Source organism: Oncorhynchus mykiss, chromosome 21, assembly GCF_013265735.2.
Source record: "Oncorhynchus mykiss isolate Arlee chromosome 21, USDA_OmykA_1.1, whole genome shotgun sequence".
Classification (NCBI taxonomy): domain Eukaryota; kingdom Metazoa; phylum Chordata; class Actinopteri; order Salmoniformes; family Salmonidae; genus Oncorhynchus; species Oncorhynchus mykiss.
The window spans coordinates 45677434-45791757 of record NC_048585.1 but is presented as its reverse complement, the minus strand read 5'-3'; the positions used below and the strand labels follow the sequence as shown (position 1 = coordinate 45791757).

Genomic DNA, 114324 nt, shown 5'->3' with positions numbered 1-114324 from the left:
ACATCATGTTGTGGGGGTGCTTTGCTGCAGGAGGGACTGGTGCACTTCACAAAATAGATGGCATCATGATGATGGAAAATTATGTGGATATATCGAAGCAACATCTCAAGATATCAGTCAGTTAAAGCTTGGTCGCAAATGGGTCTTCCAAATGGACAATGACCCCAAGCAAACTTCCAAAGTTGTGGCAAAATGGCTTGAGGACAACAAAGTCAAGGTATTGGAGTGGCCATCACAAAGTTCTGACCTCAATCCTATAGAAAATGTGTGGGCTGAACTGAAAAGGTGTGTGCAAGCAAGGAGGCCTACAAACCTGACTCAGTTACACCAGCTCTGTCAGGAGGAATGGGCCAAAATTCATCCAACTTATTGTGGGAAGCTTGTGGACGGTTACCCGGAACTTTTGACCCAAGTTAAACAATTTAAAGGCAATGCTACCAAATACTAATTGAGCATATGTTAACTTCTGACCCACTGGGAATGTGATGAAAGAAATAAAAGCTGAAATAAATCATGCTCTCTACTAGTATTCTGACATTTCACATTCTTGCAATAAAGTGGTGATCCTAACTGACCTAAGACAGGAATTTTAACTTGGATTAAATGTCAGGAATTGTGAAAAACTGAGTTCAAATGTATTTGGCTAAGGTGTATGGAAACTTTTGACTTCAACTGTAGACCTACATTGTAAATGTGATGGCAGAGTTCGCTAAAAAAAAGAATGCCCTCCCGATTGATAAAAATCCTAATGATATCATTCTGTCAGGTAGGCCTACTTTGGAGTCATTTAATTGTGAAGGTTCTTTTGGTAAAGCCTTGTTTACTCAAACAGCGCCTGATGACTGAATTGCGCTTTGCAAAGATTCAAACAAGACTTCGGACTAAACGTTTTCAATACCTGGTTTGCATACCCATTGTTCCCTTAGTTAGCATATACTGGTAGATATCATAAGTTGAAACGTCTTTCCTACCTACCCTACAGGCTCCCATTGGCTGATCGCAACCAAGAGGTGCATACGGCACCTACTTACTGTACTGGAGTGTGAGGCCAGTCACAGCCTCCCTATTCATACATTTCTCTTATCTAGACCAGGCTGGCAGCCTGGACCCATCTTCCTCTACTACTCTCTTCACTGCCTGAGCATATTACACCTTCAGTACTACTCTAATCCTGGCAACCTCAACCTGCCTTTCTCTCAAATCAAAAATCAAATAAAATGTATTGGTCACATACACGTGATTAGCAGATGTTACTGCGGGTGTAGCGAGATGCTTGTGCTTCTAGCTCCGACAGTTCGGTAATATCTAACAAGTAATATCTAACTAATTATACAACATATACCCAAATCTAAGTAGGAATGAATTAAGACTTTATACATATGGACGAGCGATGCCAGAGCGGAACGGACTAAGATACAGTAGAAAAGTATAGAACACAGTATATACATATGAGATGAGTAATGCCAGATATGTAAACATTAAATTACTAAGATACCATAGAATAGTATAGAAAACAGTATATACATATGAGATGAGTAATGCAAGATATGTGAATATTATTAAGTGAATGAGATACCATAAAATAGTATAGAAAACAGTATATACACATGAGATGAGTAATGGCAGATATGTAAACATTAAATGACTAAGATACCATAGAATAGTATAGAATACAGTATATACATATTAGATGAGTAATGCAAGATATGTAAATATTATTAAGTGACTAAGATACCATAGAATAGCATAGAATACAGTATTTACATATGAGATGAGTAATGGCAGATATGTAAACATTAAATGACTAAGATACCATAGAATAGTATAGAATACAGTATATACATATTAGATGAGTAATGCAAGATATGTAAATATTATTAAGTGACTAAGATACCATAGAATAGCATAGAATACAGTATTTACATATGAGATGAGTAATGGCAGATATGTAAACATTAAATGACTAAGATACCATAGAATAGTATAGAATACAGTATATACATATTAGATGAGTAATGCAAGATATGTAAATATTATTAAGTGACTAAGATACCATAGAATAGTATAGAATACAGTATTTACATATGAGATGAGTAATGCCGGATATGTAAACATTATTAAAGTGACTAGTGTTCCATTCCTTAAAGTGGCCAGTGATTCCTAGTCTATGCCTATAGGCAGCAGCCTCTAATGTGCTAGTGATGGCTGTTTGACAGTCTGATGGCCTTGACCTTTTTTTAAATGTAACTCTTGCAGGAAGACACATCTGCTGACAATCTCTTTAAGTGTTCAAGAACCATATGCTGTCATGAAGCCCGTGCATATTGTAAGGGCGTTCGTCTGTAGGAGGAAGAGAAGCGGACCAAAGCGCAGCATGGTGGTTATTCATGTTTTAATAAATCACTACACATGAACAAACTAACAAAAACAAGAAATGTGAAAACGCAAAACAGTCCTATCCTGTGACAACAAACACAGTGACAGGAACAATCACCCACAAACACACAGTGAAACCCAGGCTACCTAAGTATGATTCTCAATCAGAGACAACTAATGACACCTGCCTCTGATTGAGAACCATACTAGGCCGAAAACATAGAAATGCCCCAAAACATAGAAAAACAAACAGACTGCCCACCCAACTCACGCCCTGACCATACTAAATAAATACAAAACAACAGAAATAGAGGTCAGAACGTGACAGTACCCCCCCCCAAAGGTGCGGACTCCGGCCGCAAAACCGTGACCTATAGGGGAGGGTCTGGGTGGGCGTCTGTCCACGGTGGCGGCTCTGGCGCGGGACGCGGACCCCACTTCACCATTGTCTTAGTCCGCCTTATTGTCCGCCTCCCTGGCTTACTCACCATGGCCACCCCTCTCAATGACCCCAGTGGACAGAGGGGCTGCTCGGGACAGAGGGGCAGCTCGGGACAGAGGTGAAGCAGCTGCTCGGGACAGAGGGGCGGCAGCTGCTCGGGACAGAGGGGCAGCTGCTCGGGACAGAGGGACAGCTGCTCGGGACAGAGGGACAGCTGCTCGGGACAGAGGGACAGCTGCTCGGGACAGAGGGGCGGCAGCAGCTTGGGACAGAGGGGCGACAGCTGCTCTGGACAGAGGGGCAGCTGCTCGGGCGGCCCCTGGCTGACTGACGGCACTGGCGGCCCCTGGCTTACTGGCGGCCCCTGGCTGACTGGCGGCACTGGCGGCCCCTGGCTTACTGGCGGCCCCTGGCTGACTGGCGGCACTGGCGGCCCCTGGCTTACTGGCGGCCCCTGGCTTACTGGCGGCCCCTGGCGGCCCCTGGCTGACTGGCGGCACTGGCGGCCCCTGGCTGACTGGCGGCACTGGCGGCCCCTGGCTGACTGGCGGCACCTGGCTGACTGGCGGCACTGGCGGCCCCTGGCTGACTGGCGGCACCTGGCTGACTGGCGGCACTGGCGGCCCCTGGCTGACTGGCGGCACTGGCGGCCCCTGGCTGACGGGCGGCACTGGCGGCCCCTGGCTGACGGGCGGCACTGGCGGCGCTGGGCAGACGGGCGGCACTGGCGGCGCTGGGCAGACGGACGGCGCTGGCGCCACTGGGCAGACGGACGGCGCTGGCGCCGCTGGGCAGACGGGCGGCGTTGGCGGCGCTGGGCAGACGGGAGGTTCAGCTGGCGCTGGGCAGACGGGAAGCTCAGCTGGCGCTGGGCAGACGGGAAGCTCAGCTGGCGCTGGGCAGACGGGAAGCTCCGGCAACGCTGGAGAAGAGGAAGGCCCTGGTAGCGCCGGAGAGGCGGGAGGCTCCGGCAGAGGCGCCGGACAGGCGGGAGGCTCCGGCAGAGGCGCCGGACAGGCGGGAGGCTCCGGCAGAGGCGCCGGATAGGCGGGAGGCTCCGGCAGAGGCGCCGGACAAGCGGGAGGCTCCGGCAGAGGCGCCGGACAGGCGAGAGGCTCCGGCAGCGGCGCCGGACAGGCGGGAGGCTCCGGCAGCGGCGCCGGACAGGCGGGAGGCTCCGGACATACGGGAGGCTCCGGCAGCGGCGCCGGACAGGCGGGAGGCTCCGGCAGAGGCGCCGGACAGGCGGGAGGCTCCGGCAGCGGCGCCGGACAGGCGGGAGGCTCCGGCAGAGGCGCCGGACAGGCGGGAGGCTCCGGCAGAGGCGCCGGACAGGCGGGAGGCTCCGGCAGCGGCGCCGGACAGGCGGGAGGCTCCGGCAGCGGCGCCGGACAGGCGGGAGGCTCCGGCAGCGGCGCCGGACAGGCGGGAGGCTCCGGCAGCGGCGCCGGACAGGCGGGAGGCTCCGGCAGCGGCGCCGGACAGGCGAGAGGCTCCGGCAGCGGCGCCGGACAGGCGAGAGGCTCCGGCAGAGGCGCCGGACAGGTGGGAGGCTCCGGCAGCGCTGGAGAGGAGGAAGCCCCTGTAAGGATGGGCCGGAGAGACAGCCTGGTACGGGGGGCTGCCACCGGAGGGCTGGTGCGTGGAGGTGGTGACGGATAGACCGGACCGTGAAGGCGTACTGGAGATCTTGAGAGCAGGGCTGGCACCAACCGCCCTGGCTGGATCTTCACCCTAGCCCGGCAGATGTGGGGAGCTGGAATGTAGCGCACCGGGCTAAGTACGCGTACTGGGGACACCGTGCGCACAACTGCATAACACGGTGCCTGACCAGCACCACGCCCGCCACAGTTAGCACTGCTAGGAGCACCGTAGTGCTGAGATGGCGCAGGACGTGCAAGGCTAGGGAGATGCACAGGAGGCCTGGTGCGTGAGGCTGGCACAGTCTTCACCAGACCCCTCGCACGCACCTCAGGATGAGTATGGAGAGCTGACCCCGGTGCCATTAAATCCCTGACACGCTCCGTCGGGCGAATGTCGTGCCTCATGCACCAAACCAGCAAGTCCCTCATATCACTCTCCTCCAATTTCCCCATTCCCCATTCCCCAATTTCCCCAACTCCTTCACAGTCTCTGCTTCGCTCACCTCCAACACCAGCTCTGGTTCTGAGCTCCTCCTTGGCTCCTCACGATAAACGGGGGGAGTTGGCTCAGGTCTGACTCCTGACTCTGCCACACTCCCCCTGTGCCCCCCCCCCAAGAAATTTTTGGGGGTGACTCTCGGGCTTCCATCCGCTCTGCCGTGCTAGTTCCTCATAATGCCGCCTCTCTGCTTTTGCTGCCTCCAGCTCGGCCTTGGGGCGGCAATATTCTCCTGGCTCTGCCCAGGGTCCTTTCCCGTCTAGAATCTCCTCCCAAGTCCATCTCTCCAAGTAGTGCAGCCTCTCCCACTGCTGATTTTGCTGCTGCTGCTGTTGCTCCTCCTGCTGCTGCTTTTGCTGCTGCTGCTCCTGCTGCACCAGTCGCTTCTCCTGCTGCTGCTGTTGCTGCTGCCTCTGTTTACCACGCCGCTTGGTCCTTGGTAGGTGGGTGATTCTGTAAGGGCGTTCGTCTGTAGGAGGAAGAGAAGCGGACCAAAGCGCAGCATGGTGGTTATTCATGTTTTAATAAATCACTACACATGAACAAACTAACAAAAACAAGAAATGTGAAAACGCAAAACAGTCCTATCCTGTGACAACAAACACAGTGACAGGAACAATCACCCACAAACACACAGTGAAACCCAGGCTACCTAAGTATGATTCTCAATCAGAGACAACTAATGACACCTGCCTCTGATTGAGAACCATACTAGGCCGAAAACATAGAAATGCCCCAAAACATAGAAAAACAAACAGACTGCCCACCCAACTCACGCCCTGACCATACTAAATAAATACAAAACAACAGAAATAGAGGTCAGAACGTGACACATATTCCATGTGATACATTGGATTTTGTTGGTCTACTTTGTACTATGAGGCGCTTGGCCTTTTTAGGGCTTTTAAACTTAAACTTCTCTCCTAATGTACCAATAAAAAAGTTTTGATTATGTCATTGTACATAAAATGGAGAAAGAGTGTTACTTAAGTACTGTGGCCAGGTTGTATTACCTTAAATTAAATTGTACCTACCTTAAATTAAATTAAAGTATAGTGGCTGGTGGGGGTCTACTTGGGGAGAGTGGGTCCACCAAGTGACTGAAATGGGATGAATGGAGGCCCCATGCACACCTCAGAGAAGTGTCTGATGCCCTCCCAGTCACCCCATCAGAGTCCCCTGGATTAAGCTCCTCTCGATTTTCACCAATAACCACCATTGAATCTTCGCTAGAATGACAAACAAGGAATGATAATTATTTGACATCCTTTCCTAGTCTTTCAGGACTCTTATTCATTTTACAGCGGGTTTGCAAGTCACAAAAAAACAATACAATTAATGCAATTCTCCCTCTTTTACCCCACCCAAGCCAAGCGTATCCCAAACTCCCATCTTTTATTCACCCTTGCCCACCCACGCCACGCTTGTCCCCACGCTCCCATTCTTACACACATTCTCGGAGCTCTACGGACAATTCCTTCAACCTCATAGGTTAGTTTTTTCTCTGGCATGCACAGTCAACTATGGAACCTTATATAGACAGGTGTAGACTGCCATCACTGGCTACCACCCGGTTACTCAACCCTGAACCGTAGAGGCTGCTTCCTTTTTGGTCACTTTAATAATGGAACACTATTCACTTCAATAATGTTTATATACTGCTTTACTAATTTCATATGTATATACTATATTATATTCTACTGTATTATAGTCACTCCTCCATTGCTCGTCCTAATATTTATATATTTCTTAATTTCATTATTTTACTATTAGATTTGTGTGTATTGTTGTGAATTGTTAGATATAACTGCACTGTTGGAGCTAGGAACACTAGCATTTTTTCTACACCCGCAATAATATCTACTAAATATGTGTATGTGACCAATAAATGTGATTTGATTTGTGTGCCTTTCCAAATCATGCCCAATCAATTGAATCAACTCAATTTCGAGGCTCATAGCTAAGGGTCTGAATACTTATGTAAATAAGGTATTTCAGTTGTTTATTTTAATACATTTGTAAAAATTCTAAAAATCTGTTTTCACTTTGTTATGGGGTATCGTGTTGATTGATGAGGGAAATAAATAATTTAAGCAATTTTAGATTAAGGCTGTTATGTAACAAAATGTGGAAAAAGCCAAGGGGTCTGAATACTTTCCAAATGCACCGTAAACTGGTCTTGGGCATCACTACAGCCTGCTCAGGGCTTCATCGATGCTTGTGAATTCCATCCTCTGTGATCCCTTCCATACCCAAAGCACTGCCGGGAATCAGAGTTGATACTTGATTCCGTTTTCCTCCAGTGACTACAAATATTAATTGCACAAAGCCTATTATTTGGCAGGGAATACTATTTGTAGATCAGTGATTCTACACCTCACTTTGCTCAAGCTGATCCTCTACAACAGACCTAATCCCTGAACATCAGAGGTTATAAAAATGGGGCAATTAGGACAGTTAAAGGGGAGACTATGAATCCAATCAGAAAATATATAACATTTGCCTTGGCAAATCGCGCTGTTAAGACACTGATGCCCTTTGCAACCACGTACCTATGTGAGATTGGATTCTCGGCCCTCACTAGCATGAAAACTAAATACAGGCACAGACTCTTTGTGGGAAATGATTTAAGACTGGGACTCTCTCCAATACAACCCAACATTGCAGAGTTATGTGCATCCTTTCAATAGACAAATAAGGTTTTAAGGTTTTATATGTAAGATTGCTATATAAAGAGCAAAATAATTGATTATTATTATATTATTATTTGTGCCCTGGTCCTATAAGAGCTCTACGTCACTTCCCACGAGCCGGGTTGTGACAAAAACTCCCACTCATTCTTATGTTTAATAAATGTATCATATAGTGTGTGTCTGGCAGGCTTACAATGATGGCAAAAAAACTACATTTCAGAGTGCTCCGAACCTGGTGCTAGAGGGGGTACGCAGCTGGAGGTTGAATGTCTGAAGGGGTACGGGACTATATAAAGTTTGGAAACCACTGATATAGCCTATACATATTGGATAAAGGCAAAATCATTTGGGCATTTTTGGGGCTTGGGCTCATTGCATTTCTTTATTGTAGGGCTCAAAAAATGTTTTTAATACTTGGCTCACCAGGCTCAGGTAGCATCAGGTTAGAGTTTTCATGCTGATCATCAAAGCTGTCACGATCGTCGTAAGAAGCGGACCAAAACGCAGCGTGGTAAGTGTTCGTCATTTGAATGGAAAAACGTAACACCCCCAAGGTGCGGACTCCGGCCGCAAAACCTGAACCTATAGGGTAGGGTCTGGGTGGGCATCTGTCCGCGGTGGCGGCTCTGGCGCTGGACGTGGACCCCACTCCACCATTGTCTTAGTCCGCTTCTGTGGCCTCCTAGGAACGGAGACCCTCGCCACCGACCTTGGACTGGCAACCCTACTAAAGGGCCCCACTGGACTGAGGGGCAGCTCCGGACTGAGGGGCAGCTCCGGACTGAGGGGCAGCTCCGCACTGAGGGTCAGCTCAGGACTGAAGGGTAGCTCAGGACTGAAGGGTAGCTCAGGACTGGCTGACGGCTCTGGCAGCCCCTGGCTGGCTGGCGACTCTGGCAGCTCCTGGCTGGCGGCTCTGGCAGCTCCTGGCTGGCTGGCGGCTCTGGCAGCTCCTGGCTGGCTGGCAGCTCTGGCAGGTCCTGGCTGGCTGGCGGCCCTGGCAGGTCCTGGCTGACTGACGGCTCTGGCAGCTCCTGGCTGACTGACGGCTCTGGCAGCTCCTGGCTGACTGATGACTCAGGACAGACTGGCGGCTCAGGACAGACTGGGGGCTCTGACGGCTCAGGACAGACTGCCGGCTCTGACGGCTCAGGACAGACTGCCGGCTCTGACGGCTCAGGACAGACTGCCGGCTCTAGCGGCTCAGGACAGACGAGAAACTCTAGCGGCTCAGGAAAGACGGGAGACTCTAGCGGCTCAGGACAGACGGTAGACTCTAGCGGCTCAGGACAGACGGGAGACTCTAGCGGCTCAGGACAGATGGGAGACTCTAGCGGCTCAGGACAGACGGGAGACTCTAGCAGCTCAGGACAGATGGGAGACTCTAGCAGGTCAGGACAGACGGGAGACTCTAGCAGCTCAGGACAGTCGGGAGACTCTAGCAGCTCAGGACAGACGGGAGACTCTAGCAGCTCTGGAGAGGAGGAAGGCTCTGGCAGCGCTGGACAGGCGGGAGACCCTGTAGGCAGAAGACGGAGAGACAGCCTGGTACGGGGGGCTGCCACCGGAGGGCTGGTCCGTGGAGGTGCCACTGGATAAACCGGACTGTGTAGGTGCACTGGCGCTCTTGAGCACCGAGCCTGCCCAACCTTACCTGGTTGAATGCTCCCCGTAGCCCGACCAGTGCGGCGAGGTGGAATAGGCCGCACTGGGCTGTGCTGGAGAACCGGAGACACCATGCGTAAGGCTGGTGCCATGTACGCCGGCCCAAGGAGAAGCACTGGAGACCAGATGCGTAGAGCCGGCTTCATGGAACCTGGCTCGATGCCCACTCTAGCCCGGCCAATACGAGGAGCTGGAATGTACCGCACCGGGCTATGCACCCGCACCGGGGACACCATACGCTCCACAGCATAACACGGTGCCTGCCCGGTCTCTCTCGCTCTCCGGTAAGCACAGGAAGTTGGCGCAGGTCTCCTACCTGGCTTCGCCACACTCCCTGTGCCTCCCCCCCAAGAAAGTTTTGGGGCTGCCTCTCTGGCTTCCTACCGCTCCGCCGTGCTGACTCCATTTGCCGGTATCCCTCCTCACACTGCTCCAGAGAATCCTAGGCGTGCTCCCCCCACCTGTCTATCTCCTCCCAAGTAGTGACATAGTCCAGATCTCGCTCCCATGTCCAGAAATCCTGACATCGCTGCTGCTGCTGCTGCCCATTACCACGCCGCTTGGTCCTTTTTTGGTGGATGATTCTGTCACGGCTGTCTTCGTCCTCCTCATCTGACGAGGAGAAGCGAGAAGTATCGGAGGACCAATACACAGCGTGGTATGTGTTCATGATGATACTTTAATTAAAGAAAGCACTGAATACAAAAACAATAAACGAATAACGACCGTGAAGCTATAATAAGAACTGTTGACACAAACACTACACATAGACAATCAGCCACAACCCACAATGACAAAACAGGCTACCTAAATATGGTTCCCAATCAGAGACAACGACTAACACCTGCCTCTGATTGAGAACCATATCAGGCCAAACACAGAAACAGACAAACTAGACATCCAACATAGAATGCCCACTCAGATCACACCCTGACCAAACAAAACATATAAACATACAAAGCAAACTATGGTCAGGGCGTGACAAAAGCTCTAATCAAATCCAGACATATTCATATGCTTCATATGCTTCAATAATCCTTTTTATTGACACTTCCGGTTTTGACATACCGGGTACCCTCTGGAATGGAACATTTTTAAAATATCAGGAAATATTCAACCCTAATGGGTATGTATGATAGCCATTTTTATGTCAGAAAATGTAGAGAGGAAAGGTTAACTATTCTCAGAACATAAATGGCTAGCCTATTTTCATTCGCTATAGAAATAACTCAACAACTTCCCCAACTCTGTTAAGACCACAGTATTTGGTGAGATATGCTTCTCTGCCTCCACTAAGCACGCGTAAAAGCGCAGGTACTCTGAATGATAGCTATTCTGACACTGTTGAATAGTTCAATGCCTGTAAATAGGGCTACACCTTATCAGCTAGAATAACTTTAACGTCTTCACCAAGCTCTCGTAAAAAAAACATTAAGAACATATTGGTCTTGAGTGTCAGTGGATTCGCACGTTAATATGGATAGCCTTTCAGTTTTTTTTAACAGACTGCGCCTCCGTTCTTTAAATGTGTGTTAAATAATGTGTGCATTTTGGGATTGTCAACTTTTCTGAGAGGGATGTTGGTGCTTGCAGAAGCCATATCCTGAGCATTTACGTTTTTACATGTATTTTTATAGTGAATAAAAATGGCTACTTTTTTCGGAAATAGATTACATTTCCTTAGAAAAAATGCCTATTATTCTCTTATATAATCTTGATAACAGACAATTAAATATGAGTTATGTTGATAGCTAATTTCCTTAAGATATGTGCATTAGGCTAAAGTGTAGGTTGCTGATGAGAATAATTGCAGGCAAACATTTAATTTGAGTCAATCCGCATGGTTGGGAATTTATTTTGGACTAATTTGATCATGTATTAGTGTTCACACGTGACAATTAATTCACACATGGTGTGAGAAGGTGCAATATCGCCCACTTGAGGTCTGGATGATCGAAATGCGGTGTAGAAAAAAAACTCTCCAAACAAAAAAGTGGGTATATGGGCATATACCTATAGCCCCTACACCACTGTATGTGTATGCAAGCCTTTCTGTCACTTTAATTACAAAATAAAGCTAGCAAGAAAACTGGTCACCTTGCAAAATATGTAATTGTATGTATTCTTTGAATGTGTGTTTACTGTAGTCTCAACAGAACAACGAAATGCCTGGTTCCGCTGTGGCTGGTGGCACATTGCAAATCTCCCCAAAATGACGCACACGTTCAACCAACCAATGGTGTAGAGGTCAACATTACATAAGCGTGAGTTAGTCCCTTCTGATGTATGATACATTTGCAAGACAAAACCAACTTGTGCGCTGCTGCCTGGTGCCGTAATTTGAATGAAGTTGTCCTACTCTGATCTCCAATTTCTCAGTTTCAAAAGGATTCAATGTTGCATAGCCTACTTGTGGAAGACCCGTTTCGATTCCAACTGATATGGCAGGCAAGTGCACTAACAATAGAGAGACAGCTATCTTTTATTGCCAACAGTATTTTAAACACAGAGTAGGACAATCCTAAATGTGACAGAGTTAAATGTGCAGAGTTAAAAGCATTACGTTTGTAAGTGTGTGTTGATTGTCTTTCTTCTGTGTCCTACTCATATCCCAGGCACAGACAACGCAAAAGTCAAGGAGCTCGTTTTAAAGTGCATGCATGCACGGGAAATGGCATATTGCCCTTACAGCCGGTTCCCGGTCGGTGCCGCCATATTGACAGCAGATGGCGCTATAATTACGGGTAATAATCTTAGTCAAGGAGCTTAGATATTACTGACTGATGTCACTTTTCCTCTCTCAGCCGCACATTTGACATTTTATGCTTACAGTCAAATCGATTTCGACATATAATATGTTGTCCTTTGTGTGTTTGTTTGTGTAATAGGTTGCAATGTGGAAAATGCCTCTTTTGGGCTCACAGTGTGTGCTGAGCGAACAGCAATACAGAGAGCCGTAGCAGAGGGACACAGGAAATTCAGTGCTATCGCTGTTACATGGTGAGATACTGGCCCAGTAGCCCTTCATATTTATACCTTCTAAATTACTTCTACAACTGGTGAGACTGAACATATTGAATTGTCTATAACCATGATCTCTAATAACCAGGCTAACCATGCCTCTGGCTGGCTGTTTTTTTTCCTTCTCTCTCTCTCTTCAATTTCCATTTAATTACATTTTCAATTTAAGGGGCTTTATTGGAATGTGAAACATATGTTTACATTGCCAAAGCAAGTTCGCTCTCTCTCTGTGTGTGTGTTCTGTAGTGACATCAAAGATAGTTTTGTTGGACCTTGTGGAGCTTGTCGGCAGGTGCTCATTGAGGTAAGGTCACCACTGATATTTCACAGAACTAAATATAATAATATATCCACAGGCAGCAGGCAGGGATTATGTTTGTATGTTTGTACACAATGTGCCTCTAAATCTTTATAAAAATGTTACTACTTATAGTTAGTTACATTTTATATATATATGTGTATGTGTGTGTGTGTGTGTGTGTGTGTAGTTGTCAACTGTGTTATAAGTCACTATCTCTCTCGCTCTTTCTCTCTCTCCCCAGTTTGGAACAGATTGGGTTGTGTACTTGACTAAGCCAGATGGCTCATACAAAGAAACCAGCCTCAAAGAACTGCTCCCTCTAGCTTTCTCCCCAGCCCACCTAGGACATTAACTGACACAGCCAAGGACATAGCCATAGTTAGCCTACACAGTTACAGTAATTCACACTGTATAGATATGATATTACACATTCAAAATACTTCTTCTCGCCACATTCCAATTGGACGTAGTGGTACAGCCAGGCAGAATTTATATTTAGAAATATTATATACCATTTTTTTTCAGAAGAGGAAATACAACTATGTTCAACTACCATTAAAATGACTGTTTGCATTAAATAAAAACATATGATTTTAACGTTTGTGTGTATTCATGTATTATTATTGTATTTGCATATGATTTAGTAAAAACATGGAAATAAAATAATGTTTGCTATAATTATATGGCTAGCTAGGGGCTCCCGAGTGGCGCAGCGGTCTAAGGCACTACATCTCAGTGCTAGAGGTGTCACTACAGACCCTGGTTTGATTCCAGGCTGTATCACAACCGACCATGATTGGGAATCCCATAGGGCGATGCACAGTTGCCTCGGTGTCATCCGGGTTAGGGTTTGGCAGGGGTAGGTCATTATTGTAAATAAGAATTTGTTCTTAACTGACTTGCCTAGTAAAATAAATAAAAAATAGCTAGCCATTTGGTAAAAGTGGGAGTTTCCAGTCACTTCCGGAAACATGAGTCGAAAATAGGTCGAAAATATACAGTAGCTTCAACATAGAAACTGTGAGGCTGTTGTCACATGGTAAAAGTGAGCATTTCCAGTTAGTTACTTCCGGAAACATGGAGGCTGTTGTCAGTGAATTGGTAGCTCCCGAAGACCTTTTGGTAAATTTACGTTTTATAATTCTCTTGATTTATAACAAAGCTGTATCATGTTTAGACAAAACCGTGTCGGAGATACCCAGCTTTCCAGATACACTCGTTAATATGTGATCAAACGTTTACAACAGTTAAGGTGTAGAAGTGAAACATATGCTAACGTTATCTAGCCATATTGCTAGTAGCTAGCTAGCTACAGTAACGTTAGCTGTCATTCCTTACACATAATCACTAACACTAGCTGCGTTCTGTTGAGTCGTTTTGCCTAAATACACAGTATGCAGATATGTATGAAGCCTTTTGATGGATATTTCAATCCAACGAAACGTTTAAAAGCCAAGTGTTTAGCGCATTGTTGTGTTTTTCATATTGCATCTTGAATGTTGTTCGACCAACGTTAGTTAGCTTGCACAACCTTTATTTAACCAGGTAGGCTAGTTGAGAACAAGTTCTCATTTACAACTGCGACTTGGCCAAGATAAAGCAAAGCAGTTCGACACATACAACAACACAGAGTTACACATGGAATAAAAAAACATACAGTCAATAATACAATAGAAAAAGTCTATATATATATATATATATACACTATGTGCAAATGAGGTAGGATAAGGGAGGTAAGGCAATAAATAAACCATGGTACAGAATTAATTCGAATATAGCAATTAAACACTGGAATGGTAGATGTGCAGAAGATGAATGTGCATGTAGATATACTGTGGTGCAAAGGAGCAAGATAAATAAATACAGTATGGGGATGAGGTAGTTGGATGGGATATTTACAGCTGGGCTATGTGCAGTGATCTGTGAGCTGCTCTGACAGCTGGTGCTTAACGCTAGTGAGGCAGATATGAGTCTCCAGCTTCAGTGATTTTTGCAGTTCATTCCAGTCATTGGCAGCAGAGAACTGGAAGGAAAGGCGGCCAAAGTAAGAATTGGTTTTGGGGGTGACCAGTGAGATATACCTGCTGGAGCGCGTGCTACGGGTGGGTGCTGCTATGGTGACCAGTGAGCTGAGATAAGGCGGGGCTTTACCTAGCAGAGACTTGTAGTTGACCTGGAGCCAGTGGGTTTGGCTGGAGTATGAAGCGAGGGCCAGCCAACGAGAGCGTACAGGTCGCAGTGGTATCACGCGTGACCATGATATAGCATTAATGTAGCTACTGTACTGTCAACATCATCAACATCAAACTTCCATTACTAAAGGTCCCAGATGAATCTTTTTATTTTACTATTATGACAGGAATACAGTCTTGAAATATGCTACAACAACTGAGATTGTTTATTCTCACTGCCTTCAGTAAATTCACCAGTGAAGACTATCAACACCCTGAACCCACTAAAGGTACCCATATTTGTTCTGTTTTTTGACCATCAGAAATTTGAGAAGAAGTACAATTCTGAATTGGTAAAGGGGGGCGTATCGAAGGAGACCAAGTTTGAATATGCATGGTGTCTGACCCGGAGCAAATATTCAGGCGACATCAAGAAAGGAATCGTATTGCTGGAAGGTGGGTAGCCTACAGTAGTTCTGTACTCGGAAGACAATAAGATATCCTTACAAATGCCTCTCATAAAATAATGATGTACAGTGCCTTCTGAAAGTATTCAGACCCCTTGACCTTTTCCACATTTTGTTACATTACAGCCTTATTCTAAAATGGATTCAATAAATAAAAATCCACAGCAATCTACACACAATACCCCATAATGATGAAGCAAAAACCATTTTTTAAAACAGAAAAACCTTATTTACATAAGTATTTGGACCCTTTGCTATGAGACCCGAAATTGAGTTGTGGTGCATCCTGTTTCCATTATTCTTGAGATGTTTATATAATTTCCCACAGTTGACAGTGCATGATAGAGCAAAAACAAAGCCATGAGGTCGAAGGAATTGTCCGTAGATGTATGTATTTATTTTATTGAGCCTTTATTTCACTAGGCAACTCAGTTAAGAACAAAGTCTTATTTACAATGATGGCCTACCCAGATCTGTTGAAAGGTACCAAAACATTTCTGTGGCATTGAAGGTCCCTGAGAACACAGTGGCCTCCATCATTCCTAAATGGAAGAAGTTTGTAACCACCAAGACTCTTCCTAGAGCTGGCCAAACTGAGCAATCGGGGGACAAGGGCCTTGGTCATGGAGGTGACCAAGAACCCAATCTCTGCAGCACTCCACCAATCAGGCCTTTATGGTAGAGTGGCCAGATGGAAGCCCTCCTCAGTAAAATGCATATGACAGCCCGCATGGAGTTTGCAAAAAGGCACGTAAAGACTCTCAGACCATGAGAAACAAGATTCCCTGGTCTGATGAAATCTTTGGCCTGAATGCCAAGTGTAAATTCTGGAGGAAACCTGGCACCATCCCTACTGTGAAGCATGGTGGTGGCAGCATCATGCTGTGTGGATGTTTTTCAGTGACAGGGACTGGAAGACTAGTCAGGATTGAGGCAAAGATGAATAGAGCAAAGTACATGATGAAAACCTACTCCAGAGCGCTCAGGACCTCAGACTGGGGCGAAGGTTCAGCTTCCAACAGGACAACAACCCTAAGCACACAGCCAAACAATGCAGGAGTGGCATCGGGACAAGTCTCTGAATGTCCTTGGAGTAGCCCAGCCAGAGCCCGGACTTGAACCCGATTGAACATCTCTGGAGCGACCTGAAATAGCTGTGCATCGACGCTCCCCATCCAAGGCTGTAATCGCTGCCAAAGGTGCTTGAATAAAGTACTGAGTAAAGGGTCTGAATACTTGTGTAAATGTAATATTCGTTTTTTTTTTAAATATATAAATGAGCAAAAAATATCTAAACCTGTTTCTGCTTTGTCATAATGGGTATTGTGTGTAGATTGGGGGGGGGGGGGGGGCAACTTAATCATTTTTTTGCCCTAACGTACCAAAATGTGGAAAAAGTCCAGAGGTCTGAATACTTTCTGAAGGGACTGAATGGATCTTTTTGGAATGAAATGCTGACATAGTGCAACGTAAAGTGCATTGGCCTACTTAACCCGCCTATAATAATGTTACTGGGACTGTTGCTCAATTTGTTTTATAGAGCTGGTTAACAAGGGATCAAAGGACGATGCCAGAGACTTCCTGTTCTACCTAGCTGTGGCCAACTACAAACTTAAGGTGACATTCACTGTACTACTATATTACCCCCCAGGTTTTAAGAGAGAATTTATTGTAATGAAATAAATGACTCTGTCTCCCATCTCTGTTGAGTTGATTGCGGAAGATATCATTGCACCTTTTACTCAATTGTATCTCTCTCTCGCTATCGCTCCATATATCTCTTTATCATCACAGGATTATGAGAAAGCTCTGAAGTACATCCGCACTCTCCTGAAAAATGAACCTGGGAACAAGCAAGCCTTGGAGCTGGAAAAGCTCATAGACAAGGCTCTAAAAAAAGGTGAATGGCGAAGACAGGGAGCATATATGAAGGCTGGAACGCAATAGTTCTAATTTGAATCCTTTCCTTGTCTCCTTCATGATCACTGATGTGGCGGGACATGACGGGTAGAAGATGGATAGGTGTAAGTAATAAGGGCAATGTTTATGTTTTGACATTCACTTTTCTCCACACAGATGGCTTGGTCGGCATGGCGATCGTCGGGGGAATCGGCCTGGGCGTGGCCGGACTAGCAGGCCTCATCGGATTGGCTGTGTCTAAGGGCCATGGTCCGAGGTCTTAATATGAAGTGTGGAGGGCCTTCACTTTACTAACACACGTCAAAGAAAGACTGACGACATGCATTCTCTTAACTTCTCCCCCATAACAAATTCAACTAAGGTTGGAAATGGATGGTGTTTCCAAAGATCAGAAGATCACCCAATGATCTTCCAAAAACATCCTACTCACATTCTCCATGGAATAATGTTTGGGGATTGGTTTCTGAAAATAGCCTTAATTTCACTTAAATTGTCTTTGTATTTTAACAGGTGTTTTGATTCCAGTGAATTTGACATGTGTATGTACAGAAGTATATTGTGCCACATTTTGTCTTCCATATTATGCAGTGTAAATAAGGGTGATGAAATATGTAGCTGAATGGAATGGCATGTCTTGACTTACTGCCCTCAGTATGTTAGTTAGCATGCCTCCTGAGCATATAATTATGGTGGATTTTGTAATCGACTTCTTTATAAGTGCAATGATACTTCAATTATTATTGTTCTCTGTATCATTCATTTAGAAAGAAAGCATTGTAGTTTAGGGAAGTGTCTTAGTTTTAGAGGTAAGTGTACTTGTGTTGTGATGTAGTGTCCACGCCGGTAGCAGTGTCTCTATTGTTGGTCAGAATTAGGCAGCTGTGATGTGGGTCACTCATATAATGCCCACAGGGGGCATCCTGTCTTAGGGATGCAAGTTGATGTTTACTGGGATGAGTCTTGTCCTGGTGGCAGAACTGAGCAATTTCCGCTAGATCGGCCAGCTGCAAAGTCAAAATTGTCTACATTGTGAAAATTAACGATAACAAAGAATAGGTTTTTGGTGTTAAGGTTAGCAGTGTGGTTATATTTAAAATCTGATTTTATTACTTGGCTGTGCCAGCTGGTGGCCACTCTGCAGAGCTGCCTCCAGAATAAGATTAATGACAAAAAAATCACTAACCTGCCTTAGGGATAGGGTCAAGATGAATACCCAACTAGTTTGTCTTTCATTTGCAGTGTACATGTAATAATAACAGTATTTATCCACAATCTAGCACCATTTACTCAAGTGATCGTAATAACAGGATACTAACATGATTATGATTGTTTTGTATCTGGTGTAATATAATACATCAACATTCCAAGACTTATCAACTTTTGATTGTCAAGGAATTAATTTAAAGTTGGTATGGTTTCTTAATGTACACATTTGGAATGCACTGTTGGAGATAGGATACATCATTGTCATCATAATCCTTGCAGATGTTCAGTATTAACCAACCACACGTTTGGGTCACTGCATGCTTTGTTGTGTTTTGAATTGTTATAAATGATCAACAGGTTGGAAGGAAATGAATAAAGGGCAGAGCTAGTATACACGCACAATGTTGGCAGACCCATCTCCCAGTCTGTTCAATCTATCAAAGTCATTCTCTAAAGGGATCGTCTATTGATCGACCAAAGTACAGTTTGCACTCCTCATCCTCCCTGACCTGCTCGCGTTGTTTTCACACGTCTAACTGGCATTCTCTTTACTGTTGACGTGCATGTGCCAGGGTTGTGTTCATTATGGCAAACCGTAGAAAAAGGTTTTGCAACGGAAAACAAAAACAAGCATTTCTTATTAGTTCAGGTAGCCTACTCCAGGTAGCCCTAGTTCATGTAGATCCTCCCTGTTTCAGTCCATTTTCTTCTGTTTGGAGCGGGTTGAGAGTTTCAAATTCCTTGATTGTAAACATCACTAAGGACCTATCATGGTCCAAACACACCAAGACAGTCATGTAGAGCACTCCCCAAAGCCTATTCCCCCACAGGAGGCTGAAAAGAGGCTGAAAAGATTTGGCATGGGATCCTTAAAAAGTTATACAGCTGCACCATCGAGTGCACTGGTTGCAGTACCGCTTGGTATGGCAACTGCTCGGCATCCAATCGTAAGGCGCTACAGAGGGTAGTGTGTACGGCCCAGTACATTACTGGGGCGGAAGGGTAGCCTAGTGGTTAGAGCGTTGGACTAGTAATTGAAAGGTTGCAAGTTAGAATCCCCGAGCTGACAAGGTACAAATCTGTCGTTCTGCCCCTGAACAAGGCAGGGGCAGAACGTTCCTAGGCCGTCATTGAATCAAAGGATTTTACTGACTCTTTTGCACAGGCTCGTTGTATGCTCACTGTACTCTAACCACACACACATACGTACTAAACTAACACTCCCAACACACACACACGGACAAACACACACATGCATATTGACGCCACAAACACACACACATAAACTCAGCTTTTTCAGGACCCTGTCTTTCAAAGATAATTCGTAAAATTCAAATAACTTCACAGATCTTCATTGTAAAGGGTTTAAACACTGTTTCCCATGCTTGTTAAATGAACCATAAACAGTTAATGAACATGCACCTGTGGAACGGACTTTAAGACACTAACAGTTTATAGACGGTAGGCAATTAAGGTCACAGTTATGAAAACTGAAAGAGGCCTTTCTACTGACTCTGAAAAACACCAAAGAAAGAATCCCAGGGTCCCTGCTCATCTGCGTGAACGTGCCTTTGGCATGCTGCAAGGAGGCATGAGGACTGCAGATGTGGCCAGGGCAATAAATTGCAATGACCGTACTGTGAGACGTAGCTGATCATCCTCACAGTGGCAGACCACGTGTAACAACACCTGCACAGGATCGGTACATCTGAAAATCACACCTGCGGGACAGGTACAGGATGGCAACAACAACTGCCCGAGTTACACCAGGAACGCACAATCCCTCCATCAGTGCTCAGACTGACCGCAATAGGCTGAGACAGGCTGGACTGAGGGCTTGTGGGCCCGTTTTAAGGCAGGTCCTCACCAGACATCACCGGCAACAATGTCGCCTATGGGCACAAACCCACCATCCTTGAACCAGACAGAACTGGCAAAAAGTGCTCTTCACTGACGAGTTGCGGTTTTGTCTCACATGGGGTGATGGTCTGATTCACATTTATGGTCGAAGGAATGAGTGTTACACCGAGTCCTGTACTCTGGAGGGGGATCGATTTGGAGGTGGAGGGTCCGTCATGGTGTGGGGCGGTGTGTCACAGCATCATCGGACTGAGCTTGTTGTCATTGCAGGCAATCTCAATGCTGTGCGTTACAGGGAAGACTTCCTTCTCCCTCATGTGGTACCCTTCCTGCAGACTCATCTTGACGTGACCCATACTGCTCGTTCTGTGCGTGATTTCCTGCAAGACAGGAATGTCAGTGCTCTGCCATGGCCAGCAAAGTGCCTGGATCTCAATCCCATTGAGCACGTCTGGGACCTGTTGGAGCGGAGGGTGAGGGCTAGGGCCATTCCCCCCAGAAATGTCCGGGAACTTGCAGGTGCCTAGGTGGAAGAGTGGGGTAACATCTCACAGCAAGAACTGGCAAATCTGGTGCAGTCCATGAGGAGGAGATGCACTGCAGTACTTAATGCAGCTGGTGGCCACACCAGATACTGACTGTTACTTTTGATTTTGACCCCCCCTCCCCCCTTTGTTCAGGGACACATTATTCCATTTCTGTTAGTCACATGTCTGTGGAACTTGTTCAGTTTATGTCCCAGTTGTTGAATCGTGTTATTTTCAATCAAATATGTACACGTTCAATTTGCTGAAAATAAACGCAATTGATAGTGAGGACCTTTCTTTTTTTGTTGAGTTTACATTCACATTCCTTCACACTATTCACTTACGCTGCTGCTACTGTTTATTATCTATGCAAAGACACATGACCCCTTCCTGCATGTACATATTACCTGAATTACCTCAACAAACCTATACACTGCACATTGACTTGGTACCTGTATATAGCCTTGTTATTGTTATTTTATCGTGCACAATTGGCCCTACGTCGTCCGAGTTTGGCAGGTGTATGACGTCATTGTAAATAAGAATTTGTTCTTATCTGACTTGCCTAGTTAAATAAATAAATTATAATTTCATAGTAAGGTCTACACCTGTAGTATTCGACGCATGTGACAAATAACATTTTATTTGGCTGTTCACTAGCCTAGTTCAGTTTGGTGTCACACGCTCCAGAATGGATTCACTCACTGTGGACATCATTTTACAACAGGAAGGTTTAAAGATTATGGATGATAGGTTATTATTTATGTAGGCATTATCAGCCGACAGCGATGTTAGCTAGCTATTCATTAACTCTTCGACACGACCGAAACTCACCATGACATTGCATCGGGCAAAATAATTCTCATTTGGGTTGGTGTGCTGAGGCCAGGGTCACAAGGAAAAGCACATCACATAAAAGGGATAGTTCAGCCAAATTACAAATTAATGTGTATATTTGGCTGTGTTTACACAGGCAGCCCAATTCTGATATTTTGACCAATCATTGGTCTTATCGGTCAAAATACCAATGTGTGGAAAAATACCAGCCTTAGTTTCATTACGTTGAAAGGCAAGGAGAGACTACAATCCACAATTTGGTTTTGTTAAATTAGCCACTGCCATCAATTGCTAATATAAGCATTACAGAGGAGGGCATTTAACTTTCTATATCAGTTTGACGGGAAACCCAACATAGTTTCTGCATTGTCCATTATACCAGAGTAATTTATCCGATTACTGGCTTCCCCACATCCTGTACAAACACACTTTCCTAATCAGTGCTGTTATGGGAATGGTAATATATATTTTTTTGTTTTATCTTAACCTATTACACCAAGGACATCACAAGGATTCATCAAATAGTCCAAATGTTATGAAATATCACAGTCATATAACTAATCATTTAAAACCACTCAGTTAATTGGCAGATACAGTACTTAGTGCCTAATTGATACTTAGCTGGAGTGAAATCAACATAGACATGTGGTTCCCAACACTAAAAAACACTGGTCTACACCAGGGTTTCTCAAACAATGGGTCGGAACCCAAAGTGGTTATGAGAATAGATCTATAATCGCACACTATTTCTTCTTAATTTGAGTCATTGAGGATGATTTGCGTCACGGGAGGACGGCCAATTTCTCAATTGGGTCTCAAGCCGAAATAGTCATAAAAATAACCTTGTCTAGACTAACTTGAAACTTACATCTACGCCCAACCAACCCCTAGCTCACAGCTTTAGCCAGTGCACTTGCAGAGTAATCACATTTTAATGATGACTAATACCTGTAAAGAGTTAGGGAAAGTTACACACCCTTCCATAAAAAAATCACATAAAAAGAACGTTGGCAGTAAAAGTCATAACAACATGAAGAACTAATGGTTTGACCAACAGCTCAGAAGCCATGCTGGAGCAGAGGAAGCCGTACAATTAGGCTTTGGTAAACATCTCTCGTTTTCAGAGCAAGTGAACTCCGGTGTCGGCGGACAACAGAACTAGCAGGCTTTAGGCTAGACTACATTTACTAGGCAGCATCTCAATCGCCTAAAGAGGCTTTCTCTCTCATTTACTGACATGAAATAACTGGACAGGGCAAAAAACTATGTACAACAACAGTATCACTTTCACCTGTCCGTTGTTTTCAGATCAGTTCAGATGAAGAAGAGGAGATGATAAGACGAAGAAAGGAAGCCACAGACTATTGAGATGCAGCCTTAAATAGTGAGACAATGGCCCAGTTCAAATATGTAAAGCATGCACCCTTCATATGATATTCACTGGATTGTGTTGTGTTGTGTTTCACCAATTGGATGAGACAAATGCATTAGTAGTTTCACTGTTCCAACACTAAAACCACATCTATTTGTTAACCAGACTTTTATATTTTCGTAATAACAGTTCCTGACACTTCATGAAAAATTTACCCATATTTCCAGGGAGGGTGCGGCCTTTGGCACCCTTGCCTTCTCTCACTCATATTTATTGGCCAACAGTGTTTTCTTCTGGATTGATTTTAAAGGCCCTCCTATTGTCCTTACATGGAGTTTGCACAAATGTGTTTGCTTGTTTTAAATTCTCCGCACCTAAATACTTCAACCCCCTGTCACTGAATCAGGTTAAGGATTAACATTGTTCTGACTGGGCATATTAGTGGGGGTCTGGGTTCCAGGAAGTGTGTGACTATGTTACACTTACTCTACAACAACCATGCAACAGATGGTAGCCTATGTGATTTGGGTGTGTTACTTGGAACTGGGCAGTTTTAGTGGGATGGTAAATGTGACAGTTGACCTTGTGTCAGTTGGCCTTGAAGCAATGAAATTCACGACCAAAACAAATGTAACTGGAGGAACACATTTTGTCCAGATCTCCTCAGTCATCACTTTAAAACACCAATTTACAACACCTGACTCTCTGCCAGTTAGGAGGTTGTCAGCATCAATATCATGCTGCCTGTATTCTTTAGTGGAACTGGCATAGGTCAACCTGCAATGATGCAGAAACTGAATTTCATATTGAAAAAAATAAACAGGCTATGTATCAAATTAAGAATAAAGATAAAAAATATTTGGGAAGTAATGTTAGACAATGTAACATCTCAATGTTTCAGTTATATTAGTACATCAATTATAATATATTGTATTTTATTTTGTCATTTCACCTTTATTTAACCAGGTAGGCTAGTTGAGAACAAGTTCTCATTTACAACTGCGACCAGGCCAAGATAAAGCAAAGCAGTGCGACACAAACAACAACACAGTTACACATGGAATAAACAAGCGTACAGTCAATATATTTTTTTTAAAAGAAAGTCTATATACAAGGGTGTGCAAATGGCGTGAGGAGGTAAGGCAATAAATAGGCCATAGTAGTGAAGTAATTACAATGTAGCAAATTAACACTGGAGTGATAGTTGTGTAGATGTGCAGATGATGATGTGCAATACTAGAAATACTGGTGTGCAGATGAGCAGAAAGGTAAATAAAAACAATATGGGGATGAGGTAGGTAGATTGGATGGGCTATTTACAGATGGGCTATGTACAGCTGCATCGATCGGTTAGCTGCTCAGATAGGTGATGTTTAAAGTTAGTGAGGGAAATATAAGTCTCCAGCTTCAGAGATTTTTGCAATTAGTTCCAGTCATTGACAGCAGAGAACTGGAAGGAAAGGCGGCCAATTGAGGTGTTGGCTTTGGGGATGACCAGTGAGATATACCTGTTGGAGCGCGTGCTACGGGTGGGTGTTGTTATCGTGACCAGTGAGCTGAGATAAGGCGGAGCTTTACCTAGCAAAGACTTATAGATGACCTGGAGCCAGTGGGTCTGGCGACAAATATGTAGCGAGGGCCAGCCGACTAGAGCATACAGGTCGCAGTGGTGGGTGGTATATGGGGCTTTGGTGACAAAACGGATGGAAATGTGATTGACTGCATCCAATTTGCTGAGTAGAGTGTTGGAGGCTATTTTGTAAATGACATCGCCGAAGTCGAGGATCGGTAGGATAGTCAGTTTTACTAGGGTATGTTTGGCAGCGTGAGTGAAGGAGGCTTTGTTGCGAAATAGAAAGCCTATTCTAGATTTAATTTTGGATTGGAGATGTTTAATATGAGTCTGGAAGGAGAGTTTACAGTCTAGCCAGATACCTAGGTATTTGTAGTTGTCCACATATTCTAAGTCAGAACCGTCCAGAGTAGTGATGCTAGTCGGGCAGGCGGGCGGGTGCGGGCAGCGAACGGTTGAAAAGCATGCATTTAGTTTTACTAGCGTTTAAGAGCAGTTGGAGGCCACGGAAGGAGTGTTGTATGGCATTGAAGCTTGTTTGGAGGTTTGTTAACACAGTGTCCAAAGAAGGGCCATATGTATACAGAATGGTGTCGTCTGCGTAGAGATGGATCAGGGAATCACCCTCAGCAAGAGCAACATCGTTGATATATACAGAGAAAAGAGTCGGCCTGAGAATTGAACCCTGCGGTACACCACAGGTTGTTCAATTATTTATTTCCTAAAAATACATGTAGGCTAAGTCAACTTTCATATATTCCGACATACTGTAAACACAAGGGCATAGAGCAACCATTGGACTTTCGTGAGTCTCCATTGCCTGATAGACACCTGTTCAGTTTCAGGCTGTAAAATGCAAAAGGCAGATAGGCCTAGAGAGAGAGAGAGAGAGAGAGAGAGAGAGAGAAATAGAGAGATAGAGTGAGTGTGTGAGTATGTGTGTGTGTGGGTGTGTGCCTGTGTGTGAACCTGTGTGAGAGGGGGTGGGAGAGAACACAGGTTGACAATGATAAATCATTGAGCATATCTGTTGCTCTCAACAAACTTTCTCATTGGCAACCTAACACAACTGTGTCCCAGAAGGGGAACAGACACTCAAAAGCATTTGCACCGGTGAACTATATGTTCGTTTTTTTTTTAAGCCCGAATATCCTAAACAAAAATAAGTGAATCTAATAAAATCGAAGAGGAGACAATCTAACGAAGGGATATACCCGGTTTCTTTCTCTCTATTTGTCTATCGCCTTCTCTCTTTATTTATCACCAAATACTTGAAAAAAACAGAATGGATCCAATAGTGGAGGTCGTCGCCTTGCTGCTTGGGTTTATAGGATGGGTGATGGTGGGGATAGCTATACCCAACCGTTACTGGAAGGTTTCCACCGTTGATGGGAGCGTCATCACTACCTCCACCATCTATGAGAACCTATGGATGTCCTGTGCCACGGACTCTACAGGTGTCCACAACTGCCACGAGTTCCCCTCTCTGCTCGCCCTGAATGGTACGGACATCCTAGAGAAGGATAATATTTTTGATGTGAAAAAATTGTGTTAAGGAATAAATGGATTTACTGCCTGTGGTGATATTGTTCGGTTGTCAAGGCACATATGTTACACTTTTTCTTAGTAATGTTTTGTTTGTGACTGAGAGGTCAAAAGGTTCAAATATTATCATCCCAGAACGACATCAATAAACAATTCATTTAGGTTGAATCATTGAAATCAGTCAAATCAGACCCTTTTTTTAGAGTTTTTAGAGTTTTTTTCTTCTCGAATAAACACAAAACAGAAGGATAGTTCCATTTCAATAGATCGTATTCTTAAATATCATCATAATTATTGGATATTATTTGGCTATACAATGTGTAGAACTCAATATGTTTCTTTACAAATCACATTTGAAACAAATGTAATAATCCTCATATTTGTTATTACAGTATATATTAAAAAAAACATGTTATAGGCCAATTCATTTTGTTTGTGAAAGTGACAATTTGTGTTTATTCATATGCTCTGTCTCGCAGGATATATCCAAGCGTCTCGAGCACTAATGATTGCTGCGATTATTTTCGGATCTATCGGGCTCCTTGCAACCCTGATCGGGATGCAGTGTTCTAAAGCAGCTGGAGAGAACATGGTTCTAAAGGGTAGAATAGCTGGTGTTGGAGGTGTCCTATTCTTGCTTCAGGGTAAAGGGATATTCTTGTCTTTAACTGTTTATAGTCATAACTGCCACCTCTTAAGGATCTTGAGCACAATTAACTTAAATAATCTCTCTCTGTCTCTCTTTCTCTCTCTCTCTCTCTCACACACACACACACACACACACACAAAAACACAAAAACACAAAAACACATACTATATCTCTCTCTCAGGCCTGTGTACAATGATCTCAGTATCTTGGTATGCTTTCAACATCACCCAGGACTTTTTTAATCCATTATATCCCGGGATAAAGTAAGTGAGAAGGAAATTACCACCCAATCCAATTACTACAATTAGGCTACTGGCACACTGCTGTCCTCTGCTGTCTGTTAGACAGAAGAGCAGTCACCAAACCAACATGTAATGCCTATTGTTTATGAACTTGACAAAATGAAGGACCTACTGTGTTTTGCAGGTATGAGATTGGAGAGGGCCTCTACATTGGCTGGTGCTCTGCTGTTCTTGCTACCGTTGGGGGATCTTGTTTGACATGTGCCTGCAAACTGGGCACGTCTGAGAAACAGTGAGTTCAGTGGATACTGTGTGTGTCTGTGTGTGTCTGTGTCTGTCTGTGTGTGTTACAATCCTTAATGCATGTGGGTTGGTGATTGGTGGTTTTATTTTATCTATGTTTGCCCTCCTCACCCACTCTTCCTCTCATCTTCTTCCTCAGATCTTACCCCTACCAGCCCAGGGGCACAGTGTACTCTGGCAATGCACCATCGCAGAGTCAGGCTGCCACTTCCTATGGCCGGAACGCCTACGTTTGAACAGAGTTAGAGAGCACACCAATGAACCATGGGGATCACCTGTATCCACCATGTCCAATGCCTGCAAACCAGACTCCAGTGCTATACTATGTAGGATTGTGTATTTCATATTTGGATCAATCACCTCATATTGAAGATATTATGGCTGTTAATTTGGTTGTGGTGCACTGTGCAAACATGTCGCCTGTAAAATAACGTGCAATAGCTGAGGTGTCTAATGACTGATGCCTGCATTATATACCATTTTTTATTTTCATAATGATATAGGCTCATGTTTGCATGAAAAGGGATGATTTGATGAAACGTCTAGATCTAGGGGAATGTCCAAACCAGCAGATTAAGACTGTTGATTCTCAAGTACTGATGTTATGGAGATGTTTTGTATTGTTTGTACAGTTTTATAATGTCTGAGATGGGTGTGGCTGTCTTATGCCATTCTGAATGTTTGTTTTAGTTCTTTAGTTTCGTTTACAATTCCACCCAATAAAAATATTCTTTAAATACTCAAATTCCTATTTTGTTTGTATCTAATAACCTAACGTAGCAAGCTTCTAGTGAGGAATGAACATGATCAACCATATGTTTATTATTATTACAGACAATAGACATAGTGTTTGGCCCACAGATAACACTGAGGGATAGGCATATCAATAATATTCCTTTGTGAATATTATGGTATGACCAGTGACGGCGTAATGTGCCATATATGGACATGGGAGTATAGTCTACGAGCTAAAATAGTTCATCCAATGAGACCGCCCCACGTTGGTAGGCAACAACGATGTGTGCCGCTAGAACCGGCCACTCACCGCACAGAAATATAGGGCATTTGAATCCGTGAAGGAGGGGGTAAAAACCAGACCGGGTGAAGTTTCACTTTAGAAAGCACCTAAATTGACAGCTGGCGAAGTTATTCAATGTCATGCCACGTAGAGAAAACTAAAATAATTTATTAGATCCATGCAAAATTGCAATTTGGCTGTCTAAACAACGTTGTCCTACGCGAGTAAATTATAGGAACCTTCCATTAGCTCTCCAAGGTGTCACTCGGAACTATTTCTTAACCGGACCACTAAAACATATAGCCTCAAAACGATGAAGACGTTATGAAGAAAATTACCGTTTAAATGATATCGTACGTAGTTTGCAATTCAATTATATCAGAGACGTGAAATATACAACTCCAGGAGAAGTGTGAAGTATATAAGTATGGAGTCGGGGCGACGGAAAGGTCTCAGCGGGGTCCTGTCCTCCTTGTCACTGCTCTGTGTCATTCTGGACCTCCAGTTGGACGGTAAGACCAGACAGATAGATAGCAATGTGTTTTTGCCCGAATAGTTCAGTCTGCATAGAGCTGTTGATTTAAAAAATAACGGTAACTAAGTATTCGGTTAGTTCCTTAGCTAGGTATGCTACGACCGATTGTACAGGATAATCAGGTAGTTTTCTGTGTGCCCTTACTTGTTAACCACTGTAGACTAGCTAGGCTATCGAAACCCTTTGGCTGTTGGTTTACTTTTTTACATACTCCCTTTACAAACAAGTCCTATGATTTACATCTAGAGGGATGGAATGTATGTCTACTGTTAAAATGACACAACATTCATGAACATAGCTACTCTGTCTCCTTCATTTAGGTCAGTTCCTATGTGGCTATGTGAGCAATTGCCTATGGGGGCTTCCAAGAGGCTCACACTAAGTGTTTTGTTTCAGGTGTCTTGGGGGCAACTCATGTGGAGATTGAGCAGCACTTGGAGATGGGCCGTAAACTGTTGGCTGCCGGTCAACTGGCGGAGGCCCTGTCCCACTACCACTCTGCAGTGGGTAAGGTTACCAACCAGACACACACATCATTATAGCTCCAACGTCACTGCCCATGTAGCCTGTTTGTCTGTCTCCCTCTCTGTCTGTACTCTGTTTGTAATAAGTCGAGCTGCTTCCACATAACAAAGTCCCTTCAAGTGATGGGTTATTTCTTATCTCTCTCTCCCTTATTCTTTCAGGTCAACACATTGAGTGAACTACACATTCTCAGTAAAATGTGGCCATGTACACCTAATAAATAAGTCACATGAAAGTAGAAATCTATTGTGTTCTCCTACTTATCTACTGTATTTGACCCTTTCCCTTCCCTCAGAGGGTGACTCTAAGAACTACCTGACTTACTACAAGCGGGCAGCTGTGTTCCTGGCTATGGGAAAGTCCAAGTCTGCCCTGCCGGATCTGACCAGAGCCATCCAGCTCAAACCTGACTTTCTCGCTGTGAGTGGACACAGACAGTTGTCGACAACATCGCTGTCATCATGATAAATCACGGTTATGAACAACAATTGTGTGAAATTGTTATTAACTCTTAGATTAAAAAAACTATCTGTATCTTTCTCTATCTCCGTCCCTCTCTCCTCCATATCCCCTCTTCCCTCTCTCGGCCTCCATGTTTCCAGGCCAGACTGCAGAGAGGGAATATCTTCTTGAAGCAGGGTAACACCCAGGAGGCCCGGGAGGACTTTGAGGCTGTGGTAAGTCTAGATGCATAAAAATATAGCTATTTTACTACTATCAATTATATTTCTATGTCTAGTTACACCTTATCCATCTGTCAACCAAAATCTCACTGCTCCCCCCCACCCCCCCCCCAATACACTCATCATATACTGTCTCATATTGCAATTATGTGGTGTGGGCGAGGTTAAGGGAATCTGAAGGATTAGATACACTTGATATGTGTTGTGTTCTATTATGTATTTATGGTCCTGATATGAGTCATCTATTATATATTTATAATTACAGTTTCTTCAGAAACCTTACCTTTTTTAATTTCCTCAGCTGCAGCGATCCCCTGACCAGGACGAGGCGCGGAACCAGCTGATGAGGGCCAACGAGCTTGAGGAGCTGCAGGAGGAGGCCCACGCGGCCCACCACAGAGGAGACTACAGCACCACCATCACTGTGCTAGACCGCGTCGTAGAGGTAGGGAGTAGCTCCACCACAGGGCCTAGTCATGGAGGCAGGGGTTACCTCTGCCACAGGGCCTAGACATTGAGAACTCTATTTCACCTAGCCTCTTAAACTTGATCCTCAATACCTTCATCAATCTGTGGTGCACTATACTTCAACAGACTTGGTATCAAATCATAAATTCACACCACTGAACTCCCTACCTACCTACCTCCCACCCTTCTCTCTTTTCAGCTCTCCCCCTGGGACCCTGAGTCTCGGGAGCTCCGGGCTGAATGCTACATTCGTCTGGGAGACCCTCGGAAGGCCATCCAGGACCTGACCCCCACCACCCGGCTGAGGAACGACAACCGAGGTGCCTTCCTCAAGCTCAGCACCCTGCACTATGACCTGGGGGAGCACCAGGAGTCACTAGGGTATGCGCACTAGAATATTGTATTAGTAATAGGGCGGAGTGATTTTAAACAAACAACCACATTTACCAAGCAAATACATGTAAATTAAGAGGTTGTGAGCTTCAGAGCAACATTGGTTTGTGTTTTTGTATCTGTGGTTGATTTAAAGAATGCTCACTCTTTCAAACATACTAACACTTTTTTTTTTTTGACAGGCAAAAATCTCAAACCGCTTTGCAATGTGTAAATCTGTGTCCCTTTCCTCTCCCTCTGCAGTCATGTCAGGGAGTGTCTGAAGCTGGATCAGGATGACAAGGAGTGTTTATCCCGTTACAAACAGGTGAAGAAGCTCAGCAAGCAGCTGGACTCTGCCGAGGAGCACATCCAGGAGGAAAGGTCAGTACCACTGCATCTAGCTAGTTTGGCAGTCTAGTCCCTGTGGTGGTTTCTCTTATGTTTTCCTTGACACTAAAGACAAATGCAGTTGCCCATCAGACAAATCGGAAGTATTTTTTGGGGGGGGGGGGGGTTGCCCAGAAATGATGAACACTGGCCCGAAAATGTAAATGAGCTATTTACACGCAGAAGTGCCATATGTTGCCTGCCTTTCACCAACACAAAGGGGAGTACTCAAAGATCAGTACTGGAATTCTTTGTATTTTTGTTGTTATCAGTAAAAATAAATCATATTGGAGAAGACTCAACTTGCCCGTCTGCCATAAATGCCCTAAATTGTTTATCATTCACTTAAACAATGGGGAGGAACCAGAAAGATACAGTATGTTTTAGGCTACTGGAATTCTATGCAGTTTGGTTGTTTTCGCTTTTTTTATCACCTGCCTAATGAGGCAACCTCAGAGCAGGTTCAACTTGAGCGACGGCTCAATTCATATACCCCAAGCAATAGGGCAACCCTCAAGGTCAATCCCTGCCTACCTACAGTGGGGCAAAAAAGTATGTAGTTAGCCACCAATTGTGCAAGTTCTCCCACTTAAAAAGATGAGAGGCCTGTAATTTATCATAGGTACACTTCAACTATGACAGACAAAATGAGGGAAAAAAATCCAGAAAATCACATTGTAGGATTTTAATGAATTTATTTGCAAATTATGGTGGAAAATAAGTATGTGGTCTTATATGGTAGCACATCTCTATGTGGTAGTCCCTCCCTGTGGGCAATGTTTCAGTCCCTATGGGAGTTTTATATTTCAGTTCCTGTGTTCCCTCAACAGGTTTATATTTGAGGTTTCTTTGACAGTTTTAATCACAACCTATTTGTATCCACTTTGGTTCATATTTAGATATGACTGTTGTATGGTGGTTCTATTTAACTCTTGTCCTAAAAATGAATATTATTAAATGTTTGTCTTCAGGTATCAGGATGCCATAGACAAGTATGAGTCAGTGATGAGGACAGAGCCTAATGTCCTCTACTACACCAATAAGGCCAAGGAGAGAATCTGCTTCTGCCTGGTCAAGGTGGGTCCCATCACATAGATGCGTTTAACCCATGGAGTGGGCCATATCTAGATTAGCATGACCTGTCCCTCTACTGAAGTCAATTGTTAGTGTATCGGAAATTCTCAATTACTTTTACAACTGCGGATTTCCCATAACTTTAAAAATGATATTACTAATTAAGTAATTACAAATAGAATGGGGAAACAATGATGATGCTTAAGTGTTGCTCCATTTCTCTCCACCAGAACAAGATGCCTGCTATGGCAATAGACATTTGCTCAGAGGCCCACCAGAGAGACCCACGCAACATCAACATCCTCCGAGACAGAGCTGAGGCCTTCATCCTCAACCAGGACTATGAGAAAGGTACTTTCACCATCCTATTACTGTAGCAAAGAGAATGATGACACGTGGTGATAAGACTTTGTGCCGCATTTGTGTCCCCTCCGTCAAGTACTCAGAACACCGGCTGTCAAACTTGCCATGTAAACAAACCCAGTGTTTTGTAGCCAGAACCAGTCTAACGCCGCCCTGATTACGGCACATCCAAATCCCAGCGGGATCATTGTACCAGCTTTGTCAAGTATCCATTTTGATCTTTCTCTCTCTGCCTTTTTTCCCCGCTTACCTTGCCCTCCCTTCTCTCTAGCGGTGGAGGACTACCAGGAAGCGAGGGAGTTTGACAAGGAGAACAATGAGATCAGGGAAGGTCTGGAGCGAGCCCAGAAACTGCTCAAGCTCTCCCGGAAGAGGGACTATTACAAGATCCTTGGTGTCAATAGGTATGACTGACATAGAGAAGGGAGCTCTGTTCAAATACTTCTTCGAAGCATAATGCCTTCCTTCCTTGGAATAATCTACAGTGTATTTATGATCTATAAGCAATTGGACAAGTGACAAGTTGATTCTATTTGATGACATTCTATTTTCACCATATGTGATCACCTCATGGTAATGCATTTGGTCCTTGTATTCAAACGATATTCTACATTACCAACATGTTTTTTTTTTTCCAGGAGTGCCAACAAACAGGAAATAATCAAGGCGTACAGAAAACTGGCCCAACAGTGGCATCCTGACAACTTCAGAGAGGAGTCGGAAAAGAAGGAGGCAGAGAAGAGGTTTATCGACATCGCCTCTGCTAAAGAGGTGCTCACCGACCCAGGTAATGAACTGTATATGTACCTGATAATGTTGCTCAAGCTGGTAGATAAGATCACTTCTGACTATTTAGGAAGCTGTAAAATATTTGCAGTATGATAACGTCCTGTCGGACCACTTTACTGTAATCTACATGTGTTGAAAACGTAGCTGGATACTTGTTGTGCATTATTCATGTCTCCCTACCCCGAACCGTTAGAAATGCGCCAGAAGTTTGACTCTGGTGAGGACCCCCTGGACCCAGAGAGTCAACAGGGAGGCGGTCAGGGTGGCCAGGGATGGCCCTTCCACTTCAACCCCTTCGAGTCTGGCGGCAACTACCACTTCAAGTTCCACCACTAGTGAGGATGAGACAAGAAACATGGGGGTGGGGGGGCTGACTGACAGAACCAGGAAGGATTTACAATTGGAGGATTTTAGGGCTTATGACAACCCGTGGAGTAACTGGTGGACGTACCCAGGGGTTGGATTTGGGGGATTCAGGTTGGATGTGGGGTGTTGTGGGTAATGTAGTGAGACAATGGGGATGTGAATGACACTGTCAAAGGCATTGGACTACTACTGTACCGCGAGGGGTTGAGTTGTACAGAGTTAAACTTTCCTACCACAAATTCTACATGGATGAAACTAAGTGACAATGTTGTCGGCTGTTGACTCGAGTGGTCGAAGACGCGCAAATAAAGTCCTGCATTGGTGCGCTGTTCAGTCCTCCCAACTTGGCCCAGGCTGTTGATCCTGTCATTGCATCCCTCCATGTTATTTTTTTGTGATGTCTGCTGCTGCTTTTACTTTTGCTTGGTATTTCTTCCATTTTTCGTCTATTCAACGTAGCTCTTTTGGTTTTTGCTTGACTAGCCTGGATGCTGGACTGTTTCTCCATATATTTAAAGGCCCAGTGCAGTCAAATGTAATTTTCCTCTGCTTTATATATATATATTCTCTCAGGATGGATTAATATTTTGAAAATGGTATAAGAGCTCTGACATTTCAGCCTGTTTTGGTGGGATGGAGTTTTGGCCTGCCTGGTGAATTAGTTTAATTGACCAATAAGAAAGTTACAAACCCCTCTGCCAATAAAAGCTAGACCACTCCCAGACAGTCCTAGCAAAAGTATTGCTTGAGAAAACAATTTGAAATGAAACCAATCTACAGTAAGGTACTTCATTATTACCCAAAAAGGATTTGATATTGAGATAAAAATGCTGTATTGGACCTTTTTAATAATACTTAAATAAGCTCAAGTTGGATAAAAGCAGATTCAGACTGGCACCCAAGCTGATTTATTTTCAGAGCTTTCAGAAGAGTGTCGTTTTCTTCTTCACTAAACAATGTCTGTTTTTGTTATTTTTATCTGCAAAGCTTTGAATGTTCTCCACAGAATATACTCTTGACCTAACTTAATTGACACAAGTGTTATGGAATAGTTGGTGACCTACACCTTCCTGGTTGTGTACCCGGTCAAAAGGGTGAGAGGATGAAGCATGTCTGTCTACTTCCTGAAAGAGCCTGTTCTCGCTGCCCTTTGAAAACATGTTTTATTTGCCGGTCTTTTTAATAACTAATCCTCCTGTGTTCCCCAGTCCAAAGCAACTGAAGGGACTCCCTGCAATGACAAACAAATGACTTGCGTCATTTTAGTGTATCAAACAAATTATGGACTACAACCAAATGATGGATTGTCAATATCATCCTGTCAAGTCCACTGTTAACATAATTTGAGTTCTAAGGATGCAGTATAGCTGTAACTGAAAGCTTTTTATGTCACCGACTGCTCAACTACGTGATCATTTTAATGTTTCTAGGGGGTTTTCTCGTTGCCAACCAGAATTAACTAAAATGCTCAAACTATTAAAATATGGAAACAAACAACCCTGTTCTCTGGTTCTTTCACTGTTATAAATTCATGGTTCAGGTATAATTTCAGTACTATACTGATGGCATACCATCTTTAGCTCATGTTTGAGTTGTCTTTTGTGCAAATCATCTTCCAGTAGCATGCAGGTCTGTCTAGTTCCAAGAAAATGTTCATGTCTGCTTGAACTATTTGACACACTTATACACTGAGTATACCAAACACATTACCAGAAAATAATAGCCAACTTTTGCAATCCTGTAAGCTCGGGGCCCTGAGTCTGAACCCCGCCCTGGTGAAGGTAGGAAACAATGCCACTTTGCTGCTCCTCAACACAGGGGCCCCAAAAGGGTGAGTGCTCAGCCCCCTGTTGTACTCCCTGTTCACTCATGACTGCGTGGCCACACACGCCTCCAATATAATCAAGTCTGCAGACGATACAACAGTAGTAGGCCTGATTACCAATAATGACAAAACAGCCTACAGGGAGGAGGTGAAGCCTTTGGCGGAGTGGTGCCAGGAAAATAACGTCAACAAAACTATGGAGCTGCTCGTGGACTTCAGGAAATAGCAACAGCACCTCTTCAACCTCAGGAAGATGAAGAAATATGGCTTGGCCCCTGACACCCTCAAACTTTTACAGATGCACAATTGAGAGCATCCGGTCAGGCTGTATCACCGCTTGGTACGGCAACTGTGCCACCCGCAACCGCAAGGCTCACCAGAGGGTGGTCAGCCCAAAGCATCACCGGGAGCACACTGCCTGCCCTTCAGGACATCTACAGCACCCGATCTCAAAGAACGTCTATCTCAAGGCCATCAGACGTTTAAATAGCCATCACTAGCTGGCTACCGCCCGGCTACTCAACCCTGCCCTATATACATAGACAAGGAATCTTTTGTCACTTTAATGTTTACATACTGCTTTACTCATTTCATAGGTATATACTGTATTTTAGTCCATACAACTGACATTGCTCATCCTAATATTTATATATTAATTCCATTCTTTTACTTTTAGATGTGAGCATTGTTGTGAATTATTAGATACTGTCGCTACACCCACAATAACATCTGCTAAATATGTATATGTGACCAATCAAATTTGACTTGAACAGCTAACTGATGGCCTCAAATGGTGTGACCTGGAAAGACTTGCCCTGATGAGTGAGATGGAGGACATTTGCCAAGAACTTATGCTCCTAATAGGAGCCAAGGGTTTTAAGTCAAGTAGGTAATTCACTTTAGCTATTCATATGCTCTGAACTACATGTAACTGCTGCACTACCAGTATATAAGGAACGTCTGCATCGTTCCTCATTGACAGATCAGACACAGGTTTAAATACTGAAATCTATTGAAAATCATTTATCACACAGACATATACTGTACCGTCTGGCTCAGTCCCATGCCCCTTATTGCGCAAATAACTTTTATACTCCGTATTAACTTCACAGACACTAATGTCACTGGGGATGCTTGGTTACATTTCGCACCTATCTTGGCTCTGACTGGTAAACCCACGACACTGGCACCAGAGATCAGCCACATCTGGAATTCCTTTGATTGAATTCTCCCATTTCAAGTCTGTACTGTAGCCTTTTCTAGGACCGTGTCCTCCGACTTTGGGTGAGCTCAGCTTGTTCTTCAGTGGCTGCCCCCGAACCCCTGTGTGTCGGCCAGGGTGTCTGACTCCACCTCGATGGAGACCACGTGGTGGCCGGGAATCATGGCTAAACCCAGCACTCTGGGCTCACCCTGGGAGAAGGAGTCTGATGCAAAAACAAGCAAGACAAGCACACAAAATACATTTTAAATATGGATCTGTACACAGTGTAATGATGGTCAAGTTACATAATAGAAACAACATATCATGTGGGGTCCCAGAGAGCTGCAGTTCCTTCAGTATTCATACCTTTTGACTTATCCCACAGTTTGTTGTGTTACCGCCTGAATTCAAAATGGATTCAATGTTTTTTTCTCACCCATCTACACACACACACACACAACACTCCATAATGACAAAGGGAAAACGTGACATTTTAGCAAATTTATTGAAAATTAAATATCTTATTTATATAAGTATTCACACCCCTTAGTCAATACTTTGAATAAGGAAATTGGGCAGCGATTACAGCTGTGAGTCTCTTAAGAACTTTAAACACCTGGATTGTGCAACATTTGCCCACTATTATTTTCAAAGTTCTTCAAGCTCAGTGAAATTGGTTGTTGTTCATTGCTAGACAAATATTTTCAGGTATTGCCATAGATTTTCAAGTAGATTTACGTCAAAACTGTAACTCGGCCACTCAGGAACATTCAGGAACAAGCAAACTGAACCAGGTTTTCCTCTATAATTTTGTCTGTGCTTAGCTCCAATCAGTTTCTTTATCCTGAAAAAATCCCAGTGTTTAACGATAACAAGCATACCCATAACATAACTCAGTAATGGATTTGCCCACAACAGATCACTTTTTATTCATGCTTTGTTGGACTAATGTAATATTGTACAGGCTTCATTTTGTTCACTCTGTCAAATAGGTTAGTATTGTGGAGTAACTACAATGTTGTTGATCCATCCTCAGTTTTCTCCTATCACAGCCATTAAACTCTGTAACTGTTTTAAAGTCACCATTGGCCTCATGGTGAAATCTATGAGAAATTAAATTTCGCTCCTCTCCGGCAACTGAGTTAGGAAGGACGCCTGCATGTTTGTAGTGACTGGGTGTATTGATACAGCATCTAAAGTGTAATAAATAACTTCACCATGCTCAAGGGGATATTCAATGTCTGCTTTTCTTTTTTTGCCATCTACCAATAGGTTCCCTTCTTTGCAAGGCATTGGAAAAATTGGTTGAATATCAGTGTTTGAAATTCACTGCCCAAATGAGGGACCTTACAGATAATTGTATGTGTGGGGTACAGAGATGAGATAGTCATAAAAAATAAAATAAAAGTTCAACACTGTTATTGCACACAGAGTCCATGCAACTGATTATGTGACTTGTTAAACACATTTTTACTCCTGAACTTATTTAAGCTTGTCAAAACAAAAGGGTTGAATACTTATTTACTCAAGACATTTCAGCTTTTCATTTTGAATTGATTTGAAAAAAAATCTAAAAACCTAATTCCATTTTTACATTATGTGGTAGGCTAGTGACAGATACATTTAATTCATTTTTAATTCAGGCCGTAACACAACAAAATGTGGGAATATGGTTAGCATTTCTGATTGCAGGTTTTTACAGCAAATCAACTAATGATTGACTGATCAGCTGAATCAGGTGTGTTCAGTGCTGGGTTGGGACAAAACCCTGCACCGACTGCTCTGCAGGAACAGGTTTGAAAAGCAGTGAACTTGCTAGAGTATGTAGGCCTAATATGTACTTTAGTTACCTGAGGATTTGAGGAACTCCTGAGCGGACCCCAGGATGACGTTGCAGTCTCTATCTGTGCACAAGAACAGTCCCACCAGCGTCCGTCCGTCTGTCATTCTGATTCTCATGTTCTTGTTCAGCAGGCTCTCCAGCTTCTGACGCACTCTGGAAGAAGAGGATGACAGTTCACTCTGCCCCTAGAAATAGGGATTGGGGAGAAATTAGACGATAGGCCTATAATCATTCAAGGGTAAATCCCTTTGAATTCAATCACTTTTTTGACAGCATCCCTTCCGGTCAGAAATTAACCTTTTGAACGGGAATGCCAAAACATTCAGATAAAGGTGCTCAAAGTCGACACATTTCACACACCATACCATGACATCCATGTCTTCAGCACTGAAAAATATAAACACTTGAGTTTGATATCATTTAAAAGCTTACGTTGTCAAACTATTTTATTTGTTGAAAAAAAGAAATGTTTTAAAACACAAATTGTCATTTTTAAACCTTAACGTAAATGATAAAAAAAATACAGATAAACTCCCCCCCCCAAAAAAAAATCATAGTCGCATAGGTTGTAGCTTAAACCTCATTTCACATTAAGTGAGGTTTTTGTGTTGTGACCGCCATCAGTTGAGACAACATGCTCTTGAATACAGGGTTGGTGTCATTTCAATCATAGAAATATATTTAAAAGAATGGACCTATCCAAGTTCAGACCACTGCAATTTAGCTGGTACAGCATAGACATTTAAATTTATATTGTAACTTCTAATTACTATCACAAAGATGACTGCTTGTCCACCCACCGTCGAATGTCAACGTAAAACGTCATGCCTATTCTATTATCTATATTTCAATGATTTCAACAGGTTTCCTATAGAGGAAAGAGTCTAATTTAAAATGACAGATATTCTCATTCAAGTCAACATTCTCTGATGTGTGGAGATCCAACCATCTATGTGGTACCATTTGAAAGTAGAAAAGTCTATTTTTTATTCCCATTTTAGTACATTTTATCACCCAAAACATGAAACTCCCCCTGTATTCAAGAGCATGTTGTATCTAAACCGTTAGTGGACAAAACACAAAAACCTTAGATGATGTAAAATAGGATCTAGGCTACAACATATGCAAATATGAAAAGAATCTGAGTTCATGCATTTTTTGATAATTGACGTTAAAAAAAATGTGTGGGGGGGAAAATTATATAATAGTTTGACAACCCTGTTTGTAAGCTTTTAAATGAGATCAATCTCAACTGTTTATATTTTCCAGTGATGAAGACATGGATGTCTCATGGTATGGTTGGGGTATGCAAAATGGGTCAACTTTGAGCACCTTTATCTCTTGAATGTTTTGGCATTCAGATCCAAAAAGGCACTTTCTACAGTGCCTCTTAGGGGCCATGGTGGTGAGAAAAAAAGTCCAGGCTAATCTGCTCCCTAATTTAAAAAAAAATCCGTGCCCTACAAAAAAAATATCCGTTCCCTACAATGTTTCTTATTCGTTCCCTACGATTTTTTATTTGTTGACCTACAATTTTTTTTATAAAGCTACTCCTGAAGTCCTTGTGGATTTAAGTAGCCTGTCTCAAGGCCTAAAAACGTCATTCTCCTTATGTAGGCTACCATGACTGTCCAGGACTATAAGACAAACTACTTTTGAGCATTTTACCATCAAACAGTTTACCATCAAACTAACTCTGGTCCAGGCACATGCGTACGTATCCGGCGCATGTGAATGGATGAGAGCTAGGTAAATGAAGTGTTCAAAAGTCGTGTCACCTTGTCAACATTGCCAAGGGGAAGTTTGACAAGCAAACAAAGAGAGGAAGCCAGATGGTTGAGCTGCACCCAGTAACACCATTATGCTTCTTTTACTTGTGGGTAAATACATTTGAATTCAATCACTTTTTGACAGCACCCGTTTCGATTTGAATGAAACCTTTCAAACATACTTGCCCATTGTAGAAGTGCTCAGAAAGTTACTGAGCCCCTTAGGGGTCATGGTGTGTTTAAAAAATATATATATTTTTAAAAAACAGGCTAATCCATTCCATCAGTTTTTTTTTCTCCATTCCCTCTGATTATTTATACTTTCCCTCTGTTTTATTTGTTTATTCGTTCCTGCTTCTCCTTATGTAGGCTACCATGACGGTCCCACTTGGCCGATAACATATTGCAGCCTAAATGTACTTAGATTTAGTTATTACATGCTTCAAATGGTGTGTTCATATGCCTGAAAAGCCAGGAGCATCACTCGCAGTCATAAATGAATGATGCATGTTTAGGATGCAAACCAGATAGGCTACACTCAGATTCATGCCACTTGGATCCATTTTGAGCACCTCTCCTCCCCGCAACCCAGTGTTTTACCCCTTGTGCATAAAGTCAGGGACATATGCTCAGTAAAACATGGTCCAGACATACGCAATTGTGCATGTGACTCACCGGTGGCAGAAAGAAACGGCATGCGAATTTACTGTGCATAATTCTGGTGCAATGATGCGCTCTCATCCCTGCACTAGGCAGGTGAACATCTGTCATAGCCAACCAGGCACACAGAAAGATGGTTTAAAGCAGCTCTGGCTCTATGTGGTATGTTTATAACTAAAACTGATAGCTATTTGCTTGGTTGCGATGACAATACGTTCACCTGGAAATCAGCTGATGTAGCTAAAGAAATCCTTCGGAAAGTAGACAGAACAGCTAAGGTCATGAAGCAGAGCCAGATTAATTTATTGCCTAGGGATGAGAGCACCGTATTTGCACCTTGAGTGGTTTTGCACACACGTTACCTATTATTTGCCCTTATGATTCGGAGACATATGAAAACACTGAAACTGGAAAATAGCAAATGAATGGTCAGTGATCATCACCATTTGAAGCATGTAATTAACTAAATAGAATAACAATTAGGCTGCAATATGTTATTGGCCAAGTGGGACCCTCGTGGAGAAGAGGGAACAAATGAAAAAAATCAGAAGGAATGGATAACAAAACAAGGTAACAAATAAAACATCTGTGGAAATTGATTTTAAAAAATGTAGGGAACGAATACAAAATACAAAAAAAAAACAAAAAAACAGAGGGACATAATCTGAGGGAATGGATAATAAAACTGAGGGAATGGATAATAAAACTGAGGGAATGGATAATAAAACTGAGGGAATGGATAATAAAACTGAGGGAATGGATAATAAAACTGAGGGAATGGATTAGCCTGGTGGCCATGACCCCTAAGGGGCTCAGTAACTTTCTGAGCACTTCTACAATGGGCCAATGTGTATGAAAGGTTTCATTCAAATCAAAACGGGTGCTGTCAAAAAGTGATCGAATTCAAATGTACAAGTAAAAGAAGCATAATGGTGTTACTGGGTGCAGCTCAACCATCTGGCTTCCTCTCCTTGTGTGCTTGTCAAACTTCCCCTTTGCAAGGTTGACAAGGAGACACCACGTTTGAATGGCCTAGCCCGGCCAAACCCGGACGACGCTAGGCCAATTGTGTGCCGCCCTATGGGACTCCCAATCACGGCCGGTTGTAATACAGCCTTGATTCGAACCAGGGTGTCTGCAGTGACGCCTTTAGCACTGAGATGCAGTGCCTTAGACCGCTGTGCCACCCGGCAGCCCAATTTACCTAGCCTGGTCCATGCACATGTGTTACATGCACATTGGACCAGAGCTAGTTTGACGGTAAACAAAATGCTCAAAAGTAATTTGTCTTATAGTATCGGATGTTGCGTACTGTGTTCAGCCAATCAGACCATGGGTGAAAAAAAAAAAACATACTGTATGCAATACACAACATCCGGGAATAGCGTTAGCCACTCTAGCATGTTTGTGAAAACTGTGCTTCATAAAGAAAGTATGCATATTTCCCCTGTTTTTTCAGCCTTGTAGCCATTAAATCGATATAAAGGGGAATTTGACGCCTTTGATGCCAGAATGTAGAATGTTTAACGTACGAACTGGTCCACGGGGTAGACGAGTTTATAGACGGCTGCATACGTTCCCTTTGGATAGTAAAGCTAATTTACGGTCATTCTGGCGTCTGCATTGGCTGTACAACAGGGTTCCCAATTGGCGGCCCTCGGGACAAATTTATATTTTGGACATAAAAGACTGTCAAAACACCGGAAATCAGGTGAAAGTGATTTAAATTTTGGAAATTATTCACACGCATAAGAGAGGACACGTGATTGTACACAAACGTAGGCAAGGTTTGAAATTATGTGCTTCTTACGGTTTATTTGCAGTCTAAAAATGATCTGTAATTATGTTCCGGCCCCTGACCTTCCGCTCAAGAAAAAAATCGTCCCGTGTCTAAATCCAGTTGATGATCCCTGCCATACAGCATTTACTGAGATGTGGTCTCTGCAGAAGTCAGGGCATTCATACTTCTTGTGCATCGCAGAGCTGTTGTGAAGGAAGTTGTCAGGGAAGTGAGTGTGTTTATACAGGACATGCCGCCCCCAACTACCGTCAACCAATCATTTCAAAGCGGAGCTATACCGAGCCCTCTGCATTGTTACAAAATTTGGGAGGTGCACGGCGATGCAGTTTGTTTTTTCCATATTTATTGCTTTTTTTCTTCTTTTTTTAATTAATAACAAATCAATACATAAAGCACATGAGGGAACACAAGCATACATAGATTACAAACAATAGACAATCGAGCTAGGGGGTACAATATCACATTACAATTACACAAGGACCTTAAGGGACATGCATATACTTACAATTCAAACAGCCTTTTTGTTAGTAGAGCATTTAACCGTCTTAAAATACAGTTCAATTTATTTTTGTAGGGTACGAAAATGTGGTTTTCTGTTTGTAAATTTACATTTGTGTATATGAAATTTGGCCAAAAGATTAATGAAATTAATTACATAAAAATGATTCCGCTTATTTCTATTGTATGTAAAGAATCCAAACAGTACATCTCTCCACAATAGTGTAAACTCTTCATAAATGTGTTCAATTATAAACCTACTGATGTCTTGCCACAGTTTTCTTACATGCATACAATGCCAAAAAAGATGCACAACTGTTTCTGGGTGGTCATTACAAAAGGAGCAATTTGAGTTGATGTTTTCCTTAAACTTCTTCATATAGTGGTTGGCAGGATAATATTTATGAATAATTTTAAAGGAAACTTCCTTAATTTTGTTAACAAGTAGGTAGGTATGTGTGTGGCAACATCCAAACTTTTTTCCAACAGATATTATCAATAAATCCATTCCAATAAGGCATGACATAAGGTATAGATAGATACAACATCCTGCTGAAACAAGGATCATATCGCTCTGTTGTTGAATGGACCAAAAGAGAAACAAATCTTTCCTACTGATGAGTCAACAGGGTCAACAGAAGGTAGGCTCTGAGAGTCAGGTCTTGACACGTTCCTGAATAACATAGCAACACCTGAGGGAATGGCATCTAAAACAATTGCAAAATCTTTAGGTGTTACAGGGACCTTGTAAAGTGATAAGAATTCTTTATAACTGAGTAAAAGACCCTCTGCATTAACCAGTTGGCTCACCAATAGGATATTATTTCGGAACCAATATTCTAAAAACAGAGAGGTATTTTTATACAATATATCCCGATTATTCCATATATAATATCTGTTCCATATATAATATCTGTGTGGAGAAAAATTGTGTTTATAAATTAAGGACCATGACAAGAAAACCTGCCGATGAAAAGCAGAAAGTTTCACTGGAACTTTGTCAATATTATAATTGCAAAACAACATGAAGTTAAGGCCACCAAAAGTAGAGAAGACATGATGAGGAATAAAATTCCAGATAGAAGTGGGTCTTCTTAGGAATTGTTTTATCCAATTGATCTTAAAAGTATTATTTAAAGTAGTAAAGTCCAGAAAATTCAGTCCACCATTCTCATAAGTGTTCATTACAACAGTTTTCCTAATGTAATGGGTACGGTTTCTCCAAAGAAAGTTGAAAAGCATCTGGTCTATCTCCTTGCTTATTTTACGGTCAAGATATAAAGATAGAGCACCATATGTTAGTCTAGAGATACCTTCAGCCTTGGTTATTAGGACTCTACCTTTTAAAGATAAGTCCCTCTGTAGCCATTGATTTAGTTTCTTCTGGGTTTTTTTAATAAGAGGGTTAAAATTGAGTAAGCCTCTAGACTTCTGATCCTTTGTAATGGTTATGCCTAAATATGTAAGTTCTTCTTTTACTGGAATACCATAATATGAAGGTGTCACACAATCTTTGACAGCTATGAGTTCACATTTATTAATGTTAAGATATAGACCAGACGCTTTGGAAAAGGATTGTATCACATTGATCGATATGGGAATTTGGTTAGCGTCTTTCAGAAAAAGTGTAGTATCGTCAGCCAGCTGGCTTACAATAATTTCTTTACCAGCTATGGAAATACCTTGTACAGGACTATTATTTAAAGAATTTGCAAGAAGTTGGGTGATTAATAAAAACAGGTACGGCGAGATAGGACAACCTTGCCTAATTCCTCTCTTTAACTCAAATCTAGGTGAGGTGCCATATTTCAATTTGATAGAGCTGTTACCATTTGCATAGAGAGTCTTAATAGCCTTACAGAAAAAAATCCCCAAAGCCAAGTCTCTCAAGGGAGTGGTAGAGAAACTGATGCTCTACTGTGTCAAATGCTTTATAAAAATCTAAAAATAATATGAAGCTATCCTCAGTTATTAGGTCTGAGTAGTCAAGTACGTCTAATACTAGTCTGACATTGTTAGAAATACGTCTGTTCCTCATGAAGCCAGACTGTGTTTCATCAATGATTGCATCCAGGACTTCTTTAATTATTTGTGCAAGTAGTAAGGCTAATATCTTATAGTCATTATTAAGAAGACAAATTGGACGCCAGTTATCGATGAGCAGCACTTCTTTTTTAGGTTTAGGTATCAGTGTTATTAACCCCTGACTCATTGTAGGAGGGAGAACATTGTTTTTAATGTTCTCTAAAAAGACTTCAAATAGGAAGGGAGCTACTTGTTCAGAAAATAATTTGTAAAATTCTGATGTAATTCCATCAACACCTGGTGATTTATTGTTCTTTAGATGTTTGATAGACTCTATAATCTCTTCAACTTTGATGGGTTCATCACACTGTTTAGATTCTATATCACTGATAGAGTGAACATTATTCAGTGAGTTAAAAAATATATATCTGTGGATTCCAGACAGTACGTAGAGCTATACAATTTTCTGTAAAAATTGCTACAGTATTTAGCGATTAATTTTTGGTCATCTGTAATAACACCATCAATGTTTAACTTATGGATAGTGTTATTTTTTGAGTGAAATTTCTCAGTACTGCGCTTGATTTGGCTGAAATTGCGTCACACGCTCTGTACGGAGCCTCTGATCCACATTTCCAGATCAAGCTTAAATGAGCTTTAAGACGAAACGACTCAATATTGCCATCTGCCAGCCTTTGGGTTAGATTAGAGCTAAGGAGAAGAAGCTACTTTAGACTATTAAAATGCACCGTTTAAGAAATGCAAAAGCGTGCAACTTTTAACAGATATTTCTGGTCCTACTATTCTTGGTAATGCCAATAGTACCGTAGACAACAGATCCGACCCGCTTGCTTACAGCTACACTAGGGTCGGACAGACTTCCTGTGTAGATTAAGACACTGCACAGCCGGCACAAGATATGGCTCGGAAAACATACCTCAATCCAGGGATGAGAAATGTGTTGTACTTCAAATTGTCCCACTATCCCAACTGTTACACCGAGAAGATCTAACGATTTGCTGATTTTCGTCCACATGCTAGATAGCGGTAGCCACAGCACTGGCAGCCATTATGGAATGGAACGTGGTGTTGAACAAAGGAGCTGATTGGCTGACATTGCCATTCCAAAATTGCGGCTGTGGCTTCTAGCACGAGGGCGAAATTGACAGATTTTCGGCAAAACTAGCAGATCTTGTTCAATCTTCTCTCTGTAATAGTTGGGATAATGGAACAATTCAGAGAACAACACATAAACCCTTTAATCTACACAGGGTGTATGTCCGACCCTAGTGCAGCTGTAAGAAATCAGTTCGGATCTGCTGGCTAATGGTACAGTAGGTTGTGGACAAATAACGTTAGCTAGCTACTACTGTAGCTACGTTAGCATAGCTAGCTAGTGGATCCAACTTGCCCAACAAATGTATGGATCAGTTACGCACGCTCTCCTTTCAGTTTGGCAAAGTGAATATTATGCGTTAAAAGTGTGTAAAGTGCGATAATATTAAACATATATCACCCCTACATGAGTTGATGGACCATTTTCTTCAATCATTGTTGCCATTCCACCCTTTCTTGATTCTATTTTTCTAGCGGAATTATTTCTCTGACGTATAACTGGAAATGCATCAGGGAATACATTGCATTGTGGGTATTGTAGTATGCAAGGTAGGTGTTTGAATGCTAAATGACGAGACAGAGGCATTGATGCGAGTAACCAGTCTTGTTCAGTACATCACGACACATCCGGGTATCTCAAGCACCCCGGTAAAATACAAGAGTTGCAGTAATGAACATTTACCAACAGATGGCATCACTGTGCCATCTTACACCCATAACATCTTCCCTTTAATAAAATAGGACAGGAGGTGTCAATTCACTAACAAAACAAACCTAGTAACAATTTCCAACATGAACAGTTTAGTATTTTTTTTTTTTTTTTTTTTCCAGAACAACAACACATTTTGATATTCTCTTCACTTTTATCTCTGTCAACAATCCCTGATGGGAAACCTACAGATTAAGTCTTTTTGGTGGCTGGGACAGACGCCCGCATCGTGAAAAGACAGGGGGCTTGTCTGCGAGGACTGCGGGTTCCCGCACAGGCGTGTCACCTGAATGTCTAAGGGGAGAATTGATGGGTGAGGGAGCGGCCGACCTGTGATCCCCTGGCTCTTCGCCCAGTGCCTCAGGCCCCATGTGACTTGCTGGGGTTCTGTCTTTTGTCATGCGACCCCTTTGACCATCAGGGTTCTGAGTAGGTGCTGTCTCAGCAATCCGAAGGTCAACCCTGTTACGACGGTACAGTGATCCATTCACTTCGACCAAGTAGGAGCGTGGTGCCACTTTCTGTACACAGGATCCGAGTCTCCAGAGGCCTGTCCGGTCCCCTGGTAGTGGCTTCATTCGCACCGTTTCACCCACCCTGAGCTCAGGTAAGTCTTTTGCTGATTTGTCGTAGATGAACTTGGAGACCTGTCTTCTGTGACGTAGCTTCACCAGCACGTCTGTCACCACACATGGCTCCAGGAGAGTGCTGGCTACTGGCAGAGCTGCTTTTAAGCGCCGTGCCATGAGGCGCTGTGCCGGGCTGCTGTCCATGCCTTCTGTCGGGGTATTGCGCCACTGCAGGATTGCTTTCCAAGCATCTTTGCCCTCTCGCAGAGCCTTTTTGCAGAGGTTCTTTGCGATTTTTACTGCGGACTCTGCCTTCCCATTAGCTTTTGGGTGTCGTGGTGATGAAGTGACGTGCTCGAATTCCCATCCTGCAGCAAATTTTCGGAACTCAACTCCGGAGAATTGGGGTCCATTGTCTGAAATTACCCTATCTGGCTGTCCATAGCGGGCAAACTGAGCCTTGCAGCGTTTGATCGTTGTCTCTGCTGAGAGGTCGGGGAGGAGGTCGATCTCCCAAAAGTCTGAGTAATGATCGACTACCAGCAGAAAGTCTTTGCCACTGTGCTGGAAGAGATCTAGACTTACTATCTGCCAGGGGCGCATCGGTAACTCGTGGGACATCATCGTCTCTCTCTGTTGCTCAATGGCATATTCATTGCAGATTGTGCATTTACTGACATAGTCTTTAATTTCACTCTGCATTCCTGGCCAATACAGTGTGTCACGTGCTTGTCTGTAACAGGCCTCACCTCCTATGTGACTTGAGTGCACGCGTGCCAACATCTCAGGGCGCAGAGACCGGGGAATAACGACTCTCTGACTCTTGAATATCACTCCGTTTTGAACACTGAGCTCCTCTTTGATTGGCCAATATTCTCTGACGGCTAAAGCAGTTTCTTCCCTGCAGTCGGGCCAGCCCATCAGAATCACAGACCTCAATGCCTGGAGTTGCCCGTCCCTGTCTGTGTGCTGTCTGATTTGTATAAAGCGCTGGTCCGTAACATTAAGGTAGTCAGCCTGGTTGATGTGTTCAACATCCACTTGCTCTGTTTGCAAGCTGCACACTGCGTGTTGTTCATGCATGGAGCGTGTGTGAGTGCCTGATGCAGTAGCCCTGCTGAGCGTGTCACTCACATACATCTCTGGCCCTGGCTTATACACCACCTTGAGGTTGTAGTTTTGTAGGGCCAGTAGCATGCTCTGCAGTCGTTTTGGGGCATTCAGGAGAGGCTTGCTGAATATAGCAATAAGGGGCTTGTGATCGGTCTCTGCAGTAATATTGTCGCGCCCGTACAGGTAGTGGTGGAAGCGTTGGCATGCAAACACAATGCTGAGGCACTCCTTCTCTATCTGGGCATAGTTCTGCTCTGTTGGGGTGAGTGCCCTAGAGGCGAATGCCACAGGCTGGCCCTCCTGCATGAGGCAACAGCCAAGTCCATACTGGCTTGAGTCACTCTGAATCGTGACAGGTTTTGACACATTGTAGTATCGCAGTACAGGTGTCTGGGTGACCAGTTGTTTTATTTCCCTCACCGCTGCGTCATGTTTTGGGAGCCAATGCCAGATGGTGTCCTTGTCCATGAGCCTCCTCAGTGGCTCACACACTTCAGAGAGCCGCGGTAGGAATTTGGCCAGGTAGGTGACGAATCCGACGAAGCGCTGCACTCCCTTCACGTCAGATGGGTGGGGCATTTCCAAGACAGCCTTCACTTTTTCAGGATCCGCCTTCAATCCGGTGGAGGACAAGATGTGCCCATGAAAGCGGACCTCTGGCACTTTAAACTGAAGCTTTTTTATGCTTAGCCTTAGCTTGACCTGTCTGCATCTGACCATCAGGGCCAGCAGCTTGGCGTCATGGTCACATTCTGCCTCCTCATCACTGTCCCCACAGCCCACTACGAGAATGTCATCTGCTATGGGTTCCACGCCACTAAGTCCCATCAACAGCTCATGCTGTTTCCGCTGATACACCTCTGGAGCCACGGAGACACCAAACGGAAGCTTCAACCACCTCTTCCTGCCCCAGGGTGTCCAAAAGGTGGTCATGTAGCTGCTGGGCTCGTCGAGCTTGCACTGCAGAAAGGCATCTCTGGCATCCACGAGCGTGAAGACTCTGGCCTTTGGGAGCTTGTAAAGAACATCCTCCAACGTGGGCATAATGTAATGTGAACGTCGCAGAGCCCGGTTGAGGTGTTTCGGATCAATGCATATCCGTAGCTTGTCTGGTTTCTTGACGATAACCATATTACTTATCCAGTCCGTAGGCTCGGTGACGGATATGATGTGGCCATCTGCTTCGTATTTGTCAAGCTGAGCCTTCGTAGCTGCTTTCATGGCCACTGGTACATTGCGGGGTGCACACTGGACAGGCTGGATTTCTGCGTCCAACTCAAAGTGGACTTCCCCAGGAACTGACTCGACCGGTGCGTTGAAGACATCATGGTACTTGCTTAGGAGTGTCTCCTTGCTCAGGGGCCCAGCCTGGACTTTGTCTATAATGTTAAGATCAGCTGGGATGGTGAAGTTAATAAGTCCAAGGCGCTCGCATGTAGAACCTGACAGTAATGGCTGTTGACTAGCCTCAACTATTTCAAACTCAAGGGTGTATTTCTGGCCACGTAAAACACACTCTGTCACAAACAGGCCTAAAGAGGTCATGAACTGGCCTGAATACAGTTTCAGCTTGGTGCTACTCTGTGTGAGTTTGTCTCTGGGCGCAAGCCTCCTTTTGTCTTTAAGGCTCATAACGTTGCATGTGGCCCCTGAATCTAGCTGGCATTGCTGTGGTTTATTATTAAGTAGCAGAGTGACAAACCACTTTTGTCCTTTTGCCCTCACTGCCCCTATGCACTCGCTAGCATATACATCCTCTGTGCTGTCGTTCCCTTCATCTGTGTTTGTTTCCATGGAGTGCACTTTACCCTCCTTTCTCTTGCTTTTCATGCAGACCCTTGCGAAGTGATTAGCTGTACCACAGGATTTGCATATTTTTCCATAGGCTGGGCAGTGTTCTTTTCCTCGTCCATGAGAAATGCCACAATATCGGCATGTATTGGGGTTGTCTACTGCAGAGTTGGCTGTAGTATTAGCATTAGCTGTGGCAAAGGGGAATTTCTTTACTGGCTGCCTGAATGTAGCATTTACATTGTCCGTATGTTGCCTTTCTAGCTCCATGGACCTCATCCGTATATCAGTAAGCTCTGCTGCACGGCATGTCTCCACTGCCAAGGCCAGCGTCAGGTCACGTTCTCTCAGCAAACGTCTGCGGGTGCCCTCATCCGTTATGCCAAGCACAATCGTATCTCTGATCAGTTCATCTCTTAAAGCACCATAGTCACATGTAGCTGCCTTTTCCCTTAACCTAGTGACAAAGCTGTCAATGGACTCCCCATCCTCCTGTTTGCAACGACCGAAAACATAACGCTCGTAGATGACGTTCTTTGCTGGCGTAAAGTAATGTTCAAGAGCATCAAGAATAGCTATAGCGTTACCTTGCTGTGCTGCTGTTAGGTTCAGGTTGTGTTTGTATACGTGTCGGCATTCAGTTCCCATTATAGTCCTCAAAGTGGCAGCCACTACCTCATCTTCCTTTTCCAGAAGTCCCGTTGCTAGCGCGTAGTCCTCCCATTCACCTCTAAACGTATCCCAGTTCGTGCTCCAATCCCCGCTGAGCTTCATAACGGCGGGAGGGGGAATGTTCGCTGCCATGTCTAACCGATGCTAACAACACTGAAGCTAACTAGCAAACTCACTCTAGCTTAAGGCCAATTCCGGGCGAAATTTTACACAAATAAGCATTTGTTTGTAAACCAGAGCAGGTGACTCTAATTTGCGGAAAGCATGGTTAGTTATCCGACTCTGACACCATGTTTGAATGCTAAATGACGAGACAGAGGCATTGATGCGAGTAACCAGTCTTGTTCAGTACATCACGACACATCCGGGTATCTCAAGCACCCCGGTAAAATACAAGAGTTGCAGTAATGAACATTTACCAACAGATGGCATCACTGTGCCATCTTACACCCATAACAGTAGGCATGACGAATTAGAGTTAAAACTTTGCTGACACTTTTCGCCTATTTACTTTTCAAATTGGGCATTACATTTGTCAAATGTCTTACCTTGTGATTTATGGACTGTCCAGCCGCTCACGAGATGCAGCAAAGCTGATTTGAGTCTGGTGCTGTCTCTATACCAGGTGCTTCCGTGGTTACCATAGTAACGGAGCTTGTTTGTTAATGCAATGTAGCGACTGAGCTTGCAAATAAACAAAATTAACAACATTTTATATCTATGACATATTTCACGTGACCATTTATAGGTATCCATACATTCTCCATATATTGGGTAAACTTTCAGAAGTAATATAAATGCCGCGACCAAAGTATTTCACTCTGAACAAGGTGTCCTTTCATAACACCATGCCTTGGCGACCTCACACTATTGGTGAATGACTTTAAAGGTGAGTTGTCAGATGCATGCATTTATAATAGGCTATTATTAGGCTACAAACGTTTATTAAATTACACAATTATTTTTCAGTTGATGTACTTCTGAGACCTATTATTGGCTGTGCAGGAAATGACATCAGTCACTGGTTTGAATTAAAGACAACATTTGTGAGTGAGAAAATAATCTGAAAATAATATTTATCAAGAATTCAGCATGTTTGTCTTCTTAAAGTTTATTTTTCATCATGAGTAATTCCCAATTTGTATTCTTACATTCGGACTCACCTGAACCCACTATCTGACTATGTGATGTACTACACCCCTAGGGGGTGCTCTGTGCACGTGTCGTCTCCCTGCCCTAGTACTAACTGGACCAATGACTTTGGGCAACCCTGGTGGAGGGATACCCAATATGAGGTGGGGCTATTTTGCCAAGACCAGGTGGATCCGCATCATCAACACCCTCACATCCCAGGAGCATAGGCATAGGAAGTAAAATATCATTCTTCAGATTAGGGAGAATGTCATGCATAGATCACAAGAAGCTACATGTGTACATGCCACATGTATAGGCTACATGTGTTATCATACTAATCTCACTTAGCCTGACACCATCCCCTGGCAAGCGAGGCCTAGGGTCTTACATAGATATCATCAGTATTATACATGCATCATATATGTGCAATAGATATGCAGACAACATACAGACATCATTCTGCACACATACATATCACCTACATGCATACGTGCGTCATTTATACATAACCATTCATGCATTCTATTGTAGTTGTTCAAGCTTTATCCTCCTACCCCCTCCTTCACCTCTACCCCTCAGCATATCACAGTAGCAGTATGTTGGGAGTGTGTCCATTCATCTGGCACGGTTTCACCCACACAGCATAATATCACTGAGTGGAGCACAGGTGCTGTTTCTCCCTTCCTCTGTGTGCCACTGGCTGCATAATATATGGGTTACCACACTGCCCTTTAGGTAGCCCTGGCCTGTACATGACTCGCTTCCAAACGGACACGACGAGGTGGAGTTAGTAGTGCACTGTGTCACCGTCAAACCCTGGGGGCATATGAGTGAGTCCTGGCTGGGTTCACTCATTCCCCCTGCAGCACACACACACACACACACACACACACACACACACACACACACACACACACACAGCACACAGAGCACACAGCACACTCACACCCCGAGCACACCTCTCCTCTCCGGCATGGTGGGAGAGCACGGTGGGAGAGCAGGCTTTCCCGCCAACCCGCCCCAGCTGGCACTACTAGTCTTCTACTGAGCCAGAGGCTTAGTGTGGGTGCTCCACTCTCCACTCACACAGTCAGACACATGCTCTCTCTCTCTCTCTCTTTCTTTCTCTCTCTCTCTCTCTCTCTTTCTTTCTCTCTCTCTCTCTCTCTCTCTCTCACACACACACACACAAAACACACAAATTCTCTCTTTCTCTCCCACACTCTGTCCCTGCACACACATACTCACATTCTCTTTCTCTTCCTCAAATAGTCTATCCTCCTTCTTTCTCTCATGCCCTGCCTCCTCCCTCCCCCCTCATTCCTCCCTCACTTTCTCTCTAGTGGTTCTTGGCAAATGTGCCCATTGGACCCTGCATAAACAAATTCCTTTCTTCTTTTTTTTAAATCCTGGAAGCCAAGCTAGAGTGGTTTAACTGCCTGTTGCAAAATTTGCCCATAGTCCACAGAATGATTTTCATAGATAAACCACTGGAAAATACAATTTTTTGAATGAAAAATCCTCTTATCATTAGAGGACAATTGCTGGTAGCCGGGGCGGCAGCTAGCCTAGTGGTTAGAGCGTTGGGCCAGTTGGGGAAAGGTTGCTAGATCAAATCCCCAAACTAACATGGTAAAAATATGTAGTTCTGCCCCTGAACAAGGCAGTTAACCCACTGTTCCTTGGCCGTCATTGTAAATAAGAATTTGTTCTTAACTGACTTGCCTAGTTAAATTAAGGTCAAATAAAAAATTACAATGACTATTTATATACTGTAACATAAATATAAGCTATACACTGAGTATACAAAACATTAAAACAGAACATCTGCTCTTTCCATTAAATAGACTGACCAGGTAAATCCAGCTGAATGCTGGATCCTTTATTGATGTCACTTGTTAAATCCACTTCAATATGTGTAGATGAAGGGGAGGAGATAGGCTAAAGAAGGATTTTTACGCCTTGAGACAATTGAGACATGGATTGTGTATGTCTTCCATTCAGAGGGTGAATGGGCAAGACAAAATATTTAAGTGCCTTTGAACGGGGTATGGTAGTAGGTGCCAGGCGCACCGGTTTGCGTCAAGAACTGCAACGCTGCTGGGTTTTTCATGCTCGACAGTTTGCCGTGTGTATCAAGAAAGTTCCACCGTCCAAAGGACATCCAGCCAACTTGACACAAATGTGGGTAGCATTGGAGTCACCTTGTGGAACTCTTTCAACACCTTGTAGAGTCCATGCCCCGACAAATTTAGTCTGTTCTGAGGGAAAAGGGGGGTGCAACTCAATTTTCAGAAGGGGTTCCTAATGTTTGGTATACTGACTGTAGTTTCTTAATCTAAAACTGCTGCAACTGATTTCAGCTACAGTCAATAACCACTGTACATGGGTTGGAAAAGTAAAATAAGGTCTAAAACAGCAAATCCCTCCTCTCTCTCTCTCTAACTCTCTCTCGCTCTTCTCTTTTCCCAAGTGTGTTCTGAGGAGACCTTGAATGAGATTCCCCTTCGCAACAGCTCCCACACCACCAGCTCCACCTGGAAGCACAACTGCGTCAACCCGGGACATTAGTAGGACACTGGAGGAGAACGGTATCCTCGACAAGGATGAGGACTTCTACAGTGGACGCATGGACCGCGACCTCTTCTCCCAGTCCATCGGTCTCTACTCAACATCAATCCCACTGAACTTTGACCTCATTTGTAAGGATGTCAGAAAATGGTGAGGAGCAATATGAGCAATCTATTAAAAGGTTGACTTACAAAGTACAGGTCCTTTATTTTTTTTATATTGTGATATTGTTATGAACATTTTATTAGAGGGAATTTGAGCCTGTAAAGGACTAGAACTCATAACCTCACAATCAACATCCGTTCCTTGCCATTCTATCCCAGTGTCTTCCTTTTGTCATTCCTTCAAACCTTCTTGCATCTACAATAGGCCAACATACGTTAATAAATTAACAATAGTCTGCCAAAACTGTACATAAAACTGCATGGTAACCATGGTAATCGTTTATGTGATATTTAATAGTAGGCTACTTCCTCTCAACAGCTCCTTTGTGGCTCTGCTGAGTTTTAATTTCCTGTACTACAAAATGTGCAGGAAACCAACTCTACTGTAACAGTAGCAGTTTTAGTCAGTTGTGAAAAGTCATGTTACACATATTTCTTTAAATCAGTGACGTGTCATTGTTATCAATGTTTAGTTTATTCATCACAATTCACAATTATACACACACACACATTTTTTACTGTAAAATGTGCATACAGTGCCTTCAGAAAGTATTCATACTGTAGCCCTTGACTTATTCCACATTTTGTTGTGTTACAGCCTGAATTACATTTTTATTAAATGGATGTGTTTTTCACCAATCTACACACAATAGCCCATAATGACGAAGTAAAAATATATTTTTAGAAATGTGTAAAAATGAATTGAAAATAAAATACAAAAATATCTCATTTACATATGTATTCACACCCCTGAGTCAATACATGTTAGAATCACCTTTTGGCAGCGATGACAGCTGCGAGTCTGTTTGTCTAAGAAGAGCTTTGCACACCTGGATTGTATAATATTTGCACATTATTCTTTAAACCTTTCTTCAAGCTCTGTCAAGTTGTTTGTTGATCATTGCTAGACAGGCATTTTCAAGTCTTGCATTGATTTTCAAGAAGATTTAATTCAAAACTGTAACTAGGCTACTCAGGAACATTCAATTTCGTTTTGCCACATATTTTGCAGTATTACTCTAGTGCCTTGTTGCAAACAGGATGCATGTTAGGTCATATTTTTAATTCTGTACAGGCTTCCTTCTTTTCACTGTGTCAATTGGATTAGTATTGTGGAGTAACTACAATGTTGTTGATCATCCTCAGTTTTCTCCTATCACAGCAATTAAACTCTGTAACTGTTTTAAAGTCACCATTGGCCTCATGGTGAAATGTCTGAGTGGTTTCCTTCCTCTCCGGCAACTGAGTTAGAAAGGACGCCTATATCTCAAAACATTTGACATTATGAGTTATTGTGTAGGCTAGTAAAACTACATCTAAATGTAATCCATTTTAAATTCAGACTGTAACAACAAAGGAAAAGGGGTGTGAATACTTCCTGAAGGGATGTACAGTATGTTTCATCTTAGACCCCTTAATCAAAACTGAACTGCCTAAAGGGGAGACAAGGCAGTCTGACTACTAGAGTTCACATTGCCTTACTGCCACCCAGATCAGAGAGACTGTAGTGAAACAGTACAATATGCGTTAAAAATGTGTCCTCTTTCATTTCTGTGTTCACCATCTTGAAAATCATTTATTCGATTTATATTTTAATCCGAAATCATTTCCAGTTGAAAAAAATGATAGTCTGCATATTGCATTGTTTTTTATCCCCACCATAAGTGGTTAATTTTTAAGCAATCCAATCTGATGTAAAGTCTGGGCATGGCTGCGGCAGATTTTTCCAACCCCCCGCCCCACACACACACTCACACACACACACACACACACGCTTTCAAGCTCCCTCCCCGACTCTCTCTCTCTCGCTCTCTCACACACACGTATAATTTTATACTACGGTGGGGGCCTTTAAGAATATTTCATAGATTTGTGTCGTGTTCTGCAGTTCAGAAAGGGAGCGTTGTTTCGTTGTGATCTTGAGGCACAGTTACCAGGCAAGTCTGCCTTCGTGTCTGATTTGGGGGGGGGGGGGGACAAACAAGTAACAATTTGTACAAGCAGTCATACACCCCCTTTCTTGTAACAATGTGAATGTTTTTTGAGGAGGGAGGGATGCGCGGAGAGAGGGAGAGACAGGCAGAGAGAGAGAGAGAGAGAAAGGAGGAGGGGTGGTGGGGGGGCGTTCTGCAATAATATAGTCAGCCATTTTTTATGTAAGGGGATTTTTCTTATTGGGGGGGTTGTTAAAAAATAAATATAAGGGCGGCCATCTTTGTTTCCTTGCGTTGTAGTGTAAAATATTCCAAAACGCCCCCCACTTTTTTTCTGGAGTCGATTTGAATATTAAATAAATATCATAATTCCGGAGGATTTCTGATTTCGAGTACGGAGCCGATGACAGGAATATAATGTCCTCTCCTCTCCGGTCCTGTGAGGAATACAAGGGCATGTTGGTTAATTCCAAAGGAGGAGATTTTGATGAAGAAGAGGACGACGGAGATCTAGACGAGAACGCAAGCGACATAAACTCGCCGGCGGCGCCTCGAGAAACTGCAACACTAGCCGCGCCAGGTAGGCTATAGTAGGCTACAGGAGACAGACACTGGCGAAAGACTCGGGAGCGCGCACACAAAATAGAAACACATCCAAATTGTGAAAAAAGTAAGACAGGACACATTGTGCCGCTCATCTCAATAGTTATCTTTTGCTACAATATAATTAGTTGCGCCCCATTTGCTCCAGAGGATAGCGCAGCTTTGAAATAGAAAGAGTTGAGGATTCCAACTTCTAAACCAACTTGAGAATGCTCTTTTCGTTTTATCCCATATACATTGACTACAATTAACAAAGTTGATCCTCGACTTTCTTTTCATCCGTAGAATGGTGCCACAATATATATCATATCTCAATATGAATAGGTCGACGTGAAGGGTAAAGCTCACGACATCACTGTTAGAAAACATGGACTCCCCAGCAATACGCTTTCTGATAGTGATCTTTAGAATAGTGATGTGTAAGGCGTAAGCGTTAAAACCGGATGATGGAGTGAGTGCTGGTATGACAGCGTGTAAATAAACTTGACCCTACCCCCTGACTGTCTCCACACTGACAGGGACGGTTCATGATAGGACACTGACACTCTACTCAAGTTATGAATAGAACCGTTATGTGTCGACTACAGGGCCTTTGTTTTCCCTCTCTTTTCGTTGTCATAGCAGACTAACACATATTTAACAAGTAGGCATGTAATAAACATAATAAATATTGCCACATGAAAGAAAGGACTTGCCTACAGGATGTAATGTGCAAAACAGTTTTTTTTTTCTCCAAATAAGTTTATTTTTGAGGGACTATGATCAGGCCTACCTGGTTCCTGAAAACCTAGTAACATGCTTGCATTATTTTACAGTTCATTTGAATTAGCCTAATTAAATAGAATGCATGTGCATGTAGCCTATTCAATAGTAGCATTCGATAGGCTATTGCATATAATGATTTTGGGATATTCAACAAGGGCCCATTTAGAATCACTGAATTGCTCGTCTCGAGAAGGACAAGCGCGCGAATCAATTAGTGCGCTTCCCGCCGTTGCCAACCCCCAGCGACCTCCGCCAGCGGTTGTCGCTCTTGTGGTCAGGACTCAGGTTTTGGAGTTAACAAGAAGTAGCCTAGGGTAGGGAGTTGTTTCAGCCACAGACGCCCCATTATTTTGACTAGATACTCAAGTGGCCGCTCTAACAATAAAAATACATGTAAATAAAATGGAAGGCAGTCGGGAGGAGGCAAGAGCAGGTGGGACCATTTTAGCCAATGAGAGGGCAGATACGCCTGCGAACAACGGGCACAACTCCGATATAAAGTGTTTTTTTTCTCAAAGTTCCCGGTATGTCACATGTGCTACTTATATCAGTACACTAGTAGTAACCTAAGCATTACGAACCTTCTATTCGATCAAATAAGCCACAAGTAACAAATAAGCCTTTGCATATTTGTTTTAACCAAATTCGACACTCTCATTGATCTCCATACAAAACTCCTCGCTTTGGTGAGCGAAAAAACCGCAAAACCGCCACCTGCTGGAGAAGACAGATTTTGGGCCTAGTTATCCCTCTCGCTTCGCCTCTTCCTCTCCGGTTCAGTTCATCAGATATAGACAGACTGGCTTGCGGCCTTAGAATCACCGAGCCCCGCGTGCGTGCTGCTGCCGCCTCTGGCTGCACTCTGCAGCAGACATGCGGAGACTTTGTTTGGGCGCGCGCTGCGGGTTGTAAAACCCTACTGTAGGCGCCCAACAAAGACAAACAATAAAAACGAACTAATTTATAAGATGTACATGGTGGCCGTAAGCGATAGTTCTTGGTGATTTCTTTCCCCTTTTCTCCACCCTCCTGACAATACATAGACTTATCTTTCTCTCACTCTCAAAAAGGCTACCGTCTCTTTGCCCAGTGAAAAACTTGAATAAAGGTTTGAAAGACTCATTTGGAAGTCCCTTGAAAACTCACTAACACATCCTCAAAACGTTCGGTGGTGTTGTCTTCGAAATAAAGCTAAGACATGTTTGCATGGTTTCTATTTCCCCAATTGTTTATTGCAGGACAAATACAGTATAATGCTATGGTTACACATTTCTTATATGACAGCCTCAGTTTTAAAATACTGCCACGGATACTATTATTGTGTGCTATACAACACTCATTGACATATAATGTCAATGTAGCCAGTTATGGCTTTGCTTTTCATTGAACTAATAACAAGCAGCTGTCAAATACACTTATCTGTCAAACACACTGACTGGGACTAATTGAACATTTGTCAGAATTCAGTCAAGGTAGAAAGTCATGTTAAGACACTAGTCCCTCCCATTTGACACATGTGGTGTCAATGCACACATCACAGCGGGATGGTGCGATGCTTCTGTTGTGCTTAATTGTGTTCAGAAGAGATTAGATTGACGATTCAAAGCCTTCAAAGAGGATTATAGTCAATATGATTTAGTCACAACTCGCTCTCTTTCTTTTCATCCACATCTCCTCTCTTCAACCTGCCGTAGAGGAAGAAGGGGGGGCATTGGACAGGGACAGTCTAGGGAGGAAGAAACGAGGGCCCAAGAAGAAGAAGGAGACAAAGAAGAAGGAGAAAGAGAAAGAAGGAAAACTCTCCAAAGCTAAAAAACGGAAAAAGATTGTAAGCTTCTCGGACATGACCATATCACTCCATCTATAGCCATACTTTCTGATCACACCTCATTCTATTTTCATTGCCCCCCCCCCCCCCCCCCCCCCCCTTTTATGTTCTCTCTCTCTTTCTTTCTCTCTTTCCCTGTCTCCCCTCTTCTCCTATCCCCTCTCAGGACAGTGATGTAGAGAGGGACTCGGAGAGAGAGAGAGACTATGGAGAGAACTCTGACAGTGCAGCCAGCATCTTCGCCTGTGAGAAAAAGAAGAAGAAGAAACACAAGGAGAAGAAGGAGAAAAAAAAACAAAAGATGAAAAAAGACAATGGGGACAGCACGCAAGAGGAGACAATAAAGGTAAGGACACAACAAAAAAGTGTTGTCATTGTTTTGCTTCTACTTGGCCTCACTCTGATGGCTCAAGTCTAGCTCTGATTGGTTGTTTCTTTCCACCAGCCAATAGAACAGAAGACATCTGCCCAGCTGGCTAAAGATTGGGGTCTGGAGGATGTGGATCATACCTTCACTGAAGATGACTACCGCACACTCACCAACTACAAAGCCTTTAGCCAGTCTATGAGGTACTGTGGAGATGTCACGCAGCTGACTCTATTTAACTTGAAATCAGACAGGGCCGGTGGCAGAATGTTTAGCCTAGAAACATGTAGCTTATTGCGCCTCGTTCTCAGTCAAAGGGGACAAGTTACTGAGTTATTGATTGAGATTAGATTCCTAACGTACTCATTTAGCTTCCCCTCTCCCCCTACTCCTCTTCTTCCTCATCTTCCTCTTCGCCCCTCGCAGGCCCATGATCGCCAAGAAGAACCCTAAGATCCCCATGTCCAAGATGATGACCATCCTGGGGGTCAAGTGGAGGGAGTTCAGTTCCAACAACCCCTTCAAGGGCTCAGGTGCTGCGGCCGTGGCAGCTGCAGCCGCGGCCGCCGCCATTGCCGTCGCCGAGCAGGTCTCCGCATCAACCGCTTCCCCATCCCCGGAGCCCCCACCGCCCCGGAAGCAGCCCCAAACCCCCCGGCTGGCCCCCCAGCCGCCGCCCCCGCTCCGCAAGGCCAAGACCAAAGAGGGCAAAGGTTAGAAAAAGAGGAGGGTGGAGGAGTCTATTGTCATAGTATGTGTACAGTAGCAGGGTTTGAATTGGAATGGGTTTGGTCCTAACCAATTGCCCCGGTCCTCTCACTGTTTTTCAGGCCCTGGATATAAGAAGAGTCGCAGTAAGAGTCCTCGTGTTCTGGCTGAGAGGAAGAAGGCGGTGGCAGCGGCTGCGGCAGCCGCAGTAGCAGCGGCAGCAGCAGCGAAGGCCAAGAAGATGGCTCCCATACGCATCAAACTAGGGGCTCTAGGCCACAAGAGGAAGAAGAGCAGCTCTGTGAGTTTCACTATGCTATGTAATGTATATGGATGTATAGATGTGCTGTGTGGGCTACTGTCTGTGGGAGCATGCAGGTGTGTGAGAGTCGAGAGATTTGACTGTGCTTCTCTATCTCGCTCTCTCCCTCCCTCCCTTCCTCCCTTACTCTCAGAGTGGGGATGATGTTGAGGAGGAAGATTCGGAGCAGGAGGACTCCAGTGTCCACAGCTCCTCGGTCCGCTCCGACAGCTCGCCCCGCGTCAAGAAGAACAAAAGAGGACGGCCCGCCAAGAAGAAGAAGAAAAGTAAACGAAATGTTCTTTAGAAAAAGTCAACTTTCTATTCTAATCTGGTGTCTCCCAATCTCTCCCTCTTTCTTTTTCTCACTCCCTCTATCTCTTTCCCTCTCTTCTCTATCGCCCTGTCTCTCGTCCTCTCTCTCCCGGGTCTGTCTCTCTCTGCCTCATCTCTAGAACCTAAAAGAGTTCTTTGTCTGTCCCTATAGGAGAACCCTTTGAATAACCCTTTTTGGTTCCAGGTCGAACCCTTTTGAGTTCTACCTGGAACCAAAAAGGGTTCTCCTATGGGGACAGCCGAAGAACACTTTTGGAACCGTTTTTTCTAAGAGTGTACCTTGCGTCTCTCTCCCGCTTATCTTTTTCTCCATCTTTCTCTCTATGGTCTCTCTTTCTCCACAACATCTCTCCCTCTATCTCCCTCACATTGTTATTCTCCCTAATTTTCTCCCCCACCCCTCTCTCTGTCAGTGCTGGGTGAGGGTGATGTGGAGGTGGATGGTTATGAGACAGACCACCAGGACTACTGTGAGGTCTGCCAGCAGGGAGGGGAGATTATTCTGTGTGACACCTGTCCCAGGGCCTACCACCTGGTCTGTCTGGAGCCTGAGCTGGAGAAGGCCCCCGAGGGCAAGTGGAGCTGCCCCCATTGTGTGAGTTACAGTAATGCTCAAAATTGGTTGTAATCATGACATCTGCGGTTGATTTATATTATTGTATGGAATAATATATTACCATTTCGCACCATATACACACTATTGCTTTAAGTGCTCCTCCACCTATTCATTCTCCATGGTCTCATTCTCCTCTCATGTCCTGCTCCTCTCCTCTTCTCCTCTCCTGCAGGAGAAAGAGGGGATCCAGTGGGAAGCGAAGGATGAGGACTTTGAGGAGTTTGAGGAGGAGAGTGAGGACATGGTGGTACCAGAAGTACCTGGGGTTGGACTGCTGGTAGGACTGGAGGAAGAGGAGGATGAGCACATGGAGTTCTGCAGGGTCTGTAAGGATGGGGGGGAACTATTATGCTGCGACACCTGTCCCTCCTCCTACCACATCCACTGTCTCAACCCGCCCCTGCCTGAGATCCCCAACGGAGAGTGGCTGTGTCCGCGCTGCACTGTAAGTCGTGTTTGTTTGTTTCTACTTTGTGTGGAGCGCTTTGATTCTATTCTTCATTTTCGTCTTCTTCCCCCAGTGTCCTGCCATCAAAGGCAGGGTACAGAGGATCCTCCACTGGCGATGGGGCGAGCCCCCCGATCCTGTACCCGTGCCCCCCGCCCCTGATTCCCCCCCTGATGCTCCCCCGCCACCCCCCATGAAGGGCAGGGCCGAGAGAGAGTTCTTTGTCAAGCTGGCCGGACAGTCCTACTGGCACTGTACCTGGATCACTGAACTACAGGTGTGTGTGTGTGTGTGTGTGTGTGTGTGTGTGTGTGTGTGTGTGTGTGTGTGTGTGTGTGTGTGTGTGTGTGTGTGTGTGTGTTTGTGTGAGAGAGAGAGAGGGAGAGAGAGAGAGAGAGAGAGTGAAACAGTTGGAGAAGAGGCTGATGAGATAATATGAACAGCTGAAACGCTTGGCATGCAAGTGTGTCTACCACCTGTATTTCTTGCCTTCCTTGTTTTCATTGAACACATTCTCTCTATTCCTCTCCTCTTTTTCATCCCTCCATCCGTCTAGCTGGAGATCTTCCACTCGGTAATGTTCCGTAACTACCAGAGGAAGACAGATATGGACGAGCCTCCCAGTCTGGACTATGGGTCGGGGGGAGAGGAGGAGAGTGTTAAGAGTGAGAAGAGGAGGCTGAAAGACCCCGACTATGCTGCCCTGGATGACAAATTCTATAAATACGGCATCAAGCCTGAATGGATGATGGTCCACCGCATCATCAACCACAGGTACGTGTGTGTGAGGGGGGGGCGGTGTGTGTGTGTGTGTGCGTGCATGCGTGTGCTAGTTTATTGATTGGTATGTCTGCAGTTGAGGCCGTAATGTGTGTGTTTTTCCCAGTGTGGACAAGAAGGGGATATACCACTACCTGGTCAAGTGGAGAGACCTGACCTACGACCAGTGCACATGGGAGAGAGACAATCTGGAAATGCCAGAGTTTGTCATCCACAAGGCCAACTACTGGGCACACAGGTACTAGACTACTGTACTGGCCAACTGGCATCCATGTTGGCACCAAACACTAAAACATTCAAACTGTCTCAAACCAAGTTTGCCCAACTATGTAGGCTATTGGACACTGGATTTGATAGGTTGATTGATTGATTCAGGGATGAGGTGATGAAGGAGGCCCCAGACATGCCGAGGAGGATGAGGAGCATGAGGATGGAGGAGAGCGAAGACCCACACAGATCACCTGTCAACGACGTGAGTTCTGATTAGCTCACTCACTCTGTAACAGCCACATCTATTGGTCGTCATTCTGGTCGCCAATCAACGAACACTTCCAAGTCAAAACTCTACTATCCTTCTTTACTTGTATGCCAATTATGTTGGTCTCATTTTTTCCCCCTTACATCAATATCCAGCCTACTCATTCCTTGTATTTATCTTCCAGCCTACGATAAAGTACGAGGAGCAGCCAGACTTTGTGACAGCGACGGGGGGCACTCTGCACCTTTACCAGCTGGAGGGGCTCAACTGGCTGCGTTTCAGCTGGGCACAGGGCACTGACACCATCCTGGCAGATGAGATGGGGCTGGGCAAGACTATCCAGACCATCGTCTTCCTCTACTCACTCTTTAAAGAGGTAGGACACCACTGTCAGGTGGCTCTGTGTACTATGTACACCTGTATTTGGTATTGCCAGTGCTTCTAGTCCCTTCTAGTTCTTGCTAGGGATTCTAGTCCTGTGTGGCTCAGTTTGTAGAGCATGGCACTTGCAACGCCAGAGTTGTGGGTTCGATTCCCATGGGGGGACCAGTACAAAGAAGGTATGAAAATATTTGCACTCACTACTGTAAGTCACTCTGGATAAGAATGACTAAAATGTAAATTGCAATGCAAATTCCTTAACATATTCAGCTCTATTCTATGCATTATCAATGGGTCTTTCTGCATCACAGTCACCATTGGAAATATGGTCCATCTCTTCTCTGTCCTTCCCCCCACAAAGGGCCACACCCGTGGCCCGTTCCTGGTGAGTGCCCCCCTCTCCACCATCATTAACTGGGAGAGAGAGTTTGAGATGTGGGCCCCGGACTTCTACGTGGTGACCTACACAGGGGACAAGGACAGCAGAGCAATCATCAGAGAGAACGAGCTGACCTTTGACGACACGGCCATTAGGGGAGGGAAGAAAGCCTTCAAACTGAGGGTGAGGAAGGAGGGGACAGACGGACGGACGGAGGGAGGGAGGAGAGGAACGACAGAAGAGATGAGAGAAAGCTGCAATCTGTCTATCGTTTTATTATGACCTCGACTAATCTCAGCATCTCCTTCCCCCCTCCTCCTTCCACTTCTCTCCCAATACAATCCCCCCCCCCACCACCACATACCCCTCTCGATCTCCCTCCCTCTCTTTCTCTCTTCTCCAGAGAGAAGCCCCAATAAAGTTCCATGTCCTGTTGACCTCCTATGAGCTGGTGACGATAGACCAGACCTCCCTGAAGTCTATAGACTGGGCCTGTCTAGTGGTGGACGAAGCCCATCGCCTCAAGAACAATCAGAGCAAGGTTGGCTCCCTCTGTTTTTGTGTGTATGTGTGTGTGTGTGTATGTGTGTGCACTGTATAGAACCTTACTGAATTTCCTCTTCAAAGGCAATAAAAGTCCAATCAATCAATGAATTATTGCCTGCGATTTCTTTTCTCTCCCTGGTCAGTTCTTCAGACGTCTGAATGACTATAAGATTGACCACAAGCTGCTGCTGACTGGTACTCCTCTCCAGAACAACCTTGAGGAGCTGTTCCACCTGCTCAACTTCCTCACTCCCAACCGCTTCAAGTAGGGCCAGCCTCACGCGCACATATTCACACATAGAACCACGTACACATAACATGTATAGACTGATACACACTTGGATGTGCTGTATGTATAGACGCGCACACTCGAGGAAACAGGCTAACAGACATAACCAGTCACACATCTCTACCTCTACTTACATGTTTTCAACCAAAATGGCCCCTTTCTCTCTCGCTCTCCCTCCCTCCCTCCCCCCTCGCCACCCTCTCTCTGTAGTAACCTGGAGGGGTTCCTGGAGGAGTTTGCCGACATCTCCAAGGAGGACCAGATCCAGAAGCTACATGACCTGCTGGGCCCACACATGTTGAGGAGGCTGAAGGCTGACGTCTTCAAGAACATGCCGGCCAAGACAGAGCTCATCGTACGAGTGGAACTCAGCCCCATGCAGAAGTAAGGGTTGTAGGGAGGGAGGGAGGTCAGGGAGGGAGGGAAGGGAAGGGGTAAGGAAGGATGAGAGGACAGGAAAAGAGAGAGGTAGTGATGCATGGAGGGAGGGCAGGAATAGAGAGAGGTATTGATGAAAGAAAGGTCATGAAAGAGTGAGGGAAGAGCGGAAAGAAGAGGGGAGGGAAGGTGAATAGTGTGGTAGATGGAGAGATGGAAAAAGACAGAGAGAGGGAGTATTTGACTAGTTAATCATAAAAACAATCACACTCTAACTGTGCCCGTCTCAATTGACGTATTTTTAACAGGAAATACTACAAGTTGATTCTGACGAGGAACTTTGAGGCTCTGAACTCGAAAGGAGGAGGTAACCAGGTGTCTCTACTCAACATCATGATGGACCTGAAGAAGTGTGCCAACCACCCCTACCTCTTCCCTGTCGCCTCCATGGTAACTATCGTCATAATTATTTATAGTCATTTATGTTACAGGAATACTGTATCAACATTTTCCACTGTAAGACTGTAATTCACCTCTGAATTGCAGTACAGTGACACCTTCTGGTAGATTTGAGTATTATAGCTACAAATATATCCAGCCTATTACAGTCCAGGGGGGAAATCTAGCAATATGCATGAATGTAAATATGTCCAAACATAGATGTTTATGGAATATAAAAAGTTTATATTCTTTAAGTTATTTATCAGATGACCTTGTCCGGGAATTTAAAATAAGCAAGTTCAGTAAAGAAGCTATATCTGTGTATATGTCATCACATGGACACGGTGTGTTGTCTTTACCGTGATATTAGGAGGCCCGTAAGACTGCAAGTGGAGCGTACGAGGGCACGGACCTCACAAAGGCTTCTGGGAAACTGACTCTTCTGCAAAAGATGATGAGAAAACTGAAGGACCAAGGACACCGCGTGCTCGTCTTCTCACAGGTTGGTACGCACACATGCACACACACACACACACACACACACACACACACACACACACACACACACACACACACACACACACACACACACACACACACACTCACACACACACACACACGGGCACTGTTAGCACTTCCATAACCATTTCGCTGTTCTCTCTCTCTCCTCCCTGTCTCTACTAACCTCTCTGGTAGATGACTAAGATGTTGGACCTGTTGGAGGACTTCCTGGACTTTGAGGGTTATAAGTACGAGAGGATCGACGGAGGAGTCACAGGGGCTCTGAGACAGGAGGCCATAGACCGGTTCAATGGTAAGGGAGACACTCATAGTCTAAGGGCTCTAGAAACAAAAGCCAAGCCTATAGATGAAAGGGGCCTTTTTAGTTTTTTGTGAGATTTGGGTGTGTGTAATACAAGTCCACCCTCTCTCTATCTCTCTCAGCTCCTGGTGCGCCTCAGTTCTGTTTCCTGCTGTCCACCAGGGCAGGGGGTTTGGGTATTAACCTGGCTACAGCTGACACCGTCTTCATCTTCGACTCAGACTGGAACCCCCACAATGACATCCAGGTAGAATGTCTGCCATTCACTGCCATTCTATAGCCCACAATGCACTCAGATCTGTCATTAATCTACATTTCCATCAATGGAAACAAGTCTTGACAGCATTCTTGTATCAAATCAAGCCATGTTTATTTGTCATATGCACAGGATACACATGTACTTGCAGGTTCCCTCTCGACAATGCGACAACAATAAGAAATAATACAAATATTTTTAAAAGCTTGTATGGTTTTTTACGACATATTTTGTTTTTCCGTTTTCTTTTTTCGTCTTATCTCTTCTCTACCCATCTCTGTCTCACCCCCCTCTACTTCTTTCAATCTCCCTTATCCCACCCTGCTGTCTCACTCCTCCCTCCCCCTCTACCCTCCCTCCCCCACAGGCGTTCAGTCGCGCCCACCGCATCGGGCAGGCCAACAAGGTGATGATATACCGCTTCGTGACCCGTGCCAGTGTGGAGGAGCGCATCACCCAGGTGGCCAAGAGGAAGATGATGTTGACCCACCTCGTGGTACGGCCCGGCCTGGGCTCCAAGGCTGGATCCATGTCCAAACAGGAGCTGGACGACATCCTCAAGTTTGGCACCGAGGAGCTGTTCAAGGACGAGATTGAATGTGAGTTATTGTCAAGCATTTTGTGGCACCTGTTGATGTGGGATGGAGGGAGGGAGGATAGGAGAAAGGGGGAAGGATAGCAATAGCAGGAGGAGGATGGAGGGATATCAAATGCGAGGATAGGAGGCCGAGAGCTTAATATGAGGGGTTCTTTAGGTACATAATATGTGGGGTTCTTTAGGTACATAATATGAGGGGTGCTTTAGGGACTTAATATGAGGGGTTCTTTAGGGACTTAATATGAGGGGTGCTTTAGGGACTTAATATGAGGGGTTCTATAGGGACTTAGTATGAGGGCTTCTTTAGGGACTTAATATGAGAGGTTCTTTAGGGACTTAATATGAGGGGTTCTTTAGGGACTTAATATGAGGGGTTCTTTAGGGACTTAATATGAGGGGTGCTTTAGTGACTTTATATGAGGGGTTCTTTAGGGACTTAATATGAGGGGTGCTTTAGGGACTTAATATGAGGGGTTCTTTAGGGACTTAATATGAGGGGTTCTTTAGGGACTTAATATGAGGGGTTCTTTAGGGACTTAATATGAGCGGTTCTTTAGGGACCTAATATGAGGGGTTCTTTAGTGACTTAATATGAGGGGTGCTTTAGGGACTTAATATGAGGGGTGCTTTAGGACCTTAATATGAGGGGTGCTTTAGGGATTTAATATGAGGGGTTCTTTAGTGACTTAATTTGAGGGGTTCTTTAGGGACTTAATATGAGGGGTTCTTTAGGGACTTAATATGAGGGGTTCTTTAGTGACTTAATTTGAGGGGTTCTTTAGGGACTTAATATGAGCGGTTCTTTAGGGATTTAATATGAGGGGTTCTTTAGGGACTTAATACTTTCTTTTTTGGGTTGTTACATACATCTGTATATGGAATGATTTTAGTCACATCTTCATCCTTGTTTCATCACCGTTTCCTATTCCCCCAAAGTCCTCTCACCACCACGTATGTCCACCCTCTCTCCCCTACGGTGTCCAGCGGGAGACAACAGGGACGATGAGGGCAGTGTGATCCACTACGACAGCTCGGCCATCGAGAGGTTGCTGGACCGGAGCCAGGACGCTACGGATGACACGGACATGCAGAACATGAACGAATACCTGAGCTCCTTCAAAGTGGCCCGATACATGGTCCGAGAGGAGGATAAGGTGAGAGAGGGAGGGAGGGAGAGAGAGAGCAGGATAGAGAGAGAGAAGTGATAACATTGCTGTTTCAGATTACAACTTTTTGTAGGCTTGCATCTATACAGAAATATTATATGGCACGTTGGTGTATTTTTGTTCCTCTAATGCTAATCTAAGCCGTTACCACTTTCCATTGAACTATAGGAGAGTTTGTAAGTAGATTATATCACATTGGTTATGTGTAAACTGTTCTTCCATGTTCTTGCATGTGTGTGTCCAGATTGAGGAGGTGGAGCGTGAGATCATTAAGCAGGAGGAGTGTGTGGACCCAGAATACTGGGAGAAGCTGCTGAGACATCACTATGAGCAACAACAGGAGGACCTGGCTAGTAAACTGGGCAAGGGCAAGAGGAACCGCAAGCCTGTCAACTACAACGACGCAGCACAGGAGGACCAAGGTAGGTAGTTGGGAACCGTCAGTCGTGGTTGTCACGGAGATGGGTGTAGGTGCATCACTATGGCAACCTGGGGCATTCTGAATAACTTTTTGTTGTTGATAGACTTTGTGTCAGGTCCGTGTATTGGTTCATTCATGGTTGATAAAAGGATGTTGTGCTCTTTGTTAGATTTAGACATTTTCATACACGATCTTTGTGCAATATGTTAGGTAATGCTAAAGTAATGCTGAAGCTTTGTTGAAGTATTGCTAGTAGTAGCTGCATGGGGATACCAGGCCTAGCCTGTTGACGGTACACCATGTGCTGTTTCAGACTGGCATACTGGTATTTCAGATAACCAGTCCGAGTACTCTGTGGGCTCCGAGGAGGAGGATGAAGACTTCGACGAGAGACCAGAAGGTAGGCCAAAGTACACAAGGCACAACACATTTGGAATGAAGCCCTCTCTGTTGAATGTGTTGTGATAGGTTATTTTATTCTCACATTTAGGGTTTAGATTTTAAAGGAGAGACTAGATTGATATTATGTCTGCTTTACTTGTACCCGTGCTTGACTTGGGCAGCAGCCCAGCGGAGCTGACTACTGGCACCTCAAATTATCTACTGCTTGAGCTCCTGTTCTTCTTATAGAATATTAGCTCCAAAGTATTGTGGAGCTACTGCACCTAAATTCTGTATAAACAGTACCGGCATCCAAACCTATTTCAGTCCAAGTCAACTGGTACCGCAAGTACTACGCTGGTTACCAGCCACTCTCCTGACTTCTCCTCCTCCTCTCTCTATCACTCTCATTCTCTCATTCTCTCTCTCTCTCTCTCTCTCTCTCTCTCTCTCTCTCTCTCTCTCTCTCTCTCTCTCTCTCTCTCTCTCTCGCTCTACCTGAATCCTCTCTCTCTCTCTCTCTCTCTCGCTCTACCTGAATCCTCTCTCTCGCTCCAGGTTCTCGCAGACAGTCCCGCCGCCAGATGAGGAACGAGAGAGACAAGCCGTTGCCCCCCCTGTTGGCCAGAGTGGCTGGCAACCTGGAGGTTAGACAACATAACCTTCTGTTCTGCTGTGTATGGGTTATGAAGTCCTTATGAAGTACCTTTCACCTGGTCACTACTCTCTCGCCGTCCCCCCTCTCATGGCTTATGAACTGCATATGAATGCAACGTGTATGGGTTGTGAATGTGTTATAACGTCCTTATGTCCCCTCTAACCCTCTAGGTGTTGGGCTTCAACACGCGCCAGCGGAAGGCCTTCCTAAACGCGGTGATGCGTTGGGGCATGCCCGCCCAGGACGCCTTCTCCTGCCAGTGGCTGGTCAGAGACCTGAGGGGCAAAAGCGAGAAGGAGTTCAAGTGAGTGGAGAGGAACTGTGATTGTTTGCGTCACCGGCTACAGTATGAGCTTACACTGAGATCTTCACACTACATTGTAGTTGCTGGTCCCTCTTTGTTTGCTGTTTTTCGAAACCTTTTTCTCTCTTCCCCCCCTCCCCCTTTTCTGCTCTCCTACTGCCTCTCTCTGCCTGGTTCCTCTCTCTCCCTCACTTCTCTCTCCTCTTTCTCTTTCAGGGCGTATGTGTCTCTGTTCATGCGTCACCTGTGTGAGCCCGTGGCCGACGGCGCCGAGACGTTCGCCGACGGCGTGCCGAGGGAGGGCCTGTGCCGTCAGCCCGTGCTGACCCGCATCGGGGTCATGTCCCTGGTCAAGAAGAAGGTCAGGGGTCAAAGTCTATCCTAGCAACCACAATGCTAAACTAACAGGCTAGCTAGTTACATTTCAACCAATAGCAACTGTTGTTTTTTTTAAGCACAGCTGTCACCCATTCAGACCTGTCAAACCAGAATCTAACAAAGGAAATCATATGAGTAAATAGAGATATTTTACAGTCATTCGACCTCTTTCCTCTCCACTAAGATTTTCCCAGGCTGTGACTTCCTCATGACATAAAGATACATCAATGAAAAGCCACAGAAATCAGAGCCCATCTTTCCCAGGGAAAGAGACTGTTGGCTAGAGTAGAATTAGAACAGAACAGTACAGAAAATAACAGTATAGGACAGTACAGAACAGCACAGTACAGTACAGAATAGAATACTTTATTGCCAGTCAACAATGATTGACAGCTGCTTGGTCCTGTCTCTGAACCCTCCCCTCCTTTCTCCTCAGATCCAGGAGTTTGAGCACATCAACGGGCGGTGGAGTCTCCCAGAGCTGAAGCCAGAGATGAAGCCTGAGGCTCTGAGGCCAGAGGTCAGTGTGTCTTCCTCCTCCAGAGCCTCCTCCCCTGGAGGGACCATGAAGACTGCTACGCCCACCCCTGACCCCAGCTGTACCTCAGACAACACCCCCTGCACCTCCAAACCAGGTGGGTGAACAAAGTACATACACACGCACACACACACACACACAAGTAGGCAAGTGCGCAGCTCAAATATATCCAGCAGGGGGCACTCCAAGTCTGACCGTGATAACTGTGTGCGTGTGTACATGTGTGTGTGTGAGCGAGGGATGACCCTCTGCCTGTGTGTTGTGTTCAGCTACCCCTGCTCCCTCAGAGAAACTAGAGAAGAACGGGAAAGACGGAGAGAAGGAGGAGGGAGAGAAGGAGGAGGGTAAGGCCCCGTCTGAGCCAGAGAAAGATGGAGAGAAAGAGACGGAAGGGGGTAAAGCGGTAGAGGGCAACAGGAGTGCAGATCCTGAAGTGGTGAGAGATTGAATGCTGTTAATTACACAGTTCACAGTCTTAATGAATCTTGCTGACCTACATACAGTTAGTTATACCAACGACTGTCACTGAACACTATGCTTTGTCTTGTCCCCAGCCTCCAATCCCTACGAAAGGTGCTCCGCAAGAATTATCCCCTAGTACAACAACAGACAGGAAAGAGAGTGGTACAAAAGAGGAGGGGAAAGAAACAAAAACGACTGACACCCCTCCGGCCCCAGTGGAGGAGAAGAAAGGAGAAGAGGAGAGTACGGGGGGCGCACCGGGAGGAACAACTAAACAAGGGTCGGCGGTCAAAGATGAGAAACCAGGTAGTGTAACGCTCTCACCTGGCGAGAAGATGGAGGAGGAGGAGAAGGGGAGAGAGAAGGAGAATGACAAGGGGAGCGAGGAAGCCCCTGTCGCCACAGAAACATCAAACAACAAGGAGAAGATGGACAGACAGCTACCCTCTGACGTGATGAAAGGTGAGTGACCTCACCTGTCTGTACATCCGTCCATCCGTCTGTACCTGTCTGCTAGTTAGTCAGTTCGTTAGTTAGTGACTCACTGACTAGTCACTGGTAGATAGATATATGTACACTCTTAGGTATATTTCAATGGCATCCACTGATCTAAAGGAACTTGCTTGTGTTCTTCTTGGTCACAGAGGAAGTAAAAGGTGAAAAGGATGCTGGGAAAGAAGTGGCGAAGGAGGAGGTTGCCAAAGACACCTTGCCGAAACCCCCCATCATCCCACCCGAGCGACGGCGCTTCATGTTCAACATCGCTGACGGGGGCTTCACGGGTAAACGACCCCTATCATATGACCCCTGTCATATCTGGCACTGTGTGTTAGAGCTGTGGCAGAACTCACTCTATATCAAGGGTTGTTTCAACATTCATTCAATGTTATGTTGATATTCACCCACACTGAGCTCCACACACAGGGATTTAGTATCATGGGTTGCTTTAGCATGAGGGTTTTAACATTGACACAACGTTGTGTTGACTATTTCCTATAGAGGTCCAGTTCACCCTCAGTCAGTATCACAGGTTGTTGTTATAACATTGATATAATATTATATTGACTTTACCCTGCAGAGATACACACACTGTGACAAACACACGTTGTTCATTTAACAGTAAAACAACATTATGTTGACGTTATAACATTGACATTATGCTGACATTGTCCCCCTGCGGAGCTGCACACACTGTGGCAGAACTCACAGGTTGTTTTAACATGGTTATAACTTTGACACACCGTTATGCTAACGTTTCAACCTGCAGAGCTTCATACGCTGTGGCAGAACGAGGAGCGGGCAGCCATCTCTTCTGGGAAGATGAATGAGATCTGGCACCGGCGGCACGACTTCTGGCTGCTGGCGGGAATCGTTCTGTATCCTTGACGGCGGTTGCCAAGGAGACCGTCTTGTCGTGTTTATTTATTGATCTTGCTGCGGCAGGGGCTTCTTGTTAGAAGTCAACAAGTCCATCCACTGATGCTTTTGTGTAGCAGAGAAGTATTAGATTGTGTCTGCAGAGATCTACACACGGACTAGAGATTGGAAGTCCATTCTGTTTGTTCTATTTCTGTGACTTTCACTAGAATTCCCAATCCCGAATCTAACCCTAGCCCTCCTAACACAAGAAACACAATAAAGATCTGAAAGAATTCGATAGGAATAAGCTTGATGATGATAGCCCCATTCATAGGCCTAGTAGTAGTTGTGCTAAAATACTTATTACTACTGACAAGCTAGATGTTTGTTTGGGATTTGCCAATGATGTATTGAGCTTGTATGACCCTTGACCTCTCTGTATCAGTCATGGGTACGCGAGGTGGCAGGACATCCAGAACGACCCCCAGTTCGCCATTGTCAACGAGCCCTTCAAGTCGCAGGCCAACAAGGGCAACTTCCTGGAGATGAAGAACAAGTTCCTGGCCCGCCGCTTCAAGGTACGACACCACATGGCGTGACATAAAATGACATAACCGGACATGACATAGCATGACATGACATTGCATAGCAGTGTAACATGGCATAGGATACATAGCGTTGAATAACTAAAAGGCCAGGAAACTCTCTGGGCCCTACACATCACATGACATACTATAACATAACCATCACTTAACTATGACACCACACAACCATGACACAGACAAGATGAACACAATTCAGGACATACAGTGAGCTCCAAAAGTATTGGGGCAGTGACACATTTGTTGTTGGTTTTGGCTATGTACTTCAGCACTTTGGATTTGAAATGATACAATGACTATGAGGTTCATGTGCAGACTGTCAGCTTGCATTTTAGGGTATTTTCATCCATATCGGGCGAACCGTTTTGAAATGATAACACTTTTTGTACATAGTCCCGTCATTTTAGTGGACCAAAAGTATTGGGACAAAATCAGTTATATGTGTATTAATGTAGTAAAAAGTTAAGTATGTTTGGTCCCACAGTCATAGCATGCAATGGCTACGTCAAGCTTGTCACTCTACAAATGTGAGATGCATTTGCTGTTTGTTTTGGTTGTGTTCCATACCCCCCCCCCCCCCAAAAAAATGCTAACTTTGTTATTGTAATGGTGAGAGGTTAGCATGTGTTGGGGGTATGATATTTGTGCGTCTATATCTTTCACTCATCATTCTTCACGATTCATTCAGGATTATCCATAGTCATGGTCGCTTCCACATTAATGTAGAAGTGTTTAGAAACATATTCTATTCTTATTTACAATAAAAGTGACTCCAAAATGACACAATACCTTACCATTCATTTCTATTGGGCTCAAAATGATCTGAAACGCAACCAAAACAAACAGCAAATGCATCCAACAAATGTGTAGAGTCACAAGCTTGATGTAGTTAGTCATTGCGTGCTAGGAATACGGAACCAAATAACTTTTACTACTTCAATACACATGTAAGTGGGGCGGTAGGTAGCCTAGTGGTTGGAGTGTTGGGCCAGAAACCAAAAGGTCGCTAGATCGAAACCCCGAGCTGACAAAGTAAATATCTGTCATTCTGCCTCAGAATAAGGCAGTTAACCCACTGTTCCTAGGCCGTCATTGAAAATAAGAATATGTTCTTAACTGATTTGCCTAGTTAAATAAAAAAATAAGTGAGTTTGGTCCCATAATATGGGGGGGATTATGTACAAAAAGTGTTATAATTTCAAAACGGTTCACCCGATATGGATGAAAATACCCTCAAATTATAGATGATAGTCTGCACATGAACCTTATAGTCAAATTCAAAGTGCTGGAGTACAGAGCCAGAAACATGTGTCACGGTCCCAATACTTTTGGAGCTCACTGGATTTAAGTACAGTTCAATATCTAATAGAACACATCTGTTTGAAAGATGTAAGCCTATGAATGACAGATATGGAATTGACAGACAGATACCAGGGTGGTATTGCTGACCGGTGCGTTTGTGAAATGACACTCATCCTGTTTTTGATGGCCTCACATGTTTCATGCCCTGACCTCAACATCCGCATTCTCACTTTCACACAATGATGGTGGCTACATCATTTGTCTTTCTCTGACTCGTTCGTCTCTCCTCCTCCTCATGCCATCCTCACGTTCTGTTTATCTCTCCTCTTTCTTCCTATGTTTCTCGAACATCTTCCTCATTGCGATTCAGATAAATTAAACTCAATAAAACTTTCTTCCCATGAAATGCAGTACACACTGTACATGTTGGCCAGTGAACACATATGTCAAGAAGCAGACAAGTTTTAGGACAATCCTTGATGAAAGAACTGACTCACCCCCCCTCCCCTCCCCCCAGTTATTAGAGCAGGCCCTGGTGATCGAGGAGCAGCTGAGGAGGGCAGCCTACCTGAATATGACCCAGGACCCGGTCCACCCCGCCATGGCCCTGAACGCCCGCTTCGCCGAGGTGGAGTGTTTGGCTGAGTCCCACCAGCACCTCAGCAAGGAGTCCCTGGCCGGGAACAAACCTGCCAACGCAGTGCTGCACAAGGGTGAGGGACACACACACACACACACACGCACACGCACGCACACGCACACACACACACCCCCACACACACACCCACACACACACATACACACACAAAATCTCCCTCCCCTTTCTGTGTGTGTATGTGGTGTGCGTCTGTACGCATTTATATCAGAAATTAAGATAAAGAAACAATCTCCCAGACTACATCTTTTCAACGTTCTTTGACCTGAATCTGTCAGCAGACCAGGCCTCACAGAGCTGCTGCTGCCAGAAGCTAACATTTCACAATATCAACTTCAGGATAGAGTTACAATCTCAGTTACCAGACTTCTTTGTTAGTTCCGAAAATGTCCTCATCCGATCTCTGACGAGTTGGTATGTTTGTATTGACAACATACTGGCTTGACTTTTTCAGTATTCTACAACGGTCCAGAAAGATAGAGATCCGTTCATACAAAATGTGCCATGTCGGTTTCGTGACATTAAACGAAAATGAGCGTTCAATATTGTAGTGCTTCAGTGGGGGCAGGCTTTTGCTTCCAACACAACCGATTCTACATGCCCTGTGGCCTAAATTCTCTCACTGTACAATGTAACTCAAACCTAGTGGGAGACTGATAGAGTACGTAGTTGATGGTTAATACTAACACACCAATAGCTGCTTGGAATGGTTAACAGTAATTTACTGATCTAATAGCTGCTTGGAATGGTTAACAGTAATTTACTGATCTAATAGCTGCTTGGAATGGTTAACAGTAATTTACTGATTTAATAGCTGCTTGGAATGGCTAATGGAATGAATTGACCGTTGAGTTGTTGTAATTTCAGTGCTGAACCAGTTGGAGGAGCTGCTGAGTGACATGAAGGCTGACGTGACGCGGCTCCCTGCCACACTGTCCCGAGTCCCGCCCATCGCCGCACGCCTGCAGATGTCAGAGAGGAGCATCCTCAGCAGACTAGCCAGCAAGGGTACCGACACACACACTCCCCCGGTAAGTAGACTGAGTACACACACACGCAGGAGCACACATACACACACAGTAACGCAAGCTCGCGCACACGCATACACACAAACTACCTGTGAACACACACAGACACATATATACACACACACACACTCAGGCTTCTGATTATTCTTTTTTGATTTCGATCGATCATCAAATTGACAGTCTGTCCCCGCTCCCTCTCCCTCCAGACCATCCCTCCAGGACCCTACGCCACTCCTCAGAACTTTGGACCCACCTTCACCCCCGTCCCCCCCGGAATCTTACCCATGGGAGGGGCCAACTACAGCCAGATGCCCCCTGGATCTTTCGTATCAGGTCAGTGGCTACACTGTGCTGTAACACCCATTCACTGAAAAGGGCTTTCCAAAACTACTAATGAATGATTCCATGTTCCTATCAGTTAGAAGTTTTTTTTATGGGTTGCTACACTGACGCTGCTGCATTTCTTGCCGAAATCCTTCATTTATTATTTATTATCTGATAAAGTCAACAAGTCACTATAAATCCTTCATCAGTGAAGCTTTGGAAAAAATGTGGTTTGTGTTTATGTGTGTGTGTCTGTGTGTCTTTGGTGTGTGTGTGTGTGTGTGTGTGTGTGTGTGTGTGTGTGTGTGTGTGTGTGTTTGTGTGTGTGCTCGTTCCAAGTAGGGCGTCTGTACAGTCCAAGCAGAGAAGACAAATCCATTTAGCTTAAGCTGCAGTATCTCTGAGAGTTTGCATTATACCAGTGTATTGCACTATATTTATGTTGATATAGGCCTAATGAGGTAGGGTTTAGAATGCATTGGCTTCTGGCTCTGGCATCTTGGGACAGATGGGTCAAATCTGGGGAATGTAGCATCTTTATATGGTCATACATTTTGTAGTGAGATATTTGTGCCCGTTGCTATATAGATCATAATGGTGAGGTTAATGCTTCTAGGCCTTTTTACACTGCGTTGTTCTTAGCCCCGGGCTAAGACTGGCCCTGGGCTAGCTTATCCTTTGTGTCACACAAGCATTTGTTAGCCCTGGGCTGAGCTTTTGCCATGGGCTAAGGATTCACACTTGTATTCCAAAGCCCTGGGATAACAGAGAAACACAACACGCGACCAACATTCTATCTCTGCAGCGCGACCAATTTTATAAGGATTAAGGCATTTATTAACATATTCATTTCCCTCTTGCTTCCAGCCTAGCGTTTTATTTCCAACAGTGATGGTTTGTATAAACCTTGCTGTCTGCCTTGCCGACCTTCGGAAACATTTTTTTCTCACTTGAAATGCGATCTTGCTCTGTATAGAGAACGCTGTGCAGGGAAGATACACCGACTTTTCTGATCCAGGCAAGAATCATCCAACAATATTATTATCATGGATAGCTATATACAATTAAATGTCAATATTAAACCTATGAAAACAGACGGAAATGGAGCGTTTGCTGCCCTTCCAGCTGTAGAGTGTGTGGCTTCAGAGGCTAGCTAAATGAAACTGGGCACAGATGTCAATTCAACGTCTATTCCACGTTGGGTCAACGTAATTCCGTTGAAATAACGTGGAAACAACGTTGATTCAACCCATGTGTGCCCAGTGGGAAGACGTTGGCCAGCCTGCCTAGCAACCGTGTTTGTTTTTGTACGGATAAAAGTATTTCAGTTTCTTTTGTCTTCAGATGGAAAGATGTAATAGTATAAATGTACTTATCAAAATAGAGTGCAGAACACATCACAGGCATCACAAGCATATGCAAATGAAGAGAAAGTGCAGCTCTTGTGATTGGACAGTGACAATTCTATGCATTATTCCCGACCCCGTTTCACACTGGCTATTCACACTGGCTATTTTGGCATTTTGTTTCTGGTGCTAGCCCACTTCAGAACGTACATGTGTGAATACTCGATTAGCCCCGGGCTAAAGATGTCTCTCAGCCCAGGGTTAAATCGCAGTGTGAACGTGTCTAGCTAGTGTGTAGTAGTCAGCGTTTTTTTCTCAAATGGCACTGTGGGATTACTCCCTGGTTTGAAACATCCTTCTAAGCACTATTTATTGAAGAAAACTGAGTTGAGAAAGTCCTCTCATCTGTCATGACTCAATAAACCCTGGCAATGCAGGAGACACTTAGATCAGTGAGATCCACTTTGTCTTTGTTTTCGTTGCTGTTAGTGGTGTCAGGTTCACTGCTAGTCACAATCTCTGATGTCAATATCTTTTGTCACTTTGGGGCGGAACCCTCAGAACTGGAATGATGTCATTCTGTTTCTATAGTGAATCCTTCCACTTAAGTTGAACTTTCACTTAGTCATGCCTTGATGTCAATATTGGGAGATTTGAAAATTCTACTTGGTGGAAGTTAGGATTTGCCCTTTTATCTTTTCAATTGTTGAAAACCCTACAAACGGTTTTCTATTAGCTATTCTGAACCAAAGCTTGCAAGAATATGTCCAGTACGTTGGAACCCCACAAACAATTTTTTTTTGGGGGGGGGGGGGGGGGGGCGTTTTTATGTCCAATCCAACTGCCAACAATTTGTTTTCCCTCCATTTAGTTTGGTTACAGCAGATGTTGACCAGATACGTCTGCTCTGGAGTGTGTAACAGAACTCTAACAGAGATGCAGAGATATTTGGTAAACCTGATACTCCCCACTGGTATTCCTCTGTATTGGCCTGGCTGATCCCGGGTGCTGTGATCCAGTCCGTCTGTAGTGTGGACCTGCATTCCTACATCTTGATTTATGTATTTGCAGTGGGACCCATCAGTCTAAGACATAGCATTCTGGGAGATTTGTTTTTTCTTTTTCTGAAAATGTGCCGTTAGTTCATTTCGTACCGCGTCGCGGTGCCAAGATGTAATTCGGTCTCCAGGGACTTTGTACAAAGGTATTTTAAGAGGACACCAAACCACACAGAAGTTGCTTGTGTAAACTCCTTGTTGTGACTTGTGAACCAGAACTCTCTGAGGCTTGGCTGAACAGAACGCTGGGCTGAACGCTGGTGTTCAGAAATAGTCGCTAGATCACACACCGTCTGTCTGTTTTCTGTGGGTGTTGAGCCTGAGTGGACCGTGCTGAGATGAACGCTAAGCAGCTGAACACACAGACAGTCTGAACGAATGAATGCGCTCTCTGGGTAGAGCTATAAATATTTGGTATATGGGGGTGCGTTGGGTTTGTTGTCTTGATTAGGGTAGCTCTGGTTGGTGACCCCTTTTTAGAGAAAAGGAAGAGAGGGAGAGAGAGGGGGAGCGAGAAGAGCAGAGGGGGAGAGAGAGAGCAGGAAATGATAGGAGAGGGAGAAAGATGAGAGAGTGGGGAGAGAAGAGAGACAGAGGCGAGGGTGGAGGAGAGGAGCGGAGGGAGCGAGTGAGGAAAAATAGTGAATGGAAAAAGCTAACACTTCTATGACCTCATAATAACCTCACATCAACAGTCTGGTCACCTCATCCCAGTCCTGAGTACGCAAAGCTGCTGCTGCGTCAAAATAAACAACTTCTGTCTGCCCTGCATCTTTTCTCACTGTGTAACTGTAGCTAACCTCGGTGAACTCCAAGCAAAATGTAATGGCATTTCAACACACCTGAATTGGGAGAACACAAACTTTCAACAACATTGACTGTCCCTCAAAATGGGTTGCCCTTTGGGAAGTGTAACAATGATGTTGTGGTTTTTGTTGTTTCCATGACACCTCGAGGAAGCTGACCCTCAGTAGTGGAGTTTTGAGGGCCAGACTGCCTGAACTGACTGACTGTCGCTCGTGTTACCATGGCGTTGCTGGGGTGTTGCCGTGGCGTTGACGTGGTGACCCCTACCTCTCCCTCCCAGTCCCACCCAGTCTCTACAGCTCTGCCGCTTGTCTGCCCCCACAGAAGCCCCAGAAGCCCCGGGTGGCGGCGGCGCCGGCTTCCTGAAGACCAAGGAGCACGACATCATGCAGCGGCAGCGCGTGGTCGACCTGTGGAAGGACGGCAAATCGGAGGGGTCCATCGGGCAGGAGCTGAGGATGCCTAAGTCCACGGTGCACAGCATCATCGTCAAGTACCGCCTCAGTAACACCGTGGAGAACCTGCCCCGCAACGGACGGCCCAAGAAACCCTGAAGATGGAGGGATGGAGAGATGGAGGGAGAGGTGGAGAAGCACAGAGAGAGACAGAATCCAAAAGAAGAGACGGCACTTTGCAGTAAAGCATGGACGATGGATAGTGAGAGAGAGAGGGAGGTGGAGGGAGGCAGGGAGAAAGAGAGAGAGAATCCAAAAGGCACTGCTTTGAAGTAAAACATGGACAATTTATAGTGAGAGGAAGGTGAATTGTCTGGCCAAAAAAATAGAGGGGGAAAGAGGGAAGGAAAGAAGGAAAGAGGCCCGTAAGCTGACTCTGGGGGAGAAGTGTTGGCAGAGAGAAAAAGGCAACGAGGAAAAAATAGCAAGAGTATGTTAATGTAATCAAGAGAGAAGGGTTTCAAGAATGTAGGTATGAGCAGCTGAAAGAGAGAAACATGCAAAGAAAGGGGAGATTTGTTCTTTTTCATTCCTCCTTCTCTGCGTCAGACAAATCTACTGGCCCGTTTCTATTCCTTCTCTCTCCCGTTCTGCCCCAACATTTCCCCTCCTGCCCCAACGTTTCCCCTCCGGAATCATTCTTTATCCGACGGCTGAGTGAACGACTCCGCACTTCGGCTCTGCACTCCTTCATTCCTCCACAATCCCTCTCTCAGTCCGGCGCTCCTCATCCTCCCTCTCTCTTACACACACACACAGCAGACCTTGCACACAACATTACCGAAACCTACTAAGACTGGTCTCTCTCTGTACTACCCTCCTCTGTTCATTACAAGGCACTGCAATGCAAATGCAAGCCAAAGTGGACCATGCTGGATTTTCTAATTTCAACCCCAAAAAATTAGAATGAGGAAAAATTGTCCCTGGATTGAATCACCCCTTGGCATTCCAGATTCCAAGCCCAACCAACCGTAAAGCAGCACAGGTGTAGAAACAAAAGTACTTCCTGTTTTTATATTGTTGTCGTCGTAATGAACCAATCAACATGAGATGTGAAGAGGACAGTGACCAATGGGAAGAGAGCTGGGCGTAGGGACCTGTATTCTTTGTACTGTATTGGCCAATCATACTTACTGTAGCACCTTTATATGGGGTCACTTTATCTTGATGGACGTAAGAAGGAAACGCAGGCAATAGGGGTATTGGGACAAGGATGTGGTGTAGTGTCATGAAGTGTATGTGTGAAAAAGTGCTCAGCTGGCGTTTCCTGTACCTCAAAGCACAAATCGTGGCTTGACTTGTCGGCCCAAATTCTTTAATGGAATGACATTACAAAAAGATTCGATTGGATCTGCAAAAGGGAAAGTGATATTGTACAGGACAGGCCTGTGCGCACACACACACACACACACACGCACACACACACACACACACACACACACACACGCTCATGCATGTGCGAAAGTGTTGGCATACACACGTGGGAATACACACTCATACACACACAAAAACAACTCTGATAGAGTAATTGTGGACATTCTTGTTATGCTAAGTCAAGCTGCAAGTCTGTCTCTCCAGGACTCCTCTTGTCCAAAATGGACAACTATGTCTACAAAACATCTGCTGCCTGCTCTCATTTTCACTGCCAGCTCTTCTCCTCCTCCTCCTCCCTCTCTTTCTGGTTTTCATTTCTCTCCGAGGTGAATGATAGACTGCACCACGGCATTGGATGTTTAGAGGATCAGGCCCACAAAGTCTTGACTGTCAGTGCTCTCTCACCTTCTCTCTCTCTCTCTCTCTCTCTCTCTCTCTCTCTCTCTCTCTCTCTCTCTCTCTCTTTCTCTCTCTCTCACCTTATCTCTCTCTCTTTCGCTCTTTCTCTCTCTCTCTCTCTCTCTCTCTTTCTCTCTCTCTCTCACCTTATCTCTCTCTCTTTCTCTCTTTCTCTCTCTCTCTCTCTCTCTCTCTCTCTCTCTCTCTCTTTCTCTCTGATAGGCAAGAAAGAGCTGCTCGAACAAAGGAAACAGGTAGAGCAGAATGAACGAGGGATTAGACTACACTCCTGAGAAGGGAGAGAGAGGGAGGGAAAAAGAGGGGGAGATGAGTCGGAGTGAAGAGTTGAAAGTGGTGGATGAGTGCACGGGGTGACTTTGGAGTCAGACAGAGAGAGAGAAAGAGAGAGAGAGAGAGGAGAGAGGGAGAGCAATATGCTTGGATTGGTTTTGAGTGAGAGTGAAGTATATGATCTGAGGTATCTGAGCTGGAAAAGCCTTTATCTTGTAACAGCACAAGTGATCCATAACATCCCCCCCCCCACTCGCATTCTCTTTCTCTCTCGTTTTTGTTCTCTCCCTCTCTTTCCCAGTCTGTCTTTTTCTGTCTTTTTTCATATCCCTCTCTCTTTCTTTTGTCTCTCACTTTTTACATGTCTCATCTCCCTTTCTCTCCCTCTCTTTCTCAACCCCTCTCCCCTTCACTCCAACTATCCAGCTTTATTTGTATTGCTGGTAATCAGATTTGAACTCTCACACACAGTCACACAGCACTAAGTTAAGTAGTCCCTCTGCCTTCCTTCCCTTCCAGTGGCCTCCACTGGGCCACGTGCCATAAGGTTTCCCTGTTCCCCCTCTGTCTCTCTCTGGCTATATGTACAGCAGCTGCAGCCACACCAGCAGTAGTTATCATATCATCACACCCACCACTCTCGTACAGTACACTATCAGTACTTTGATATACGGGGGTGTTATGACAATTTATGCCTTCCCGGGGACACGCCGCTCAGAGCAGACAGGAGCTGCCTGTGTGTGTGTGTGTGTGTGTGTGTGTGTGTGTGTCCTCAAGAAGACCCCCATTAAACTATATAAGCTGTTTTTCATTCGTATTGTTACCATGACATATAATGTATGATATTCTGAATGTATATGCAAGCTCGCTCATTAAAAAGGTTGTCATAAGTGCTCGGGAGCCGGTGTGTATCAATCTATTCATCAGTGCAGTACGTGTCATCTAAATTGTGTGTGTGTGTGTGTGTGCGTCTTGTTATGTTGTGTTTGTGTGTGTCTGTTTCTCCCCTCTCTCTCTGTCTGTCTCTCTCTCTCCTTCCCACATACTTGAAGCTGAGAGTTCAGGGTAATGATTCAGAGAGTGATAGAGTGACATTGTGATCATTCTTGTGGTGGATGGTGCTTTGATTCAGCACATAATGCCTCCGTTAATCATGGAATGGAGAAAAGTTAAGAGTAGGACATCAAACAAAGTGAAGGGTTCGACGTGTTCTGTGAGTGAGCGAGTGAGTGAGTGAGTGAGTGAGTGAGTGAGTGAGTGAGTGAGTGAGTGTTGTATGCCTGGCCGAATGTTTCTGAATGTACGGTAAGCATATACCGTATACATGGGTGTGTGTGTATGCTCATGCGTGTGTTCTCTTCCCCCTACAGTGTTGAACGGGCCTCCCTTGTCAGTGAAGAAGGAGAGGGAAGCCGAGCAGCTCCTGAGCAGGAGAGACCAGCGCTTTGGGGAAGTCATCTGTATCGACGACTAAATAACACCACTCACTGACCACACACACACACACACACACACACACACACACACACACACACACACACACACACACACACACACACACACAGGTTATTATAGTTTGTGTTTTTCTATTCGTTTTTATTTCTACATAAAAAATGTATTCAGTTTAGTTTCAGTTCGTTTTCAGACCTGGTTTACTAGTTATTATTTAGTTTGAGTTTTATAAAAATATTTATATTTTGTTTTATATTATTTAGTTATAGTGACAGAAAATAGCGGATTTCTTCCCTATTAGCTAGTGACAGCAGAAATAGTTTAGGAAATGAGGAGAGGAATCTCATTGGTCAAGGAATGAAGGCACGTTTAACACCCAGACTGTCGACCAATCGCGTTCACGTTGTCATGCTGTGTAATGTGGTTGCTAAGCTAATCGTCACGCAATCCCTTGTAAAAGTCAGGGCACGAGACTAGAAACATGCCTATTGTTCTCGAATGTACGTAAAGTCACTATTTCAAAGCTATACCATATTACAGAGAACAAGTTAATTATCTCACATCTTGGAAAATATGTGTAATATTGTGTTTCTTGTTCTGGGAGGCTAATTCATATTTAAATGTTTATTTTATTTTTTATTTAACCTTTATTTAACTAGGCAAGAACCAATTCTTATTTACAATGACAGCCTACCCTGGCCAAACCCTAACCCGGACAACGCTGGGCCAATTGCATGGGACTCCCAATCACGGCCGGTTGTGATACAGCCTGGAATTCATGCTAATGTTTTATTTTTTGCTAGCACCCAATTGACTCCCATTCAAGCCTTGAAGGAGTTGCGCTCCTTGTCCCAGAATCGCTCCAAATGCACCGCACGGCCCATTGACAATTTACGGGCAACATACACGAGTTTCCCATCTCCTAATATCTTCAAGTATTTCTGGGAATAACTAGTTATAGTGATGCACAAGCTAGGTCTATTTGAAACAGCCCAGATTCAGAAGCTTGAAAACTCCATTTGATTTTTGCTCAAAGTAAAAAATAAAAATAAATAAAAATAAAAATGAACATAATTCATGATGGTTTTATTTTATTTTAATTCGTTTTGGAGTCAGAGATAATATTTTCAGTATAGTTTTAGTTTTTCAAACAGAGGTGTAAAATTATTTAATTTCCCTTTTCGTTTCAGTTTTCATTTACTATAATAACCTTGACACGCACACACACTCTCACACACACATACAAACAGATTAACATATACACGTGTGCACACACGTGTATACACACACTCACACACACACACACACACACACCAACGTGGTCTACGCTGTTACACACATACATACCCTCACCTGCTCAATCTCTTATTGTCTGCCTCAAACCAACCAATACTCCTCACAAGCAACCTACTAATACTCATAGGTCTCCACTCCACTCCAGAACAATATACATGTAGTACCATAAGCTAGAACCTCTTTATCCTGGCACCGCTCACAGACCCTCAACCTCTCAACACCAAATACCTAGAACCAATAACCACTACAGAGCTTGACCTTTGACCCTTCCACAGGTCGCTCCAGTAACAGGAAGCTGCATAATATAACAGTATAACATTTGACTCTTAACACCATTCCCGCCATTCGTCCTCTGACGCATGCAATACTCACTAAAAAATGGTGTGTTATCATTCAAGTTGTGCCTACAGTATTTCTTCTAGTGTTGTCTCAGAGGCTCGCCGAAAACCATCAATCGTCCTGTTGGAGAATTGATGTGAAGTATTATAGGACTCAGGGGGCTCTAAACTTGGCAGGAAACTCTCAGCCCATTTCCCTTTCATGTTGACCTGATGGTCCATTTAGAAATACTGAACAGTCAGTCAAGTTTAACTCCAACTTGACTGAGTGAGGTATAGCGTAGTGGATGTTCTTACAGACCAGGGTGCATATTATTATTTTATTTTATTGGGATGGGAGGTTCCGGTGCTGGTTCAGGATAGGTCTCACTCACAGCAATCAAATGGATAGTTTCAGAACACCTGTGAATGGTCATAACCTTTCATAGGCAAGTCATACAGTGTTATAAAGCTTCTTGACTACCCTCAACTACAGTCCTCCTCTCCCCTTGCTCTCTCTGACCTCCCTTCCTCTGGCTTCTATCCCCCTTTTCTCTTCCTCTTCCTCTCGATCAACCCTTTCTTCCTTGTTTGTCTTTTTCGAGTTTCTACTTCTTTCTACGAATTCTGTGATATTCTTTGCATATTTAAACTTGGCTCATTCGTGTTCTCGTGTTTTTACTCTTGTTAACTTACTACGACTATGATTATTATTGTTGTTGTCGAAGTTGCTGTTGTCTTTGCTGTTACTATTGAAAAAAGAGCTTTTACCAAATGAGAAATTGAGAAAACGATAAAATCTTATGATTTGGTGCATTTCTTATGCTGCATCTGACATCTTATAGTCAGAACAGAAAGCAAACAGAGGTTGACCTTTGAACTTCATAGATAGATATAATACAAAAAAAAAAAATGACATTCTAGATTTGGGGCTTGCAAATAACCTTTATAATAGATTACATATGTAACCCTAAATGCGTTAAAGACTAAATGAAACGGTGTACGATCTTAACAGTTAAAGTACATTAATTCATTATTCTTTGGAAACTCAGAGGCTGTTAGTTGAATCGAGTCAATTTTATATACTGTATCCACAAATACGCCTTAAACATAACATAGCTGAAATAACTGTAAAGAAAGTTACGTCTGAATTAAGTGTATTAAACCTGAATAGATCAGGAGATGTAAACTCTATATATGCTAGTTGAAATAGTCTACTTTTAGTTAGTTCCCTGCACTTATTTCAAATAATTAAAGTAGAAACATTTAATTTATTTAGCTAACACCCTGGATACTCCACAGTGGTGTTCCAAGTTGAAGACTCTAAGCAACATTTCACCGATTACGTTTGGCAGGAAGTGTTTTGCAACCCCGTAACTAGAATGTATACTGTCAAATCAAGCACTTCTTTTCTCATTTTATTTCTTTTGCTCTTTTTTTTCCCGATTTTCTTTTGTTTTTCATTTCTTGATACCTTGTGTTACTGTGTACGTTGTTGTGATGCCGATCGATGAAACAATGAGTGGCAGTGATGCCACAATAATAATGCATCTCTTTGTCTTTTATTTGGGGTTTTGTTTGTAATAAAAATAAACACATTTAAAAATGGTGAATGGATGCTGGAATAGCAACAGTAAGGAAAAAACACACACACACACACACACACACACACACGCACAGATTCAGTGATCATGGGTAAAAATCTACTATAGGATACTATACCGTGCTACAGGATACTACAATAGGATAGAGAGCATAGTGACGATACAGGATATAACGTGACGCAGATCAGTTGTGACTGAGTCCTCTCCTCCAGCCCCCACATGAGGTCATCTCAGTCTGTCTGCACTGTGTTGCACTGAATCCAGACCTTGAGAAGCTACAGATCTATGAATCACAGGTGGTGACGACTGAGTACACAGTAGTGTGTGAGTCATGATTAAAGAACTAGAATAGAGCAGGATTCCACGCATTCTATTCAGCAATACAGTGATGTCATCGAGGGAAGCCGGAGAAGAATGGGGTTAGAAGATGACAAGAAGATGATTTATTTGTTTTGTGTCATACTGTATCATTGTACATTGTACATATGTTGGATTTTAATTTAATCACCCTGTTGCAGGAGATCTTTCCTGCAATTCAGGACATTTAAAACTTGTAGTGTATTTGAGGTTTAAAAAGGCTTCTGAAGTTTGTAATTTCCACCTTGAAATTTCAGACTTGATTTTTCCTTCTGAAAAATGTATCAAACCCTACAAAAATGTATTTGAATTATAATCCACATAATAGTTACATTTCCTGTTGCTTCAGGATTTTTCTTCTGCTGTAGCAAACTGGCTCAAATTAAGATCCTGTCTCTGTACAGTAGTAATCCCTGGTCTGAGTCAAAAGCGAACACAAGGAGATATTTAAACGGAAAAAGGTTTTAAAGGTTAACATTTTTATAGGAAGTGAGTTTAGAACAACAACCAGCGTTGCAGACATAATTACGCAAACATGTATATACACAATATCCCCTCACTGGTTCTTCAACCTTGCCCAACTTGTTAGACTTCTCAGCGAAAGGCCTCATTGTGCAAAATAAGGCTTTTTAAAGTGGCAATAAACTTTGACATTTCAAATAAAAGGAATTGGGGAGGGAAGTGCCCGACATGTTTTTCATCAAACGCTTTCAGCTATTTGGTTCAAGATCGGAATCAGGAAGTGAGAGTTGAAGAGCTGTGTGTGTGTGTGTGTGTGTGTGTGTGTGTGTGTGTGTGTGTGTGTGTGTGTGTGTGTGTGTGTGTGTGTGTGTGTGTGTGTGTGTGTGTGTGTGTGTGTGTGTGTGTGTGTGTGTGTGAGGGGATGTGCAAAGTGGGTAAACACAAAAGGGAAGCGGAGAAGGATTAGGAAATCAAACAAGAACTATGTATACTTTACAAAACCACATTTTACACTTTTGATCTAATGATGAGAAATGACGTTTAGAGCTGGAAACCATAATAACTTGACTTTTGCTGTGTGTGTGTGTGTGTGTGTGTGCATGCGTGCGTGCGTGCACGTGTGGAAATTGCTGAGCAGAAACCAATGTGGTCCCCCACATACTACTTATAAACCAGAGTAGGAGTGGTGAAACATTAAACCAAACCACCTGATAGAAATACTTTGTTTGTACTGTCTGTATTCAAAACATACTGCTGCAAATGGCACATAAGAGCGCTTTGGAATGAGTACAAGTATTGTGAATATAATATACAAAATCATTTCTATTTCCACCATGAAATATCTCCACAGGTTGACACTTATTTTCACATACAGGTCAAGGTTCAATCCAATGCGTCTCATAGCGCAGTGCACTATAATGGACTTTTGATGGGTTTTTTTAGGCTTGAGCCGAGGTGTGCATCGCTGTTTAGTTGAATGTGAACAGAACAATATTTGCATCTGAGCTGGGCTGCTTATATTATCTCCAAGCTACTGAAATAACCTAAGCTAGGATTACAATGGAAAAGAGACAAGAGTTGTAGAGCTCATTATCCAAAATCCTTCTCATTCAGTAGTCCACCAGCGTAGCTCCTCAGAGAGGTGCACCCGCAGTCTTCAGGCCAAGTCACGGTGAAAGAAGAGTCAGGTGGATGTGTTGTGCTCCAAAAGAGCTCCATCAGAGAATATTCCATTAGTTTTAAATCTTCAAAGAAGCAGGGGTAGAAACTCTTGGAGAGTCCAGAAGTGCATAATATAGTTTCACTTTAAGTCTTCCTTGTAGTTTCTGTCTTTGAAAAGGTATCATACAGAGTGTCTATAGGTAACATGATTCATAGTTATTCCAACGATTCAGATCGTTGGTCCAGATTTCACAATAAAAACGAATCCGGAAATATCACATTGGTGTGTCTCTTTGATACAGGTCCGAATAAGACAAAACACTTCCTTTAAAACAGGTTTCTCCTCCTTCCTTTTAAAATGCCCATCCTCTCCGGTAGCTCAGTTGACCTTAAAGAGACCGAAGTAATGCTTTCCCGTGATGTGGAGGTTGAAAGCGGGGCCTGTGATGGCTTTTAGCTCCACCCCCTTCTCCAGCCGCAGCAGGCCGGACACCTGGCAGGGTTTGAGGAAGTGGAACTGGTGTGATCCGGCTGCAGGCGTAGTCCCGTAGCCCTCCATGCACTGTAACCTCTGAAGCCGCTGGCTCCCCCTCACCACCGCCACGTCCAGCTTCACCAGCTGAGACTGGTTCTCATTGAACAACACCTGTGAGATAGAGATGGAGAAAATGAAGGAAGAAGAAGCAGAGAGCAGAACAACAGGGGTCAATCAGCGTTTGATTAAGCCTGTGTTGTTTGACAGGTGTAGTTCCGTCCAGGTGGACACAGGACTACAACTCCCAGAGGCTCACCTGACAGTACAGGAAGTAGACTCCCGTTCTCTCAACTGTGAAGATGCCTCTGTCTGCGTTGTACTTCACCGCCTTGCTCATATTCAAGTGCTCGGAGTCCGTCCATCCTTTTATCAAGCCGTCCTCTCCCACTGAAACACAGACACACACATTTAAAGCATTGAAAGGGAGGAACCGGTGCACGTGTAAATATAACAACATATTATTTTCTCTTTCTTTATACTGTAGGTTTGTGTGTGTAGGGATGATTTATTACAATTTGTAACACTCATCGGGGACAGAGATCTTACGAAACCAATTCCAGAAATGCAGAAGACTTTTCCATCATAAATGTCATCATCCACGTTTATGAAGCTTACCTTTCTGAACAGACTCTTTGGTTACTGGTGGAAAGAGAGAGAGGGAAAGGGGAATTAGGATTTTAGAACTGTTATTCAATCCAAACCACTTCAACAGATGCTACATTATAACACTATGAAGATCTGCCAAGTCACTTACTCTCAAACTGAGAAGCCACTTTCTTTCCATGTCCATTCTTCCCTTTCCCAGTTCCCCCTTGCAAAGGGAAGAAGGAAGAACGAATTAGTTAATATGACAGACGAGAAAAATTCAGAGGGGTTTTTGTTTTCCTTCATTTGTCACAGCTGTGGAGTGTGTCGTAGAAACCATAATGTATTCATTTGTGGTTGTTTATCCACCACCTGAATACTCAAACGGCTGTAACAGATGGAGAAGGATTTCCTTTCTCCTCTACTCCGGCTCTGCTCTACTCTACTAGGATATCAGTCTTTTTTTACTTCCTGTTTTTTAGCCTACTTTTGTCTCTGTCTCTCTCTACTTTCTGTGCCAGCTGGGTCCAGTCAACTGAAACACAGTCAATTAAGAGAGAATAGGAGAGAAAGGGAGGATAGGGATAGATAGAGGGAGAGAGAGAAAGAAATCAAAAGAGAATGTGAGAGACAGAAGACAGTTAGGGAGAGAGAGATAGAGAGAGGGGGGAAAGATAGAGCAAAAGAGAGAGGGAGAGAGAACTTTGGCTGTTCTATGACCCAAATGAGCTGTGAAGGCCCTGTCAGGAGAAACAGGCAAGAGCAACAGCCATGGCCACCGTTCAAATAAATACAATAAATAAAATCCATCTCGAAAACTGGGGGAGAGAGGGAGAGAGGGGGGTGAGACAGGCCTCGTTGTTCACCAGAGGTTTGTTTTAGCTCCAGTATCAGGTCTACAGGGAGTGATTCCAGGCCGTGATACTGGCTGCACACACAAACACACACACACACACACACAGTATATATTCACTGCAGGATCAGTTCACTGTAGGATATGTTGTGGGGGAAAAAGAGTGGCAAACATTGAACACTAGGGGGGCCGCTTAGCTTAGGAAAATTGTGCCCCTGCTGAAATTACTAGCAGGTGGGTGACCCCATAGCATTAGGATTTTCTGTGGGTAAGCCTCAAGCGATACCGTTTCTTGATTATGCAGTTCACATTTAACTGTAATGTGAATAGAGGCCATTCATCATGTGGAGTGTTATTTGCAGCTCTTTCCAGTCGCTAGCTGCAGCGAACTGAAAAGACGAGAGACCCAGGGATGTGTGTGCTTTGGGGACCTTTAACAGAATGTAACTGGCAGAACGGGTGTTGTATTTGGAATGAGGGCTACAGTAGATGTCTCAGATAGGGGGGAGTGAGGCCTAAGAGGGTTTTATAAATAAGCATCAACCAGTTGGTCTTGCGATGGGTAAACAGAGATGACCAGTTTACAGAGGAGAATAGAGGGCAGTGATGTGTCCTATAAGGAGCATTGATTGCAAATCTGATGGCCAAATGGTAAAGAACATCTATCCGCTCGAGAGCAGCCTTACCTCCCGATCTATAAATTACATCTCCGTAATCTAGCATGGTTAGGATGGTCATCTGAATCAGAGATAGTTTGGCAGCTGGGGTGAAAGAGGAGCGATCACAATAAAGGAAACCAAGTCTAGATTTAACTTTAGCCTGCAGCTTTGATATGTGCTAAGAGAAGGACAGTGTATCGTCTAGCCATACTCCCAAGTACTTGTATGAGGTGGCTACCTCAAGCTCTAAACCCACAGAGGTAGTAAATCACACCTGTGGGGAGAGTGGCATTCTTCTTACCAAACCACATGACCTTTGATTTGGAAGTGTTCAGAACATGGTTAAGGCAGAGAAAGCTTGTTGGACACTAGGAAAGCTTTGTTATAGAATGTTTAACACAAAATCCAGGGAGGGGCCAGCTGAGTATAAGACTGTATCATCTGCGTATAAATGGATGAGTGAGATTCCTACTGCTTGAGCTATATTGTTGATGTAAATTGAGAAGAGTGTGGGGCCTAGGATCGGGCCTTGGGGTACTTCCTTGGGGACAGGCAGTGGCTGAGACAGCAGATGTTCTGACTTTATACACTGCACTCTTTGAGAGAGGCAGTTAGCAAACCAGGCCAAAGACCCCTTAGAGACACCAATACTCCTTCGCCGGCCCACAAGAATGGAATGGTCTGGCCAAGTCAATAAAAATAGCAGCATAACATTTGCTCAGAATCAAGGGCAATGGTGACATCATTTAGGACCTTTAAGATTGCAGTGACACATCCATAATCTGAGCTTTAACCAGATTGCATACCAAAGTGAATACTATAGACATCAAGAAAGCCAGTCAGTTGATTATTGACAAGTTTTTACAACACTTTGATGAACAGGGCAAAATAGAAATTGATCCTAGAACATTTAGGATCAGCTTGATCACCCCCTTTAAATAAAGGATGCACCGTGGCTGCCTTCCAAGCAATAGAAACCTTCCCAGAGAGGAGAGACGGGTTAAAAAGGTCAGAGATAGATTTGACAATGATAGGGGCAGCAACCTTAAAGAAGAAAGGGTCTAAACCATCTGACCCAGATGGTTTTTTTTGTCGTCAAGTTTAAGGAGCTCCTCGGACTCAGTGACCGCCTGTAGCGGGGCAGGGGAAAAAGAGGGAGGAGCATCTGGGGTAGTTGCATTAGAAGGGCTGGGAGATGAGGAAATGTTGGATGGGCAAGGAGGCATGGCTGAGTCAAATAGGAATCCTGACTTAATGAAGTGGTGATTAAAGAGCTCAGCCATGTGCTCCTTGTCAGTAACAACCACATCATCAACATTAAGGGACATGGGCAGCTGTGAGGAAGAGGGTTTATTCTCCAGGTCTTAACCGTTTTCCAGAACTTCTTGGGGTTAGACCCACAGAGAGAGAACTGCTCCTTAAAGTAACTAACTTTGGCCTTCCGGATAGCCTGAGTGCACTTATTTCTCATTTGCCTGAACGAGAGCCAGTCAGCCTGAGTATGCGTGTGGCGAGCATTTCGCCAAATGGAATTCTTGAGGTGGAGTAACTCTGCAAGATCACGGTCGAACCCGGGGCTGAACCTGTTTTTAATTCTCATTTTCTTTATGGGGGCATGTTTGTTAATAATACCACTGAAAATATTAAAAAAGAAGGTCTAAGCATCTTCAACAGACGGGATCAAGCTGATTCTATACCAATTTACAGGGACCAGGTAATTAAGGAAGGCTTGCTCATTCAAGTTTTTAAGCAAGCGTCTATGACAAATCAGGACAGGTCATTTCACTGAGTGGCCATTACGAACACAGGCTGTAAAACAGTGATCACTAAGGTATTTACAGAAAACACCAGACTGGTACATATCAGAATTATTTGTGATGATAACATCAAGGAGAGTAGCCTTTTCTGGGTGTTTGGAGTCATACCTTGTGGGATTGGTAATAATCTGAGAAAGATGTAAGGAATCCCATTGCTTTAGGACTTGGTCAGGTGGTTTAAGCATGCCCCAGTTTAGGTCACCTAGCAGGACAAATTCAGACTTAGTATAAGGGGCCAGGAGAGAGCTTAGGGCATTTACGGTACAGGCCGGTGCTGATGGTGGACGATAACACCCAGCAACAGTCAACAAAAACATATTTGAAAGTTTAATGCTTAAAACCAGCAAATCAAATTGTTTGGGGACAGATTTGTTGGAGACAACCGAGCACCGAAGGTGATCCTTGGTAAAGATTGCCACTCCCCCATCGTTGGAATATCTGTCTTGCTGAAAAAGGTTATAACCAGAAAGGTTAACATCAGTATTCAAAACACTCTTTCTTAACGACATCTCAGTAATGACCAACACATCTGGAGCTGTGAACACACACTTTCAATTGATACATTTTAGGTAATAAGCTTCTGGAGTTAACGTGCAGAAAACCCAGGCTTTTACGAGAGCAGAAATCAGTGAAGCAGATATCAGAGCACTAGTCAGAATTGGGGCTAGCAACAGTAGATGGGCCAGGGTGTACATGCACATTTCCAGATATCATCAACAGTAATACAATCAGGGCACGGCAGAGGACAGGGACAGCTCTGCGGTGTTAATTTATGACATTTGAATGTGCATTAGATGGCAACAAGATCACATTGTAGAGCAATTTCATCAGGTAACATGAGTACAAAGCCAGCCAGAGCTGGTTAGAATAAGATGGGAGGCCAAGAGTCCGTGTAACCAATACAGAGTCAGAGTCCCGAGTGTGGGAACAAACATTGTCTGTCCTACGGTTGAGTAAACAAGCAAGTTCATAGTCAACAAAGCACGCAGGAGTCATGAGGCAAATAGCATAAAGCGCAAGAAAAAAAATGATGACTTGGGGCTAGCCATTGTAAGTTCAGAGTCACTCGCCACAACCGTGCGTGTGTGCTGGAGGCGAGCGAAAGCTCGGGAGAGAGGGGGGAGTGTGGCAGGGTTACCCGTATCAGACAGGGGGAGACAGGCCAGGGCAGATGGAGAACAGATCGCCAGGTGGAATCCAACCAGCAGTGCAGCAGAAAATGGGAGTAGGTATCACACCCACTTGGGGGAAGCTTTTTTTTTTTTTCAGGAAGCAGATTCCTTGTAGAAAATCTCAGCTAGCTAGCTGCTGTAGCTAGCAAGTCTCTGTCCATATTTTTTTTTTTTTCACGTGGAAAAGGAGGATGTTAGCGAGCTATATCTCTTCAGTTTCGGCAAATGGTCCTTTACGACGTCCAAACAAAGTTGTCCTATGGGCTGTTGTATTTTGGAGATTGTGAGGAGGATATCTTCTGATGTGATCAAAGCAACAATATTGTTTCTTATTGAGGTTATTTACAATTGAAGTGTCCTGGCTGCATATCAGTTCTATTCAGTACTATTTCGCAAATATGAAACCATCACAGCCAGAAAAGGTGAGGATTTTTACTCTTCTAACTAACAACAGATTATTACATATTTCTATTATATTTCGCTGCCAGCTTTTTTGTTTTGAATAAGAGTGTCATCATATATTCCTGCACAAGGCTAATACTAGGCTACCTTTGTCTTCTTGCAAAATGGACAAAGGTCTCTCAACGCAACACTTTCCAGACTATTACCGAAAACAACATTGACCAATAAACATTCACGTGGGCGTGGTCTGGCACATAAATGCATATAAATCAGTCAAGGATATTCGTATTGTAACAAAATTTGGGACACGTTGCAAACACTGTCAAGACTCAACATATGCAAGAACATATCGACCTCACAGTGGCACTATAACCTGCACGTGTTGATATCTCTTGATCCGTTTGACTCAAGAGTGATAGAATTTGGCACACATGCCCAGGGATATGAGTCTAGCTAACCCACATGATATTTCAGAAACCACCGGCCCGATTTTGCCATAGAGATCTGCCCTTTACTAAATTGACTGGCCCAAGGGGGTTGCTATAGTAATCAACTGTAAGTACGTTAGTCACACGAGATATCCCAGTCACCACTGGCCTGATATTGACAAAACTTGGGTGAATGACGCGTCTTGCCATAGAGATCCATCATTTACCTGTTTACTGATGCCTTTTCTCATGTACATCTTGCTTCTGTATTGAACATGCATCAACTCTCGAGTCTTGAGCAGTCTCCTCCTAGTGATTTTCAACCCAAGTTCACTATTGTCCATCCTCAGAATTATTTCCCGATGCACAGAGATGACGTGTGCACTGCCTAGTCTCAAATCAAATGTTACCAAATCACATGTTATTAGCCACATGCTTTGTAAACAACAGGTGTAGTCTAACAGTGAACTACTTACTTTCGGGCCCTTCCCAACAATGCAGAGATATTATTTTTTTGAAATAATAGAAAAGTAAAAAACGTAATAATAAATAATAAAAGTAATAATAAAACGTAATAATAAAAGTAATAATAAATACACAATAAATTGGCTATATACACGGGGTACCAGTACTGAGTCGATGTGCAGGGGTACTAGGTAATTGAGGTAGATATGTACAGTGCCTTGCGAAAGTGTTCGGCCCCCTTGAACTTTGCGACCTTTTGCCACATTTCAGGCTTCAAACATAAAGATATAAAACTGTATTTTTTTTGTGAAGAATCAACAACAAGTGGGACACAATCATGAAGTGGAACGACAATTATTGGATATTTCAAACTTTTTTAACAAATCAAAAACTGAAAAATTGGGCGTGCAATATTCAGCCCCTTTACTTTCAGTGCAGCAAACTCTCTCCAGAAGTTCAGTGAGGATCTCTGATTGATCCAATGTTGACCTAAATGACTAATGAGGATAAATACAATCCACCTGTGTGTAATCAAGTCTCCGTATAAATGCACCTGCACTGTGATAGTCTCAGAGGTCCGTTAAAAGCGCAGAGAGCATCATGAAGAACAAGGAACACACCAGGCAGGTCCGAGATACTGTTGTGAAGAAGTTTAAAGCCGGATTTGGATACAAAAATATTTCCCAAGCTTTAAACATCCCAAGGAGCACTGTGCAAGCGATAATATTGAAATGGAAGGAGTATCAGACCACTGCAAATCTACCAAGACCTGGCCGTCCCTCTAAACTTTCAGCTCATACAAGGAGAAGACTGATCAGAGATGCAGCCAAGAGGCCCATGATCACTCTGGATGAACTGCAGAGATCTACAGCTGAGGTGGGAAACTCTGTCCATAGGACAACAATCAGTCGTATATTGCACAAATCTGGCCTTTATGGAAGTGTGGCAAGAAGAAACCCATTTCTTAAAGATATCCATAAAAAGTGTTGTTTAAAGTTTGCCACAAGCCACCTGGGAGACACACCAAACATGTGGAAGAAGGTGCTCTGGTCAGATGAAACCAAAATTGAACTTTTTGGCAACAATGCAAAACGTAATGTTTGGCGTAAAAGCAACACAGCTGAACACACCATCCCCACTGTCAAACATGGTGGTGGCAGCATCATGGTTTAGGCCTGCTTTTCTTCAGCAGGGACAGGGAAAATGGTTAAAATTGATGGGGAAGATGGATGGAGCCAAATACAGGACCATTCTGGAAGAAAACCTGAAGGAGTCTGCAAAAGACCTGAGACTGGGACGGAGATTTGTCTTCCAACAAGACAATGATCCAAAACATAAAGCAAAATCTACAATGGAATGGTTCAAAAATAAACTTATCCAGGTGTTAGAATGGCCAAGTCAAAGTCCAGACCTGAATCCAATCGAGAATCTGTGGAAAGAACTGAAAACTGCTGTTCACAAATGCTCTCCATCCAACCTCACTGAGCTCGAGCTGTTTTGCAAGGAGGAATGGGAAAAAATTTCAGTCTCTCGATGTGCAAAACTGATAGAGACATACCCCAAGCGACTTACAGCTGTAATCGCAGCAAAAGGTGGCGCTACAAAGTATTAACTTAAGGGGGCTGAATAATTTTGCACGCCCAATTTTTCAGTTTTTGATTTGTTAAAAAAGTTTGAAATATCCAATAAATGTCGTTCCACTTCATGATTGTGTCCCACTTGTTGTTGATTCTTCACAAAAAAATACAGTTTTATATCTTTATGTTTGAAGCCTGAAATGTGGCAAAAGGTCGCAAAGTTCAAGGGGGCCGAATACTTTCGCAAGGCACTGTACATACTGTATAACTAGGAATAAAGTCACCTATCGTAAACAGTAGCAGCAGTGTACGTGATGAGTCAAAAAGGTTAGTCCAGAAAGGGTCAGTGCAGATAGCCTTGGTAGCTATTTGGCTAACTATTTAACTAACTGGTACTCCGCTAGTTGACCACCTCCCTATAGGCTGTCTCATCGTTGTCGGTGATCAGGCCTACCACCGTCATGTCGTTGGCAAACTTAAGGATGCTGTTGGAGTCTTGTGTGGTCATGCAAGTTCTAAGTGAACAGGGGGTACAGGAGGAAACTAAGCACTCAACCCTGAGGGGCCCCGGTGTTGAGGGTCAGTGTGGCGGATGTGTTGTTGTCTCCCCTCACCACCTGGGGGCAGCCCATCAGGAAGTCCAGGATCCAGTTGCAGAGGGAGGTGTTCAGTCCCAGGGTCCTTAGCTTAGTGATGAGCTTGTAGGGCACCATGGTGTTGAACGCTGAGTTGTAGTCAATGGACAGCATTCTCACACAGGTGTGCCTCTTGCCCAGGTGGGAAAGGGCAGTGTGGAGTGCGATAGAGATTGCGTCCTCTTTGGATCTATTGGGGCGGTATGGGAATTGGAGTACGCCCATGGTGTCTGGGACGATGGTGCTGATGTGAGCCAGGAACAGCCTTTCAAAGGGTTTCATGGCTACAGATGTGAATGCTATGGGGGCAATAGTCATTTAGACAGGTTGGTTACCTTGGCATTCTTGGGCACAGGGACTATGGTGGTCTGCTTGAAACATGTAGGTACTACAGCCTATATATAATCCTATGCTTAATCAGCAAAAAATCGCCAATCTGCTCAATCTTTCTCAACAAATAATAGCTACTGTCAGTCTCATCGGGGGAAAGATCACTTTAGGTCCCTGAAGCGTGCAACGTGGTCTCCCTCCTCGTGCCAGATGGTTTCTCTGGGTTCTCTTCAGTCTAAAGCAGACCTGTAATTTCTGCATCAGTCACCCAGCTGCCTACTGTTTCCTGTGTCAACTTTTAGCAGCAGGCAGCGAGTGCCCATGGGGCTTAACCAAGGTGCCATTCAGCCAAGATTCCCCTGTAGTTAAATCCTGTGCTGCTCCATAAAAAAACAGAGCAGAGCACCATTGATGGGATCTATCATCTCTGATCTATTGTGACCATTCGGTTATTGTTGATTATGTATTGCATGTATGATGATGGGGAAGCAGAGAAAGAGGCATTGACTGCGGTAGAGTGTAATTGATGTGTAGTGCTATATGAATCCTTTTTTACTGGCATGCACACACACACACACACACACACACACCAGCATGCAGGCACACACGCATGTACCATCTCTCTTCACCCTTTGGCCCACAAGCAAATCTCTCTTCTCCATGATGAGTTGGACAATGGCCTTCCGCTGAGTATTCACCTGTTGCGGAGAAGGAGAGAGAGAGAGAGAGAGAGAGAGAGAGAGGAAGGGAGGGAGGGAGGGAGGGAGGGGAGAGAGAGAGAGAGAGAGAGGGAGGGAGGGAGGGAGGGAGGGAGGGAGAGAAAGAGAGAGAGAGAGAGAGAGAGAGGGAGGGAGGGAGGGAGGGAGGGAGGGAGGGAGGGAGGGAGGGAGGGAGGGAGGGAGGGGGAGGGAGGGAGGGAGGGAGAGAGAGAGAGAGGAAGGGAGGGAGGGAGGAAGGGAGGGAGGGAGGGATGGAGGGGGGAGAGAGAGAGAGAGAGAGAGAGAGAGAGAGAGAGAGAGAGAGAGAGACAGACAGACAGACAGACAGACAGACAGACAGACAGACAGACAGACAGACAGACAGACAAGACAAGAAAGAAGGGGAGAAAAGGGAGAGAGAGAGACCGTTGAGTTTATTATGAAGGTTGTCAGATTGGCTCCTGCTGCATATTTACACAGACAGAAGATTTCAGCAAAAACATGTAAACAAACAGCCTCCAAGTGTGTGTCAGTATGCCAGTGCAATGCCAAGGCTTAGAATATGTCAACCACTTCCTCCTAAACCGGTTGCGACACCAAATGCGTGTTTTTAGTGCCGCACATTCCTCACATTTCCTAACTCCCCTGCTGAGACTGAGAAGCAGGAAGAAAAAAACACTGTACTGAAATGTGTCAAGCCGGCAAAGTTGAACCAGTACTTTCTGAAGTACTGGGGCCTACCGTATATATGCCAAAGGGGCCCTATTGCTTGAATTAGAGAGAGCGATGGAGGGGGAGGATGGAAGTAGGTTTCAATATACAGCTACTGTTTCTTTGTGCTGGGCAGTGCAGCCTACGGGGTGGTTTTGATATAGTGCCTACTGAGGTAGTCTGCCTGGACTGGAGGTTTGGTTTATTAGGGACCTGAACTGTCCGGGCAGGCTCATTGACTGCTAGCAAAAAGGCTTGACAGATGGGCAGGAGCAGGCCACTGTTACTGTCAACCACACCATAAGTTATATTAAGTGCATAAGCAGGCTATCTAAGGCTGGGCACGCATAATGTATTATCAATCAGAATAAGTTTTGAATGAATGAAAAGACCAGCAACTCATGTTAAAAGTCCAGTGCGGAGTGCATTGTTACAATCTAATACAGGGTGCATTACAGTGTAATATGCCTTAGAAAGCATCACTTCAGGTCCCCTTAGGGACTGCAGAACATTCCACTGGTTGAAGCCTAGCCTACCTGCAATAAGTGGGCTTTACATGTTGTAAATCATTTAGGCCTTCTCTGTTTTACGCAGCTCAATCCTTCAGTGCAAAGTCAGTTGGCTATAATGCGCTCTCGAGCCAAGAAGTCATGGGATTCCAGTAAATTGGAACACAACTGGCGGTAGAACGATTAAACTTGGCAGAGAGACTGTGGACGCAGAATAAGCAATAACTCTACGGCTTGAGTACACTTATTGGTAAGCAATAAAACGACCGCTGTTACAGAATCCGCAGGACACCAGCAGTGAAGAGGCCCGCTATGTGTGTACAATTTAACGCCACAGGATGGGGGAAGAGAGGGGGGGCTAAACGTGGCTTTTCATTTTCCATAGTCCCCTACGACGGTTTCTGTAACTACTAGTCAACAGACACAAAGACGTTGCGTAACAGTCATTTCAACAACTCCAAATTCTCTTATGTTCTTATGGAAAAAACAACTGGTGACAGTGTGCAAGGCATTCAATGCAAAGTGCATTCGTAAAATTGTTACATTGTTACTTAGCTCGGCTACTTACCTGCTCCAATCGGTCTTGCAGAGTTTTTAATGACTGGGACAGGTCCCGCGTCTGTCTCCAGGTCCACGCCGTAAACAGTGCGCTGCAGGCGGAGAGCGACAGAGCCACCATGGCCATGAATGCCCAGACGAAGCGAAGTTTGCGCACTTTTCTCCTCCGCAGAATTCGATGCATGGTTGTTCCACATTCCCCGGTTACCATTGCAGACTATTCGAAATGTTCATATTAACTTCATTACAGCGACACGTTTCCCTTTTTTTTGTGAAATACAATCCAAATGCTCACATTATTTTGGCAAGACGTGCAAGTGCTACCGGCCGCAGTACAAATGAGAGCTCAATAGCCCTATTGATAAAAGTGGAAATCATGTGAAATATGAAATAATTGCATGGGTTTCAAAACAGCAACTAAATAGACAATACTGTTGCTTTAATCAACTAATTTAAACAGACGAAATATCTTGGGACTGTCTGCCTTGCAGGTCGTAGCCAAATGCGCAATGTTGAGAAATTTGCAGCAAGCGGTGCAAATAAAGTTGTCGACTAGTTTACATCCACTATGATTGCATCCTTCTGCCACTTGATTCGTTGAGTCAACTTCCTTGTCTTCCCACCGCCTTTGCAGCGGGGTCATATCTGGCGTTGACATACAGTACCGCGTATGATGCACTCACTCTGCCGCATCAGCTTTTCTTCTCCAAGAAGTGGTTTTCAGTTGAATGCACCGGTCAATGCACCGGTCATGTGCCAGACGCACGAATGCAAAGCCTTCAGCCCACAATTTGGATCCACTCCCCAAAGCCACTAAGTAGATATTAAAGCATTAGTCACACTATATTTGCTCCATTGCACAAATCAAAACAGAACTGTAGCCTTGGCTACTAGAATCTATTTGGACTGAACTAATTCATTAGTGTCCACAAGGTGGCTCTGGTGTATAGGGCAAGGCCCATTGTGCAAGACAGAGCGCTACGCACTGCATGACCTGGATCACACTCAAAGCATCCAATGATTGTTCGTATATAACATGGTCAAAACTAAATGGGGTCACACCCAACTGTCCTGTGCCTTCTCTGTCCCCAGGAAAATCACCTCTTATTTCGTGTACAATGTGGATTACAAAAGGCTTGAAATATAAGGTTAGGTGTCATTTAAAATAAAACCTAAAGATATGGATCTCAATGGAAAGGTATGCATTTTGGCTATTTTGCCATGTCCCCTGGTGTTATTCGTCAACTTCTACAAGAAATATAATCCATAAAATAAAATATAGCGTATCTTTCTTCATGATTTTATAGTCTTAGTTAAAATCTCTCTCGACAATAAAAAACTTAATGAGTACTGTATTTATATTATTACTGTATTTAAGTTGTTTGTGTGTCCCTGGTATCTCTTTTCACCCTGTTAGTTTATAGTAATGATCCTTTAACAAAATAACCCCTTTCCACAATGACATGGTTTCCACTAAATCCCTCAGCCAGAAAGTCAAAATCCGATACAGTGCATTCGGAAAGTATTTAGACCCCTTGACTTTTTCCACATTTGTTACAGCCTTATTCTAAAATGGATTACATTTTTTTGTCTCATCAATCTACACACAATACCCAATAATGACAAAGCAAAAAATATATATATATTTTTTTTAAATCTGAAATATCACATACATTACAGCCTCGAGTCTTCTTGGGTATGACGCTACAAGCTTGACCTACCTGTACTTGTGGAGATTCTCCTATTCTTCTCTGAAGATCCTCTCAAGCTCTGTCAGGTTGGATGTGGAGCGTCACTGCACAGTTATTTTCAGGTTTCTCCAGAGATGTTTGATCGGGTTAAAGTCCAGGCTCTGGCTGGGCTACTCATGGACATTCAGAGACTTGTCCTAAAGTCACTCCTGTGTTGTCTTTGTTGTGTGTTTAGGGTTGTTGTCCTGTTGGAAGGTGAACCATCCCCCCAGTCTGAGGTCCTGAGGGCTCTGGAGCAGGTTTTCATCAAGGATCTCTCTGTACTTGGCTCTGTTCATATTTGCCTCGATCCTGATAAGTCTCCCAGTCCCTGCCACTAAAAAACATCCCCACAGCATGATGTTGCCACCACCATGCTTCACCGTAGGGATGGTGCCAGGTTTCCTCCAGATGTGATTAGCAGTGTGATTAAGGTTAGGATTAAAATCAAATTTGAAGAAGATAAATTGTAGAAGTAGGCAGGGTTTCGCCATTAATTATGACTTTGTGTGCTATTGTGGAACCTAGTGACGACCCAATGTGCCATGATGTTTGTCTCTTTGTCTCCACCCTCTTTGGAAAAAGTATAGAGAAAATTAATCACATAATAAAACATTTAAAGAAAAGTTTTATATAGAAGTTAAAATCCTATTCAATTGTTTACCATTATGCTAGCTCATTCTCAATTACCCACAAAGCTATGGCTTATTTAGGCTCCACATTTCCACCCTGTTAGGATTATGCGCCTATTTTATTTTACCTTTATTTAACAAGGCAAGTCAGTTAAGAACAAATTCTTATTTTCAATGACGGCCTACCAGGGAACAGTGGGTTCAGGGGCAGAATGACAGATTTGTACCTTGTCAGCTGGGGGATTTGAACTTGCAACTTTTTTGGCTACTAGTCCAAGGCTCTAACCACTAGGCTACCCTGCCTAACAGAGGTGGAAAATGTGGATTTAAGCACCTGAGCTTGACCAATATTTGTTTCTGAAAGTCAAATGCCCTTTAACCCATATAATACAAAAAAAGTAAAAATGTCTACTTCCAAAAGTCCAAAAGGCACAACATAGTCAGTGCTTGACTGGCGGAGTACCAGCACATCTTTTCAAATATTAGCTCAAAACTATTGTGGAGCTCCTGCACCTAAATATAAACAGTACCGGCACCCAAAATTAGTACCTGAACCTATTTCAGTCCAAGTCCTGAAGATTCTAGGAATGACCCGTCTATCAATGGAACTACAGAGATAGAGAGTACAAGTACCCTACCTACCACAGGATCTAATGTAAGCAGCCCATTTTACTAGAAGATATAGCCAAATTGTGGCTATTCTAGCAAAATAGCCTATTGTACAGAATAGCCAAATGTCATCATTTCCACGATGACAACATTTTATGTCAGATGTATATTTATCAATAGCTGGTTGGTTCAAGGGAATGTATTGAATGATAAAATAATAGGAGCACACCACTGTATTGGCACATCACTTTATTCCACAGTGTGTAACATTCACAACAAGTAGCCTTTAATGTCATCTTCAATGCAACAAGAAGTGTGTTTACACAAAAAAAACAAGGTTCTTACAGTGATTTCGAAGTGTAAAAGGTTGACTGTTTTACATAGCGACAACAGAAGTGGGATTAAGTGGCTTTTTGTTTAAAACACCAACTCAATGGAGGTAAAAAAAAAAAAAAATCTAATAGCAACACTGTAAACTATAGACTTCAACTCATGTAACTCTTTGTAGCCTATATACCAACATTGAAGTTTTTGCTTCTGACAAACTATTTGGCTGCTGGACAACAAATACCACAAAGTGCTACCTTTATCGAGGAGTTATACACCTACCAATGACTCTAACGGTGCTCTATAAAGTGGACGTGAGAGAAAGTGGACAAGCCATCATTTAAAAAATAAAAAAACACACACACCAATGTCAGTTTTTACAGACAGACTTGACCCTGTATCTGCCCAGTCCACAACATCCTCATCGTTGCTCTACACTTGACAGCTCTCTAAGTTGTGATTTACAATAGACATAAAGAGACTGTTTGCAATACATATCCAGAGTACTATCTTATATGGTACGTTATTATAATTGCTGGTAAGATTGGTCTTTGATCTACTGTAGCTTAATCACCGTATTTCATGTAATTGCTTTGCTTGATTGTTTTTGCTTAGTTTATAGGTTGATGGTGAACAACATATTGTAATGTATTGTTGATGGAAAATGCCACGAATAGAACTATAAGCTAATGCCATATTTAATTGCCTTTTTCGTAGTGTTATTGCCCACCATCTAATAATCTTGAGATTTAAAATAAATAAATCAGATCAAACATATTTTCATTAAAATAAATCTATTTTTAAAAAATGTTCTTGAATCACTATCGCAAATTACAAGCCTTGGTTTGTCATATTTGCTTAAAGCAACAGCCTGAGCTTGCAGAAGCTAATCAAGTAACTTAAACAGGCATTCCATCCTGTTGAAGGTGAAACAGGAATCAGTTGAAAAAAATCACATTGTGCTTCATCACAACAACAATTATACAGTAGTTATAATCATCCATTGACAGGTGGAGAGCTTGGGATAAGGTTATATCTGAAAAAAAAGATGATTCTGAGATAATTGGCTTTAAATTTCAAAACCCACTGGTTTGAATGGTGTCAGACCTTTTTATCTTGTATTTCGTTTGAACTTAACAGGAATTGGGGAATTAAGAGTACTTTAAACAGAAAGAACATGGTTGTGTCAATAACAAAATGTTGACAAAAATGCACATACTGTAGAACCTTATAGTCCCAAGCTCTCATGTGATTTATAGTATTGTATAGGTTCCCGTTTCACCAGATTTCTCACATACTATCAATGGGTGTCTCTTACCTTAGCTTAGAAAGCAGGGAAAGGTGCTATGGGGTCACAGGTAAACAACACATTACTGTTCACACAACTAATGTCAACAACTATAAGATAGTTGGTGAACTGTTAGTTCAGCTACAACCTTTTTGCATTGCATTGGCATCGTTCCAACACTTTGAAAATACATCCTGTCTTCCTCGTTTCGTTAGGTAATCACTGATCTGATATTAGTAGATTAATGAGAGCTATGCAAATAATTCCCTAATGTTCGCCTATTCAATCATATTAAATCAGTGACTACTTTACTACAGGAAAGGAAAAGAAGAAGGAAAGGAAAGGTGCATTTTTTAAGTATTGAGACAGGTGCTTTGAGTTGGTTCTTTATCCCTGCATATGTTCTAGGTTGACCTCAGTATTGCAATGGTCAGACGTCAACCCAGTGGGGGGCGGGTGGTGTTTAAGTGTCCCCCTGGGCCAGTTGTTCCAGCGCTGCCCCCTCACAGCGCATGCAGTGGTACCCCATGTCTGCCGTCACATCAAAACATCCCTGGCTGAGGTAGAAATCCAGAGACGGTTTGTTCCAGTCCAGCACGGCGAAGTTGAGCTGGGTGCAGCCGGCGGCCAGGCCCAACTACAGTACAGGGGGGGTGTGAGGGAGAGAGAGAGAGAGAGAGAGAGAGAGAGAGAGAGAGAGAGAGAGAGAGAGAGAGAGAGAGAGAGAGAGAGAGAGAGAGAGAGAGAGATAGAGAGAGATAGAGAGAGAGAGAGAGACAGACAGAGAGAGAGAAAGAGAGAGATAGAGAGAGAGATAGATAGAGAGAGAGAGATAGAGAAAGAGAGAGAAAGAGAGAGAAAGAGAGAGAGAGAGAGAGAGAGAGAGATGAAAATGTCAAATAAAGTCAAATGAGAAAAAATATTGCTTGAGGATAAAATAAATTGACATATCGTCACAAACATAAGTAATAACAAACATACAAACAAAAAGCAATACAAAGCGGTGCACACACGGATGGAAACATGCATGATTGTGTATTTTGCACTTTGCCTCACGAAAAAAGCAAAGGCTTCAGGACAAACTACAATAAACTACAGATGTACATACAGCTGAAGTCGGAAGTTTACATACACATAGGTTGGAGTCATTAAAACAAGTTTTTCAACCACTACATAGATTTCTTGTCAACAAACTATAGTTTTGGCAAGTTGGTTAGAACATCTACTTTGTGCATGACACAAGTAATTTTTCCAACAATTGTTTACAGACAGATTATTTCACTTATAATTCACTGTATCACAATTCCAGTGGATCAGAAGTTTACATACACTAAGTTGACTGTGCCTTTAAACAGCTTAGAAAATTCCAGAAAATGATTTCACGGCTTTAGAAGCTTCTGATAGGCTAATTGACATCATTTGAGTCAATTGGAGGCATACCTGTGGATGTATTCCAAGGCCTACCTTCAAACTCAGTGCCTCTTTGCTTGACATCATGGGAAAATCAAAAGAAATCAGCCAAGACCTCAGAAAAAAAATTGTAGACCTCCACAAGTCTAGGTCTCTCCTTGGGAGAAATTTTGAAATGCTTGAAGGTACCACATTCATCTGTACAAACAATAGTACACAAGTATAAACACCATGGGACCACGCAGCCGTCATACCGCTCAGGAAGGAGACACATTCTGTCTCCTAGAGATGAACGTACTTTGGTGCGAAAAGAGCAAATCAATCCCAGAACAACAGCAAAGGACCTTGTGAAGATGCTGGAGGAAACAGGAACAAAAGTATCTATATCCACAGTAAAACGAGTCCTATATTGACATAACTTGAAAGTCCGCTCAGCAAGGAAGAAGCCACTGCTCCAAAACCGCCATAAAAAAAGCCAGACAACGGTTTACAACTGCACATGGGGACAAAGACCGTAGTTTTCGGAGAAATGTCTTCTGGTCTGATGAAACAGAAATAGGACTATTGGCCATAATGACCATCGTTATGTTTGGAGGGAAAAGGGGGAGGTTTGGAAGCCGAAGAACACGGGGGTGGCAGCATCATGTTGTGGGGGTGATTTGCTGCAGGAGGGACTGGTACACTTCACAAAATACATAGTATCATGACGCAGGAAAATTATGTGAAAAACATAGTGAAAAACTAAGTTCAAATGTATTTGGCTAAAGTGTATGTCAACTTCCGACTTTAACTGTACATATTCACATTATGCACAAACACACGTGTGCAAAGGTTCATACACATTTCAATTGCACTTAAGAGGAAGCTTTGTCAATACAATTACACCCCGGCCAGAGGGTTTAATTATATGGCAAAGTTGAGTAACAGGGCAGCATCACCCACCTGAGCTACTTTGCTCATCAGTGCCTTCCCGATACCTTTACCTGAGATGCCAAAAGAGAGACATGCATGAGATATGAAACATAGGGTTATTTATCGGCTTAATGCGGTTGGTATAAATGAACTGATTAAGCAAAATACAAATCAATGTGCGGTCCACATTTTTCTGTTTGACAAATATTGTTCCTGGAGACCATCTAGACTCATTTATTTGGGTGCGAGGCGAGTTCTACTTTTAGAATTTGTTTTGTTGTACACTGGTGGAAATGGGAGAGAAACAGGTGCAAACTGTGCAATCGCTTAGTGGATCAGGCACATGTTGCGTCACACTAGTTTAACAGATGTACAGGAAGTTGACAGCAGGATAGGTGAATTGCAAGACCTCCACGTACAGTGCATTCGGAAAGGTTTCAGACCCTTTGACCTTTTCCACATTTTGTTGTTACAGCCTTATTCTAAAATGGATTCATTCGTTTTTTTCCCCTCATCAATCTACACACTATACCCCTTAATGACAAAGCAAAAACATGTTTTTAGAAAAGTTTGCAAATTTATAATAAAAAATTTAAAAACTGAAATATCACTTTTACATACAGTAAGTATTCAGACCCTTTACTCTGTACTTTGTTGAAGCACCTTCGGCAGCAATTACAGCCTTGAGTCTTCTTGGGTATGACGCTACAAGCTTGACACACCTGTATTTGGGGAGTTTCTCCTATTCTTCTCTGTAGATCCTCTCAAGCTTTGTCAGGTTGGATGGGGAGAGTTGTTGTATAGCTATTTTCAGGTCTCTCCAGAGATGTTCGATCGGGTTCAAGTCCGGGCTCTGGCTGGGCCACTCAAGGACATTCAGAGACTTCTCCAGAAGCCACTCCTGCGTTGTCTTGGCTGTGTGTTTAGAGTCGTTGTCCTGTTGGAAGGTGAACCTTCACCCCAGTCTGAGGTCCTGAGGGTTCTCGAGTAAGTTTTCATCAAGGAACTCTCTGTACTTTGCTCCGTTCATCTTTCCTTCGATCCTGACTAGTCTCCCAGTCCCTGTCGCTGAAAAACATCCCCACAGTATGCTCTTGCAACCACCATGCTTCACTGTAGGAATGGTGCCAGGTTTCCTCTAGACGTGACGCTTGGCATTCAGACCAGAGAATCTCGTCTCTCATGGACTGAGAGTCCTTTAGGTGCCTTTTGGCAAACTCCAAGCGGGCTGTCATGTGCCTTTTACTGAGGAGTGGCTTCAGTCTGGAAGTGTGCCTTTTACTGAAGAGTACTGCAGAGATGGTTGTCCTTTCGGAAGGTTTTCCCATCTCCACAGAGGAACTCTTGAGTTCTGTCAGAGTGACCATTGGGTTCTTGATCACCTCCCTAACAAACCTGTTTTAACTTTGTCATTATGGGGTATTGTGAGTAGATTGATGAGGAATAAGGCTGTAACGTAACAAAATGTGGGAAAGGTCAAGGGGTCTGATTACTTTCCAAAGGCACTGTATATTCTGAATCCTCCTCTCTTGTTTGATTAAAACAAAACTGGTCAAGACCAAGGCCCATATTCACAAAGCATCTCAGAGTAGGAGTACTGATCTAGAACACGTTTTTAAATCATGATGATTAAAGGGGTTGGTGGCGAGGGCTGATCCTAGATCAGCACTCCTACTCTGAGACGCTTTGTGAAGACGGGCCCTTAAGTAGCTGTCTAACCTCTGAACTCAGGCATCACATACAGGTCCTCCATGTAGAGGGCCCGTCCTTTCCACGAGCTGTAGGTATAGAAGTAAAGTGCGTAGCCCACCTTGGCATGGCCTGCAAACAAACACACAGGTATCAAGGTCAAGGTCAATAATATCAATAATAATATATATCATATTGACTGCGCACACCCTTAAAACACACATACATTTATACATGCTGCTCATGCTTGCGGACAGACAGGCAGACACAAACATGCTGCCCATCTGCTGGTAAGCAAGCAGGCAGACACTAAGGTCAAGTCTATGTGTCAGGACATACTGTAATACTGAACACACAGAAAAACATGTCCACACACACTTAAAACTCACTCACTCACAAACAAACAGACACACACTCACAGAAGAACTAAAAACCTCTCCCCAGGCGTAGGTACGTGCGCAGGCACACACACACACACACACACACACACACACACACACACACACACACACACACACACACACACACACACACACACACACACACACACACACACACACACACACACACACACACACACACACACACACACACACACACACACACACACACACACACACACACACACACACACACACACACACACACAGCAATAGATGTGAAGAGGTGTCTGTTAATGAAATGAACCAGGTGGCCAGGCAGGCAGCTTCTGTTCTGAATGTGTAAAAAGAAACGTGTTATGGAAGGGAAAGAGTCTGGCAGCTGTTGGAATGCATAATGTTCTTGTTCTGGTGGCTTCATAAAAAAAATGATGTCAAGCCCCTTAGATGATGAGTGGGCAGAGAGAGAGCAGCATAGTCAGCCCTGACAGAGGATGGTTAGGTAACAAAAAGAGAGCTAATTAACATATGGAGCCAGCCTGGTTACTATGATGGGGTGGGTAGATGGAGAAGATGTTATAATATATCTGAAATCATGGAAGTTCATGAAACATGGTTTCTGAATTGGGAAAATCAAAAACAGCATTGTGGCGACCCATTCTATTTCGGTTTCGTAAATAATTTGAAATTCAATTCATGAATTTAAAGTATAATTTATCTCCAATCTCTTTTTGAAGACATTAATTGAATTACCAGTCACTTTCTGAATTGATGGAGTTCAAAGGGAATTGACCGCAACCCTGGTCATGTCAGCACATAGAAACTGTGTCTATGGTTAGTTCTTCTCTCACCCTCTTTGGTCCTGTGTTGTTCGGGTACTTCTGCGACGATACCATGAAAGAATGGGTTTTTAATGAACCCATCCTGCTCCAAATCTGGATGGGAGAGATGACAAAGATACAGAACAGAAAGGGTTCAAGTGATCTACACTCTAAGAAAAAAAGGATTCCAAAAGGATTCTGCGGCTGTCCCCATAGGAGAACACTTTTTGGTTCTAGATAGAACCCCTTTTGGTTCCAGGTAGAACTTTTTGGGGTTCCATGTAGAACCTTCTGCTGAAAGGATTCTAAATAGAACCCAAAAGGATTCTATCTGGAACCAAAAAGGGGTACTTTAAAGGGTTCTCCTATGGGGGCAGCCAAAGAACCCTTTTTGGTTCTAGATAGAACCCCTTTTGGTTCCAGGTAGAACTTTTTGGGGTTCCATGTAGAACCTTCTGCTGAAAGGATTCTAAATAGAACCCAAAAGGATTCTACCTGGAACCAAAAAGGGGTACTTTAAAGGGTTCTCCTATGGGGGCAGCCAAAGAACCCTTTTTGGTTCTAGATAGCACCTTTTTTCGAAGTGTAAACTCATCATTGAGTGAAAGAAAAAGTATGTTAAAATATGGCATTTAAATTACAAAAAATTAAATAGGGATTTTTGTAAATAGCTGGAATGGATTAATCTACCTTTCTGTGTAACTTTCACTTGGTCCAAGACCTTCTCGTATTCAGCCAGTTCCTGAGGACACATGAGGACATAAAATACACATTAGGCCTAACAAAATGGCATTAGTGTTATTGATTCCAAACATAACTTTGATTTAGCACTGAGACTATCATAGAAGGCTTGTATTCTTAATAGGGCACAAGGGAGTGCCTAGATACAGGCCTTAGCTGTGGTATATTGTCCATATACCACAACCCCGAGGTGCCTTATTGCTATTATAAACTGGTTACAACCAGAGCAGTAAACCTTGGTATATGGGTTATCCCACGGCTGTCAGCCAATCAGCATTCAGGACTCGAATCACCCAGTTTATAAAAGACTCTCACACTAGGGACACGTTTTTTTGTTGCAAAACGTTTTGCCGTTTGGAGTAAACGTTTGCCTTTGTAAAAAGTTTTACAACAGACCAAACGTGTTGCAACAGAATCTGACTAATGAATAGACCCCAGGACACGTTTTGGAAGGTTCCGGTAGAAATACATAATATAGAACAAACATTCCTCTCCCCGATATATAGACCAAGGAACCACGTTGGCTTCATTTATGGCATTTGGTCCAACGTTCGACAACGTTTGGCAACATAACGGGGCCAGGTTTGAAAAAAACATTTGTATAAAAATAACAATATGGCTACTGTAGGATATCGAATAAGACTATTTTGTTTTGCCAGACAAAGAATGGATACAATGTAGCCTAACAGTAGCTGCAAACAAATTATTTTATTTATCATGATGAGGAGCAGCGATCTATGTATTGTGGATACTGACGTAATATTTCTATGCAAATATATCATTCATGTCTCCAAATTCCAAGCACGTGCGGAGCGGCCATGCACACGCGCATTTGTGACAGCTCACCAAGATCATCCGCGCGATATCTTTGCAGTCTTCTAGTGTAGAAGCACGAATGGAGAAATCCATATTATTAAATATATATCAAGGATTTAGAATATTAAAAGACAGACAGAGGTCAGACCAAGGTACAGTAATCCGGAAAAGTGCAGGAACGTGATAAACTCGCTTTTACATCACAACCGTAAAGTCTAGGCTGTTAATAATTTAATAGCGCCCTCCGTGCGTAGGTGGCGACCGTGGGAACTCTTCAGGAAACGCAGTCAACCCGAGTAGCATCAGTGGACCTCGAAATTATACTGGGCCTACATAATATTAATTTCGAACACAAAAAGCACGAATTGGAAGAACATGGACAAAGTCATTGCCTACAGTGAGGAACATAGTTGCAGTTTTAACCCTATCAGCCCCGAGGCCCCAGCAAAAATCATCTTTTCATT

The 114324-nt window shown here is 43.8% G+C and overlaps 8 protein-coding genes and 1 pseudogene across 15 annotated transcripts; 6 read left to right on the top strand and 3 right to left on the bottom strand.

Annotated features, from left to right (window-relative positions):
• Positions 1 to 11576: 11576 nt before the first annotated feature.
• zgc:103586 lies at positions 11577 to 13241 on the top strand. Its single transcript, XM_021577997.2, has 5 exons — positions 11577 to 11766; positions 11934 to 12062; positions 12207 to 12318; positions 12586 to 12643; positions 12882 to 13241. Exons 1-5 carry the CDS (start codon positions 11760 to 11762, stop codon positions 12990 to 12992), a joined length of 417 nt encoding a protein of 138 aa, XP_021433672.1. The 5' UTR covers positions 11577 to 11759; the 3' UTR covers positions 12993 to 13241.
• A 370-nt stretch (positions 13242 to 13611) lies between these two features.
• LOC110500580 (mitochondrial fission 1 protein) lies at positions 13612 to 18806 on the top strand. The gene is made up of 5 exons (XM_021577996.2): positions 13612 to 13762; positions 15135 to 15267; positions 16819 to 16895; positions 17073 to 17178; positions 17355 to 18806. Exons 1-5 carry the CDS (start codon positions 13718 to 13720, stop codon positions 17459 to 17461), a joined length of 468 nt encoding a protein of 155 aa, XP_021433671.1. The 5' UTR covers positions 13612 to 13717; the 3' UTR covers positions 17462 to 18806.
• A 6726-nt stretch (positions 18807 to 25532) lies between these two features.
• cldn15a (claudin 15a) lies at positions 25533 to 28057 on the top strand. The gene is made up of 5 exons (XM_021577995.2): positions 25533 to 26075; positions 26598 to 26762; positions 26949 to 27030; positions 27194 to 27301; positions 27452 to 28057. Exons 1-5 carry the CDS (start codon positions 25859 to 25861, stop codon positions 27546 to 27548), a joined length of 669 nt encoding a protein of 222 aa, XP_021433670.1. The 5' UTR covers positions 25533 to 25858; the 3' UTR covers positions 27549 to 28057.
• A 299-nt stretch (positions 28058 to 28356) lies between these two features.
• Positions 28357 to 35392, top strand: dnajc3b (DnaJ (Hsp40) homolog, subfamily C, member 3b). The gene is made up of 12 exons (XM_021577994.2): positions 28357 to 28842; positions 29262 to 29372; positions 29686 to 29810; positions 29993 to 30067; positions 30375 to 30518; positions 30741 to 30922; positions 31178 to 31297; positions 32275 to 32380; positions 32608 to 32728; positions 33012 to 33144; positions 33379 to 33527; positions 33723 to 35392. The coding sequence occupies exons 1-12, from the start codon at positions 28758 to 28760 to the stop codon at positions 33863 to 33865; spliced, it is 1494 nt and encodes a 497-aa protein (XP_021433669.2). The 5' UTR covers positions 28357 to 28757; the 3' UTR covers positions 33866 to 35392.
• Positions 35393 to 36389: 997 nt separating this feature from the next.
• On the bottom strand, positions 36390 to 47148 carry LOC110500577 (N-alpha-acetyltransferase 38, NatC auxiliary subunit). 4 transcript variants are annotated; one of them, XM_021577988.2, is made up of 4 exons: positions 47043 to 47141; positions 46458 to 46728; positions 38775 to 38952; positions 36390 to 37147 (listed from the first exon to the last, which is right to left on the bottom strand). In XM_021577988.2, the coding sequence occupies exons 2-4, from the start codon at positions 46554 to 46556 to the stop codon at positions 37023 to 37025; spliced, it is 402 nt and encodes a 133-aa protein (XP_021433663.1). In that variant the 5' UTR covers positions 46557 to 46728; positions 47043 to 47141; the 3' UTR covers positions 36390 to 37022. The 4 variants fall into 4 exon arrangements, with proteins under 4 accessions (XP_021433663.1, XP_021433665.1, XP_021433664.1 ...); XM_021577990.2 differs by lacking the exon at positions 46458 to 46728 and having other exon boundaries at positions 47043 to 47148; XM_021577989.2 differs by lacking the exon at positions 46458 to 46728 and having other exon boundaries at positions 47037 to 47130.
• Positions 47149 to 52044: 4896 nt separating this feature from the next.
• LOC110500575 lies at positions 52045 to 55851 on the top strand (annotated as a pseudogene).
• Positions 55852 to 57465: 1614 nt separating this feature from the next.
• On the top strand, positions 57466 to 88596 carry LOC110500574 (chromodomain-helicase-DNA-binding protein 3). Of its 5 annotated transcripts, none has more exons than XM_036957977.1 (39): positions 57466 to 57873; positions 60356 to 60489; positions 60656 to 60835; positions 60935 to 61059; positions 61283 to 61569; positions 61687 to 61865; positions 62020 to 62152; positions 62615 to 62796; positions 62990 to 63262; positions 63339 to 63542; positions 63822 to 64039; positions 64152 to 64283; positions 64421 to 64517; positions 64708 to 64899; positions 65266 to 65466; positions 65687 to 65824; positions 65973 to 66094; positions 66329 to 66502; positions 66805 to 66946; positions 67308 to 67439; positions 67634 to 67751; positions 67883 to 68007; positions 68384 to 68615; positions 69551 to 69768; positions 70025 to 70202; positions 70536 to 70601; positions 71141 to 71229; positions 71411 to 71544; positions 71761 to 71905; positions 72359 to 72557; positions 72730 to 72896; positions 73015 to 73384; positions 73567 to 73704; positions 74190 to 74298; positions 74727 to 74859; positions 76703 to 76898; positions 77708 to 77871; positions 78075 to 78201; positions 81728 to 83720. In XM_036957977.1, exons 1-39 carry the CDS (start codon positions 57711 to 57713, stop codon positions 81955 to 81957), a joined length of 6546 nt encoding a protein of 2181 aa, XP_036813872.1. In that variant the 5' UTR covers positions 57466 to 57710; the 3' UTR covers positions 81958 to 83720. The 5 variants fall into 5 exon arrangements, with proteins under 5 accessions (XP_036813872.1, XP_036813871.1, XP_036813875.1 ...); XM_036957976.1 differs by having other exon boundaries at positions 70515 to 70601; XM_036957980.1 differs by lacking the exon at positions 81728 to 83720 and adding an exon at positions 85293 to 88596 and having other exon boundaries at positions 57467 to 57873; positions 70515 to 70601.
• A 499-nt stretch (positions 88597 to 89095) lies between these two features.
• Positions 89096 to 103308, bottom strand: LOC110500573 (tumor necrosis factor ligand superfamily member 12). The gene is made up of 6 exons (XM_021577986.2): positions 102516 to 103308; positions 100646 to 100727; positions 91861 to 91917; positions 91722 to 91745; positions 91363 to 91493; positions 89096 to 91217 (listed from the first exon to the last, which is right to left on the bottom strand). Exons 1-6 carry the CDS (start codon positions 102714 to 102716, stop codon positions 90951 to 90953), a joined length of 762 nt encoding a protein of 253 aa, XP_021433661.1. The 5' UTR covers positions 102717 to 103308; the 3' UTR covers positions 89096 to 90950.
• Positions 103309 to 105708: 2400 nt separating this feature from the next.
• On the bottom strand, positions 105709 to 114097 carry LOC110500572 (diamine acetyltransferase 2). The gene is made up of 6 exons (XM_021577985.2): positions 113891 to 114097; positions 112994 to 113045; positions 112334 to 112417; positions 111133 to 111234; positions 109444 to 109484; positions 105709 to 107728 (listed from the first exon to the last, which is right to left on the bottom strand). The coding sequence occupies exons 1-6, from the start codon at positions 113951 to 113953 to the stop codon at positions 107555 to 107557; spliced, it is 516 nt and encodes a 171-aa protein (XP_021433660.1). The 5' UTR covers positions 113954 to 114097; the 3' UTR covers positions 105709 to 107554.
• Positions 114098 to 114324: the final 227 nt, after the last annotated feature.

Bases quoted from the DNA above. Each gene is read 5' to 3' on its own strand.
- LOC110500573 (XM_021577986.2), bottom strand. From the start codon at position 102,716: ATGGTAACCGGGGAATGTGGAACAACCATGCATCGAATTCTGCGGAGG. The intron at 100,728-102,515 runs GTAAGTAGCCGA...TCTCCGCAACAG, and splicing joins TGCAAGACCGATTGGAGCAG to GTGAATACTCAGCGGAAGGC. The intron at 91,918-100,645 runs GTACATGCGTGT...TCCCTTTGCAAG, and splicing joins CCAAAGGGTGAAGAGAGATG to GGGGAACTGGGAAAGGGAAG.
- LOC110500574 (XM_036957976.1), top strand. From the start codon at position 57,711: ATGTCCTCTCCTCTCCGGTCCTGTGAGGAATACAAGGGCATGTTGGTT. The intron at 65,825-65,972 runs GTTGGCTCCCTC...CTCCCTGGTCAG, and splicing joins TCAAGAACAATCAGAGCAAG to TTCTTCAGACGTCTGAATGA. The intron at 69,769-70,024 runs GTGAGAGAGGGA...GTGTGTGTCCAG, and splicing joins TGGTCCGAGAGGAGGATAAG to ATTGAGGAGGTGGAGCGTGA.
- LOC110500580 (XM_021577996.2), top strand. From the start codon at position 13,718: ATGGAGGCTGTTGTCAGTGAATTGGTAGCTCCCGAAGACCTTTTG. The intron at 13,763-15,134 runs GTAAATTTACGT...TTTGACCATCAG, and splicing joins TAGCTCCCGAAGACCTTTTG to AAATTTGAGAAGAAGTACAA. The intron at 17,179-17,354 runs GTGAATGGCGAA...TTCTCCACACAG, and splicing joins AGACAAGGCTCTAAAAAAAG to ATGGCTTGGTCGGCATGGCG.
- zgc:103586 (XM_021577997.2), top strand. The intron at 12,319-12,585 runs GTGAGATACTGG...TGTGTTCTGTAG, and splicing joins AGTGCTATCGCTGTTACATG to TGACATCAAAGATAGTTTTG. The intron at 12,644-12,881 runs GTAAGGTCACCA...CTCTCTCCCCAG, and splicing joins GTCGGCAGGTGCTCATTGAG to TTTGGAACAGATTGGGTTGT.
- LOC110500572 (XM_021577985.2), bottom strand. From the start codon at position 113,953: ATGGATTTCTCCATTCGTGCTTCTACACTAGAAGACTGCAAAGATATC. The intron at 113,046-113,890 runs GTGAGCTGTCAC...ATGTGTCCTCAG, and splicing joins ATATCGCGCGGATGATCTTG to GAACTGGCTGAATACGAGAA. The intron at 107,729-109,443 runs GTGGGTGATGCT...CCTGTACTGTAG, and splicing joins TGATGAGCAAAGTAGCTCAG to TTGGGCCTGGCCGCCGGCTG.
- dnajc3b (XM_021577994.2), top strand. From the start codon at position 28,758: ATGGAGTCGGGGCGACGGAAAGGTCTCAGCGGGGTCCTGTCCTCCTTG. The intron at 28,843-29,261 runs GTAAGACCAGAC...GTTTTGTTTCAG, and splicing joins TCTGGACCTCCAGTTGGACG to GTGTCTTGGGGGCAACTCAT. The intron at 29,373-29,685 runs GTAAGGTTACCA...CCCTTCCCTCAG, and splicing joins CCACTACCACTCTGCAGTGG to AGGGTGACTCTAAGAACTAC.
- LOC110500577 (XM_021577988.2), bottom strand. From the start codon at position 46,556: ATGTGGACGAAAATCAGCAAATCGTTAGATCTTCTCGGTGTAACAGTT. The intron at 38,953-46,457 runs GTATGTTTTCCG...CCCTATTTCTAG, and splicing joins TTTCTCATCCCTGGATTGAG to GGGCAGAGTGAACTGTCATC. The intron at 37,148-38,774 runs GTAACTAAAGTA...TTTTTGCATCAG, and splicing joins GGAGTTCCTCAAATCCTCAG to ACTCCTTCTCCCAGGGTGAG.
- cldn15a (XM_021577995.2), top strand. From the start codon at position 25,859: ATGGATCCAATAGTGGAGGTCGTCGCCTTGCTGCTTGGGTTTATAGGA. The intron at 26,076-26,597 runs GTACGGACATCC...TCTGTCTCGCAG, and splicing joins CTCTCTGCTCGCCCTGAATG to GATATATCCAAGCGTCTCGA. The intron at 26,763-26,948 runs GTAAAGGGATAT...TCTCTCTCTCAG, and splicing joins TGTCCTATTCTTGCTTCAGG to GCCTGTGTACAATGATCTCA.